This window comes from Dipteris shenzhenensis, chromosome 3, assembly GCF_047967505.1.
Source record: "Dipteris shenzhenensis isolate YYH24624 ecotype China chromosome 3, Dip_SZ_1.0, whole genome shotgun sequence".
Taxonomy (NCBI): Eukaryota; Viridiplantae; Streptophyta; class Polypodiopsida; order Gleicheniales; family Dipteridaceae; genus Dipteris; species Dipteris shenzhenensis.
In genome coordinates, this window is record NC_141598.1 from 17,356,867 (window position 1) to 17,501,045 (window position 144,179).

The 144,179-nt window shown below is 42.3% G+C and overlaps 2 protein-coding genes across 5 annotated transcripts; both read right to left on the reverse strand.

The window, feature by feature from the left end:
* Positions 1-62,994: 62,994 nt before the first annotated feature.
* On the reverse strand, positions 62,995-118,490 carry LOC147903455 (putative phosphoglucomutase, cytoplasmic 1). Of its 4 annotated transcripts, none has more exons than XM_087372491.1 (19): positions 118,388-118,490; positions 113,016-113,092; positions 93,731-93,812; positions 88,580-88,635; positions 88,357-88,470; positions 88,156-88,218; positions 74,050-74,169; positions 73,779-73,879; positions 73,599-73,658; positions 73,363-73,462; positions 72,925-73,082; positions 72,696-72,791; positions 72,543-72,606; positions 72,238-72,319; positions 64,551-64,726; positions 64,325-64,401; positions 63,717-63,849; positions 63,446-63,562; positions 62,995-63,373 (listed from the first exon to the last, which is right to left on the reverse strand). In XM_087372491.1, exons 2-19 carry the CDS (start codon positions 113,079-113,081, stop codon positions 63,302-63,304), a joined length of 1,737 nt encoding a protein of 578 aa, XP_087228617.1. In that variant the 5' UTR covers positions 113,082-113,092; positions 118,388-118,490; the 3' UTR covers positions 62,995-63,301. The 4 variants fall into 4 exon arrangements, with proteins under 4 accessions (XP_087228617.1, XP_087228615.1, XP_087228616.1 ...); XM_087372489.1 differs by lacking the exon at positions 118,388-118,490 and adding an exon at positions 118,187-118,373; XM_087372490.1 differs by lacking the exon at positions 118,388-118,490 and adding an exon at positions 118,136-118,373.
* LOC147903456 (uncharacterized) lies at positions 105,739-107,983 on the reverse strand. The gene has a single exon (XM_087372546.1). It carries the CDS (start codon positions 107,966-107,968, stop codon positions 105,803-105,805), a length of 2,166 nt encoding a protein of 721 aa, XP_087228672.1. The 5' UTR covers positions 107,969-107,983; the 3' UTR covers positions 105,739-105,802.
* Positions 118,491-144,179: the final 25,689 nt, after the last annotated feature.

The following is a 144,179-nucleotide window of genomic DNA, read 5'->3' on the forward strand; positions in this document are numbered from 1 at the left end:
TATCTCTGCACACAGGCATACGATGCAATTTCTGTGGCAACTTTCCACCAACCAACCGAGCAGTGGTCACACAGCAAAAACAGGGCCTTTTTCTGAGTGCCTGTGAAGAACTTCCACCTTCAAAACGGCAGGCCTCGAAATGGCCACACCGCGAAGGGCGTCTCAATCTGAGACAGTGTACTCTTGCACTTCTGGCTGTGCTACCTGTAGAGATTTACTACCAGGACACCACAAACTTGGTTTGCTTTCTTGAGCTCCTTACCACGAACAAGGCTCTGGTACCATGTGAAGATAGTGGGAGAGAGGGAAGGAGTCTCACTTGCGGCTTTCTCACATACACAATGGGGGAATACACACAAAGGTGGAGGCTGAAAACAGGTTTTCCTCTTCTTAGTTGTGAAAGCCAAAAGAACTCTAGTACAAAGAAATAAAAGAACCCTATATGTGGGTTGCTTTGTCCATAGAGTTTCATATTGGATTGCCAACACAAAGACCATCTCACCCTCTTCTTGATAGAACTAGTCCAACTGCAACATCAAAGCATTTAGCGCCTCCATTGTCCCAAATCTCTGCTTCCTTGTAGCCACCACTTGGTCCTAGTCCTCCTTGGTAAAGTCTAGCAAGGCCTCATGCCAACTCAAGGCTACACCTTCAAGAAAATCAGGCAAAATCTGCACTCAATCCTTCATGGACCATCTAGAAAGCCGGCATCCTTGAACAAAATCCCGAAGATAAGACTCCAAGTCTTCCCCTTGGTTCCCTCAAAACACTGGAATCTTCATCATGATGAAACATAAAAAGGAAATACCAAGATCTAAATAATATCCCAAACAAGATCCCACAGAGCCTTAGTATACCAAGACCAACTTATTATGCATAACCACTTGTTGAAAACCCTCCACAATGTGATCCTCAATAAAATCTTTAAAAATAAGTGACCAACCAGCACCATGAAAACATTGTATATACATGCATTCAAGAGTCACCCTTCTCACAATTGGAAGTGCACATAACAGCTTCAAGATATTGTACTCTTCATCATTTGCATAGAAAAAGAAGTTGAAAGCATTGAGAATCACCACTCCATTGTTATAGTCAAAAACTACCCAAAGACAACTCTTCTTCACACCAAGCTGACATCTACTATCATTTGTAGGAATGTCCTCATTGCAGTACATAAGAGCCTCATGAGTTGGAGAAGGAACAATATGGAGATAAGTAATAAGCATGTTTCTAGAGGGTGGCAACCTTGTGGTTGTCATTGTGTGAGAATGGCGAAGGTACAAAGAATACGGAGGAAGTGGCATGCAAACCTAAAGTGTGTCACACACAGGCGGTCATGCGAGTTCGATAGACTTCTTCTTTAATCAATACACTAGTCTAGTTATGTAGTGTGTTGTTGAATTGTATCCAAACTTGGTAATAGCTTGATTGATTAAAGGATTCTCCTATTCCTATATCACTTGATCTAGTGCAATGCCACATCAAACAGCCTCCCCACCTCATGTAGGAACTCAGCCACACTAGGTGTTGACAAGACCCAATGGCTCTCCAGCTCTAACACCTTGGCTGGCAAGGAACCTTGAGTCTTTAGCCTCCAATGTAGCAACACCCCATTCAAATAAAAAATCACCAGCTTCCTTGAAGTTGGGGGTAGCTGTTCATAGCCACAAGCTCGATGAGATAACAAAAGTTCAATATTGCATAAACCAAATTGTACGTAGTTGAATTTCAACAAACATTCACGCAGATGTCAAACTCAAATCCATATTCTACCTCTTAGAAATCACGCTTCCCGTCCCTCTACAGTGAGGCACAAGACTCTCTACCCCTCTTGCACTGTAGCGGGTTTCACCAAATCTTCGCACCCTGCATTGGAATCGAGGAGCGTGTCTCCATGTTTTGAGAAGGCCTGCAACAACCTCATCCAAAACAATCATTCACATTGCATGCCACCTACCATAACACTAAAAATCAATCCAAGACTAGCTTGTGTTTCGAACTTTGCCAAAGCTAATACACAATTGCTAAGCAATATCTGACATGGGGATATCATTTGCATCACGCACCCATTCCACGGTGCTGATCCCATCCTCCATGAAGTCATCCAAGGGGGTGGTCCTATGCTCCTTACCTTGGCGCATGTACACCATTACATGCATCATGTGGACCTGCATATAACACATACACGAACAAATCAAAATATGTGTAACATATGCACCATTGAAAAACCCTTTCATTATTATAGCACATACCTCTCTCTTTCCCTGCACACATATTGTGGTTTCTGAGTGCACCACCTGTGAACAAAAAAACCTCCACTTTTGGTATCCTGTTGCTTCATGCATATGCCTATCCTCCCTGATCTTTATGAGAAGGGCCTCCAATCCTTTCATTGTCCCTATGAATATAAGGACACCATTGTCTGCAAGCACTCGATCTTGTAGACACCATTGTCTGTTGATGTGCAAGGACTCGATCTGAAAAATCTAATGTGTTGCAAGCATTCTCTTCAAACCGTTCCACCACTTGATGGCATTCCCCAATACAAATATCGATGATGCATTAGGGAGGCAAGCCACCATGATTTTGCATGAGCTGTTTGTGCTCTGACCATCTACATTTGAACACTTCTCGTGGTTCACCTCCTCTAGAGACTCCAATAACCAATTGAAGTTCTCGCATTTCCACTCGTTTTGTAGGAAAATTTCCTACCTGGAATGGATTGCATATAATAACCTGCCATTTTGGTGGAATGTGCTTGGTGGATGTCTCCATGCACATAGACATCTCACATGCAGCATCAAGATGCCTCTCTCACACCTCCTCACCTTTAGCTGTGTTCAAGAAACTCACAGGTATAGGTGACTCAATAATGGATTATTGATTTGCATGGATCTTGTTGCTTCTAGATCCTACTTACAAGTGGATTGTTTGCCCTCTCTTGGCAGGTTGTCCTTGTTCTCTTTGCATCCACTTGATGCTTGTAGTTGTGGCCATGTCAACTATGGCTATGGCGGCAGCTAATGAAAATTATGTTTTAGTATGCTCTTTAGGACAATAAATAAAAAACAAAGTAGCATGCTACTTGCCTGTTTGGGTTGGATGTGTGGATGCAATTGTACAGGGCCAATTGGTAGTGATACCACTTGACTACTTTTTGTTGGTAATTCGTTAAGCGCTTACCTTGTTTGCATCTAGGAATTCTGCCACACAAAGCTCTTCCTCACCTTGTACACTTCCTTCAGCCACTTTTGATCCAAATGGAACTCCTCATACATTGACGCATCCAGATGATTTATCTTGGCCCAATCCTCACACTCGCCCAGCAAATGGCTCAAAGCCCAGTTTGCCACTTTTGTAGACATGAAACTGGAACATCCAAAAGGCCAAGCCCACCAGGTTAGTCTCTCCACTATGAAACATAAACACATCTCACAAAAAAACGTGCACCATCAAAGCATACCTATACACATGCCTCCAGCTTTAGGGGTTATGCGACTTCCTAGGATATCAAGGCAATACCGGCTTGAAATTTTTGTGGACGTGCATGAAGAGGCACTCGCTGTGTTTGCGCTTGGTTTCCTATGTGTATCTGAAGAACTTATTCTTGTCAGACTCAATTGAGTAGAAATTTCTCTTGCGCTATAAAATGTGGAGTTCAGCTTCATGCATTTTGGACCACAGTGTCTCCTGCCTCAGTCAGGTCATGAAAACCACACTTTTATCTATAGAAAAGCACCCAAAACAAGTGTTCATCAATTGAGTAATGACAACCTGATTCAAAAGCAAAGCAGCCTATTCATTGTGGGTTTAGGGTGTGTTGAAGCATATGCTCAAGAATGCACATCATGACATGCATCCCCTTGTCATCACTTGCTAGAGCTTCCATAGACCTTACTTTATGATGCTCGGTCAAAATCGATGTTGCAAGGATATACAGCTTCTCCTACTTGATTGCCCCCGAGGGCTTCATCCCCCCATCTAGAGTGGTGACAATCTTGCAAGCCAAAAGTGATTTCAATAAACAATCACTTCATATGCAAGCTTGTCATCTAATCATTGTCTTTCCATGTGTAATTCCAACAATTCACTTACTTGTACCATCTTGGCCCTAGTGCAGTGTTAGACACTTTCAAGATTTGATGTGTATGCTGCAAGAGCTTGTCATTCACACTATAGTATGCTTCGCTCCATTTCTTTCAAAAGTTAGCATCTGGCAACTTGTTGCCTGCAGTTGTGCATGACTGGGTGCAAGTGTTTGTCACATGTCCTACACATGCATTCGTTGCCTTGTCATAAAAAATATTATGAAAGCTAGAGAAGGAAAGGGAAAAGTGTCCTGTTATTGATCCTTACCTTCCACATCACCTGTGTGATGACTGGAAGAGGGTTTTTGTACCAATGCTCTTTCATAGCTGCCTTCTTCCTGTGGGTGTCCAGCCACTCTTTTTGCTTGGTTAACAATCTTTGGTGGATTGCCACATCTGATGCAACACCCAACACTCTGGCCTCACAAATGAGGTCCCGGAAAGTGGTGGTGACAACCCCCTTTTGTGCTATCTTGGCATCAAAAGAAACATATTAAACAATCCTTCAGTGAGGGTGAGGTAGCTAAAGACACAGTGCCTTCATCAGGAATCATCGAACTCACTTATTCATCCTTGATAACATAGATAAAAAATCTCCATCTTTCAAGGGCACCGCTTGGATGTGTATATGCCGGTGCTCATCATTAGGAAAGGCTACCACTCAAAAGAAAAAAAAGAATTCATGAGTTGAAAACAAATGAAATGCGGCTACTAATGTTGAATCACCCAGATCAATGGACTATTCTCTATCATCCACCTTGTGTGGCGATGGTTCCCATCCCAAATGTAAAACAAGGAATTGGACAAGAATGCCCACTCTGTGTTCCTAATTTCTTCCTCTAATTCTTTGTGCTTCCAGAGGGAGTGCACATTCCACTCCCTTTTCACATCCTCGTCTACGTCTCTCTTTTGCATCTTTGGTGTGACGGTGGACACAATGAAGACACCCAAATCCGACAAGTACCCACTTGAGAAGAATCTTTCCTACATCTCTTGGGTGTGGGATGTGATCTGGCAGATAGTGGGAATTGGGAGCAATCGACACAAGGGGATTGAGAGAAGAGGGATATTTTTTTCCACCTAGAAAGGAATTTTTTAAATTTAGCCCAAACATTTTTTCTCATTACGTGCCTAAGATTATAGACCTTCAAAAGACAAAACTACTCATAGTGAATGATTGTAGCTAGTCCTCAATGCACTCCCGCACGATTGTCTTGTCACAAGAGGTGCTCAATGCCATCTCCCCATGCACAACCTCCTCGTCACTATCCTCAGACTCCTCTCTGGCTAGTTGCTTTGGTGCACGTCGACCTTTGCCTTTGCTACATCGCCCCCAGGAAGAGGGTGTGCTCACACTTTTGCTATGCTTGCCGGAGGAATTATCCTTGTTTTCCTCCCCCTCTTCTTCTTCGACTAAACTCTCTTACATCACAAGTTTCCTCTTTCCTTTGAAATCCCTCTTAGAAGCACCAGCACTAGCCCCAACAGATGTCTCCAAGGCTCTGCAGAGTTTCGAGGACAGCCCTCCCATTGATGATGCACCAATAAGAGCCTGCATGTCCGAGGGATCGAGCCAAATTGTCCTTATTCATCTAAAAAGGGTGAAATTGGTGCTCACAGGCACCTGTGCCCTCCTCTAGCTGCCAACTTTATTCCCTCCATCGTCTCTTTGCTCATGCCTCTCACCATTTTCAACTAACCAAATAGTCACAAACTTACGAGCCTCTCACACCTAGCTTCTTCCCTTCCCTTGCTAATCCTACCTTCAAGGATTACCAAGCTGCTCAATCCATTTGCCTAGTTCTTCCCCCCCTCCCCTCTGCTCCCCCTTCCATGACTAATACTCTTCCATATTTCTCCCCCATGTCCCCAGATTCTCTCCGTGCCCCGTCATCACCTCCAACACTACTTGTGCTGCCATCAGCAAAAAATGATACAGTATTTGATTTTGAATATCAAGATGCGGATAATCCAATTCGTACTCCCATGCCAAGTTCCAATGATGGGTATGATTTTGATGAGATACCACTTCCTAGTAACCCCATCAAGGAATTTTGGAGCAAATATCCTGATATGAAAACTCGAGGTGGATGTGGACCCTGGACAACTTCCCTACCAACCTTCATCAACATCAAATTAGTGAAGATTGGATAAGTAAGTTGGATCCACAACCTGATTGGGGCCGCCCCAAGCTATTTGATGTAATCTTTTTGAAAGAGTACTTATGTGCACCTCCATGTCTCAAAATCCATCCCAAGTTCTATACAGTTCCATGACATAAAAAATGGGAAGCCAACATACACACTTTGGATGAAGATCACACCATCAATTGGCCAATGATCGAACCATACTCTGGTGTAGAATGGAATATCCAAGCCACAATGATCTGAGCACTTTAGCAACATGAGCAAATAATGCACAGCAGCATTGATCGCTTCCTTCGCCTAAATGCTATCTTCTGCAAAACATTTGAATACATTCTGGAGGTCCCATGTTACCTCAATACCCATTTGCCGCCCACTCAGTTTCAATCCCAATGAATGGGTCGATGCTCAAATTACAAGCCGACTCTATCAAAGAGTGATCTTCTTAGAAGCACACACATATCTTTGTTTGAACAAATGGTGGATACAGGCTACCTAGAAATTGAACAAAAATTGTATGGTGCCAAGGCTTTATAGCAGGATCGAGTGGCATGACACAAGTTCCACAACCACTGGACTGCACGCATGGAAACCCAAGTACATGCTCACAATAATCCCATAATCCAAGGATGGGTAATAAAATGGATGCAGGAGTATGTAGTCTCTGTGCCAACATGGACTTAGGTAGTACAAAATGTGTGTGTAGAGAGTAGTGACAAAGCTCCGCTTGTACTTGCATAAGGCTAGGAATAATCTCTCTTAGGAATTTTCAACATGCAACTTCTACTTGCAACTCCTACATGTAAGTCCTACATGCATGTTCTACATGCGAGTTCTACATGCAAGTCCTACATGCAAGTCCTACATGTGATTCCTACATGTGAGTTCTACATGCAACTCCTACATGCAACTTCTACTTGCAACTCCTACATGCAAGTCCTACATGCAAGTCCTACATGTGATTCCTACATGCATGTTCTACATGCGAGTTCTACATGCAACATGCAACTCCTACATGCAACTTCTATATGCAAGTTCTACATGTAGAGAGAGAATGTCTTACAATTCCTACATGCAGAGAGATAAGCTCTCCAACTTGTATAAATACCCCATAATGGAATGAAACACACACTCTTTGGGACATTGTGTTGAGTTCTACTTTGGTATTCCAAGCAATTATCTCAAGTATCCATGCTTCCTTGCACTCCATGTCCAAAAGCATGTCCTAACCTTGCAACTCCTCCTCCCCTCTCCTCCAACCTTGCAACCCATCCTCTCCCTCTCCTCCTCCCTCCTCCTCCTCCCTTCTCCTCCTCTGCCTCCTTCTCCTCCCTCCTCCTCCCTTCTTGTCCTCTCTCCTCCTCCTCCTCCTCCCTCCTCCTCCCTTCTCCTCCTCCCTCCTCTCTCTTCTTTCCCCCATGCTCTTACACCTTCTTCCTCTCCCACTCCTATGCTCCCCCTAAACCCTTAGTTCCTCAACCCTTAACCTCCATGATCTATGACAGAGACGAGTTCTGGCATCCATTGCTTTCATTTCATGGGGTGGTCTTCCTACCAGTAAGTACCCAATGATATCTCCACTGGCTTCTTCTCCTGACTTGACATGAGACATATGATCAGCAATGTAGTGTTGGGCACCTTTGCAGACCACTATTTTGAAGTTGAATTCTTGAAGCAAGAGGAGCCATCTAGTTATTCTTCCTGTTGTACACGAATGGTTCACAAGATAAAGCAATTCTTGATGGTCTGTGTAGAAGGCAAAATCATTTGCTAGTAGATAGTGCCAAAATTTCTTAACACTATACACCATTATTAGGGCTTCTCTTTCTATGGTGGTATAGTTGATCTCTGCATGAGTGAGTTGTTGACTGGCGAAGTAGAATGGGTAGTCTTTCTTATGTTCACCAGGTTGACAAAGCACACTCCCAATTGCATACTTGGATCCATCAGTATGAACATGAAAATCAATATCACAATTGGGAGATATAAGGATGGGTGTTGTGATTAGGTGCCACTTTAAAAGGTCAAAGGCTTGGTTGCACTCTTCTGTCCATAAGATTCCACTTATAATTTGTAAAGTGGTCTAGCTATCATGGCATACCAAAATATAAATCTTCTATAATAGTCGGCATGTCCCGTAAAGACTTGTACACCTTTGTAATTTATAGGAGGAGGCAATTCCATGATGATTTTGATTTTGTCCATGTCAGTTATTGCAATCCCATGTTGAGAAATGATGTGTCCCAATACTGTGAAGATAGTGGGAGAGAGGGAAGGAGTCTCACTTGAGGCTTTCTCACAATCACAATGGGGGAATACACACAAAGGTGGAGGCTGAAAACACTTTTTCCTCTTCTTAGTTGTGAAAGCCAAAAGAACTCTAGTACAAAGAAATAGAAGAACCCTATATGTGGGTCTCAAACCAAACTCAACTAACTAAGGTGGCATACTAACTGAGCCACGAACTAGTGTAGATAAGGATAGCTGTCATCCAGCTATTATTCGTGGGCGGTGTACCAACCGCATCTCCAGCTAACAAGTCGGTGACATAAGTACACAACGGTCACCCTGGCATATCGCGAGTGGAGATCGATATCTCAACACTCCCCCTCAAGCTCAATCCCAATTCTTGCACACCAAGCAGGTCTCTAAACTTGCGCAGCTTCTCTCTGCCCAATGCCTTCGTGAATATGTCAGCTACCTGATCCTCTGTGCTGACATAAACTAGATCAATAAGACCTAGTAACACCTTCTCCCGCACATAGTGATAATGCACCTCAATTTGCTTTGTTATAGCATGAAAGACTGGGTTCTTTGCCAAGTGTATACTGCTCATGTTGTCACAATAAATGACAACCGGCCCATCTGTAGACTGATGCATATCATAGAGTAGCTTATGCAACCAAGCTACCTCACATGCAGCCATTGCTGCACCCCTGTACTCAGCCTCTGTGCTCGACAAGGCAACTGTAGGCTGTTTCTTGCTGCTCCAAGTGACTGCAGCACTCCCAAAAGAGAATACATACCCACTGGTAGATCGTCTATCAGAAATACTACCAGCCCAATCAGCATCAGTGTATCCATGCAACTGTATGTGAACCCCAGCCTCGTAAAATAGTCCATACTGCAATGTGGACTTCACATACCTGAGTATGCGTCTAGCCGCATCCAAATGCGGTTTCCTCAGAGCCTGCATAAACTGACTTACCAACCCAACAGCATAGCTCAAATCCGGCTTGGTAATAGTCATGTAAATCAAACTTCCTACTATGCGTCTGTAAATAGTAGGGTCTTCCAGAAGCTCACCTGCATCTGCGCTCAGCTTCACATTCTGCTCCAAAGGAACTGAAATAGGCTTACAGCCTGTCATCCCATATTTGGACAGCATGTCCAGTCCATACTACCAACCCAATCAACATCAGTGTATCCATGCAACTGTATCTGAACCCCAGCCTCATAAAATAGTCCATACTGCAATGTGGACTTCACATACCTGAGTATGCGTCTAGCCGCATCCAAATGCGGTTTCCTCGGAGCCTGCATAAACTGACTTACCAACCCAACAGCATAGCTCAAATTCGGCCTGGTAATAGTCATGTAAATCAAACTTCCTACTATGCGTCTATACATAGTAGGGTCTTCCAGAAGCTCACCTGCATCTGCGCTCAGCTTCACATTCTGCTCCAAAGGAACTGAAATAGGCTTACAGCCTGTCATCCCATATTTGGACAGCATGTCCAATCCATACTGCCTCTACAAGAGCTGTATCCCACTTGGTGATCTAATCACCTCAATGCCCAAGAAATAATGCAGCTCTCCCAAATCCTTCATCTCAAACTTCTGCCTCAATAGCATTTTCACATGAAGGATATCTTCATCACTATCACCTGTGATGATCAAATCATCAACATAAATGACCAGCAGCATAATCCCTTTCTCTGTTTTTCTCATATAGAGTGAGAAATCTCCCTTGGAAATCTGAAAGCCAATAGTGACAAGATACTATCCTATCTTGTCAGACCATGCTCTAGGTGCTTGCTTCAAGCCATACAAGGCTTTCTTCAACCTGCAAACAAAATCAGGATGAATAGCATGAACATAACTTGCTGGCTGCTCCATAAAGACCTCTTCTTGCAAATCACCATGAAAGAAGGCATTCTTTACATCCATCTAATGTAAAGGCCATCCCTTTGATGCAGCCATAGCAATGGCTGCTCTTACGGTTGCCATCCTTGCAACCGGGCTAAAAGTTTCTTCATAATCAATGCCATATGTCTGTGCATACCCCTTGACAACTAATCTTGCCTTGTATCTATTCACAGAACCATCTGCATTGTGCTTGATCTTATAAACCCACTTACAGCCAATTGCATTCTTGTCTTTAGGCAAAGGCACCAATTCCCATGTAGCATTAGCATCCAAGGCATCCATTTCTTCATCCATGGCTTTCTCCCATTTTTCATTTCCCATGGCTTGCTCAAAAGAAGTGGGTTCTGGTTCCTGTATCACTTTGACCATATAGGCATAGTGAATGGCTGTAAATCCATCATATTTCAGCCTATCCATAGGATACCTAACCCTGGTAGACCTGCGCAAAATAGGCTCACTTCCAGGTGCTCTCAAAACATCCCTGGTCTTCCTTACTCCAGGTGTAACAACAGAAGGAATACCCAACTCATCATCAATGCTCTGTTCTGAGCCACTGGATTCACCATCCACATAAGAGTGACCTGCATTCACATCAAACATGGGCTGATCTACCTTCTCTTTTCCTTTTCGTGATACCTGCGTACCACTATCTGCATTGCTTTGAGGAGATTCTCCTGATCTCAATCTACCTGTCCATGGCGAGGTATGTGAACCACTGCTAGACGACACTGTAATGGAATTGCAGAAAGGAAAAATAGGCATATTGGAGAGGTATCTCGGGCTATGCTAAATGAAAAAGATCTACCAGATTAGCTGTGGGGTATGACTGCATGAATATTGCTGCTTTATGCCATGCTCCTGTAAGAACCTTGCAAACTCATTTGAGAGGTACTCTCCCCCTCCATCTGACCTTAGGCATTTTATTTGCAGGCCTCTTTCTTTTTCAACCATAGCTTTGAAAGCTTTGAAGTGACCAAACACTTCACTTTTCTTTTTCATAAAATACACCCAAAGTTTTCTGCTGAAGTCATCAATAAATGTGACAAAATAGTGACAGCCACCAATAGATGCAGCTTTAGTAGTCCACACATCAGAGTGGATTAATTCCAATGGCTTTTTACTCTCTTGAACATGCCTAGGAAAAGGTTTCCTTGCCTGTTTCCCAAACTGACAGGCTTCACAAACCTTGTGCATTTCTGCAACCTTGAATTTAGGCAATCCTGCAACAATATTTTGGGCTTGCATTGATTTAAGTCGCTGTATATTAACATGACCAATGCGTTTGTGCCAGATATCAATATCTGCAACTACACCGGTTCCATGTGCAAACATTGCTGCACTCAATTAAGGCATGTCTGCATCCAACGTAAACATCCTGCCCTTCTTCTTTCCTTTTGCTATCAGGCGACCATTATTTTTCATATCCTCAACAAAAAATCCATGAGGATTAAATCTGACCTGCAAGCCCTGCTCAACCATCTGACCAACAGAAACCAGGTTCTTGGTGATGTTCAGGACATGAAATACATCAGACAAGTATTTCTTTTTCCCATCCTGCATAGACAAAGGAATTTTGCCAATCTGTACAATAGGATGTGCAGTATCATCACTACTCTCCACAAATCCTGGTTTTTCCATTTTCCTTGCATCTTGCATCCATTCTACATGACCTGTCATGTGGTTTGATGCACCTGAGTCAACATACCACACGTCATTTTGTTCTTCTGCACTTGTCACAGAATTGGTCATATGCTGCACCATAAATAGATGCTCATTTCTATCATCACCCTGTCTACTAGAGGATGCATAATTGCCTTGCTGCGATTTTCCATTCATAATGTCATTCTACTTTTTGTAGCAGTCTTTAGCCATATGCCCCATTTTACCACAGTAGTAGCATTCAACATTGCTGTTTGCATTTTGGCCTCTCTGCCATCCACCATGGCCTCTTTGGCTCCCCCTGCCTCTAGAGTTACCACGTCCTCCTGCATAGGACTGGTTTTCTTGCGTTTGCTACATATTCTGATTTCTACCACGGCCTGTAGATCGGCCTCCTCTACCTCTGCCAGCATTTTGTTGGGATATCTCAAGGTGTATGCCTCAGGCACACCTTATGTTTCTATGTGTGAGTGCTAGAGGCACAGTTAGGTGCCCACAAGCACAGCTAGGTGGTGGAAAAGCCACATAGGATGATTGAGTGAATCTAGGAGCAGATTGAGGAGATGATTGTGGAGCTTTGAGGTCATCAGTGATGTCAGTGACCTTGTATGAGGTGCCTACTTAAGGACCTCTTTCTTCTTCATTCTATATGCAAGTATTCTGATTTTGTGTCAACTCTACTCTCTCCTTTCAGTGTTCCAACATGGTATCAGAGCCATTTGATCCTCCTTGAGCCCATTTCTGCCACATCATCATCATCATCATCTTCTTCTTCTTCACCATCTCTCCCTCTTCTCCAAAAATTTTGCTTGAGCTTGTTCTCCTTCAATCCTCAACCATTTCCCACGCCCTTTCTGCTGGAGATCCCTCTAGTTGGGGCAAACTTTGGGCTGGAAGGAATCGACGAAATTCGCGTGCTGCTCGTCGCCATTGCAGAAAAGTCGTCGAAATCCTCTACTGCAAGTTCTCTGCACCTGCTCTGTCTTTTCCTAATTCCTTCCAGGGCAAGCTTCTCCATACCTAGAGCTACCTTGTTCTGAAATCTGAGCAGCAATGGCTGCATATTGAAGGAGAAAAAAGAGAAAAACCAGTCGACTTTGTTCATGAAGGTGAAGGCGACCTGACGCATATTTTCGCCTCTTCTTCCCAGACGATCTACTGTGGTATACCAGCTTTCTTTTGCCTCAGAAGTGCTCTTTCTTTTGCTTTGAAGAGTGTGATATGAGCCCTCCAAGTTCAGCTCTCTAGTTTTGACAGTTTTGACATACTTTTGAAAATGATGCTACATAAAATGCTACTCTAGCATTTCTGGTCTTTTGAAGTTTTTAATAACTTCACTACAAGTGTTGCTTCAGCTTTGTTTTGACTTGCTAGACTTGGATGTGATTGGAAAGTGTTTGTTTCATTCACTCCTATGAAGCATGCAAAAGTAGCATCATTGTTTGAAAACTAGTCACTACTATTTGCTACATCAAGTGGCTATACTTTGGAAGTATTTCAGTTCTTTTTGCCTTGTAAGAGAGATAGACACTGCCCAATATCTGGGTTAGACCCTCTCATGGCTACTTTATATAATCTTGAGAAGTTCAATGGAAAGGGGTTTCATACATGGCAAATGAAGGTAAAATTTGCATTAATGCGGGAGAACTTATGGGGACTTGTCAAACCTACTCCTACCGCTTCTTCTACGGCCTCAAATGCTGGAGAATCTTCAGCTCCGACACGACCGGCAAGGGATCCAGCAAGAGAAGAAAAAGCATATGGTATAATTGCTTTAGCTTTGGGTGATGATTACATACATCATATATCTGACTTGGAGTCTCCATCGGAAGCATGGCAGAAGCTAGATTTGATTTTTGGTGCAAGCTCTCATATTTCTAAACTATCACTTAAAATCTCTTTCTTTGAATTAAAGATGGCAAGTGATACTACTTTAGCTGCCCATGTCAACTATATGCGGAGTCTTATGACTCAGTTAGCTTCTATTAACTCTCCTATCACCCCTGATGATGCTATGGCAGTACTACTTAAGAGTATGCCTGAAAGCTTTGATCACATTGTAAGCACTTTGAAGAATCTTCCCAATCCAAACCTTGAAGGAATTATCTCAGCTCTCCAAGAAGAAGAAAGACATATGGAGTTAAGGAAAGGCAATGACACTGCTTATGTTATGAAATTCCAGAAGGGCAAGTATTCTCCTTGCAATCACTGTGGAAAGACAAATCACCTTTCAAAGGACTGCTTCAAAGTTAATCCATTTAAGCACTGTGGCAAAAACAACCATAGTGAGAAGTTCTGCAGAGACAAAGCAAAGACAGAAAATGCAAATCTACTTACAGTCAATTTGCCTCCACAAGATGAGGCATCCCATGAAGATTATGCATTTTAAATCATCTCTATGTATGCTCCAGATCTCTCTTTTTGTGTCAAGGTACTCAGCCTGGATAGTCCTCCAAAATGAATGAAAATAAACTATTGTGTTGTGTGTGTTTTGTAAACACCTCTGGTCACCTTATGATGTAGGCCATGTGTATGTTTTGTTCCATGGTACCTCTTGCAAACATTGTGTGCATGTACATGCAGGGGAGATAACCATTGGAAGGTCTGTTTGTATCCCTTTCTGTTTACCTTACACCCAAGGAAACCCTTGCTAGCATGAGAACCTAGCCATAGATTTATTCTTGACCACCATGAGATGGCATGAGAAACTATGAGACTAGATGTATCCTTGACATAGCCTGAGGCATTCCCTTGAGGGGGGGTTTGTTGGGATATCTCAAGGTGTATGCCTCAGGCACACCTTATGTTTCTATGTGTGAGTGCTAGAGGCACAGTTAGGTGCCCACAAGCACAGTTAGGTGGTGGAAAAGCCACATAGGACGATTGAGTGAATCTAGGAGCAGATTGAGGAGATGATTGTGGAGCTTTGAGGTCATCAGTGATGTCAGTGACCTTGTATGAGGTGCCTACTTAAGGACCTCTTTCTTCTTCATTCTATATGCAAGTATTCTGATTTTGTGTCAACTCTACTCTCTCCTTTCAGTGTTCCAACACATTTGAGTAGAAGACAGTTTCTTTTGAAGTTCCTGCTGAAGAAGATGCACCACCATTTCTCTGCTCTTCAGAAATTAGAAGAGCAATCAACTCCTCAAAATCAAGAAATTTTTCACGGATGGCAATGGATGTCCGGAACTGTGCATAATCCTTTCCTAGACCACCATTCAAGGTCACAGAAACTAAATCGTCATCATCCACTGGCGACCCAATGGAAGCAAGTGCATCCACAATTTTCTTCACCTTCATGTGGGAGTCGTTTATGCTCAAATTTTCTCTCTGCACATTGTGCAACTCCTGTTTGAGCTGCATTTTCCTGGCTTGTGTATTTGTGCTGTACATTTTTGCCAAAGTATCCCATGCCTCCTTTGGCATACTTGCATCCTGAATATGCACAATCATGGAGTCCGAAATACTGATAGACATCCAGTACATAACTTTCCTGGCTCTCTCGTGCCATCCTTTAAATGCATGCATTTCCTGTTGACTGGGAACATTAGGAAGAACAGGTTCTTCTTCATTTCCTATAATGAACTCCCAATAGCCTTTTCCCATAAGGAAATTCGTCATTCTAAACTTCCATGCCCGGAAGTTATTCTTGTCAAGCTTTTCAGTGACAATCTGTGAAAGAGAATCAGATGCCATTACCGAGCACTGCAAAATATTCTGTCACTGCAAAAAAAACACAGCTTTTGCCTCACACGGGCAGATCTGCAAAACTGCCGAAAGTGGTATTTCACCACACAGTTACTTCCTAGTGATGATTTTGCATCAACAGGCAATAAGCATGAATCTGCAACTCCCAATGTCTCTGTGCACAGGCATACGATGCAATTTCTGCGGCAACTTTTCACCGACCTGCAGAACAGTGGTCGCACAGCAAAAACAGGGCCTTTTTCTGAGTGCCTACGGAGAACTTCCGCCTCCAAAACGGGCCCCGAAACAACATATAATGCCCTCTCGCCACACCGCGAAGGGTGTCTCAATATGAGACAGTGCACTCTTGCACTTCCGGCTGTGCTACCTGCAGAGATTTGCTCCCAGACTCGAAAAAGGAAAGCAACACTGGTCCTCTTACTAGGACACTGCGAACTTGGTTTGCTTTCTTGAGCTCCTTACCACAAACAAGGCTCTGATACCATGTGAAGATAGTGGGAGAGAGGGAAGGAGTCTCACTTGAGGCTTTCTCACAATCACAATGGGGGAATATACACAAAGGTGGAGGCTGAAAACACTTTTTCCTCTTCTTAGTTGTGAAAGCCAAAAGAACTCTAGTACAAAGAAATAGAAGAACCCTATATGTGGGTCTCAAACCAAACTCAACTAACTAAGGTGGCATACTAACTGAGCCACGAACTAGTGTAGATAAGGATAGCTGTCATCCAGCTATTATTCGTGGGCGGTGTACCAACCGCATCTCCGGCTAACAAGTCGGTGACATAAGTACACAACGGTCACCCTGGCATATCGCGAGTGGAGCTCGATATCTCAACAAATACAACTCTGTGGGTGACCATGACCTAGCATTTTGTTGGATTTAGGGAGATACCAAACTCCCTGCATTTGATTAGTACTGCTTCAAGACATTTGAAGTGGTCTTTTTTGTTTGAATGGATGCACAAATCATCCAAGAACATGTGTAAAAACTTATTTAGAAATGACTTGAAAGTTGTGAACATGACTCGCTAGAATGTGGCCAGGGCATTACAAAGGCCGAATGTCAAACCTCTTTCTAAACCTCGGAACCTCTCTCTAAACCTTGGAACGTCCTTCTAACCCTTGAACCTCTTCTAAACTTTAGAACCTCTTTCTAAACCCTGAAACCTCTCTCTAACCCTTAAACTCCTCCTAAACCCTTTAACCCCCAATGAAGGTGAAATCCTTCATTACCTCAACCATGATGATGCATGTTCCTTTCACACATGCATGCACTATGTTTGCTTACCACACGTAAGCCTACATCTCTCACCAGAATATGACTTGAGGTCTTAAGCTACATGTATACTACAAACGACAACCTCGATATATCTGTAGGTGACAAAAAGCCTTGGAACCCTGCATATTGAGAATACCCTGCTCTTCCTATAGAAGCGGTGGGAAAGAGTCAACCTTGCATGGGGAACCACTCAATCATTCCCCAAAAGGATGGAGTTGGCACTCCTACTGATGTGTTCTTGATATTTTTCTTGCACTTCCCTTATCAGGCCCTTATCGTTCCCCTAGCCATCCTTGGCATTGCACTTTATTGCATGGTGGAATACTTCTAATTGCCCATGGTATTGTGAACTTCAATCTCCACCACCTTCTCCAAAGATATATCAACCATCGTGGGCTCCATTTCCACTTGTTTTGTTGCACTTTAAAAGTTGAGTTGTCTTGCTCCTTGCTTGTGACGTTGGTTTGTTGCCACAAATTCTGGCCTATGAGTGGCATTTTCCTCCTTTGTTGTCACCTTATTGATGCTTTTATGCTTATGAGCCACTGTTATGTGTTGGGATATCTCAAGGTGTATGCCTCAGGCACACCTTGGTTTCTATGTGTGAGTGCTAGAGGCACAGTTAGGTGGCCATAAGCATAGTTAGGTGGTGGTAAGCCACATAGGATGATTGAGACAATCTAGGAGTAGATTGAGGAGATGATTGTGGAGCTCTGAAGTCATCAGTGATGTCAGTGAGCATGTAAGAGGTGCCTACATAAGGACCTCACTCTTCTTCATTCTATATGCAAGTATTCTGAATTTGTATCCACTCTACTCTTTCCTTTCAGTTTACCAACATGGTATCAGAGCCATTTGATCCCCCTTGATCCCATTTCTGCCACATCATCTTCTTCTTCTCCATCTTCTTCTTCACCATCTCTTCCTCTTCTTCCCAAATCTTGCTTAAGCCTGTTCTCCTCTGTTTCTCTACGATTCTCCATGCCCTTCCTGCTAGAGATACACCTCAAAGGGGCGAACCCCTGGCTGCAAGGAATTGAAGAATCACTACCTCTCGTCGCCATTTCACGCAGATCGTCGACTCTTCCTCCTGCATTTTCTCTGAGACTGCTCCATGCTTCTCTAATTCCTTTCAGAGGGAGCTTCTCCATACCTTGAGCTATCCTATGCTGAAATTTGAGCAGCAATGGCTGCATACTCAAGCTGAAAATAGAGAAAAACTAGTCAAAAATGGAGAGGCAAGCTATGGCGCCCTGACGCGAATTTGCACCCCTTCTCCTCAGTGGATCTTTTGTGGTATATAAGCTTTCTTTTGCCTCAAAAACCCCCTTTTTCTTTGCTCTGGAGAGTGAGATTCAAGCCCTCCAAGTTCAATCTTTTGATTTTGACAATTTTGACAAGTTTTTGAAAGTGATGCTACATAAGATGCTACTCTAGCATTTCTGAGTTTTTGAAGTTTTCAATGATATCACTGTGGCTTCAGCTTTGCTTTGAGTTGCTATACCTGGTTTTGATTGGAAAGCTTTCATTTTAGCCACCTCTATGAAGCATGTAAGAAAAAGCATCATTGATTGAATTTTGGTCACTAGCCTGGGTTAGACCCTCTCATGGCTACCATATTGAATATAGATAAGTTCAATGGAAAGGGCTTCCACACATAGCAGATGAAGGTGAAATTTGCATTGATGAGGGAAAACCTCTGGGGACTTGTCAAACCGACTTCAACTTCTTCTTCTACAGCCTCCAATGCTGGAGAATCCTCATCTCCGACACTCCCAGCAAGGGCTCCCGCTAGAGAGGAGAAAGCATATGGTATCATTGCTCTTGCTTTAGGAGATGATTATATTCATCACATCTCTGACTTAGAGTCTCCTTCAGAAGCTTGGTAGAAGCTTGACATGATTTTTGGTGCTAGCTCTCACATCTCAAAATTATCACTTAAAATCTCTTTCTTTGAATTGAAGATGGTTAGTGGCACTCCTTTGGCAGACCATGTCAATTACATGCGGAGTCTTATGACTCAACTTGCTTCTATCAACTCTCCTATCACTACAGATGATGCTATGGCAATGTTGCTTAAGAGTATGCCTGAAGATTATGATCATATTGTTACCACTTCAAAAAATCTTCTTAATCCTAATCTTGAAGGTGTTATCTCTGCTCTCCAAGAAGAAGAAAGGCACATGGAGCTCAGGAAAGGCAATGACATAGCTTATGCCATAAAAATCCAAAAGGGCAAGTTTTCACCTTGCAATCATTATGGGAAGACAAATCACCTTTCAAAGGACTGCTTCAAAATCAATCCATGCAAACACTGTGGCAAAAACAATCATGATGAGAAGTTTTGCAGAGCCAAAAAGGAAGCAACTTCAAAGACAGAAAATGCCAATCTACTTTCAGTTGATGTGCCTCCACAAGATGAGGCATCCTTTGAAGATTATGCATTTTAAATCATCTCTATGTATGCTCCAGATCTCTCTTTTTATGTTGAGTCAAGGTACTCAGCCTGGATAGTCCTCCAAAATGAATGAAATAAACTATTGTGTTTTGTAAACACCTCTGGTCACCTTATGATGTAGGCCATGTGTATCTGTTTTGCTCCATGGTACCTCCTGCAGACATTGTGTGCATGTACATGCAGGGGAGATAACCATTGGAAGGTCTTTTGTATCCCTTTTTTTTACCTTACCCCCATGGGAACCCTTGCTAGCTTGAGATCCTAGCCATTGATAGATCCATGACCACCATGAGATGGCATGAGACACCTTGTGCTAGCTGTATCCTTGACATAGTCTGAGGCATTCCCTTGAGGGGGGTTTGTTGGGATATCTCAAGCTGTATGCCTCAGGCACACCTTGGTTTCTATGTGTGAGTGCTAGAGGCACAATTAGGTGCCCATAAGCATAGTTAGGTGGTGGTAAGCCACATAGGATGATTGAGAGAATCTAGGAGCAGATTGAGGAGATGATTGTGGAGCTCTGAAGTCATCAGTGATGTTAGTGAGCATGTAAGAGGTGCCTACATAAGGACCTCACTCTTCTTCATTCTATATGCAAGTATTCTGAATTTGTGTCCACTCTACTCTTTCCTTTCAGTTTACCAACATTATGTTGTCGCCCCTAAATTCAGGCTCTTGATGCATAGGAGTGCCACTTATGATGCCCTCCACCATTCTCAACGTTGCTGTAGGGGTTGGGCTTTTCCCTGACTAAGCTCACCTCACAAGGTTCTTTGCACTAGGGCTGGCACCATGGTACTTCCCTCCAATGAATGTGTGTCTCTTGGTGCTTTGCAACAATGCATTGGCCAAGTCACTGACACACGCATTGTATGGATTCAATGTCCCCTTGAAGCCTTCGATGGCCAGCCAACTTGCATGTATAGGCTCCGCAAGATTTGTCATGGTGGGCAGGTGCGATATGTCCTCCACATCCTATCAAGAATGTACAGTGAGTGGTTCCTTTGCAAAATTTGGTGGGAAAATAAAATTTTGTATTAGTGAATGGATCCTCACACCAACAAAGTGCTTCAGATGAAGTAGATATCGAACATGCCACCAGCTTAGCCAACAATCCATCACATCGATGTTCAAATCAAACACCTTTCCTATGGCCCACCAAGCCTAGATATGCCTTTAGTGTGTGGTTGCATCCTCCTCTATCTATGAACATCTCCACATTTAGCGTAGGCATTTGTGCTCATCTTGGAAGCTCTTATGCACATACTGGGAGGTGTGTATCTATAGGCTTTCCTCCCAATGGAAAAGGCAAGACCTCTCTCAGCCATGCATCAAGTTCACTGGTCCATTATTAAAGAATGTTCATACTTCCCTCCAATTCACACCAACCTCATCTACCATGAAGCCTTTAAAGCTCGTAGTGGGGTGCCCAGACTTCTCCATGACATCATTTAGCTTCAACCAAAAAAGGATCTGAGCCTTCGTGTCCTCCTCTTTCATCTCACACATGGCAACAGTCATCAACTCTTGGATGTTGCATCATATAACTAAAGTTAGGCATAAGCATCATCCTTTCGGTGTAGGAGAGAATGTAGGAGTGCTAGCATTTGCCTTACCATGGATCATACATTTGAGCAACCATGGTTGTCCACCACCTGCATACACACTACACATGGTCAAAACAAATCCAACTATTTCATCAATCTCCACCACCAATGCAGCACATGCAGTTCACTAGATCTACCCCCAAAGCAGGCCTTGTTGTCGACATCTTGAAGATAAAGCATATGCTTTCATCATCGACCGCTTGACCAAAGAACAGGCTCCCATGGAAAAATCTGTAAGCACATCTTTGCTTCATCTTCAAAAGTATGGACTCCATGCCTTCGTCACTTTCAGCACAAGCACCACGTACCATATGCTTGAACCTAAGCTAGGTTGTCCATTTGACTACATGTTATGTTGCTTCTAAGAATGCAAAGAAAACACATTTGCATGTACTTGCCATTGGATTGGACTTGTATGGTTTACTTGTGCCTTTGGACAAGAGGATCCAACTCCTCAAGCATTGCCATCAACTCATTATCCGTTAGGGGAGATGCCTGGATCACAGATGAGGGCACTTGAGACTTTTTTTTTTGTGACTACCATTTGTAGGTGTCTAGGACCTGCAGCACTAAAGTCCACCATCTCGTCGACCGTGCACCTAAGGTATTTTACATGGGCTCTACAGGTACCTCTTTGCACCTCCTGATTATGCATGCCCACATGGAAAAAGAGTCTTGTCATTTTGGGCCCTGCCATCATGTACTATGCCACACATTTGCATTGCTTCAAAAGAATGGGGGACCTTTTACAAAAGAAATATGCCAAGGTTCCAAAGCTTGTAGCAGACTTTCCAACAGCCAAAATATTACTGTTCATTTTTCCTACACCAGACAAGAGAAGATTCTAATGTACAATCAAAGAGACATAGTCAATGTCCTTTAACTCAATTCCTCGGCAATGAGTGTGCTATGGACCAACCTATCCATGTAGTGTGGTTCGGTAACCGTTAATTGACTTGCCAGAGCAAAGGGGGTTTGTACACTCTAGTTCCCCCACACACCTACTATGACAAACTTTGCCAAGAAATGTCATTGTTGTCGACATTGGTTTCATCCAACAATGGTCACGCCATACTTTTTCTCCATGCCATCCATTACTTTCGCTCCATGTGGCATGAGCAGCAACTTAAATGCAACATTCCTGTTGTATATTGTCTGATTCCATCAACTTCTCCATTGTGGTTGAATTGTGTAACAGTTGATGAAGCAGTTGATAACATCCCCAAAAGACTTGATGTACGACGACATGCTAGTGAATGCTTGAGGACCCTCCATTGTGGCTATTGTATCATTGTCATCATCGATCAGTACCGTGCCATGTCCTCCTAATGGTTGTTCAACATGGCTTCATCGGCCTTGAGCTTGTGGGCTTCCTTGGTTATCTGTGACATCTATTGTGAGTGTAACTTGTGCAATGGCTACCTTCCCTCACACTCAGAATGATGGGTCCAACTTGCATGGTCTCTACCTCAAGTTGGCTGGGCTTTGGGTGAGATCTATTGTGGGTGGAGTGTGAGTAGGTGCTCTCTTTCCTCTCTCTAGCACATAGTCATGCGACAACTCTATGTTCGGCATGTACAGCTACCCCAATCCACTCACCTAAATGGCGTCCACTTGCGTAGTCTGCAAGCGGCCATTTACATGTGTGATGGCCATCACACAAATGCCCTTGCCTATCATGGGGTCATCCTAACTTAGCACAATGGTTCCACCATTTGCATATCATATCATTGGCTTCAGTGAGAGGGAGTTCAAATAGATCCACACTTTGTTGAGGTTGCTAGAGCCTACACCGATTGGGTCAGCCATTTCAAGAGGGATCAAAGAGAGAGAGAGAGAGAGAGAGAGAGAGAGAGAGAGGTTCACACACACACATAGGTGTAAGATAGGGGGGAGAGAGATATGGACAAAGAGTGAGCGTATGGAGGAGGAGTTGAGAGAGAATGAGTGCTTGAGAAGATGGGGGGGGGGTAGGGGGTTTAGATGGTCTTTATATAGTTGATGTATGACTAATAGCATTTAATGATTATTTAATGCAAGAATAGGTGTAAGGGTGAAGATGTCATTTTTTGTAATTTGTTTGTTGTCAAATATTTCAAAAAACAGCTATATTGCCCACCTCCACCCCAAAAAGCAAAAAAAGCTTTTAAAACCCCCCAAAAAATGAGCATCTTGGCTCTTGGCATAGAAATCATAATTTTGCAATAATTAGAAAGTGTAGATGATTAGTGTGAAAGGCAAGCATGCCGTTAGAAAACCATGAAAACTAGTAACAATTATATAGAATTCCCATGGGTGCCAACTTTGCCCTTTTTTTGTTTTTTTTTTTTAATTTAAAAAAATTGGAATTCTTTTTTATTGCAAAAAAATCCCCAAAAAAGAGGATGGAGATCAGGGAAGGTTAAGAGGGTGGTAATAGCAAGGCTAAGTGAGGTTATGAGGTTGGCAGAGAGAGTGGTTAGATGGCTCTTGATACACCACCGTTGTGCATTGTCGTGGGGCTCATTGGTGTTGTCTTCCATTGCCTCATTGTTGTGCACTAGCAATTGGAGTTCAAGCTTGGAGATGATTATCTTTTGGGAGTGCATCTCCTCCATTTTTTCTTTGTATTTCTGGTAGATGGATGTATATGCCTCCTTAAGCCTTTTCATTTGCATGGTGACCTTCACCTGTTTAGGAATGTCTTTAGTGGTATTGGACCATTGGTCCAAGACTTATGCTTGTGAAGTGCTGGCCTCTTTAGCGGTAGCAAGTTGGTCCTTTAGGATTCTACATGCTCTTGTAAGCTTATCAATGCTGAAGGCACATACTGCCAAAGACTATTTCATGTCTTCAAGATTGTCTTGGCAATCTTGGAGCTCTTCTTCTTTGTGAATTAGAGCGAGTCAAGCTTGTGCCACTACCTCCGTTTGTTGAGCATGTGCAGAGGTCAAGGAGTTATAGTAGGCATGTAGGATTGCTGTTGCTTGTACTGCTACTGTCAGCTGTGTTTGACTTTGGTGGAGGTTGGAGGTCACATCCCTCACTGCCTTCTCTTGAGCTTGGAGATCTTGATTCATGTGCACTTCTTCTACCTCCTTCTCATCTATTTGCACCCAAAGTGCCTTGACCTCTATGGCAATTTCCTAGAATTGGTCTTCCATTTCTATTGCAGAGTCTGTCTGTCCAATTCTCTTGCAAATTCTTCCTCGGCCAAGCTTGAATAGTTCGGACATTTGGATCATTTGGCTAGCTTGATGTTGGAGAATGACAGATGGTAAAGAGGACTGGTGATACTGATAAAGTGGTGCCCATGTAGCCATCTTGATGATTCTGTAGTACTCGGGGGAGGTTTAAATGGTATTTCAATCACTTATGTACAATAGTCATACTGTTGATCTGGCACTAGCTCCCCTTGTGCTCATCGACTGGCATGGCATCGATGCACGGTTCTAATGCTGATGTAGCCTTAGGCTCTAGTTGCTACTGTAGTTGGAGATATATTGGTTGCAGTTGTGCACTGAGTTGTAGCATCTCGTGGGGCAATTCCTCAATTCCGACCTCTAGAATAGGCATTTCTTTTAAGGCATCTGCACTTGCATTATAAAAGTAGGAGAAGTTTGTGATGGCTTCCATACTGGTGAGAAGGGAATGTCCAACTCCTCAATTAGTTTTGGTGACTGGGGTAGAGTCATTTCTCATTCTTGTAGCTCTTTTTTGATGATTATAGCCAATAAGTGTGGAATTTTACATTTTTGGCCTAATGAACCATCTAGTTTTTTTGTGAAGAAGTGCTGGATCCAGTGTTGCTTTAGTTTCCTACTCAGCAAAACAAATGTGCAAAGTGGAAGGGATCAATTCTTGCCGCACTTAACCCCCATGATTGTGGATAGGAATTGTGCTACTTCCTTGAGGCGAGGGTTAAGGATGATGCGAAGTAATATGCCATCCCTATGGAACAGTGTGCCCTTGGCAAGGAGAGGCTGTACTTCGAGAAACTTTGCATCAGCAGGCTATGTAGGGTATTTGGCACCTTGTGTTGGGAGTGAGAAAGCCCTTTGAATGATTGTACTATCGAGGATAATGCTGAGTGGCCTCTGATGTATAGTGATGGTACCGTACTTGCCAACTTGTGCATTACTAGAGTGGTAAGAATGGAGAAAGTCCCTGATGTATGTGGTCATTGTAGGATTGTCCTCTAATGCAAACTGCCTAGACTCCTTTGCTCTAAGTAAGATGTTGCTTCCTTGGAAAGAGCATAAGTTGATGTAGGTGGCCAAACAAGTTCGAGTGACTGGGCCCCGTCAATAGTTGTGTAGGCCGATGGTGACTGGGTTGGCATTTGTTCTTCTTGGTAATGCACTGAATCCTCCTCGGAGCTATCGCTCTAGACCACAGATGCCTGTGGTCGTCGTGGTTGAGAGGATGTAGATGGCTGCAAACTCTGGAGGGGGTCTCGTGGTTGAGGCAGTGGGCTCTTTCTGTGCATCCTCTTTAGTGGCGGCATTTTTTCTGAACCTAAATCCATGTGCATGTGGTGTACCATTGATTTCATTAGATTAGTTGGCATGCAGGTATGACCTTTGTGTGTGTTTGTGAGAGATCTTTTTTTTAATATATGCCTTGAGAGTGTGGAATGAAAGTGTGTGGCACAATTATTCATGCAATCATCTATGTGTCTAAGTGAAAGCATGTGAGTGCACGTGACCTAGTAGCTAGGTAGGGACTAACTATATGCTTTTTGTTTTTGCTGGGATTTCATAGGGCAACTAGAACTCAGGCATCACTTCTGAGCCCTAGGTTAAAATTGATTGATGCTACCTGTATGTGCGAAGATGTACATATGCAAGTGAGTGCCCATGTGATACAATCTAATCTTAACTAAAAAAGACTTGGGTTTCCTAAATATTCATTTTTGTTGGGGATGGCTTGGGTGTTGAAGTAGTAGCACTTCAGTCGGCTCCAGTTTATTGTTGCATTGAGTTAAACTCCATCCAATGTTTCTAGTAGCATAGCTCTGATGGGATTCATCTTTCTTACTCGGTAGGGTTCTTGACCTAGATACTTCAGTTTCCCCTTGTGTACTTTGGCATTGGATAACAAGACCAAGTCACCTTCCTTGTCGTCTTTAGCTTTAAGATTTCTATCAAACCATGCCTTTCTTCTACGTTTTTCTATGGTAGGTGACTAGTCTTGTCTCTGTATGCTTCTCCAACTGATAGAGTCTTTCTTTCAAGGATTCATGGTCTCCCATGCATTCCTATACTGCTATGCATAGGCTTGGTATTACAAATCCTAGTGGGACCACAGCTTCAAGGCCATACACCAATTGAAAAGGTGTGTTCCCTATACTGACCTTCGATGTGGTTCTGTATGTCCATAAGGCTGCATTCAATTTCTCTACCCAATCAGATTGCTGTGGTTCCACTACCTTGGTGAGGATATTGCATAATATATTGTTGGTGGATTTGGCCTGTCCATTCCCTTGGGGGTAGTAGGGTGTGCTTTTTTTATGGATTACCATAAAGCCAGACAAGAGTTCTTGGATTACCTCATTGACAAAATGTGTGCCTCTGTCCCAACACAATTTTAATGGGGCATTTGAATCAGGTGATCATATTCTTGTATAAGAATCTTGCTTTGCTTTTGGCATCTGCCTTTCTAACTGCTCTAGATTCATCCCATTTGGTAAAGTAATCAGTGGCCACAATGATGTAGTATGCCTATGTTCCCTTTGATGCTGGATGGATGGGGCCCACATTGTCAATCCCCCATTTTTCAAATGGTTTTTGTGCAACAATTGTTTTTAGGGGATCAAAGTCTTTGTGTCATGGTTTAGTAGTCCATTGGCAAACATCATAGCCTTTTACATATTCATAGGCACCTGCCCAAAGTGTTGGCCGCCAGTAGCCTGCGAGGAGGACTTTTCTTGCTGTGGCTTCCCCTTGGAACTATCCTCCTGCAATGCCTTCATGGACTTCACTCAAGATTTTTGGCATGATCAAATGAGCATTACACATCTTCTTAATACCCTAGTCCTTGCCCATCTTGTACAGTTGTCCTGTAATAAGTTGATATGGTGCAGCCTTTAAAATTACTTTTCTGGTATCCACTGCTTTCATTTCAGGGGGTGGTCTTCATACCATTAAGTACCCAATGATATCTCCACACTACTCTAAAACAACATCTATTTGAAATGGTGATGCATCTGGCAAGTCGTCTTCTACTCCAGTGGCTTCTTCTCCCGACTTGACATGAGACATGTGATCGACAATGTAGTGTTGGGTACCTTTACGGAGCACTATTTTGAAGTTGAATTCTTGAAGCAAGAGGAGCCATCTGGTTATTCTTTTTGTTGTACACGGATGGTTTAGAAGATAAAGCAATGCTTGATGGTCAGTGTAGAAGACAAAATCATTTGCTGTAGTAGATAGTGCCGAAATTTCTTAACAATATACACCATTGCTAGGGCTTCTCTTTCTGTGGTGGTATAGTTGATCTCTACATCATTGAGTTGTTGATTGGCGAAGTAGAATGGGTAGTCTTTCTTATGTTCACCAGTTTGACAAAGCACACTCCCAATTGCATACTTGGATCCATCAGTATGAACATGAAAATCAATATCCCAATTGGGAGATATAAGGATGGGTGCTATGATTAGGCACCACTTTAAAAGCTCAAAGGCTTGGTTGCACTCTTTTGTCAATAAGAATTCCACTAATAATTTGTAAAGTGGTCTAGCTATCATTGGCATACTGCAATATAAATCTTCTACAATAGCCGGCATGTCCCATAAAGACCTGTACACCTTTGGAATTTGTAGGAGGCAATTCCATGATGATTTTGATTTTGTCCATGTCAGTTTGCAATCCCATGTTGAGAAACGATGTGTCCCAATACAACTCCGTGGGTGACCATGAACTGGCATTTTGTTGGATTGAGGGAGATACCATACTCCCTGCATTTGATTAGTATTGCTTCAAGACATTTGAAGTGGTCTTTTTTGTTCGAATGGAGGCACAAATCATCCAAGAACACCTATAAAAACTTATTGAAAAATGACTTGAAAGCTGTGAACATGACTCGCTGGAATGTGGCCGGGGCATTACAAAGGCCAAATGGCATGACTCTATATGCAAAAATACCCCATTCTATAAGAAAATGCTATTTTTGATTGCTCTTTAGGAGCAATTTGCACTTGGTTATAGCCATTGAAGCCATCCAAGAAGCTATATATTTCAAAACCTACCACCTTTTCCAACACTATTTCTGTTAAGGGTAGGGGCTAGTGATCCCTAATTGTGGCGACATTCACATTCTTTAAGTTTATGCATATTCTGAGCTTCTTGTTGCGTTTAGGCACAATGACGATGGGTGAAACCCAATCAGTGTCCTCTATCTTGTAGATGAATTCGACATCTAAGAGTTTTTCAATTCGTCATAAACCATGGTGCCATACTTAGGATTTGTATGATAAGGTCCACATACCTTAGGGTGGGCACCTTCCCTTACGGTGAACTACCCACAAGCTCTTAGATGCATATACATCTATGCAACACTCAAACACAAACACACACACACACACACACACACACACTCACTCACATGTACACACTTGGGTGCACATAACATACTTGCACACACCACCGCATACATGTGCACGTGCACATGCACACATACATATACATGTCAAAGAAGAGAGACTAGTCTAGCTTGCCATCAATGGACTTGGACTAGATTGTGGGCGATTTGTGACTGCATTAGTCACTCAAGATGCACCACCAGCATTTCAAGTCATGTCAAACATTCTCATGCAAGAGCAATTGAGATGCACTCTCAAGATAGATTCTAAGAATCATGACATTGCCTTCATAGCAAGATGAATCAAAAGAGGGTCGTATAGAGGAAGAGGCAATAATTTTGGACTCCCTAGCAACAAAGGCACAGGCCAATAGATAGTCTCCATCGTCATTGACTTAGAGTCCTCTTACATAGAGGGGGACATGGAATCCTAGAGGTAGAGGCAACTCTAGAAGAGGAGGAAATCAAGGAAGTACTCCTAGACATGAGGGAAAGTGAAACTATTGTGGTATACCAGGACATTGGGAGCTAGAATGTAGAAGGTGGTGCATCTTCTTTAGGACGAACTTCAAAAGAAACTGTCTTCTACTCAAATGCTGGAAGAGGTAGAGGCAGAGGTAGAGCAAGCCGATCTGTAGGCCATGACAGAAATCAAAATATGCAGCAAATTCAAGAAAACCAGTCCTATGAAGGAGGACATGGTAACTTTAGAGGCAGGGAAAGCCAAAGAGGTCGTGGTAGATGACAGAGAGGCAAAAATGCAAACAGCAATGTTGAATGCTACTACTATGGTAAAATGGATCATATGGTTAAAGATTGCTATAAAAAGCAGAATGACATCATGGCTGATAATCACAGCAAGGCAATTATGCATCCTCTAGTAGATAGGGTGATGACAGAAATGAGCATTTGTTTATGATGCAGCACATGACCAATTCTGAAACAAGTGCAGAAGAAAGCAATGTCATGTGGTATGTTGACTTAGGTGCATCTAACCACATGACAGGTCATGCATAATGGATGCAGAATGCAAGGAAAATGAAAAGACCAAGATTTGTGAAGACTGGTGATGATACTGTACATCTTATTGTGCAGATTGGTAAATTTCCTTTGTCTATGCAGGATGGAAAAAAGAAATACATGTTTGATGTATTTCATGTCCCGAATATATCACCAAGAACCTGGTTTCTGTTGGTCAAATAGTTGAGCAAGGCTTGCAGGTCAGATTTAATTCTCATGGATACTTTATTGAGGATATGAAAAATAAAGGTCGCTTGATAGCAAAAGGGAAGAAAAAGAGTAGGATGTTTACGTTGGATGCGAACATGCCTGAATTGAGTACAACAATGTTTGCACATGGGACCGGTGTAGTTGTAGATATTGATATCTGACATAAACGCATTGATTATGTTAATATACAGTGACTTAAATTAATGCAGGTCCAAAATATTGTTGCAGGATTGCCTAAGTTCAAGGTTACAGAAATGCATAAGGTATGTGAAGCTTATCAATTTGAAAAACAAGCAAGGAAACCATTTCCTAGACATGTTGAAGCAAGGAAACCATTTCCTAGACATGTTGAAGAGAGCAAGAGGCCATTGGAATTAATACACTCTGATGTGTGGACTACTAAAGCTGCATCTATTGGAGGCTGTCTTTTTTAATCACTTTTATTGATGACTACATCAGAAAAGTTGGGTGTATTTTATGAAAAAGAAAAGTGAAGTGTTTGGGAATTTCAAAGCTTTTAAAGCTATGGTTGAGAAAGAAACAGGCCTGCAAATAACATGCCTAAGGTCAGATGGAGGGAGAGAGTACCTCTCAAATGAGTTTGCAAGGTTCCTGCAGAAGCATGGCATAAAGCAGCAATATTCATGCACTCATACCCCACAGAAAAATGGACTTGCGGAAAGGAAAAACATGCATATTAGAGAGGTATCTCGTGCCATGCTCAACGAAAAAGACCTGCCAAATTATTATTTTACTGAAGCAATTGCTACAGCAGTCTACATAATGAATAGGACTCCCACTGTAGCAATACATGGCATGATGCCAGAGGAGAGGTATACTGGTAGGAAACCAGATATTTCTCATTTGAAAGTTTTTTGTTGCATTGCCTATGTTCATGTGCCAGATGAGTTGAGATCCAAGTTGGATCCAAAAGCTGAGAAGTGCATCTTTATTGGTTATTCTCTGCAACAGAAAGGGTATAGATGCTATAACGCTTCTACTCATAAGTTTACAATAAGCAGAGATGTTTTTGATGAGATGAGCAGCTGGTATAAATCAATAAATGTGATTGATGATGTAGATGCACAAAATGGTAATGCAGCACAGACTTCATAGCAGCAATCACAAAATATTAGTGGACCTGTAGTGTCCTCTAGTAGTGGTTCACATACTTCCATGGATAGGCAGATTGAGATCAAGAGGATCTCCTCAAAGCAATGCAGATAGTGGTATGCAAGTAATACAAAAAGGAAAAGAGAAAGTATATCAGTCCATGTTTGATGTAAATGCAGGTCACTCTTATGTGGATGGTGAATGCAGTGGCTCAGAACAGAGCCTTGATGATGAGTTGGGTATTCCTTCTATTGTTATACCTAGAGTAAGGAAGACAAGGGATGTTTTGAGAGCACCTGGTAGTGAGCCTATTTTATGCAAGTCTACCAGAGTTAAGTATCCTATGGATAGGCTGAAATATGATGGATTCACAGCCATTCACTATGCCTATATGGTCAAAGTGATACATGAACAAGAACCCACTTCTTTTGAGTAAGCCATGGAAAAAGAAAAATGAGAGAAAACCATGGATGAAGAAATGGATGCCTTGGAAGCAAATGCTACATGGGAATTAGTGCCTTTGCCTAAAGACAAGGATGCAATTGGCTGCAAGTGGGTTTATAAGGTAAAGCACAATGCATATGGCTCTGTGAACAGATACAAGGCAAGATTAGTTGTCAAGGGGTATGCACAGAGATATGGTATTGATTATGAAGAAACATTCAGTCCGGTTGCAAGGATGGGAACCGTAAGAACAGTCATTGCTATGGCTGCATCAAAGGGATGGTCTTTACATCAAATGGATGTAAAGATAGGACAGTATCTTGTCACTATTGGCTTTCAAATTTCCAAGGCAGATTTCTCACTTTATGTGAGAAAAACAGAGAAAGGCATTCTGCTGCTTATCATTTATGTTGATGATTTAATCATCACAGGTGATAGTGATGAAGATATCCTTCATGTGAAAATGCTATTGAAGCAGAAGTTTGAGATAAAGGATTTGGGATAGCTGCGTTACTTCTTGGGCATTGAGGTGATTAGATCCACAAGTGGGATATGGCTCTTGCAGAGTAGTATGGATGAGACATGCTGTCCAATGGGATGACAGGCTGTAAGCCTATTTCAGTTCCTTTGGAGCAGAATGTGAAGTTAAAAACAGATGTAGGTGAGCTTCTGGAAGACCCTACTATGTACAGACGCATAGTAGGAAGTTTGATTTATATGACTATTACCAGGCCAGATTTAAGCTATGCTGTTGGGTTGGTAAGTCAATTTATGCAAGCTCCAAGGAAACCACATTTGGATGCGGCTAGATGCGTACTGAGGTATGTGAAGTCCACATTACAGTATGGACTATTTTATGACTTGGGTTCATAATCAGTTGCATGGATACAACACTGATGCTGATTGGGCTAGTAGTATTTCTGATGGACAATCTACTAGTGAATATGTGTTCTCTTTTGAGAGTGTTGCAGTCGCTTAGAGCAGCAAGAAACAGCCTACAATTACCTTGTCGAGCACAGAGGCTGAGTATAGGGGTGCAGCAATGGCTGCATGTGAGGTAGCTTGGTTGCGTAAGCTACTTTATGATTATGCATCAGTCTACAAATGAGCCAGTTGTCATTTATTGCGACAACATGAGCAGTATACACTAAGCAAATAACCCAGTCTATCATGCTAGAACAAAGCACATTGAGGTGCATTATCACTATGTGTGAGAGAAGGTTCTAGTAGGTTTTATTGATCTAGTTTATGTCAACACAAAGGATCAGATAGCTGACATATTCACGAAGGCATTGGATGCAGAGAAGCTGCACAAGTTCAAAGACCTGCTTGGTGTGCAAGAATTGAGATATCGAGCTCCACTCGTGATATGCCAAGGTGACCGTTGTGCATTTATGTCACCGACTTGTTAGCTGTATGTGCGATTGATACACCAACCATGAATAATAGCTGGATGACAGCTATCTTTATGTGCTCTAGTTAGTGGCTCAGTTAGTATGCCACCTAGGTTAGCTGAGTTTGGTTTGAGACCCACATATAGGATTCAACTATTCCTTTTGTACGTAGAGAGAGTTCTTTTAGCTTTCACAACTAAGAAGAGAACAACTCTTTTCAACCTGCACCTTTGTGTGTATTCCCCCATTGTGTATGTGAGAAAGCTGCAAGTGAGACTCCTTACTTCTCTCTCACTCTCTTCACAATATCCACACAAAAGGTAGGTGATCATCATTAATAAAACCACAAGGCTCCGAGATACAAGTGATGAGACTAGAGAGTAGAGGTAGTAACATAAAATGAGAAATTTTCTACAGATCATCAAATCCTTGCAATCTAAATATCCTCTTTGAGGTGGAGCAAATGAAGATATGTGAGTTGAGGGATGGAGGTAGATAGTATGAGTGGTATATATCCACTCATGGAGATGGTGAGGGTGAAGTAGACAATTGATAGCTCACTCATCTGGATTTCTTTATTGACCCTGAAGGGAAAACCATTGTTCAACCAATGGTTTAGTACGGTTATCATGCTTATTGTGAAATGCCTCTGGATTCAATTTCAAAGAATGAGTCCGAGAAGAAGACTTACATGTCACCAAACGAATAACAAGGATACTTGTCACTAGATCATCTTTCTCATATTTTAGCACTCCCTTTACAAGCTATGCAACAAGAGAGAATGTTTTTTGGTAATGCACAAAAATGGCGAGCACTCTCTCTCTCCTCTCTTCTCTCTCTCCTCTCGTCTCTCTTTATGTTCCTTTATTCTCTCTCTATCTCATATGTACTCTCTCTCTCTCTCTCTCTCTCTCTCTTCCCCATCTCCTTTCCTATCCCATTTCCCTCCACACCTTGCTCCCCCCCCCCCCCCCCACTCATACATCCATTCATGGAGATAGATAGTATGAGTGGTATACATCCACTCATGGAGATGGTGAGGATGAAGTAGACAATTGATAGCTCACTCATGTGGATTTGCTTATTGACCCTTAAGGGAAAACCATTGTTCAACCAATGGTTTAGTACGGTTATCATGCCTATTGCAGATTCAATTTCAAAGAACGAGTCCGAGAAGAAGACTTACGTGTCACCAAACGAATAACAAGGATACTTGTCACTAGATCATCTTTCTCATATTTTGGCAGTCCCTTTACAAGCTATGCAACAAGAGAGAATGTTTTTTGGTGAGCATCTTTCATCTTGTATGCACAAAAATGGCGAGCGCTCTCTCTCCTCTCTCCTCTCTTTTCTCTTCTCTCTTTATGTTCCTTTACTCTCTCTCTCTCTCTCTCTCTCCCCGACTCCTCAACCACTTAGCTCTCTTGCCTTGCCTGCTTGTCTAGCCCACCCTGCCTGGGCCTACAGCAACACCTCACACTAGCAACCTTTCTCGGGTAATCCAGCATCACCAATAGCACATAAAAGAAATTAACAAATCCCCGCCGTGCCAGAGAAGAAAAGAGACGGCACTACAAGGAGAACAAAATAGCAAGTCACGCGGGCAAGTCGAAGACCAGGTTCAGCTCGCTTCAATATGTAGCTCGTCGTAATTGGCATCTTATGTTCGACTTCAATTCGTCTTTCACTTTAAGGTAAAACCTAAGGTTCAATGTTCCCAAAGTTCACAAAGTCCCTAACCCTCCCCACCCCACCCCAGATCCATCAAATGTAAGTACTAATTCGGAATGATCATTGGTCTCCCCTTTTCCTTCACTTAGAAACCCCTTGGTAACATGAGGTTTCCCGCTTACACCCCCCCCCTTTTAAAAAAAAGAAACGTTTCTATTTTCCTGTCACCATCATCACTTCCGTAACTATTAAGATATCACAATTGCTCTAGCTCTAAAGTGGCATGAAAGCTAACTTCATCTAAGGATAACATACTAGTGATTATAAATGCATTAAAAATGGCTGAGTACTGCAGATGATGATGATGCGAAAGGCTAGTGGAATGCTCCAACATGGTTGCAGACTGCATACTCTCCCCGAGGCTCCAAAACTGCTCCCCGAGGTCTCAAACTGTGCCAAACTGTGGCTGGACTGCACGCTGAATATGGACAATTGCTACAGCTGGTAGATCTGTTGTAAGAGAAAAGGGGCTGCATCTGTGGCAGGAGCTTCATTGTTGCTAAAGTCTGTTGTTGCAGTGAATGCACCTCATAGAAGATGATGGTAGGCTGCTACTGCTATGGGTATGGCTATTAGAGATGCCAGATCTGAAATGTATGGTGCAGAGGATCCAAAGTGCATAGCTGCAACTGAGATCTGAGCTGAAGAAGGGGAGAATGGGCTACAAATTAAAAACTTTGACAAATTCAAGATATGTATATAAATTCAATCATTATGGCAAAAGCCTTCTTGATACCATCTTGGATAGCAATTAACTCCCCCTCCTAAACTATGTTGCAAGGATACATTTGTGCTGCTTAACAAATCTATTCATGGTCCGTATTCCTCACTATTTAGTATTCATAATCATGTTACGACAGTCACACATTATAAAAAGAATTCTTTCCATCTTCACTAAGTATAAGCAAGAAAATGTAAGTCACTATAATTTGACGAGAAAGTACATCATTTTATTGTGACTTTGGGTTTTATTTTGTGAACTAGTGACCACTTTGGTTAACAATGGGCCCTATCTCAATTATTTTGTACATTTGTGGGAATATTGGGAGCAAGGTAACATGAGGTATGAATGTGTGCATTAGATTCAATGAGTGTAGCTGAAAGTGTCACATAAAAAGATACAAAAGAAAAAACTCCAAGATTGTGAAACACCCTGCTAGGATCTAACCCTAAACACAATCCAAAACATGATTTTGCATGGAAAGTAAACATGCATGCACCCACAGTGCTTGCATGAAGCTTACTTGACAAACAAATCAAGGTGATTGCATGACCATGCTGCAAGTCACTGATTCTCCAGCGTTTCACCTTCTAATAGGTCATACTCAGCCCTGGGAAACCCTGTGCACTAGCCACAAATCTAGCAGGCTGCACCAAAGTGCACATACTCCCAGTTTCTGCATATCACAAAACCCTGGAACACTTTTGTAAGTGTTCCAGGCTGCTTCCTCTGTTGCAAACAAGCGCAATCAGGCACGCCCAGCCCTTATAGATTCATTTTTTAAAAAGCCTGTCTGTTCCAGCAGCTCCCGTGAGCTGTCTCCTTGCCCAACTAATCATTGCTAGCTTCAACAGCTTACCAGCCTGTAGAGTTCCTCTGCTCCAATCTCTACCTACTATCTAAACTCGCAAAGACTTCCAACATGCTATCTCTAATTCTATTTCAGCAAGTTGAACAATCACAAGAAAGCACATCGAAACACAGCATCCACAAATTCTCAACATCAAATCACATAAACAATATCAAGAACAAGAAGATGTAGACATTAATACCAAATGAAACAACCCCTCAAGGGGTTCTAGGATGTCCTCTATCTCTGTGCTAACTTGCAAGATCCAGAATCATCAGTATACAGACACAGGGACACATATGGTGTTGGCTAGCGCGTCACCACCAAACCGTAGATCCCTCAGGATCACCCCCAAGCTGGAGGTCAAGCAACCTCTGACCGTAGGCCATCCCAAGTAAGACTACATCTCCCAGCCCCATCTGTGCACAGATGTCCTTAGGGCCTAGACGGGCTCTCAACGTAGCTGGGTATTCTTGGAAGCCAAGAATGCCCCAAGTGAGATATAGGGTCTCTTAGGTGTCTCAAGCCTAAGAGTCCACAGAGTGTACCAAAGTTACCACCTGTCCTAATTGTCCCCAAGGTTAGGATATGAAACCATAGGTCAACCTGAGCTCCATATAACACTAGCCACGTTATGTCCACACGTGGACATGACATTCTCCCTCACCAGGGACCTTAGCATTAAAACCTTTTGACCATATATATAAAGCACAACACAAATAACTATCAGTCCTCTAGAGGATAATGCTGATTGACTCTTGCAAGGTCATGCTATCTCAACTTGAGCATAACCTTCCTTCCCTCTTCAGACATCAGTGTCCTCAATGATGAAATCTGGGAATATGCTATGCGCCTGGATCGAGGCAGCATTGTGAGGCAGGCTGCATTGGCCAAGGATGTGAGACAATGGTGAATAAACTTCAAAATTCGATACCAAGGAGGCATATGGAAGCTTCAACCTCTACCAATTCTAGACTCACCTTGAGTGGCGACCTCAATGGATTTCGTAGAGCAAAAGAGGTTTCAGAATGATGGTACATTGACCTCTACATAGGTTGAGTAAAAAGTGCATTTATTACCAAAATGATTTCAGTTTGCAAGATTTCCCAAAGCGAATTGTCTCCCATCGCATCTCAAAGTTCAAAAGTCAAAGGCACTATTTTTGAGACAGTTGGCTTTCTCTAAATCGCCTCATACAAACCATTGATAGAGAACGCAAATAAGATAACAATAAATACATTACGATCCTACTGATTGGATAATGGGGTTGCGCGACGAACTATTACCATCAATGTGGCATGCCCTGAAGGATACAGCTCACGCTTCTACCAAGGGAACTCCATTTGAGTAGTCTATGAAAGGCTGGCCTGTATACTTTCAATGAAGCGATGGGGATCACGCTATGGATCTCCTTGTCTTAAATATGGACGGTATGTCAAAGCACAAGGCTCAAGCTTGGAGAACGAAATGACAATTAAGAATTCTTCAAAGGCCAAGTGCTGTAACATATAAATTGAAGTTGCCACCAAATTGAAAAATACATCGAGTGCTCCATGTCAGTAACTTGGCTTGAGTATTATCGGCTGATTCTATCAAGAGAAGCCAAAGTTGGTGTCATAGCTATACGCCGCATTTTAATGTATCATTGTGGAAGACTCAACCTGGACATGGAGCTCCTGTGAGCACTGCATAGCCCTAGCAATTTCGTCTGTCCAAGACCACTTAGCACGATGACCAAGGACTTCAAGGAACATATTGGATCTCATCCTCGAGGTTAGAGATTACCTCCAATTGCACAAACTTATCACCTACACCCAATTGTTCCTTTAAATTAGTGACGAGAAATACAAAATAAAGCTTGATGTTTAATCTTCTTTATGATCTCAAACAGACCACAACATCAAGAAGACAACTTGTAAAACTTATGAGTGTCCAGCCTTTTGGGAGTTTAAGATGCATCTTCATGCCTTTACATAAAATCATCGGGCTACGTTGCTTGTTAGGATGATATTGAGAGCTTCGGCATGGAACTTTCAGCATATCTTGCATGATGTGCAGGCAATTTCGAAATGATTTCACATTGACATCTCGTAGTCCTATGGCAATAACCAGCACTGTAACTCAGCATAGTTTCTAGGAGTTTCTAAAACGGTTGGATGCTCAAGTATGTGTGGGTGTGTGGATCTATATACAAAGTCTTCATACTGAGTTTACCACCTTACTAGAGAAGATTGTTTCACAAGTATAATAGTTGATTTTGGTGCAAGTGACACCCTGAACAACAAAGAAATGGCGTACATGGCTATAGACTAGGCATCTCCATAGGCAATGACTCAGTTTGCTTATATGTTTATCGTGTTAGCAAACTTGTTGGATGAGAGAGTCTACAATGGATTGCATTGCATGGTTGTGAGGATGAGTATTGCAACAAGAAGGTGTCACGCATTGTGAAAGCACAACAGGTGTCTTCTGTTGTATTGGGTGCTTCATTCTGGTATAGGAAGCAAGAGTCATTATGAAGATATGTGCGCCTATTTTGAAGATCCTTTGTTTGGTTGATAGGGAAGGGGCTTGAATGATCGAATGGTGGAGAAGATACAAAATATGGACGCATAGGTGAAAAGTTGGGAGATGTATACCTTTTGAAGAATATATTCGTCCAAAGTAAGATGTTTGTTTTGAATTTTGCTGACTCTAGGAGAAACAAATTAAAAGAATAGAAGTTAATAGATTTATAAATGAGCATGAGAAGAATGTGCTCCTTAGACTTCGTTCGGCACTCCTCTACTGTGTTTATGGCCGTTTGCCCTATGTCTTGGGTGGCAACCATCATTGTATGGCTGTCGTGCACGGAGAGCTGTGCTTGGAGGAGAGTTGCTGAGAGTTGTGAGGCCTATTCTTGCATCCTTTGTAGAATTGTTTGTAAGCTACGCCATTGCTTCGAATAAGTTTTGCTCCATCTAGTCGGCACGAGAGAGATGCTTGGCTGACATGTGGCTGTAGCCACTTGGTGCCCAATAGTGGGGCGTGTTGCAAACTTGTAGAGACGTTGTGAGGCTTGCCCGTGGAGAGGAGGAGGTGCCAGTGATGAAGGAAGTGGTCTCTTGAGGATGGGCCTTTATTGAGGCTGAGATCTGCGGCACAGCGGGAGTTGTCGGCGTGGCTTTGGCTCTAGGGTGGAGGCCAATGGTGACCGTTTAGTCACCTGGTAGGTCCTCGATTAAGATGGGCTCTTGTTGAACCCTTTCGCCCTTGTCCTGAGGATCCGCTCATTGGAGACGTAGTTGATGACTTAGGAATTCCTGCATCTGTCGATCCTCGTGTTGTGCGAGCAACTGACTTGGGTCCAGTAGCGCAAGACGGCCGGCCGGAGTGGCACTGAGCTCTGTTCTCGCTCGCTTGGGCTTGACCTCTGCTTCTTCATGCTCTGTATGTGCCGGTCTTGTGGTGGCTTTTTGGCCAACCTGTAGCCAATAGGTGGATGCTGCTACCGTATGAGGTAAAGAATTGGCATGTAGAGCATTGGGTTGCCGATGACCTCCCTGTGTGTTTTGAGGTCATCCCTCATTTGATTGCAGAAATAATCTACCCAATTCGTGGTGGTGTGCCTTACTTGTGTCAACCACCACCATTGCAGGGCCCTTGCCAGTCTTTCCACCTTTGGCTTGATAATTTCCATGAATTGGATGCGCCCTTTGCTTTTCTTGTGGTCGTAGTGGCAGACTTTGCTAGCCTCCATCTTCTTCTTCATTGCATACTTGTCATTGATGACCTGCAGGCCTAGGGCAGCTCGTACTACGTCTTGATTGAGGTGGTAGTAGTGGGGAGTGCCCATTGCATCTCGCAGGACGCCCACATTGGTATTGTAGTTGTAGGCCTAGAGGAACTCTCCCAAGAGCCTCATGTCCAAGTGGCATGGGGAAGGCAGTCTGCCACTTTGCTCAGGATTGCAACTGTTAGTGCTTCTTGCACCGTTGGCTCCCTTAGTGCCACATAAGTTGTTGTTGTGTGGTAGTGGAGGGTGTAATCATGACCCTCATAGGTGAAGTGGGACAAAGATGATGGATTCAAAAGTAATGCTGAAGCAAGAATTTTCAGTCAGAAGATGGCAGAGAACCATTTTCTAATAGGGGAGTGAATGGCGCATGCATCTAATTCTTAGAGCCAGGCCTCCCCGAGCAAGTTGTGAGCGCATGACTTTGTATTCTCCTTCTGTCGGAGCCGGGGTGCACTTTCTTGATGTCCTTGAGGGGGGTGTGCCTGCTGTTATCGGACCCTCTTGGGTGGCTTGTCATGTAGACACTTCCTCCTCCCCTTGCAAATCCTCGATTGGGAATTCGAAGGACATGCGGATTGTGGCCGAGGGCGTGCTTTGTGAGTTGGAGGGACCAATGGCCTGTGGAATAGAAGGTCGGGGGTGGAATCCCAGCTTCATCTCGAATTCAAAGAATTCATTTTTTGGATCCATGGGGAAAAATGAGGGTAATCGAGTGACGAGGGAATCGGTGGAAGAGGAAGAGTTGGAGGACATAAACTGATTGTGCTGGATGGCTGTGTCATAGAAGGTAGGGGGCTGTGACAATCCTGATAAAATTTTGGTAGAGTCTAGGGGAGATTGCTATGGCAACGACCCGATGGGATAGGGCTCCTTTATATAGATTTTTGTATCCCCACAGTCGGCGGGATCTTCAGATGGTGACGATAGAAGGGATATGGGGATGGCAACGGTTGGCAGGATCTTCCGATGGCGATGGTCAGCGTGATATGTGGATGGCGACGGTTGGCAGGATCTTTGGATGGCAACGATTGGCAAGATCTTTGGATGGCAACGGTTAGCGGGATAGCGCTATAGCAACGACCCCTCGATGGGATACTGTTTGAGAAGAGTAGAGAAAGGAAAAGAGAGGAAAAGTGGGAAGGAGTGGGAAGGTGGGAGGGAGGAAGGAACGGGTGGGGTGTACCGGTGAGGAGTGAGACGAATTGTGAGGTTAGCATGCAAGATTACAAAAAAATGCAAAAGGGACGAACTGACCCTAATCACCTAGTTTTGATTGTGGATGTGTGTGTGTAGGTGTAAGGCAGTGACTTGTGGGCTACGGGTAATATGCCTACCATACTGACTCACTTAGACCTGGACTTGAAGATCATGAGGAATGTAGTGTAGACAGACGCTGTGCTACCGCATAGTGTGTTAAAAGCCATGTAGAGCATCTGTCCAGCTTGTGTTTGTGTCAAGCCTTCTCCACCTAGAGAGAGTAGGCTGCATGCAACCTTGTCTAATCTAACCTTTCAAGGTCAACTAGCCGTTCTACCAATGCATTCTCTGTAAGCCTTTCCTTGACGAGTAAGATAGAGGCTAGGCACTACATACTCCATCGGCATCACCGCCTCCACCCCAAAGGCTAGGCTGAAGGGGTACAATGCGTGGTACAAGTTATGATCTTACAATAGGTTTTATTGGAGCTCTCAGCCAAGCCATTCACCCTAGGATAGTATGGCATTGACTTCCTATGTATGATCATGAATTCACTAGTCGGAATTTCTATCGTTTCGTTGAGGAAATGAGTTCCTCGGTCGCTGACAAACTCTAAGGGACATCCGAACCGTGTGATAGCTTGTTCATATAAGAATTTGGTGGTGGATATCACATCTGCCTTCACAGTGGATCTCCCTTCTACCCACTTGGTGAAGTAATCTGTGGCCAAGATGATGTATCTGGCCCCGGTTCCTTTCGCTGCTGGACTTATGGGTCTAATAAAATCGATGCCCCATATCTTGAAGGGCTGATTAGTTAAGATTCCGACTAAGGGAATCATGTCCACCTTGTGTGGGATTTGCACACACTGGTAGGGGTCACACTGCTTGATGAATTCGGCTGCGTCTCCAAAGAGAGTCGACCACAAAATGCCAGCTTGGAGCACCTTACGTGCTATAACATCAGCAACAAAATGCCCTCCTACAATTCTCGAGTGGGCTTCCTCGAAGCACATCAATGTGTTTGTGCTCACACACACATCTTCGCAAGATGCCATCCTTGCCCATGCGGTATAGTTGGACTGCAATTAGCTGATATCATGCTGCGTCCTTAATGAGTTTGTGGGCTCTATCTTTCTTAAGAGCTTGGCCAAGGGGTAGGTTGCTAGCTAGGTAGTGACTGATCTCAGCATCCCATTCAGGTATGATGTCGATGAAGAAGAGGGAAGCGTCAAGGAGGTCTCGACTCCCTTTGGGATTCCCCATTTGGGATTCTCGATAGGTGGTCGACTAGGACATGGGTTTTCCCCTTATGTACAACGAATGTGAAGTGGAACTCCAAAGGATTAGCATCCACCTGGTGATGCGTCATGCATGGCTTGTTGACCAGTATAACATCGCTTGGTGGTCCACGAAGAAGACGAACTTGTTAGCTAACAAGTAGTGCCTAAACTTCTTGACTGCATAGACCATGGCCAGACCTTCCCTCTCGGTTGTTGTGTAGTTAACCTCAGCGTCATTTAGCTGGCAGCTCACAAAGTACACTGGGTAGTCCAGGTTATGTTCCCCTGGTTGGGCTAGCACACACCCGATAGTAAAGTTGGAAGCATCAATATGGACGTGGAATATTAGATCCCAGTCGGGTGCTCTCAACACCGGTGCGGTGGCTAGGGTTAGTTTGAGGGTTTTGAAGGATTTCTGGCATTCCTCAGTCCACTCAAAGGATACTAATAGTTTGTATAATGGGCGGGCTATGTTTGCGTAGAACAAGAAGAACCTTCTGTAGTAGCCCGTGTGGCCTAGTAAATTGTTGGACTCCCTTGGCTTTGGTGGGGGGTGGTAATTCCAAGATGAGTTTGATTTTGTTGTGGTCCATAGAGGTTCCATTTTGGGACACTATGTGACTGAGAATTACACATTGTTTGACCCAGAATTGGCACTTAAGATTCAGGGATATGCGGTACAAGCGGCACTTCTCCAAGACAAGTTTGAGGTATTTTAGGTGATCATCCCACGTCGAGTTCACGCATGTCATCCAATAAGACTTCTACAAAGTCTCTGAGGTACTCTTTGAATACCGTGATCATCATCTGTTGGAAGGTGGCAGGCGCATTGGTCAACCCGAATATCATTACTCTAGCCGCATACACACCCCACTCGATTGCAAAGGCTATTTTATGTTGATCCTGTGGGGCGATAGACACTTGGTTGTAACCAAAAAATCCGTCTAAGAAGCTAGAGATCCAACATGATAGGCCCAGGAGCACATGGGGCCATACTCAATTGTCATAAAGTTCAAATATGTAAAGCTTAGTGAATAGAGAAGGAACAATATGAAACCATTCTCCTTTGTTCTCTTCCTAACAATAGAAATTTGCTCCACAATCTCAAATCTTGTCAAGTGATATTATGAATGTATTCAAGATCTTCAAAGCATAGCATGCATTAGTGAAACTCATGATTGATGAACCAATACTGATATAAAGTGTTATGCCATGTGCATCATATATTTCTAATACATCAATCTTGAAAAACAAACTTTCAACATTGCTCGCTATGCCATCCAAGTATTATAATCCACCTTGTCTCTTAGCTTTGATGATGACCCTATCGATCAACTAAGAATCCAATACTTTTGCATCCTTGATGCGATGGTTGGGCATGACTTCAGAACACAATGGGTTATCTAACTTGATCCTACGAGTAACATGACCCGTTAGAGACCTGCTCCATTGGGTCTCAAACTTGGGATCATAGGTTGCCTTTAATTTCACACAATAAGAAATTAGGCTTTTTAATGAATCTCAACCTTTTCAAAATTTTAAGAAACTTTTAATTGAATCTTGACTAAGAGCATTTAGTTGGGAAAAACCATATTTGTAGCATTGCACCTCTCTCTCTCTCTCTCTCTCTCTCTCTCTCTCTCTCTCTCTCTCTCACTCTCCACCTCTCTTCACCCCTTGTGAAAGTGACTCCTATAAATTTTACAAGCCTTAACATTTGTATGCCTTTTAATACATTTTCTCTCGTCGTATCACATCTTGATGCAGTAAAACAATTGTTCAAGTCCTCTCCTTCTTGCATTTTCCAAAGAGCTCCCTCCCCCCACTCCATCTTTTGCCCACATACACTAGTGCATCGATTAATTGCACTGTAGTAATGTTCTCTACCTTTGCAACATCATTTTCTTGCCAATTCTTGGATGCACTAGTATCAGGTAGAGCTCTTGGTTCCTCCCTGGGTGTTGGGTATTGGGTCTCCATCCAATGCAGCAATCCTTAACACCCCACTTTAAAGGACTAATAGAGGAGGGGATGTCATTACTTCTTGGCAACTCAAGCTCCTTAGCTATCCTCAACTCTTCTAGGTGGACCTAGAAGTGATGCTTTGACATGAATATGCTCAATTTTTGACCCATAAAGAAGCCCTTAGCGCAACATTACCCCTTGCTTTTACAAACTTCAAAATTGCACCAAAAATATATCTAACAAAACTGCACCAAAAATAAGAGCCAAGACCTAGCTTGACCGCTTCACGAGACGAACATATTTCTAGCAATAATGGCAACCCCCTACCTCCAGTTGGGTGTATGCTTCCGCTAGAGCCAACCACTTCTTAATATTGCTTCCCCCTCCCTTCCCTCACCCCGTGCCTAAAATGGCTACAATATGCTCCCTTTCTCTCTCTCTCTCTCTCTCTCTCTCTCTCTCTCCTCTCTCCTATGTCTCTCTCATTGTGCACAAAATAATAGATAGTCCCGTGCTCTTTCTTGTCACGATACATAGTGTAAGAAGATTTGCACTTTATACATTCAGCATGCTATCTTGCTACAGAGACTCATGAATCCATGTGCATTTTTTATCGTAATTCTATATAACTTCTTTGTTCCACTTCCCCCACTTGGGCTCCTTGCAAGAGATTGATGTTGCTGTTAGAACATGAAGTCAAGTTGAGTGTTCTAGTGTGTACTAGGAACTAGTATTTGTGTGAGAGTGCCACGTGTCATATTGGGAATTATCCCATATACACTAGGTACTTTTGTTTGTGTGTGCACTCTATAAGAGTGTTGTACTTCCTTGTGTCAAATCAGAGGAGTCAACATCTACATCAAGCTTTCCATCATGTGAGTACTTTGGTTATCTTTGCTTTGCTCTAGCATTTTCATTATGTCTTTACATTCCATTCTTGCACCTTCATGTGGTATCAGAGCCAGCTCCCCTTCCTCCTTGCCTTCCAAGGAATTGAGTTGAGAGAGGCCAGAAAGAGAAGCTTCTCTCTCTCTCTCTCCTTGGAAGGCTTCCCTTCGCGTACCCCTTCATGTGGAGCTGGAGCTTCCCTGTGGTCTTCATCAACATGTAGCTGCCCACGATTTCCCTCTTCATTTGCCATCTTCTCCTCCAAATCTGGCCGCTCCCCTCGTGTTTGCTGCCCGCCACCTCTTCTCACTTACCTCGCCATTCTCTTGCTGCTACCTGCCACCTCTTCTCACTTACCTTGCCATTCTCTTGCTGCTGCCCGCCTCTACATCAGGCTGCCACTACCCTACTGCTGCCCGCCTCTACATCATGTCGCTCCTATTTGTCCCTGATGCTGCTCAAAATCTGCGCCAAGTTCTGTCCCATCCTTCAGCAACTGTCTAGTGGTTACTTCATTCTTCATCGCCATCATTTGTTGCTGCAGTTCTGCCCCGTCATTTGTTTCCAATTCAGCACACCAACTGTTGCTGAATTCTGAGTAAAAGTGCGCCCCATTCTCCTGCATCTTCCCATGAATACTCACGTTGCCATTGAAAAGTTCAGTGGCCAAGGATTCCACACCTGGCAAATGAAGATCAAGTTCCACTTGATGAAGTACAATCTGTGGAATCTGGTCAAGGGAACTTCTTCATCAAAAGAGAGGGAAAAGGAACCTCAACGTCTCGAGCAAGCATTCACAATCATTGCATTGGGTCTTGGAGACAATTATCTGCATCACATTGCCAATCTTGAAGATCCTGCTGAAGCTTGGTCTGTGCTTGACCACTTACTTGGTGCAAGTAGCAAGCATTCTAAGCTGTCACTCAAGATTGAGTTCTTTGAGTTAGAGCTGACATCGGGAGCACCTCTTGATGCTCACATCAACAAAATGAGAAGTCTCATGAACCAGTTGGCTTCGGTTGATTCACTGGTGACAGAAGATGATTCTATGGCAGTGCTTCTCAAAAGCATGCCAAAAGAATACGACAACCTGGTAGCCACGCTGAAATATGGTCCTAATCCTTCATTTGAAGGAATCATAAGTGCATTGCAGGAAGAGGAAAGGAAGAAAGAGAAACAGAAGGATGAGGGAGAACTAGCTTTGGCAACCAAGTTCAAAAGGATGAATTTTAAAGCTTGTAAACATTGTGGCAAAAACAATCATGATGAGAAAGATTGCTTTCGCATCAAGCCATGTGGGATTTGTGGCAAGAATGGCCACTCTGAAAGTAACTGTTTCTCAAAGAAAAATTCAGCAAATATGGTGGAGGACACAAGTGATGGAAAAGCATATATGGTAGATGATAAAGATTTTTGTTTCTAGGGTTCCTTGCCTGAATCATGTTTCCAAAAAGGATTTTGTAAACCTGTTGCAACCGCTATGAGTATGCAAAGGTATCTTGTCTTAATCTGTTTGACCTCTTAGAGGTATTTATTATGTTTTGTGTGTTTATCCTCGTATATCCCATATTATGTACCTACCCAAGGATGTCCAACTTGCATGAGAGACTAGAGCCGTGGATTTATCCTTGACCAGAGACCCTGGCATGAGAGACCATGAGCCTATGATTTATCCTTGCAGTATGAGGCATTTCCTTGAGGGGGGATTTGTTGGGAATATCAAGGAACTGCATTTTTTTATGGACTCATGCTATCACTCACCTTTCCTTCATGGGGGGGTGTTAGAACATGAAGTCAAGTTGAGTGTTCTAGTGTGTACTAGGAACTAGTATTTGTGTGAGAGTGCCACGTGTCATATTGGGAATTATCCCATATACACTAGGTACTTTTGTTTGTGTGTGCACTCTATAAGAGTGTTGTACTTCCTTGTGTCAAATCAGAGGAGTCAACATCTACATCAAGCTTTCCATCATGTGAGTACTTTGGTTATCTTTGCTTTGCTCTAGCATTTTCATTATGTCTTTACATTCCATTCTTGCACCTTCAGTTGCGTGGTCTGCGATAGATGTTAAAGCAGGGAACTTGATATTTTGCAAGACCGTGGCAGCTAGAGGAATAAGATGGACTCCTTCTTTCTCCTTCTCCTTAAACCATGCCTTGGCTCCACCAATCTTGAACGCCCTTCTGTACTCCTCATTGTCGGGAGGCCTTCCAATCATAGATTCCTGTGGATCCAAATTCAATTAGTTAGATATGTGACAAAACATTTGAACGATTGAGCATATTAGATATTCAGTAGAACATAAATATATACTTAGCACCCATACCTTGTTGTCGAGTCTGCCATTGCTCTCGAGTGCAAAGGACCTACGGTCTCCAGGTGTATCCTCGCTGCCCTCCGTTGAGCCTCAAACACATCTGGATTATCCTTGTGCTCCTTCTTTGCTCTTTTCCAATCTTTTGGGTCTGCCCACCCTGGCTTATGCTTACCCACCTTAACAACCTCCCTTAATTCGTATCTATGAGACTTAAGGAGCTCCCCCATGCGTGTAAGCATGGTATTTAGATCAAACTCATACCCTTTAGGATTTTGAAATTGTCTCGAGGGCATCTATGATGGCCTCCTTGGCTCTATTGTCATGTTGGTTCCAAGGTTTGAATATATCCTTGGGGAAGTGGGTGCTCACCAATCTCCTCATGTATCTTGTGACTATGTTCCCGTCATCTTCCTGTATAACCTCCCCAATGGTGTTCACTCTGTAGGATAGGTCCTCGGGAAAATAAACTCCAAAGGATGTATGGTGGATCGAGTAGAAGAGCTAGAGTGAGGGATGGAGCGAGTGCTTAAGGAGCGAGGAGTAGGGGAGCGAGTGGTCTCTGGGGTGCTAACAGCCTATGATTGAGTGGAGAGGGCAAGGGACCAAACTGGTACTGTGCCTCATGATATAGGGGCAACTTGGAGCAGTGGGAGTGTGCAAACTCTCGTCATAGAGAATGGCACAAGTGCCAATCTAATCCATGAGAGTTTGTGGATCATGGCACTATGGCCAATGCCTAAAAAATGTTATGCATAAATCTTCCACATCTGCTTCTATCTTCATTTTTGGCTTGGCACTGCTGCCAATCTACTTAACATTGACATAGAATGAGAGTGCCAAACTAATTCAAACTGTGGAGAATGGGATTGGTGCCATTTAGATGAGATTGGCACCAGTGGCATCCTAATCCATGAGAGTTTGTGGAGAATGGCACTAGTGCCATTGTATCAAAAATATCATGCATAAATCTTTCAGTTTAGCAAGGCACCATTGCTAATCTACTGCTTACATGTTTTAATGTGAATATGTTATTATAGGATTTCTCCTTGCAATCTCCATCTCAATATATACTATAGCCAATCTCACTAGTGTTAGTCACATGAAAAATGGCACCAGAACCATTCTCTAAAATCTAACCTTCAGTGGGCACTGATGTGATTCTCTATGTGACTGACACCAATGGCGTTGCCACCAATGCCATTCTGTACAAACTCACATAGAGAATGCCACCAGTGGTATTCTAATCCATAAGAGTTTGTGGATAATGGCACTTTGGCCAATGTCTAAAAAATGTTATGCATAAATGTACCACATCTGTTTCCATCTTCCTTTTTAGCATGGCACTGTTGCCAATCTACTTAACATTGACATAGAATGATAGCTCCAAACTAATTCAGATTGTGGAGAATGGCATGAGAGTGGCACGAGTGCCATTTTCCACAAACTCGCATGGAGCAGTAGTGATGCCGTTCATATGAACAAACTCACATGAGGGATGGCACCAGGGCCATTCTAATCCAAGAAAGTTTGTAGAGAATGGCACTGATGCCATTCATATGAGATTGGCATTAGTGCCATTCTGTACAAACTCACATAGAGAATGGCACCACTACCATTCTAGTCCATGAGAGTTTGTGGATCATGGCATTGTGGCCAATGTCTCAAAAATTATTATGCATAAATCTTCCACATATGTTTCCATCTTCCTTTTTGGCATGGCACTGCTGCCAATCTACTTAACATTGACAAAGAATGAGAGTCATGCCAAACTAATTCAAACTGTGGAGAATGGCATTGGTGCCATGCAGAGGAGATTGACACCAGTGCCATTCTACACAAACTCACATGGAGAATGACACCAGTGCCATCCTATTCCATGCCAAGTTTGTGGAGAATGGCAATAATACCATTGTATCAAAAATATCATGCATAAATTTTTCAGTTTAGCATGGCACCACTGCCAATCTACTCCTTACATGTTTTAATGTGAAAATGCTATTAGGATTTCTCCTTGCAATCTCCATTTTATTATATACCATAGCCTATCTCACTAGTGTCAGTAACATGAAAATTGGCACTAGAGCCATTCTCTAAAATCTAACCTTCAGTGGTGGGCATTGCTGTGATTCTTTATGTGAGTAACACCAATGAGACTAGCACCAGTGCCAATCTAATTCAGATTGTGGAAAATGGCATTGGTGCCATCTAGATGAGATTGGCACCAGTGCCATTCTACAAAAACCCACATGGAGAATGGCACCAGTGCCATCCTAAACCATGAGAGTTTGTGGAGAATGGCACCGGTGCCATTGTATCAAATATATCATGCATTAATCTTTTAGTTTAGCATGAAACTGCTGCCAATCTACTCCTTACATGTTTTAATGTGAATTTTTTATTACATGAATTATTTTTGAAATAAGTGCCAACTTGTCACATTATTTCTCCTTGCAATCTCTATTTTAATATATATCATAACAAACTTGTCACATGAGAGGGAAAAGAAAATGAGAGGTGGTAACCCTAGAGGGAGATTATATTAAGGTCTTGAGGCATAGATGCTCATTTAGATGAGGTGAGGAGTTCTATCATGCTTTCCTGACATTTTTCTTTAAGAATCTATTCGCTATTCTAATATGTGTTTACCTAGATATTCTAATTGTTCCATATCCTAACACTAGGGAACAAATTCAAATCAACACACCTTGATAAGAAAAATACACCATGGTAATGAGTGCTCCTATATATATATATTAATGTATATTCTTTTATCTATAATTATTAAATTTAAAAAACATCGATTGAGGCGTGTCACTCTCAGTGGTTTAAGAATATATTTTTATATTTTTTAAAAATACATATATTTCTACTTTTATATATATCATGAATGTTTTTATCAAATACATACTTATATATTAATATAAAATCCTAGCAAAAATTTATTGAGAAATATTTTTTAGTTTCTTGAAATAGTATAGTTTTATATATTTTCTTTTGAACTTTGAAGTAAATGCAAATCCTGTGGTGAAACTTAAATTTTTTCACATAAAACTTTCAAATCCTGGTGAATGTTTCAAAAGTTTATTCTTATTAATATATTTATTTATATTTATATTTACATAAATACATATATATATATATATATATATATATATATATATGTATGTATGTATGTATGTATGTATGTATGTGTATATATATATATATATGTATGTATGTATGTATATATATATAACATAGGAGCATCCCACCCTTCGAAGAAGGACACCCTTTTAATTACCTCCAAAGCAGCAAGTAGCTCGATCATCGCACAATGAGTAGAATTGAAATCAAAGTCCTCCCAGTGTATCACTAGTTCTTCACCTTGAATCATCCATGGTGTATCATCCCACCCGTCGTCTCCTTGAGCAATGCACTGTATAATCAGTTGTTGAAGATCGACATGAAGATCAAGAAAGAGATCTCACCCATCGGTAGCCGTAAGGCGTAGAGGACCAGGCACCAAATCCTTAAACTTGTCAAGAAGTGACATAAATATCCACCCTCCTCGTGGCGTGCGTCCGTGAAGTGAACTTGAAAAAGTTCAGAATCTGTGATCTAGTAGGAGATATGAGTAGAGCACATGAAGTGAAGTACTTTTGCTTTTTATAGCATGTGAAAACTCCCCACAATTAGAGAGTTATAGTTCATGGGATTTCAATATATAAGTAATATCAGTACATTTTTATCACTTCTTATCTACTGGCCCAATGATAAGTCTCCCTTTTGTGAAGGGGGAGGTCTTGGGTTCAAATCCCACTCTTTCATAAAAAGAGAGGAGAGGAGAGGAGGAGGAGAAGAGAAAGAGAAGAAGAAGAAGAGAAGAGAAGATAGGGGGGCACGGGATCTGTTACAGTTTTGCAAAAAAAAACTGTCCGTGACCAGAAGATGCAGGAGCCCAAAAAAGCATCCCGATCTATCCACGATGTGCATGGGTATACACGGTAGATGCACGAGTGCGCGTGCAAGAACTCAGAGGGAGCACGGATGTTACAGTTCTGCAGATGTGACCAGTATGAGCTGAAGATTCGCCGACCGAAATACACATAGGAATCGTGAGCAGAAGGCAGGCAGACTGGAAGCGTAGAAACAGGGAGGTTTTGCAACCGTAGAGACAGGGGAGGCACACAGTTTGGAGGTGTAAAAGTAGAGAACTGTGCACGAAAGAGGCCACAGAGCCACACCCAGTCGTAGGAGTAACAGATTTTACACCACTAGCCGTGGAGATTTCGATCCTAGCAGCCACACCATTTCTATTACCTAGAAAAGAAATCAGGACAAGAGGCTAGACACTAAGCATGGCAACACTCAAGGGCCATAGAGGAAAGGAGAACATGAGGGCAAAACATTATCATGGGAGGGGAAAAGGGATTAGAAGGGGAGGGAATGAAGAGGGAGACTATGGCACAAGGGGAGAGGGAGAGGGGAAAGAGGAGTATGTACATGGGTGGAGGAGGAATGTAGTGATGGAGACATCAAGGGAAGAGGGTCATGCTTTATTTAAAAGAAAGGATGAGGGGGAAATATCAAAGTTCTAGCTAGGTGGCTTTACAAGAATGAGTGTATCTCATCAAGGAATAGCCCCTCCTTTTATAGCCAAGAGAGAGGTTCTCTCCCAATAAATGCATCCTCCCACATGCATGGTGTGTGTGGAAGAGTCTCCCATGTGGGCTAGGCAGTTACGCACTCTCAATTGTGTGCGATAATGCTTGGCCCATATTTTTCCACATATATCAACTCCCATATCTCAAGTCTATGATACTCCCTTGGTCTCTTCCCAATTTTATAATACGTTCAAACATCTAGGAGGACAAGTGGAGGGTTGGCACAAGGAATCTTGCCACCTCATCCTACTTTCCCTATTATTTAACTTGCACTCTTGGACCTTCTATACGTCCCCCACATGGGCCTATCCTATATGGAGGGCATAACCCAATATAATATCCATCTCCACCTATTTTATATTACTTCTCCCATGGACTTTGGGCCATATCTCACTAAATGCAGGCATGGGACCACCTAGGTGGAGGGGTGGCACATGGAGGAGCCATGCCACCTTAACATTTTATAATATTACTACCATGGATTATGTACAACACACCTTATAGGTCCTCTTACATGGAAGGGTGGCACATGGTCATGCCTTGCCACCTCAACCCTGGGCCCTATGCACTCCATATTTTATTATACTATTGCCACACATACAAGCACGCACTCATATTTATGCCTTTTTACTTTGGTCAAATTTATCCATAATACTAAGAAGAGGAAAACTGTTTTCAGCCTCCACCTTTGTGTGTATTCCCCCATTGTGTATGTGAGAAAGCTGCAAGTGAGACTCCTTACTTCTTCCCACTCTCTTCACATGTTTTTAGAACTCGGTTCATGGTAAGGAGCTCAAGAAAGCAAACCAAGTTCGCAGTGTCTTGGCAAGAGGATCAGTGTTGCTTTCCTTTTTCGAGTTTGGGAGCAAATCTCTACAAGTAGCACAGCCAAAAAGTGCAAGAGTGCACTGTCTCAGATTGGGACACCCTTCGCAAGTGTGGCAAGAGGGCAGTATATACTGCGGGTGTAAGCAAAGCCCTCGATGACATTATTTTTTGATTAAAGGCCATTTTGGGGCCCGTTTTGGTGGCGAAAGTTTTCTATAGGCAACTCAGAAAAGTGCCCTATTTTTTGCTGTGCGACCACTGTTCCACAGGTCGGTGAATAGTTGCCGCAGAAATTGCATCGTATGCCTGTGCGTAGAGATATTGGGAGTGACAGAATCATTCTTATTGCATGTTGATGCAAAATCATCACTAAGAAGTGACTGTGTGGTCAAATACCACTTTCATCAGTTTTGCAGATTTGCCCTTGTGAGGAAAAAGTTGTGTTTTTTGCAGTGACATAATATTTTTGCAGTGTTCTGTAATGGCATTTGATGCTCTTTCACAGATAATCACTGAAAAGCTTGACAAGAACAACTTCCAAGCATGGAAGTTTAGAATGATGAATTTTCTTAAGGGAAAAGGCTATTGGGAGTTCATTACTGGAGTTGAACAAGAACCAATTATTCCTAATGTTCCCAATCAATAGGAGTTGCAAGCATTTAAAGGCTGGCATGAGAGAGCCATAAAAGTTATGTAGTGGCTATGTATCAGTATTTCAAATTCTATGATTGTGCATATTTAGGATGCAAGCATGCTGAAGGAGGCATGGGATACTTTTATAAAAATGTATAGCACAAATACACAAGCCAGGAAAATGCAGCTCAAGCAGGAGTTGCATAATGTGCAGAGAGAAAATATGAGCATCAATGACTACCATATGAAGGTGAAGAAGATTGCAAATGCACTTTCTTCTATTGGGTCTCCAGTGGAAGATGATAATTTAGTTTTTGTGACCTTGAATGGTGGTCTAGGAAAGGTTTATGCACAATTCCGTACATCCATTGCTGTCCATAAGAATTTTCCTAATTTTGAGGAGTTGATTGCTCTTCTAATTTTTGAAGAGCAGAGAAATGGTGGTGCATCTTCTTTAGAAGGAACTTCAAAAGAAACTGTCTTCTACTCAAATGCTAGAAGAGCTAGACGCAAAGGTAGAGCAGGCTGATCTAGAGGCCCGCAGAAATCAGAATATGTAGCAAATTCAAGAAAACTAGTCCTATGGAGGAGGACATGGTAACTTTAGAGGCAGGGGGAGCCAAAGAGGTCATGGTGGATGGCAGAGAGGCCAAAATGCAAACAGCAATGTTGAATGCTACTATTGTGGTAAAATGGCTCATATGGTTAAAGACTACTATAAAAAGTAGAACGAAATCATGACTAGAAAATTGCAGCAAGGCAATTATGCATCCTCTAGTAGACAGGGTGATGACAGAAATGAGCATTTGTTTATGGTGTAGCACATGACCAATTCTATGACAAGTGCAGAAGAAAGCAATGATGTGTGGTATGTTGACTCAGGTGCATCAAACCACATGATAGATCATGCAAAATGGATGTAGGATGCAAGGAAAATGGAAAGACCAGGATTTGTGGAGACTGGTGATGATACTGCACATCCTATTGTGCAGATTGGTAAAATTCCTTTGTCTATGCAGGATGGGAAAAAGAAATACCTATCTGATGTATTTCATGTCCCGAATATCTAATGGTCAAATGGTTGAGCAGGGCTTGCAGGTTAGATTTAATCCTCATGGATGCTTTGCTGAGGATATGAAAAATAAAGGTCACTTGATAGCAGAAGGGAAGAAGAAGGGTAGGATGTTTACGTTGGATGCGGACATGCCTGAATTGAGTGCAGCAATGTTTGCACATGGGACCGGTGTAGTTGCAGATATTGATATCTGGCATAAACGCATTGGTCATGTTAATGTACAGTGACTTAAATTAATGCAGGCCCAAAATATTGTTGCAGCATTGCCTAAGTTCACGGTTGCAGAAATGCATAATGTATGTGAAGCCTGTCAATTTGGAAAACATGCAAGGAAACCATTTCCTAGACATGTTCAAGAGAGTAAGAGGCCATTGGAATTAATCCACTCTGATGTGTGGACTACTAAAGCTGCATCTATTGGAGGCTATCATTATTTTGTCACTTTTATTGATGACTACAGCAGAAAAGTTTGGGTGTAGGTATTCCATTAAAAGGAGTGTGGTGGGGGGTTATGGGTCACGGGTTTTTATAGAGCAATACATTACATATTTAAAAAGGAGTGTGGGTAAAAAATTATCAGCTTATCACTTAAATATAAAAGAATGAGAAAAATAAAGAAATAAATATAAAGAGAAAGATATAATAATCAATTTATAAAGATTAAATTTTAAAAAAACCAAGGGAAGGGAGGATAAAACATACCCAAGGGAATTGAAATAGGGCACACTAGTGATGGCAAATTAGGAAGAAGAAGATGGCAGTAATTGATATAGATGGGGGAGGTATTATAACGTCCGAGAAAAAGGTGATGTTACATAAGGGATCATCATCAAGGTAGAATTATAAGGGTTGAGGGGATTTTTTGGCAGTTAGGTTAGGTGAAGTGGAAAAAGTGTCAAAGGGGTGGCATAACCATTTGGCGATGTTAGGGGTGTAAGACTAAGAAATTCCAAAATCATTAAACAACATCAATTTGTTGGGTTCAAAACAGCGTATGAGCTCATAAAATATATTTATAGGCTTAATGAACTCAAAAGCTTTTCAACAAAAAACAACATGAAAAATCTCTTAGCAAAATGCCTTTGAGTACATATAGAGTGCACAGACCATTGACCTGTGTTGATAGGTTGTGTACACATACATCATCCGAAGGTAATCTGTTTGGTGGTGTCATTGATATCATTGTACCATTGGGACCCACGCATGGGATGTTTTACCGAGCTAGAGGAGGTGGAACCATGAGAGGATAGGTACTTGGTGCGAAAGTACCCATTGTGGCTAGCACATTTGGTTTGTTCAAAGGAGTTTAAGGAGAAAAGAGAGAAACTACTTACCCTGCTAGACCACAATTTTGCATTGGTCTACTACTTTGAAAGACAAGCTACAAAGAGTGGTAAGGGATTCCAAGGTAAAAGGGGCACAGTGATTGAGAGTTTTGAAGCCCCAGAGCTTATGGTAGGAACCAATAGAATCAAGCTCGAGTTGTCGAGGAGGAAGAAGAGGAATGAAAGAGGAGAATTCTAAGAGAGGATTATTGGGGAAGGAATCAGTGGCAATAAATGCTTGGGTGAGATTATCAAGGGCTTCTTTGTTAGCTGCATCAAGGCCATCAACATGGGTTGTGGGGAACATAAGCAATTTGTTCAAGTAGAGGAATCATAGGGAGGTTGTTGACTAGAAGAAGCTTGTTGACGATGACGGGGAGAGATTTGTGATAAGATTCAATATCTTGATCATCAAACAAGTTAATGTCATTGAGTTGTAGTAGTAGGTTGTCCAAAGATGCAGACGCAACATGAGGATCCTTGCGGGACATCAAAGTAATTAAAGGCAGTCATTGATGGATGTGATACATAGTGCCGAGGGAGTGTTGTTTTTCTTTGCTTCTTCTTCAAATTTGAAAATCTTGGCAAGAAAATCATTATCTAGAAAACAAGCAAGAACTGTTTGGATTCCTTGAGCAGGCAGAGGGCAAATGTCATTCCAAAAGCCATATTGTGAGAGGACCTTGTTCCAGCAATCCTACACAACCTTGGCAAAAATAAGAGTCAACGAGGCACATGGTTAACCTGGCCATAGGTTAATGGGGTTTGCGTGTGTGTGTGTGTGTGTGTGTGTAGACAAAAATACCACAAGACATGGCCATCAAAGCTCTTAAAATATTATAACAAGTAATCATCGTAGTATAATCCAATAATATCTAAATCTTGCAAGTACATCAAGAAATCAAGGTTGAATCTTTTGTGTGTCCAATAATCCACGGTTGAGGCCACTTACCTGCCACCATCCAAAGGAAACCAGTTGTTAGAAGAACAAAGTTTTAAATGGATAGTTAGGTAATGCCTGCACACCCCGGCTTGTTTTTTCTTTACCTAGGAGCAAGAGACACATCCAGATTCATAATTGCACATTACATAGTATAAAGGCTAGGGGCAAATCAAGAAATGTTGAAGAATGAAGTGCTAGCCTGCCATATAGGAGGCATTAGCAAGGATAATAATTTTGAAACTTAATTTCCTAGCCTTCCATATAGGAAGCAGAGAACAGCATTAAAAGGGAAATTTGTAACAAAAGTCAGCGACCAAGCATTTCATGGAAGAGGCATAAGAAAGTTAAGCTTTCCAAGTAAAAGGTAAGAGGCCCATCCACACATACATCTGCACATTAAATAGTGTCCTAGCTTAGTGGGTATTATATAGGCAAAGGATGTGTTGACCTTCCATGTAGGAGGCATTACTAAGAATAATTAGTTTGAAAACAAATTATTCCTAGCCTTCCATAAAGGAGACGTGATTAAAAAATTTTAAAGGCCTTCCATGTAGGAGGCAATAGAAAGTAACAAAAGGGACAATGGCCTAGCCTTCCATAGAGGAGGCATAATTAGTTTTACAAATAGGAGGCACTAGAAGGGACATTTGTAATTAAACCAAATCATCTAGCCTTCCATAGAGGAGGCATGAAAAGATTAACTCTATCAGTGCGTTAGGAACTTATAATAAACTAGCAAATAACAAGTAGTTTCTTACACACAAAAAACTTGCGACTAGACATATAATAAGGTGGGAATATATAAGAATAAAAAACTTATGGCAAGTGCATGTTGCCAACAGGGGATACTTCAAACAAGGTAGGCCAAAACAGTATCTCAATAGATCATGGAATAGACAATAGGTCACGACTAATGTAATCTAAGTTTAACATTTTCTTGGTTTTCCTAGGAAGGTAGGGTCATGTTCAAGCATGATGAAATGTCAATCCTTCTTTTCTAGCTTCCTTCATTTTTTTATTGACAAAGCTAATAAAGGCAGGATCCGTGTTAACGGACATCCAGGCCATCTTGCAAGGGGCACAAGTGCCAGATGTGTCCTAAAAAGGAGACAAACATTCATGAGTACATAGGGTAAGCGTCAAAACACTAACCATTATCTACAAAGAGCCCACTATACCCATATAAGGAAAATTATAACCCCATAAAAAGCTATCCATTATCTATATAGGGAATACTTGCTGCTATATTATTGTAAAAAATTGTAGTATATACGCAAAAGTATGTGAAAAAATTAAAATGCTGGCCAAGAAAGAAAGTATGTAGGTACACATAATCGTAAAGCTACAAGCACTAGATATGTAGCTTTATCACAAGGATGTTTGTCAAAATGCATACAAGGACATCTCTAATTAACCAACTAGGTATATAAGACCTCTCTAATTAACCCAATAAGTACACAACTTATGGGTTAAAAATAGAGGTTAGATTAACTTGCAAGCTGCCTCAAATTATTTAAAAAGAAATTTGGGGGGCATAAGCAAATAATTACTATGAAGGAAAAAAGGCAAAGACTACACTATTATTAACTACCTAACTTAATGACTATGGTCTTGAAACAGTAAATAAACTAATGAGTAGGTCACCTAGTCTAAAAAGAAGCTTTCCCTTATACAAGAACACGAAAGAGGGAGAATGCATCAAAGGAGGTCTTGTAGCCTTGACAAGGTGCAAGGGCTTGGGAGCACCATAGGCTCTGATACAATGATGAAACTGAAGAGAGAGAGAGAGAGAGAGAGAGAGAGAAGAGGAGTGCACTGTTCAACTGTCTCAATTGAACGCATCTACTCACTGCAATAGTTTCCCTCTCCCAATATCCTCCTTCAATGATGTATCTACCCCCAAGGTCCCCCAAGTGTTCTCGATTAGTGAGGAGAAGCAAATACTACGTATCCATTTAGCTTTTCAATTTCCCACATGCCAAAGTAACCTTCTCACCAAAGTATTATCCTTCCCTTACTCCACCATTCATTAATGGTGTATGCTCCACCTCTCCATATTTTCCCACGTGTTGAGCCCAACAGGACTCTCCCTATACAAGGGACTCCCCTATTATCCATCTACTTCAAGTTAGTGACCCATTCATTACTATTATCTACATGTCCAGGGGTGTCCTTCATTGGATATCAACGTGCCCATGTAGGTTAATCCCACGAGTCATATAACATCCTGATCCCTAGTGTGTGCCTTAAAGACATTGAGTTTTTCACTTCCTACTAGGGTGTCTTCAAACCTTGGTGTGGATAACTCTAAGTGGCTCAATGGTCATCCAAGGGCCCATTAGGGGTGCTTTTATATTCCCATTATCTTATGGCTTTACTAATCTTGTAAACCAAAGATCTAGGCCACCAATGGGCTAGTGTTAGTGTAATTGGACCCCCTATAACCACTACCGGTGCTTGTATTAAATATCCCCAATTAACCCCTTAAAGGTTAAGGTTAATCTTTGCCATTCCTAGGTACCCGATATCCCCTAGTTAGCAAATTGAAGTATTATGTATCCTGGGGATTGCTGCTACCACCTCAACGATAATCACATCTTTTATATTCACCATCATCACCCTCCCATGGTAAGGGGACATGTGTGTGTGTGTGTGTGTGTGCCTGCGCGCGCGCGCGTGTGTGTGTGTTTCTCACCAAAAAAAAAAGTGTGTGTGTGTGTGTGTGTGTGTGTGTGTGTGTGTGTGTGTGTGTGTGTGTGTGTGTGTGTGTGTGTGTGTGTGTGAGAGAGAGAGAGAGAGAGAGATCCTAGGATGTGTGTGTTGAGTTACAGTGTGTGTGTGTGTGTGTGTGTGTGTGTGTGTGTGTGTGAGAGAGAGAGAGAGAGAGAGATCCTAGGATGTGTGTGTTGAGTTACAAGGAATACAAATAATCAAAATTTTCCTCCTCTAAGAGATTTGCACCTCTAGCATACAAAACCTCTCTAAAAATCAAAACTTCTAATAAGTATTCAACCTACATTTGGGCTGGAAAATGCATTGACACAAAAGAATACACATTTGGATGACCAACATTCTTGTTCTACACATAATTAATCAAGCAATTCATGACACTTGGAAGCTAATACAAACGTCAAATCCATCCAAATATACTTTACCTTTTTAGGACAAAAGAATGCTTTGTTGATTGACTAATGGCTTCTTTTCCTACAATAACGATGTGGATCATACTCAACCAGAAAGCTTATCCCATTTGAAATAAGCATAAACTTTAAAGCAATTAATACATGTTTTACTATTTTTAAATGGTAAGATTCCACAATATCAAATTCAAGTGTGTGGTGGTCATGTTCTAAAATTGCTAAAGCCTCCTTTCCTCTTGCAACATATGCTGAACATTATTTAGCAATGCACTTTCTTCTTGACCAATTTAGATGAAGCATCACCAATAAAAGTAGTTGGCTTAAACCCAATGATAAAGAATTCAAAATGATAACTAATTCACAACCATCAAAGTTAAATGGGAGGAAAACATACAATCATCATGAATCCAATAGGCCCACCAACAAATATGCCACAAAGAAATGAATTTTCAAATTATTGGCATCCATGTCCTTTCATGTACACATGATGTAGTCATGCAACCCTCCTTACTTGCCTCTTGATCTTGATACCTGAAATATATCTGTAAAGTATGGGCTAACTCCCTTGGTTTACCAATACCCCCCTTGTGGCTTGTATGGTTGAGTGACAAATGGGTTAATAGGCTACTTGTGGTGTTGCATGACATGTGGATTTGTCGCATTCCAATCTCACAAACAATGAGGGGATATTGGGTGACTTGGATATAATGGAGAATTCAAACCTCCCTTTCATCCCTCCTAAGACCTTTTGGAAGAGAGAGAGAGAGAGAGAGAGAGAGTGAGAGAGAGAGAGAGAGAGACTATGCTTGGCTATGAGGTGGTATTGGGACCCTTGCACCCAACACATCCTCATTTGATACCCCCTATATACTTCTACAAAATCCTATACATTATTGCTAATAGAAACCTCTATATATTACTAATACCTAAGATACATCCCATATGAGATTACTAAGAAAACCTCCTTTTCTTTGGGCACCTTATGTAGACCCCGTATGTTGCTTGCACTACTGTCAATCCAACAAGCCATAGTTACCTAGGATTCACTCTTGATTTTCATTATTGTTGTTATTGTTGTGCATTATAAATAATCCAATAAGATTGCAATACGCGTTGTTGTGTAATTGTTTTTCATTGTTGTTGTTAGTGCTTTGCAATATATATAAGCCAGTAAGATTGTAATACAAGTAGAGATGTATTTCTCCATGGCCCTTATGGAGGATTAGAAAGGTTAAAGCTTTATAGGGGTGGAAGTGGTTGTAGGAGCAACACAAATTGCTCCAAGGGAGGGTAAAAATGTAGGGGGCTAGTGCAAGATGGGTCATTTGATGTAAAATCAATGAAAGTGGTCTCATTGGGTGTGGGGGAGGATTGTAAAGAGAAGAAGAAAGTTTGGGCACGCACACTTAAAGTTCAAAATTTTTAACGTATTGCAAGTAGAAAAAGGCATGCCCATTTGGCACCACTACAATAGGGAATGCAACCATTACATAAAGGTGTGAAGTGTATCAACAAAAGCTGGGGAGAAGATGGGGAGAAGCTTGGTGGAAGTAGATGAGGAACATGCCTTTAGCAGTCAAAAATCAATTGAGGGTGCCATTTGAATGCGGGAGGGCTAGTGAGCTCCTATGTTTAGCATAATTGTGTCAAAACACAACTATGCCACAATTATGTTTGACACAATTATGCTAAACACAACCCTCAGTGAGACTAACTAGTAGTTGTGTTTAGCATAATTGTGTCTAACACAACCCTTGGTGAGACTAACTAGTAGCCAAAAAAACAACAGGTACAAAGTTACCTAACCAAGTTAAGATAATTCTAACCTACACCCATAGATATCTAATGCAAACATGTCTATCTTCTTACTTGCACGGTACAATGATGCGGCAATTGGTGGTATAGTTAGAATGTGTCACTACCCACAACTATTCGGGTTCTCTTGCGTTGTGTAGCTTCACATGCAATGATGCAAGCTTATAATAAATGAAATAAGGAACTTATCCCCTTGGGAAAAGTGCAAATGCACTAACAAGCCAATGTATGGGCCATGTATGGGCCACAAGCCTATTACTACTCAAGCATACAAGTTGTGAACACTCGGATCCTCAAGCTCCACAATGCAATTCTTTGCCCAAGCCACCAGAACAATGGAAACGGCTCTCCTCTCACCACCAGCACCAGAAGGTACTCACACCAATTCTCTCAATGCCTCAACCTAAAAAGTCCATTCCAATTTTGACCTCAAAGCTAAGCTTCTTCTCACACAGTCAGGATGGTGCATCATTCTCTCAACATCTCGAAAGTCAAGCACCGTCGTCTTCACACCAAATGTAAAGTCAAGCGATGCATGTCAACAATACCAAGGTTGGTTACACAAAGCATGTGCTCAATTACAAGTGTGAAGAAGTCCCTTTCACAAGTACAAGATAGAAGTATTTATAGGCCCTTACCAAGTGACTGGGATTGTCATATTACCTATCCCTAGCACAAGGCATGACGCATGATGTGACATTTCAACATTCTTGTTCATGTTTCCTATTTTGAGCAGTGTTCATGAAGGACTTGTTACAACCTCGGTCACAGGTCACAGGACCAAAGAAGAGAGACTACAAATGACTCAATAAAGTGCTTCAGGAAAGAATTTTTACTAACATTAAAAAGCGTTCATCGATCAGCCAATGCTACAACCATCACAGAAAGGCTGAGAGTTGTCAACACACTCCTTTGTAGTTTCTAAACTATCATATGGACACTCGAGACTTTTCATATGCTGAAAAGTAGCTCTTTGTCAACATTCAAAGCATTAAAAACATTTTTAAAAAATCTTACTAATAACATTAAAAAGCATTCATTGATCAGCCAATGCTACAACCGTCACAGAAAGGCTGATAGTTGTCAACACACTCCTTTGTAGTTTCTAAACCATCATATAGACACTTGAGACTCTCCATATGCTGAAAAGTAGCTCTTGTCAACATTCAAAGCAGAAATTTCAATCGACAACCAGTTCTCATAAACAACTAAGCCGAGATCAATGACTAACAGAATCCTACCACCTTTCTTAGTGCCACAATATGTTTCTTGGACAGTATAAAAAGCGCCCTAGAAGGAAGAACCGTTGAAAGAAGGCTTTTTTGAGACTTTATGTGATTACAGTTGGACTGGAACGACCAGTGAAATCTTCCATTTTGGACAACTTCAATGCTACGTCCACCTACATACAGAGCAATATTCATCAGGAGTGTTCATCCTGAACAAGTCAAACAAAGAAGGGAAAACCACTTACAAGCGGTGCCAGGGCATCTTGAGATTCTATTCCTGTCTTGGATGGGTCTGATTCATACTGCTCAATGTACAACCGGATAGTTGCCCCTTCTGACCCAGTGCCCGAAAGTCTGAAGACCTTTAGAGACTCGAAAACAGAGAACAAGTTGGAAGGTTGAACCTTAAAACGAGCTACACATATGTAGAGTGCAGTCTTCTTTCAAAATTAAAGAATTAAAGATCCAGTTACATTTAGGCTCATGGGAGTAGTCTCTATTCCAACATAAACTCACCAATCGAGAACCATCTTTGAATAGGTAGCGTACACCCTGATGCTTAGATATGGAACCATCAACAGGATCCTTGTACTCAAACTCATCTGCATCCACAACTTCAGCAACATCTGGCCTCGTTTCCTTAATGAGCCTGTTGTATTTGTTGCACAACCAGTCCAGCACTCAGATAAGGATTGCAGGTGCTTGATTAACGTATACAAACAGGGGAAGTCTAATGGTCTTACATACTACAATGCATGCCCACAAACTGCATGTTCACACAAACGGAGTCAAAGACAGTCTACGTTAAAAACAAGGAGTTTTGGCTATCAACAATTTTCCTTGGAAAGACGAATAAGTCACTACTTGCTCCACAGACAACTCCCAACCACTGGTGGCTCAGTCCTATGCTCCCCTCCCCCTTTTTTAAAAATAAACATTCCTGCATCTGACAGATCCATACGCAAAAATTCCTCCGAGACCGCAGGCATATTATGATGCTCATAGGAATTTCCAAGCCTAGCTGAAAAGGCATAAGCCTATGATCTGCAGGTGCAAAAGGAAATAAAAAATCTCTAACACTCCATGAAGGTTCATCATTCATCTAATGGCTTACAAAACCATACCGGTTAACCTCTGAGAGTGAAGATTGCAGATTCACCAGATGGACCATCAGGTCTTTAGCTGCACCTGCATCCACACTCTGTAAACCACAGTGTTTACACATACCCTTCATGGTTTTTCAGCATGTCTCTATACAACAAAAGGAACTCAGAATGTTTTGGAAAGCATAGTCCTTTCTAATGCAATATGAACAGAAACCTGAACCTAAGGTTTAAAGGATCTTCTTACCTCATAGTCATAGCGAGTGTAGAAATGCCGGCCATAAGTAGCCCAGTGATGGCGGACGATGTCTTCAACAGTCACTAGCTTGCCGCCAGGGGCAACATCTTTGTTCTTGTGCGCAAGGATTGAAAGCCACGCTAAGACTGCCCATACACCATCTTTCTCCCTTATATGGTCCGAACCTACAAGTATGCTTTGCCCGGATTATATCACACTTCATTATCCCTTTACTATCAGATCTGTATATGTCAACATGCTCTGCACAGGTTCAATCATCATGTGTAGCCAAGAAAACAGAGGGAGTAGAATAGAACACTTTCTTTTGGCCTACTGAGTGTGGAATAAGTTGGCACACTGGTTGCATTTCGACATCTCTCAGAATCGGGACCCACCATCCTTGGTCTCCCTCCTAAATGATTCATTAATTTCTCAAGATCAGCTTGGGACCCCGTCATATGCATATTAGGTTCTAAGACAAGCTGCTTGAGGCTTGTTCATCCCTTCATTATATACCTTCATTTTCACTAAGAAAGAGAATTGTAGGTTTACAAGTGGCTTTCCATTGCTCAACTCACTGGGATTTCAGAGTCCAGACGAACTGTTTGAGGCTTGCTCATCCCTTAGATATTGTTCCAAGACAATATACACTTTCATTTTTACTAAGAAAGAGAGGAATTGTGTAGGTATACAAGAGGTTTCCCTTGCTAGACTCACTGATTCCTATATCTTGTGCATCCAAGCAGAATGATCAGCAGCAAACAGAAACAGATATGAATCGCAAGAAAAAGAGAGAACATAACCGAGAGCAGAAGTTTAAGATAGGACAGAATTAACTCATCATCTTAGAAGAAGCAAGGAGTGCAGTTTTCGATCATGTGAGTAGCCCATAAGATTAAAAAACTGACTCCAACATGCACAGCAGGAAATGGTTACTATGACACCACCAGAGACCTCATCAGACACCACCACAGCAGGGAATGGTTACTATAACACCACCACAGACCTGATCAGCAGCACCTGGCAGCAGAGTGGGTCAACATACATACACGCAAACATTTCATGCAAAACTTTGCAATCGACAAATCCTAAACCCTAGTACTTTAGGAGAATCTATTTAAAAGCTTGTCCACACCTCTCTTCTCCGTGAATGAATCCTCAAAACATGAGCAAAGATCATTAGGCAGAACTATAGCATTAGCATGTGAACCATGGTATCCACTATTTATGCATCAAGCTTTTGTTAGAAAACAGAGGGTACGCACAGCGGGAGCTAACCTAGAGAGAGTTATTGAGCCCATGTATCAAGTGGTAGCTTTCAAATCCAGACTTCTTATTCTTAGTGTGTACCATGTAGATGTGCAAACAGAAAATGGACAATGCACAAAAGAGAGATGTAGAACCAGCAAAATATATTTCCGTCCAATGTGGATACAATCACATACAATAGCTGTGTGCCCCACAATCATACCTTCTGACTGGTCCTCCTGGAGAGCCTCTCGTAAGGCAATGCTTTCTGTGGATCCTTGACCTCTCAGCCCAAACTGAGGCACAAGTTTCCTCTGTAATCGCGTCTTCCTTTGCTGTTGTGAGTGCAGCCAATGGTGAAGACCCTTGAGCTGTTTGTTTCCTCCCATCAGCCAATTCCCTTGCTGACCAAAATCCCCCTGGATGGTACCTCGAAGCATATATCTAGATGAATCCAGGAACATGCCCAAACTCATCCTCTAAAAACACAACATAGTGCAGTTCCAATCTCATGATAGTCACTCATAAGGTTGAAAACCATAAACTCCATCACCTCGAAGCAAGCTGGACTGCTCACACAACTGGCTCACTGAATGGATAGAATGCCCAAGTGAATGGGCCTTTCTATAGGCTGCTAACCAGCCAACCAAATAGCCAACTGGAGCAGCCAACCAACCAACCTGGTCAGCAATCCAACCAGCCAGCTTGGTCTGTTTCAATCCCGACTAGATCCTGGACTTCCACCTCTGTTCTGACCATTTCTGGCTTGATCTGATCATCTTTTCCAGGTCCTGCAGGACCTGGGCCTGTCCGAACTGCAGTGCCAATGTTCCAGCACTTTTCCAGGCCTGTACACCTGTACCAGACAGCTGGTATAGCTCCCGCTGGTCAGATCTCAGTTCCATAAGCTTCGTCCCACAGATCTGCTCCGATCAGCTCTGGACTACCGTGCAACTTTTCTCCGTTTGTTGCAACCTCTGGTGACAACCAGGCACTCTCCATGCTGCCCTTTTTTCTTCTTTTATGCTTCCTGCCCACATGGCAGCCCATGTGCTGCCCAACTGGCAGTCTTGCTTTCTCTGTTTCTTCCCTTGTGGCAGGCTCAACTTAACCTGGTCCACCTCCCCCATGCACTCCTCATTTGGGGGCGCACAGATGGGGAGGTGATAAAGATGTGAATTCATGTCACAAAGGACCTTCAAACACATTTAGTCATCCAATACTTGTAACATCAGTTACAACGCATTACTTGTATATCTGTCATTTTCCCGTATTTTCAAGTTTTCATTGCTATATGATTTTTATTTTGTGCGCTTGTTATTGATAATAAGTGGAGATTTCCTTTTTGACAAGACAATGGTCTTCAGCTTCAATTCAGTAAGTGCAGGCATCAAACCATGTCTGGTGACCATTAGTGAGGACTATACTACTGCATATGCTGGATCCCTAGCTGATGGACAGAAGCAATGCAGAGCCTCAGGAGTCATGCAAAGACTCAATCTTGGTCCTACACCCTCCACTAGATCGCTATACCAACATCCACATACACTGTAAGCCCTACTCGCTCATTTATTTTACCATCATTATTCAATGGTTTAGAGGGGGAGCCTTGGCAGTATTGAAGAGATTAAAAAATTATATGAGGGGACTCAAGACCATTAGTGTAGGGTGAATTTTAGAGAACACAGTCTCCAATCACTAGGGAAAAGTTTGATTAAAATCTAAGCCCTTTAGCCTAGGTTTTGCGCCTTGGACTCTGGAGAGTCTAGGTCAGCCCTTCAGTTTGACCTTTAGAATGTATTAAGTTATGCAAGGATAGAGGTGTCATGAGGCAAGTTTTAAAAACATTTTGTTAATCCAACCAAACGTTTAACCATGAGTTAGAAAGAGTTCAATTGTTTTAACCCCACCATAATTAATCTAGATTGCCAGTTGTCCTGCTGTGCACAAATTGCTTAATTTTGTATTTTGCTTTTGTTTTTGCATTTGGGCTAGCTACAGGTTACCTAACTTTCCCTCAATCTTTCCATTTTCAGTCCATCCTCTCCCTTGCTCTAGCACCCTACAAGTTCCATACCTGTCATGTGCACGGATTGGTATCTGACGTGTACTGGGTACACAAGACTAGCTCAAGTAGCCTGGGGAGGCTTAGAGCTAGGCAGGCTTGATTCTCGGGTTGAGTGGCAAGGGTACAAACCAGTTTGAGGTCTTCGCTATTTTTGGCGCTTGGGGCCCGAGTCTATAAAAGGGGCCCAGGGGCTCAGTTCTTAGTGAGCCGATGGGAGCAAGTTTCGTTCCCAGGTGCTAGGTCTGATCCTGGATTGAGTCGTGGACGCGCGCCTGCATCTTAGCATAGCCCAAGGCCCAGTAGCAGATCCCAGGCTTCACAGCGCCACCTGGTGGTATGGGACACCAGGCTAGTTTAGATCTAGTTGGGAGTTTGTGCCAGTAGCTCAGCTCATGGCTCGGAGGGGACATCTCCTGATTCGGGATCACATCCCGTAGATGTCATGGTTGGGAGGTGAGCAGCCTGCTCAGTTTCTCACGTTGTGTGTGTCTTCTTGTGTTTGTTTGCAGATCAGAGGTTTCAGGAGTGCTGGGACGTGTCAGTTGAACCTCTAATCTGCAAACAAATACAAGAACACACACACAACGTGAGAAACTGAGCAGGCTGCTCACCTCCCAACCATGACATCTACGGGATGTGATCCCGAATCAGGCGATGTCCCCTCCGAGCCACGAGCTGAGCTACTGGCACGAACTCCCAACCAGATCCAAACCAGCCTGGTGTCCCATACCACCAGGTGGCGTTGTGAGGCCTGGGATCTGCTACTAGGCCTTGGGCTACGCTAAGATGCACGCGCGCGGCCGCGACTCAAAATCCAGGATCAGACCTAGCACCTGGGAACGAAACTTGCTCCCATCGGCTAACTGAGAACTGAACCCCTGGTCCCCTTTTATAGACTCGGGCCCTAAGCGCCAAAAATAGCGAAGACCTCAAACTGGTTGGGAGCAACTGACACGTCCCAGCACTCCTGAAACCTCTGATCTGCAAACAAACACAAGAACACATACACGACGTGAGAAACTGAGCAGGCTGCTCACCTCCCAACAGCCTCACCTCCCAACCATGACATCTACGGGATGTGATCCCAAATCAGGAACTGAGCTACTGGCACGAACTCCCAACCAGATCCAAACTAGCCTGGTGTCCCATACCACCAGGTGGCGCTGTGAAGCCTGGGATCTGCTACTGGGCCTTGGGCTACGCTAAGATGCAGGCGCGCATCCGCGACTCAATCCAGGATCAGACCTAGCACCTGGGAATGAAACTTGCTCCCATCGGCTCACTGAGAACTGAACCCCTGGGCCCCTTTTATAGACTCGGGCCCCAAGCGCCAAAAATAGCGAAGACCTCAAACTGGTTCGTACCCTTGCCACTCAACCCGAGAATCAAGCCTGCCTAGCTCTAAGCCTCCCCAGGCTACCTGAGCTAGGTTGCTGGTTTCGGTGCAGGCTGCAGTGTACGGAAGTCTGCTACAGTCCGTACTGTACGGTAATCCCCCAGCAGGCTGTACGGAATTTGACGCAGGCTTGTACGGTAGCCTGTCGCAGGCTGTACGGTAGCCTGTCGCAGGCTATGGCCGTTCCTAGATGGCACAATCCAGTAGATGTGCAAGGAGGTCTTCTTGCGCACACTAGCTGAGGCTATGGCTGAGCTTGGGTCCCTGCCAGACTATATAGGAGATGGTGCAGCTAATCTAGGAAGCTATGCTTCCCAAAAAAGCTCATCCTCCCAAACTTGGAGGGTGGTGCTTTTTTCGAAAAAAGCAGCTCCTCCAACAGTGTGGCCGCACCCTGCTCCAGCCCCTGGCGCACCTCCCTGCCCTGCCGAATTCCTTTCCAGCCCATGGCGCACCTCTCAGCCTCTCCTACCTACGTCACCTACCTCTACGCAGCCCTTACCAGCAACGGAATCTCCTCGCCTACCACCCAGCTCTTCTCACGCCTCTCCTACCTGCATCTTCACTCTCTCCTAGCTACGCCTCAACCCTCTCTCACTTTTTCCTTTCAGCAATTCCGAAATCACAGACTCTCCTTCTTCCTACCTTTTCCCTAAATCCTGACCACATCCGATAACCCATGAACCAACAAGATCTTGCAGCAGCAAATTTCGAAATTAGGGCATACTTGGAGGAAGAAATCGTCCAAAGTTTTCGCATCAGAAGTTCCTACCTCAGGAGTTGGCTCTGATACCAACTGACGCGTCCCAGCACTCCTAAAACCTCTGATCTGCAAACAAACACAAGAACACACACACAACGTGAGAAACTGAGCAGGCTGCTCACCTCCCAACCATGACATCTACGGGATGTGATCCCGAATCAGGAGATGTCCCCTCCGAGCCACGAGCTGAGCTACTAGCACGAACTACCAACCAGATCCAAACCAGCCTGGTGTCCCATACCACCAGGTGGCGCTGTGAAGCCTGGGATCTGCTACTGGGCCTTGGGCTACGCTAAGATGCAGGCGCGCATCCGCGACTCAAGACCTAGCACCTGGGAACGAAACTTGCTCCCATCGGCTCACTGAGAACTGAACCCCTGGGCCCCTTTTATAGACTCGGGCCCCGAGCGCCAAAAATAGCGAAGACCTCAAACTGGTTCGTACCCTTGCCACTCAACCCGAGAATCAAGCCTGCCTAGCTCTAAGCCTCCCCAGGCTACCTGAGCTAGTCTTGTGTACCCAGTACACGTCAGATACCAATCCGTGCACATGACAATACCAGTCTCTTCCAGGACAGCCATATCCTCTCTGTTGTTTGTGCTCATAACTTCCACACAGGCCTCCATTTCCAGAGCTATCTGCTTGGCATCAACATCAACCTTCCTGCACATATCAATCGGTGGCAACCCTGCTCCCAGGCTGAAATCGTCACCTTTATTCTAGATCTGTCCTTTGCTGCAGTTTGCAAAATTGCCAGCTAGACCGCAAGTTGCCATTTGCTCCCTGAGCTTTCCTTTGCATCTCCAATTGACATCTTACCACCTGCTAGCCTCCTGGAATCTTTCCAAACCTGTCTCATCAGACTTCTTCTCTCTTCTTCTTGACCTAGTTTCTATAGATTTGTTGATAACTCTGACCTACATTCCTAACCCTGGTGAATTCAAGCCCCGGAGGCTGACACATGCATGTGGGGCATACAGAAAAGAGGACTTGAAGGAGGACTGATAGTAAAATAGTTGCACATCAACAATGTTTTCTACTAACTAACACCAGCAGGCAGTATTTGGTGCTTCTTGGCACTACATTTGGGTTCTACGCTCAGTTTTTTATGAATCCTACAGCGTTGTATTAGTTCCTACGTTGGAATCTATTTTGTGAAAACGACATTCATAAATTTTCTCCAAACATTAAGCCATAGGAAAGATGCATTTCTAGGGGCTGTCCTGTGCAAAGAGTTCTGATCTACTTTGTATCTCCTTATGGGCAATAATGGATAGAAATACACCTAGGACCAGCCTTGATGGGAGATGCAGCACCCCATTCTCACCCCATATGGTCTTCTGTTCCTTCTCTCAAGGCTACACCTATTGCTTCGTTTATTTTTTTTGCCGAAAAAACAGTGCTAATTATATTACTTCGAGAACAAGATACAAGAGGTCAGCTTATAGCTGACGGGCTGCGTTCACAAACCGGACGCAGCCCTAAAAGATAGCATAATAAATCATACTCTCACGGAGGGATATGATGAGTGTGAATGAACAGCCATCGGGGTGGTGAGTAGTGCCACCGAAGGCCCTGCGTAGTCTGCTCGAAGAAGAGGCCCTGTGTGTCCTATTGCTTCGTTTATGCTTGCATGATTGTGTTATTTATTTTCAAGTTTCTAGGAAATTATCGTGAAAAATAATGTTTAAATTTCTAATTTAGTTGATGGCATAGCATGGGACCCATGATCTACGTTACTAACCTCTAACATTGGTATCAGAGCAAAATTTTAGCACTCCCATTACCCTCAATTGGTATCCATAGATAAAACTAGAATGTTTTCCTAAACATCTATTGTGCTTATCTTCCTCAATATCCTCATTGGGCCTTATGTAAGCTCATTATAGGGTTGATTCGAAGCATGCACCCAATGGATACATGCAATTCGAAGAGTTGGCTTTTTAGAAAACTTTGAACTGTTAGGTGTGCTCCTACCTTTTCAAAAAATTAAGGAAATATAAAATGGAACTAGGAAGGTATGCATGCTAAGTATCTGACGTAACACAGCATAGCTGAAGTTTGCTAATTGTCCCAGATTTCAAGCCTCCATAATCCTACCAGGAATCAAGGTTATCAAATCATTGATTATCATTTTCATAATTTGTGTCAAAAGTATCAAGTGAAGGACTGATTACTCATTTCAATAGTGATACTTCAAGAAAACTAAAAGAAATTGTACCTGTTCCAAAACTCTCTTCCCCACAGATAGAACACATGCCAGCATCCATAAGGTTCCCAAAGAATTTCCACCCAGTTGGTACCTGTTAATGAATCCAGGGTATTCACAGGAGTGCAAATATAAAGCATCTTCTACAGCAGGTCAGCATTAAGTGACAGAAAATTGGAGTAATTTCTTTCTGTAGTCACTCACAAATCATTACCTTCATCAACCAAAACAGTATAGAGAAACTACAATGGTGTCATTAATGAGCCTTACGGAAGCAAAACAAGATATCATGTGGCGCATTGCTCCTTAATATGTACCTCAAAAAACTTAAGGTTTAAACTTTTTGCCACAACGTCCAAAGCAGCAGAAGTAGGCATACTCCTGAAAATGATAGACATGCAATAACCACCGTCAAACAACTCGCTTGCCACCATCTAAATAATTAATTTCCAAAATCTCTCTCTCCTCACCTCGCAACACCTTTCAGGCCAGCACCAAAGTATGGGATCGCATCAACAGCATTTGCAGCAATTATGGCTACCGAATCTGATGGTGTCACAAAAAATCTAAGAACAAGGACCGATAAAACATTAGACACACTGCACCAATATAGTACACGTCTTCTTTCCAGGAGAGATTTCAAAGTTCACATCAAGCTGAGACCACAGCAAAAGCACAAAGCAAAGATTGCAAACAAACCTCTTTCCAAGAATCATGTTTCTATCAGCATCACCATCTGCAGCTGCACCAAATTCAGGTGGCTCTTCTACAGGAGCAGCCTTACCCAATCCCATGCGCTGAACCAACTCCTTTGCATATGTTAAATTGGGATCTGGGTGACCCCCACCAAAGTCTTCCTGACAGTCCATAATGTATCAAGAAAAAAATCAGAACTAGTACCATGATATAGAAAACCCAAAACATCAATTCAAGAGCTCATTCTCCGTGGGCATCCTTGTAGTATTCACATTCAATACAATGGGTAAAAGTACAAGAGACATTGGAAAAAGGACGACATATGGAACAATAAATTTTTAACTCTGATTATCACAATAATTTATGTGTATCAAAAACATAGGCACTCACAACGTGTTGTGACAAGGAATAATAAAGGAGAATGTTTAACTTCTGAATCACCTTTGGAGTACAGTTTAATAGGGAGCTTGCTTTTGCTGATAGTTCCTCGAGGAAAATTCTTTGAGCATAGATTCCTGCCACTCCATGCAGAGCATCATAACTGCTCAATTGCAATGGACCAACAAGTCACAAAATTTTAGGCAAATTTTAGAAAAGATGATGCCTGCCAGGGTCAAGAATACAGATAGGCTTGCATGGAAGTGGAAGAACATGTATTATTGATAAGTCCGGCCTACCAGAAAGTGAAATCCGGCCGATGGAGTAATCTTCTGATTGCGTCAAAATCAAAAATGGTCCTGCAAAAGAGGGTAAAGAGCTGGAATAGAATTTTCAAACCTTCTGCAAGTATTAAATTAAAAGTAAACAGAAGCTGCATTGTCTTCCTCAAAGCAAGCCTTTGAACCCAGACTACTTACTTCATCAACCTCACATAGTCCTCAGTTGGGTCAAAAACAACCACAGTAAAAGGACCATTGGAACCACCAAATGTTGATGTTCCACACTTGGTTATGTCCACCTATAAAATGCCTTAAATTAATAAATTGCCCAAAATGTTATCAGGATTCAAGAACCAAGACATTCCACGCTTGTTTACACACAATGGCAGTATGATTAAAACAAACAGAGGATTAGAATAAACAAAAAAGTTGGAGTGCAAAAAATAAGACGCAATAAATAAATGCATACATCTGGAAGCTCTTCAGCTACGTAATACTCTTTTATTGTCTTTGTTATCGCATATATTTTATCTGTAAGTGTTTCCAGGGCTGGCCCTCCATTCTCAGTATTGTACTTTATCCCAAAGTCCTGTGACAAAATTCAGAAGAGGGGGCACAAATTTAGTCCTGAAAATTCATGCAACTCAAATTCCAGAAACCAGAGCAGGTGGTGGGTAAAGAGGAAGGGAAGAAGGGAGGACGGGGTGGGGGGGGGGTTTTCCCTTGCACACGAGTCATCTCATTAAACATCAAGAACTGACAACAGCTGGAACATCAGACAGACTAGGGATAAAGCAATCAATGTGCCCTGCTGAAATGGGCTGAAGCATAGGAAAAGAAACCCTGATGAGAAAAGGCTATAAAGCCAAGCAGTGAATTGCAACATTTGTCATTTGTAAAGAGTCAAGGTAAACTGTCAAGTAAGGTAAGCCCTTAAACTACCCAGTAAGTAGCCACCATAGGCATATTGAGGCTCAAACAAATTTCTGTTTTGAAAAACTCAACTCATCTGACTGAAGGCCTGAGCAGCTAAACAACACAACACCAACGGATCAAACAGCTCACGATAGTTCAGCAATAGCTTCACCAGGACAACTAAATTTTTGATGCAGAGAAATATAAAATGAATATCCTCACATATGTGTATGTGTCACTGACTCCAGCTATGTGCAAGTGCCAACAAGAAAGGAGAAGAGGGGCTGGGGATATTTTACAAAGGAGGAAGGGAATGGGGGACGGAGGACAGTCTCCATAATTTAGATGACATAAAAGCAGAACTATTCATAACTGCATATTACAAAAAGCACAATCTCCTATGAAATTGCCATCCCTTAGGATTGTTTTAGACCCCTGTATAAATATGCCATCCTCCTAGGACCTAGGCAAACACGCATGCATAGTTTATGATAAAATTGGTAAATGAGTAACACTTGCTACTCTACCATTCTAGAGACCCAATAATAGATTTTGTGAATTTCAGCATAGTATTTCCATAGCCTAAATACCATCTTCTTACAATTAGAGCATTGCAGAGACTAGAATTTTATTTCCCTGCTGGATTATTTAAGTAACCCCCATCTGCACATTGCCAAGATCGAGCTCCAAAATCTTTGCATAGCAATCAGAGATATTTTCAAAGATCCACTAGCAATCTCCACGAGGGCAATCCTTAAACATCAGCAAATGAGTGGAAAAAAAATTTCGTTAGGGAGCTTGTGTTCTTGAGGCTGTTGCTCCTCCCCAACCCTTTCTGCCCTCCTCCCTCTCCCTCAGCCCCTCCCCCTCCTTTGCTTCAGCTCCGCCCCTTCCCCCACTGCCTTTCCCTTCTCCTTTCAGCTCGCCTCAGTCCCCCCCTTCAGCCCGCCTCATCTCCCTCATCCCGCCCCTTCCTCCTCTACCCCTCAGCCCGCTCCTCCTCTACCCCTCAGCCCGTCTCCTAGCCCCTGTTTCCTGCCCCTTCTTCTGCCCCCTGATATGCCCCCTCTCTCCCTCTTTCCTTCCTCTACTCCCCCCCTACTCCGGCCCTTCCACTCACCCCCTTCCCACCTCTCCCTCCCTGCTCTCCTACACCGCCCCATTTCCTCCTCTACCCCGCCCCCTCACCAGCCCTCTTCCCCGCTCCCTTTGTTACATCCCCACTAGGATGTAACCAGCTACAGGTTCGCAAACCCTAAAGCTGAGGCTGACTTGGTCTTGGATTAGACCTGGGGAGTCAGCGTGGGGTCTAACTAAGGGTTATGATTAACCTAAGGATAGACCTAAGCTAGCAATAGAGAGGTCTAGATCACTAGGAGTGAACTAGCCTGCTATACTTGGCAGTGGAGTGCTAGCCAAGTCAAGGTAAGCCAAATTGGATGAGGCTTGACTATAAAGCAAGGCACGCTTGCTTTAGAGTAGCCTAGCTAAGAATAGGACTAAAGCCAATTAAAGCAGGATACCTGGCCTATAAGTATAGGCTAGGGCTCCTTATAGGGGATCCTGAGGATGTGAACCTCAAAGACCAAGACTTGTTGGCCAGAGAGCAGCAGCTTAGGGAAAGGGCTCACAGTATGGGACGTCAGTCTGGACTCTTAGGCTGGCTGGTTCTCTCTAGGTGGTTTAGACTTCTAGCTCGGGGGAGGCTCGGATGAACCTACGGCTAGGAGGTGAGCTGCTAGCGTCAACCCTAATGGGTTGAGTCTACGACAGACGCCTTGACCCAGTTGGGTGCTTTACAGGCTTAGCCTGTGTTCACTTTACAGTTTTGGTTATGGAGCAGTCCAGGTTACCTCACTAGGGTATAGGGTTAACTAGACCTAGCGAGGGTTTTACAGTTGGTATCAGAGCCACTCCATATCAAGAAGAATCATACCTCGCACTCTGGGGGGAGTCTCTAGGCCATGGTGCGCTAGAGATGGATCTCGTCATCTCTCCAAATGAGGTTTCGAGAGTAGATCTGGGATATGGATCTCGCAAGAGCTTTACTATTGGATTTCATGGTCGAGGTTCTAGATAGGACCTTGGCCCCTTCATCTTCAAAGTTTGTGCTAAGCCTTGGAAAGCTTGTGATTGGGGGATAGGCTTTGGAAAAGCCATGCAAATCCCCTGACAGCCTTGGATCACTCCTAGGTCTAGCGCTAGATTTGTGCATGACAAGAAGGGGGAAGACGATTCACTATAGATCTTCTTTTACAAGGTTGAATCCTTGCAAGCTGTTTAGGGTATTTTCTGGAAATCTTTTTCCATGAAGGCTATGGGACTAGTTCATGCCTATAGGGCAACCAAAAAGGGATTTGATAGACCTAGACATCAGCCTGTTGATAATACAAGTCTAGGGAGTAGTTTCGGTTGGGCTGTTCTCTCTCAAATTCTAGAGAAGAAGAGGGCCATATGTGATTAGGCTTCTAGCTGATGCAAGAAGGGTGTTTTTCCCTAGTATTGTGGGCACATGAGATGCATAAAGACCTAATCCTAAAGGTAAATGAAGGGTCTAGATCGTTTATCTCTATGGGTCTACTTTGAGCTTGTGCTAGATGATAAGGCTTTTTAACTTCTTGAGGATTCACGATTCAATCGCAAGTTAGGAAGCACGGACCTAAATTTGCAAGTCCTATTTTGGAAGCCCTGGATTGTGTTTAAAGCATTCTCTATTATGGGAAATCGCTTTTTATATCCCCTCAGCAATTTCGGGACTTGCTTTGTTTGAAAAAGCAAGAGCTATATTTGCGCTAAATAAAGCAAGACGAAAGATGTTATCGGCCTACTAGATGAGCGGGGCTCGATAAAGAAGAAAAGGGGTCCGAATCTTGCATCATTGGCCTTTGGGATGAGCAGTGCCTGAGGTTGATCAACCCCTTCGTATATAATTGTTTTATATAGCATGCCACTAAGATTAAAGCTTATGAGCTTTATTTGGCACGCCTACTTGTATGGCTCACCTGATTTTAGACGAAGGATTGAGGGGCCCTATTTTTGTGTGATGGTTTGAGTAAGGGAGGAGCCCTAGTTATGTGCGTGGGCAAGAAGGGTGTTTTTCCCTAGTATTGTGGGCACCTGAGATGCATAAAGACCTAATCCTAAAGGTGAATGAAGGGTCTAGATCGTTTATCTCTATGGGTCTACTTTGAGCTTGCGCTGGATGATAAGGCTTTTTAACTTCTTGAGGATTCAGGATTCAATCGCAAGTTAGGAAGCAGGGACCTAAATTTGCAAGTCCTATTTCGGAAGCCCTGGATTGTGTTTAAAGCATTCTCTATTATGGGAAATCGCTTTTTATATCCCCTCAGCAATTTCGGGGCTTTCTTTGTTTGAAAAAGCAAGAGCTATATTTGCGCTAAATAAAGCAAGACGAAAGACGTTATCAGCCTGCTAGATGAGCGGGGCTCGATAAAGAAGAAAAGGGGTCATAATCTTGCATGATTGGCCTTTGGGATGACCAGCGCCTGAGGTTGATCAACCCCTTCGTATATAATTGTTTTATATAGCATGCGACTAAGATTAAAGCTTATGAGCTTTACTTGGCACGCCTGCTTGTATGGCTCACCTGATTTTAGACGAAGGATTGAGGGGCTCTATTTTTGTGTGATGGTTTGAGTAAGGGAGGAGCCCTAGTTATGTGCATGGGCACTTGGGCAGTAGAAATCACACGGGCAGCAGATATCTCTCTCCTGCCAACTCAACCGGCTTTGGGCACTCGGGTTTTTCGCTCCCTTCAAGCTGAGGACTGTCGATGCCTTGCAGCTTTGTTCCGGTGTGCTTGCGAAGGACTTCTCCTTATGCAGCCGCACTATCTTCTACAGATCGCAAATTGTTTATTGCCTGAATTTTCCTTGCCTATCAGTGGAAGGTTACCTTTTGTAAGGTTGACTTCATGCAAGGGAAAGTAGTAATCAAACGCCCTCTCTTGATCAATGCTTCATGGAGATTTATGACAAAGTTCAGCCGGAGTTGACACCTCGACAACCAGACGTAATTCTTCGAGATCTAGAAAGCATGGAGGGGGAGCTATGGAGAGCTATGGAATATTACAAGGTTCCACCCTTTGGACACGCCATAGCGAAAGAAGCTCCGCATTGTAGGAGAGAAGCCTATCAAAGGCACCTCCACTTTATTCAGCCCTGAACCTCCACTCCGTCCTTTGTGAAGACAATTTTTGAGGTCTTCTATTTGTAATCATCCACCATTTTGTTTTGAAACCGTAGGTGGAAAGAATTTTATTGATTTCGTTAAACCACCATCTTATAACTTAAGGGTGGAATAGAGCATAGTATATTTGCTCTACTTTTGTAATGGTCTATCTTGGTATGCCACAAATATTTATAGACGATTACTTTTGTCCATGTTTGATGCTGCCTGCATTAAAAGTTCTAATTGTTTCTTTTGAATGGAAACTTTTGTGCTATTTCCATTGCTTTTGAATATTATATGCGTTCCAAATTAAAAGCTGTTATTGAGATCAACTTGTATCCCTAACCTAAATCATTCTATGCTCTTAAAACCTGTTTAGACCCATGTCTCCCTAACGACAGCCGGATTGGCTGGGGTTGTGTAGTATGGGATGTGCAGTCTTACCTGGGATTGACTAAGGCTAGTGGGTTTAATACAAGGCACAATGAATGAATTGATTAGTCAAATATTCGACTAACTAGCCATGGGTTTTGCAAGCAATGAAGGTTGGACAACCTGCTGTTTTGAAGGAATACTGTGTGGTTGATCATGTTGCTTGTTTTGTGGCCACCTAGAGGAACAAAGGAGTCTCATACGCTTTGAGGATTGGTTGTACTAGACAATTTTTTCGAACTAGTTAGGATCAATGAATCATTGACAGAGAGGCCATCTGATTCGCTAAAAGATCATTGACAATCTATTTTCTATATTGGCAATGAAGCCTTGCATTTGAGTTATTCCACGTTGATGGGAACAGGATTATGTTCATGGGGGATTGTTTGTTTTCAACATCAGGACCAGAATTGGAACATCGCTTTGATACCATGTTTGAGTTCAGAGAATGCATACACAACGTAGAGCGTAGGGAGACATGGGTGATAGCGTGAATAGATAAGTGATTGGGTTACTTGAATAGGCATTACATATAGTTCTAGATTGATAAGATCTCAGTTAGGCATCTATCAAAATCAGTAATGTTACTGTGACATAGATCTTCATTTTGAGCCTGATTGGGCTGTGTTTATATAGACCTACTTTCTATTTTCTCTCTCCTTTGCATGACCTATTCTTGGTAAATTCCTCTCACAGACAAGTTGACAATCGATGGGAAACCAGGGAAGTCTATGTCTACACTTGGCGAAGAAAGATAGGCCATTTATCACACAAACCCTGCACATGGGCTGGTTTCAAAGGCCTTGTGGAGGAGAGGAGAAATCCTAGGGTTGAAGCCCTATAATGCCTCACATGTGCAAACTCAAGATCCCTATAAAATTCTGGAAGAAAGGAAATGCACTAAGCCAGATGTAGCAGCCATGATCAGAATGACATGCGGTTGTTTTCACTCATTCAAGCCAGCAAGATGCAATGCAAAGACAGCTCATTGAAGCTGCCTTGAGACCATACGGAACAACTTCCAATGTAGGGGGACTGACAGCAAGGCACAGAGTGGATGTGCAAATATAAGAAGTGCATCCAAAGTCTAGGTGATTGTGCAGCTTCTTAGTGGAGCCTGTTACGAGTGATCAGCATTCATAACTGTATCATTGGGTGAGACCTGTTAATGCTTGATATCCTGAAGTGAGGATTCACTTGCATAGTGTCAAGCTGACAAAGGAACTCAGCAAGCTGATCTTGTGCTTGGCTTCAGCACGAGAAGGGAACACAATCTAAGGCTCTATGTTCCTATGAACACACAGAGATTTTGGGTTCTCAAACAGTTAATTCGTAATTATTAGAGAAGCAATACAAGAAGAACAATCCTTGGAATGAGGATTTCTTCTGCTGGCTTATAGGAAAACTCTGAATAGAGTTATCCTTATGGACAAGGTTTTGAGATGTTGGATGACATCACTCAGCCCAGTGGATACTTAGCTGAATTTCCACCTGCACCTCTCCCTCAAGGCCAAGGTTATAAAAGACATGTCTGGGATCCCTTTATAAGAGAGAGGGAGAGAACATAAAATCTGAGAAATGATTTTCTGGAATCTCTTAGGAGATTCAGTAGACCTTAACTTGAACTTGGATCCTACCAAGGTCTACACCATAGATGACCCAAATACTAACATCCGGATGGGTGGTCTGCCAGTAGTATGGGATGTTGTAGATGCTATTGTGGGTGCGTCAGACTGACTTAGTGGCGGGGAATTCAGAACCACTGCCAATGGGTCATCGAAGACTGCAGTTGACACAAGGTTCATATTTTGGTGATGATGATCACCTGAGGAGTTTTGGATGGAAACTCCTGGTTGCCAGATTTAATGGAGTATCAGGCAGTTAGCCATTGGTGAGTAGGTGTGGCCAAACCTACCCAATGGGTTACCCTAATGAAACTGGGTGACGGATGACCCTAGACTTGCTGACAAGCGAGTGGGTCATTGTGGACTTTCGGATGGAAGGTTGTGGGCTGTAAATTTGTTAGGCTCGAGTTCATTTTCCTATCCTGATTTATACCAGTATAAGTCTTATTTTAAGGAAAGGAGAATGTTACATCCCCACTAGGATGTAACCAGCTACAGGTTCGTAAACCCTAAAAATGAGACTGACTTGGTCTTGGATTAGACCTGGGGAACTAAGGGTTAGGATTAACCTAAGGATAGACCTACGCTAGCAATAGAGAGGTCTAGATCACTAGAAGTGAGCTAGCTTGCTATACTTGGCAGTGGAATGCTAGCCAAGTCAGGGTAAGCCAAATTGGGCTGAGGCTTGACTATAAAGCAAGGCACGCTTCCTTTAGAGTAGCCTAGCTAAGAATAGGACTAAAACCAATTAAAGCAGGATACCTAGCCTATAAGTATAGCCTAAGCGCTCATTATAGGGGGTCTTGAGGATCTGAACCTCAGAGACCAGGACTTGTTGGCCAGAGAGCAGCAGCTAGGGAAAAGGGCTTGTGGTATGGGATGCAAGTCTGGACTCTGAGGCTCGCTGGTTCTCTCCAAGTGGTTTGGGCCTCTAGCTCCGGGGTGGCTGGGATGAGCCTACATCTGGGAGATGAGCTACTTGCACCAACCCTTATGGGGGGCGGATGCCCTGACCCGGTTGGATTGTTTGCAGGCTTAGCTTGTGTTCAGTTTAGGTCTCTGATAATGGAGCAGTTCAGATTACCTCACCAGGGTATAGGGTTAAGTAGATCTGGCGAGGGTTGTTACACCCTTACCCTCTCCTCCACTCATTCTCTCTCCCTCAGCCTTACCTTCTCTCCCTTCAGCCCCTTCCTTCTCTCCCTCAGCCCCAGCCCCCTCTTCTCTCCCTTCAGTCCCTCTCCCTCTCTCAACCCCTCCTCTCCCCCTCTCTACTCCCGGCCTCTCTGCTCACTCAAAAACTCCCTTAAGGGTCGGATGGAGCGCATTTGAGTCGGCCTCTCCGGCCTAATTGATGAATGGATACCCATTCAGGCAATCAACATCCGCTTTCACCATCCGCGAAACTTGTTATTTTTTCACAAGACAATTGTAGCAGCTCAAGAAAGACCCTAAGATTGAGTGTTCCATTTCACTTTTCGCTCATATCCATGTGTCCCATCCTTCCAAATTATAGGCCAGGACTGGATGCTTTCTATGTTACCTGAAGATCTCGCAAGTCACCTTACAGATGTTCGCTTGCTTTGACAAGGTTTCCTCCAGGTGGCCTTTGACTCTCCGGATCAGCAGCTACAGTGCTCAAGGCCAGTCCCTTGGCACTTCGTTCTAGGAGGATTTTCTTGATGCCCTTTTCCTTGGGTTTTGATCTTGTGGAGGAGGATAGCCGGGTCACTTCTCTTTTCATTAGGTTCCCCGGCCTCTCACAAATGTACGATCGACTCCTTGCATCTTCTGGAGCCGTGTTTGGTTTGGTCACAGAGATACCTCCCCTCCCTAGCATGCCCTCATCGGAAGCAGAGGCAATCAAGTCTGATGGGTGCTGCGAGTTAGGGTCATTGTTTTTAACCCAATGTGACGGATGACCACATCATGCTTCCGTGTCATGATGGCTCATTCTTCATACAAAGAGTCGAGATTACAGGGAGACAAGACCATTGTAGGATCTGTAGGATTCCTGGGCTTTTGCCAGAGATTGCCCAAGGAAAAAGAAAAGACCTAAAAGGTATTCTCGTGCAGCTCGGCCTCGTACAACTACTTCGGCACCGACTGCACGTTCCGCACCTTCGACACGTGCTACCAGGCCTTCGACACACCGTCCTAGACCTTCGGCACCAGCCACTTGCCCAAGACTTTCAGTACCAACACGCCCTAGACCTTCAACACATCCTCCTTTTATCCCCCATTGGGTACCAGTGAGGGTTGTCGCTCCTACCTCACCATAGGAGGATGCCACTAGTGCCATGGACCATTCTTCTTTGCAAGCAGGGGACATCCCTGTCATAGTTTCAGGTGTTGATGCAGTCACCCCTGTCCCCCCAGTTGCAAAGCAGGAGGGGTTACCCACTCATGATTTACCCGTGGATAGAGTCACAGCTGACACTCATGCTGATATTCAGTCCCCTGACTTTCCACCTGAGCAGCCCCCTTCTTCTTCGCCTCGTTGTGTTACCTCTTTCAATAGAGGTAAGGGGGCTATCTCTTCCACACCAATGAGTGCAGGAATTCTTCGCACTCCGGCTCCAAACATGATTCACAGGAACTCTTTTGCAACTCTCGCAGAGATGGCAAAGTTTGATATGGAAGAGGAGTTTGTTCCCTCCACTTTAGGGGAGGCTATTATCAAGACTCCTATTGACAAAGCCTCCCCCTCTGCAGGTGTGGGGGTCCTTTCTCCCATTGCTTTTCCTCCACTTGATAAACTTGTAAAGAAATTACATGTTTAGTAGTTATTAGCTATATAGGTTACAAAAAAATAGTAAAAAATATAGATGGTTTTGAAAGCAAGTATCTATGTGCCAGTGGTGCCGACTTGTAACCCCTCGCATATGGACACATAATATCTTTGAACCATGTGCCAGATGGTGGTCCGCATATGCCGACCCGTAACTACTCGCACATGGATGCGAAATAGTAAATGATATATTACATTTTATATGTACTTATTAGAAAGATAAAAAAACTTGGCTTTCGCCGATTGTGGCTCGCATTCGTCAGCTAATAACAACCCATTGAAAGTCTAGCTGGTTGTGTAGCTCGCAATTGAAAACTTGTTTACATTTGCAGCCCAATACTTAAAGATCCCATTCACGATTCGCAGACGGGCTTTGTACATGGCACAAGGATATTTGATAACATCTTCTCATTTTGGGAGGCTTCTGAGTGGGCCATGCGAAGTGGCAAAAGATTGGCCATTCTACTCCTAGATTTTGAGAAAGCCTATGACAGGTTAGATTGGGGCTTTTTGGAGGGAACCCTTCTTCGTTTTTGGATTCACAGATGCTTGGATTAGATGGGTCTCCGGTCTTTATAGATCAGCAGCCAGGTACTTATTGGAGGAGTCAGGGGAGACAGGCTTCAGATCTCTAGATCAGTCCGTCAGAGATGCCCTTTAGCCCCCTTTCTTTTTTGGTTAGTGGCTGAAGCTATGAGTATCTATATTAGATCTCAAGCTGATATTGTTAGGCTGAGACCACCATTGAGGCATGAAGATGAGCTCCTGGACAGTGAGCTGGCTAAAGACACGGCTGTTTTCACGCCACAGACGCTCAGTTCTTTCAGTTAAGCCTTGGATTTGTTTTGCATGGCAGCAGGGGAACATATAAATTGACAAAAATCCAATGGCTTTTGGATCAGCGATGAGGACACTCCAGATTGGGGAGCTGATATTGGTTTCACTTGGATTCAGAGGAGTGTCTCCGTCAGGTATTTCAAATGCCAAGTAGGTGTGGGCATCTCTTCTGCGCAGCAGTTTTCTCCTGTGATGGAGAGCATAAGGAGGAAACTCCTCTTCTGGAGTTCGGCCAAACTTGACTTGGCGTCTAGGGTCGTGGTGGTCAACCAAGTGTTATTGGCCACTAACTAGTTCGTTTGTTCTTGCTAGCGTCGATCCAGAGATTGTATCAGTCAGCTCATGAATCTTGAACTGTTCAACCCAACCACCCTGAAAGACCTCACTGAATTGGCTGATATTGCTGAGAGGAAATTGAATCCTCATAAACCTTTCAATAAAGGAAAGAGAAATCTATTGTACAAAATGTTAACAGCCAATCATGTCCTATTGGATGGATACCATTTCCTTCCATGACTAACGATAAGAAGTAAAAGCTAATTAAGGAGGGTAAATGTTTTGGATGTAAGAAATATAAGCCAGGGCATCCATGACATAAATGCCCTTATTCTATTAGCAAAAATTGCCAAGACCAATTCTGTAAAAGAGAAAGGCAAAGCATCCAAGCAAAAGGGTGAGGCTTCTACCTCCTCATCCCAGGACTCTACGGTGAACACAGAACCAAGAGTAAATGCTATCCATTCAGCCAACACTGGTGTATGGATGTGTAAACTGAATAGAGAGTAGGTATATTCATTGTAGAGTATGGATAGACAATAAAGAATTTTCTCCTCCATGTAGAACATCTTATAGGATGAATAGGGCTGAAATAGAAGAGTTCGGAAGGAGATTGAAGGTCTATGGTTTCTATAGACTAAGTAGTTCTCCATCACAAAATCAACCATAGCCAAGGTATACCTAGTTCAATAAAACATTTGGGTGAGAGAATCGTTTAATACTGACCAGCTCTTGAGAGTATGTTTCAGCTTGTTGAGCAGGTTATTATGAAGGGATTTCAGCATCTTGGTATTGAGAAGAGGATTCTAAAAATGAAGAGATATTGAAGAGGCACTGCAGTGGTACTTCTGCATTTTGGATATTCAGCATCAGGAGGAACCAGAACTTGAAGATGAGACTTAGGTTCTGATTCAAAAGAGACCGTGTACTATCAAGAGAAGACTATTTGAAAATTATGAAGAGGAGATGCAAATGCAGAAATAAAGAGAAAAGCATAAGCAACAAGAGAGGATTCAGAAGACGACTTCTACCCATTCAAGCAAGAGGGAGTGTCATGACAGGAGAAATCACTAATCCGTGATTCATAGACATTAGAACATTATTATAGATTATACGCCAATGTTGTAACATGTATTTGTATTTATGATGGATACCAACCGAATCGTTATGGCGGTGGGTCATCTAAGTAGATAAGACTAGTCGAGCTGGAGCCACTGCTTTAGACGGCATCAAATTTTGACATGTGACACTTACTTTATTAATAAAGATGTGCACCCACGTGTCTAGGTAATCTCAGGTAGCATTCTCTCTATTCACCTTGCATTCATCCGCCATATCTCTCCAACCTTGCATGTAGGTTGAAAAGATAAACAAGTACTCTCACGAGGGCGCTCTTTCCTCATTGGAGGGCCAATTGGCATTCAAATCCTGCATGCATTGCACACATTCGCATTCTCGAGAGTCTTGGTTCTTCACAAATTATATGTTCCATTGGGGAGCACTTATAGCCAAACTCCCCCCTCCATCGACATAGCCCTCTAGCTGGAAGACTAGGAAGAACCCACATAGTTTGGCCAACCCGGTGGTGACATGTAGCACCAAAACCACTTTTAAGTAATTCTTGTAGAACAAAATAGGGGCACGTGGGTATCTGGCTAGGCAACACCATAACACAAGCAATGGTTATTAATGTAGGGATAAATATCAATATCAAGACTTGGATATTTACTTCCTCACAATTGTTGGTTATCCCATTGAGCAATGCTTCAACTAGAGATCCCAAGAGAGTGTCCACCACTCTCCGTGCTTCACTCTACGCAGGTCTTTTGATCATATTTTATAGAAGTTCACTTTGTTGCCCAAAAAAAAAAAAGCGTAGTGACTCAACGGGATTGGTGACATCAAGCAACCTTGTTTGTCTGCTCTGTCCATCCTCCTCCTAAATGACTCTCCCTTTGGAGTGCCACCACGTCCTAGATAAGTCTACCTACGTATCTATATCTTCTGAAATCTCCAGGTCCAGTGAGAGTGAGGGCGCACTGCAAAACACTTTCTTGAATTCTCCAAAGCAACAATACACCCTCTAATGTCTTGCATAGCTTCTCCAGGATCACCCTAAGACTGAAACTATGGTCTAGTGTAGAGTAGTTGCTACAAAAACCTGAGTGCCTACCTGCTCTATCTTGTTGAATCTGCCATGTCACTAACGCCTCTCAAAAGCCATGTAGTACACCTTGATTATAATGTGGCAAATCATCACCGTGGTACTTGTTCAAATCCATGCACACATTGAGGATGGTTACCATTGAATTTTCTGTCCAGAATAGAGGGAAACTATAGCAAATTGTGTACTTTGGAAAGTTGGGCCAAGATGGGAACCAATGTCTTCCAGCCTTGTACCCTGTCACCTGATTTCGACCACGCCTACCTGTCATTCACCATATCCATTGATCATCTACCCAAATCACCTGTTCCCGTGCCCACCACAACGTGAGACCTATACTAGATTCTTTTCCCCCATGATCTAGACAACACCAATATGCCTACTTTTGTGGCACAACATATGTGACCTCCCTTCTCTTCAACAAATCTGTATCCCTCATAAAACCCCTATAGACTACCAACTAGAGTCCTTCACCTACAAAACTTAGATTTACCAGGATATTGCCAACTGGAAGTGTTTCCCAAAAGGACTAGTATGATGAGGAGTGCAAATCCTTGCATTGCAAAGTTCTTAAAGAGGACTAAGCGCTTCTATCTACTGGACAAAAACTGGGGTTACCAACATGTCGCTGAGAGGCAGGGGACCCGATGAGGCAATTCACTACTACAATTATCCGTGTCTGCACATGACTACACGTATGTTCACCTGCACTTGTGCACATATGTGAAAGGAGTCGAAAAGAGAGAGAGAGAGAGAGAGAGAGAGAGAGGGCGGGGGGGGGGGGGGCTCAAACAGTCGGCAACCTGCAACCCCTTTAGGGATTCCTAATGTGCTTTTGCATGCTGGCTACCTGCTAGCTCTCGGGATGAAAATAGGTGCACAGGACAGGCAGAATAGAACCGTGAAGCCAACAGCAGGTTGAGGGTGTCTTTTCAACGACCGCCTTGAACACATTCGAGGCATTTCAAAAGGCGGGCTTTCAAGCACCTCACATGCATATGTTGGTATTAGCAAGCTTCAACCAACTCGATGCTGGAGAGGACCTGAGGTCCCAATCTACTGGAGAGGAAAGCCCTGCACTTGAAAGCCAAATAGCAAGGATTTGGTATGCTTCATGACTGATTGGGACCAACGACAGGGTAGAAACCAAAAGCGTACGCATGGCACATGTTATTAATACAGAATTGTTTAGGCACACACTGAAACAAAATTAATTGCTCCACATAATCAGGCAGAAACCAAATGGATGTTAGTTTCCAAGACGAGAAAGCCAGCTGCGACAAGATTTTCATACAACCATAGACTGATTTGAAGGCATCAGAAGTTTGGGACAAGGAGCACTACCTCATGTGGACCACCTGGGTTATGACTTGCAGTCAGAATGAAGGCTCCATAGGCTTTCTCACCCTGATGGAACAAGGAAACTGGAAGAGTTAACTTGTCACGGTGTGCAAACAGCACACCAAAATGCAGTAAAATCTTCAGAATTAGGTGGTATGGAAATGACTCAGATGTAAACAAATGTTAGCGCAGTCACCATCTTACATTGGGACCAACCCTGTTTCTAATAATTGCTGACACTGCTGGAGTTGACAGCAATCCATGTTGTCCAACCCAAACTTGTCGTACGCCATTTGCAGCAGCTATCTTTATTATGATCTAGAATATCATAACACAGTATCACTAAAAGTGCCATTCTTAATAACGCATCCCCAACAAATGTAAAATCATGGAAATTGACTGGTCAAATTCCCAACAAGTGAACCACCTGAACAGCATCTTTTGAAAAATATCTTCCATCACCAGAGACAACAATGGTTGACCCTGCATAAATACAAATAACGACCTATGTCAGACAAAGAATATCTCTCACAGATGAACCATCATCTCATTGCAATCCATTCAGATTCCAGTAGCACAGAGGCCCGGAGGCTTATAATCTACAATAGGCAAAAGGCCTGGAAAGTTATCAATAAAAAGGGCAAAAGGTGGCAGCAGCCAGGTAATAGAATCCGGATTCATCATCCTCCTCAGTTCACATTATGCAAAAGGTATGTGAACAACTTATGAAAATCAGGCCACCATGAGCTCTAATACGCCATAACTCCACACTATGTCCCTAGTAAATGTTGCAAGTATATGCAGCTCGGTGATTGATGCTGCATGTGAGCTTCAATACATGATGGATAGGATAAGAGTGCAACAAGGTCTGTCTAGCTTCACTAAGGGTGCATTTCACCCTGTCATGCCAAGCATAGTTTGTTCACAAGCCCACCAAATCATGTAAGCTTTTCCCAAAGTAGGAACCTTAGCGTCAAAAGCCCTTCGTGCAAGCATGACACTTGACTCATAGCAACTGCATCTTCCACTCCTTTCTAGAATATTGTCATAGCTTTCACATCCCTTCATTTCTTTCTCTTGCCCTCTGGATTCAGAGCTCTTTCCCAAGCTAGATAATCTTGTGAGTGAATTGTCTCTATGATAGCATCTCCAGTACAGGTTTCTATAGATATAGCTCTTATGACCAAGAGCGCCATGCAAGCCTGAGAAAAGAATTTGAGCTCTCACAGCTTCAGTCTAAGGCTTTGCCACATTTATGCAGTACGCCAACCAGTCAGATATATTATTTGTTATTACCTATGAAAGGCCTCAACACCATCCATGATCAAGAAGAATTCTAGTAAAGTGGGTTGTGCAGTGCTACTTAAGGCAACAACTGTTACATCAAGGAAATAGAGCTGAGAACATTACAATAATATGTACAGGTCAATTTCCATGGCATTACAGGGATCCACGTCCAGCACCCCAGTAGTGTATTTCATGATGATTTGGACAAACTCCGTTTGTTGGGAAAGTTCTCTAACACAAAGCGGTTCAAATTTCATTTGTACTCCTTCAATCTAGCAAGGTTTAGAAACACATCACAAAACCTTCACAATCCTCTTATGCACATCAGAACAAAATATTCAAAATCTGACTAGCTTTTAGAAACTGTATGAAAAGTTTTGATCTGGGAGATTTAGAGGACCATACGCCAAACTTGACATGTGGCAGCCAACCCACTATGAGTTATCCAACAGACAACATAGGACCAATTGCTCTGACACCACCAAAGAGGGAACTTCTTAGATGCAATGGAGAATTGTGGGGACTAAAGATAGGCACCAATTTTAAATGGTCATGTCCTGACATAATTCATGGTGCTAGCTTGAAGAACTAAAATGAAGGTGCTGATCAGAAACAAATACCCCTCCATCTCATTGATATGCTCATCTTGTCGAGGGGTATTAATGCACAATCACTGTTAGTAGAATATAAACTGGCCAAGTAGGTGTGTGTGACACATCTCTTGCATTACATCAGTATGCATGTCATGTGGCAAGGCATACCTTGAAGACCTACAATAAAAGTGCCTATCAAAAACAAATACCCCTCCATCTCATCAATATGCTCATGTTGTAGACTCTGTAAAATTTATGCACAATCACTATAAATAGTAAAGACAACTTTCATATCTCTTTTCCCAAATAGTACTTTCTGGAATTCATATAGGCATTCGACTCAAAGCACATAACATTTTCTGTAAATAGATGACAACTTTAAATAGGTCAATTCATACTCAGTGCATGTAAGTGTGAATACATGGTTTTTCATGCCTTCTTTATCTGTTTGTTTATTTGTTCACTATAAAGCAGCTCTCTATTCAAGATTGCAAATTGCACAGTTCTCAAAAAGCACTATACACTCTAAAAGTGGCACTCGTGAGATGAAGAACGCCAAGCTGTCAAGCATCATACCAACTGTTGAATTGTGTCCACACTTCGCGATAAGGAACATGATAATGTGAAGTTGTTCCTATCGTGAGCGACTGACCAGCACTATCAGAGGCCGCCTACGGAGAGCATTCCTAGATTTCATCATCAAGAACATTCATCATTCATGTCTAAAGAGGGAAGGAATCTTACGTTCCAGTTAGAATGTAACAGATAGTAATGTATATAAAATGTAAATAGCTGATTATTGTGTTGTGTTCCAAATGGTTCGGTCAAGAATTTAGCCGTCAAGCTCTTTGATGACGGGGTCATTGACTGTGCCTTAAACATAGCATCAACATCCTCAGCCTCTTTTGACCCTTTTGAATGAGAGGCACTCACACCAAAAGCATTTACAGCTTGCTCTACCTCAACATTTTTGTCATCCTAGGAGGCTCCCTCATGCATAGACTGCTCTTCTTGCTCATCCTGGGAGGATCCATATCCCAATCATCATCAGTAAGAGACATATTTGCTGAATTTTATTGTATTTTCCTTGCTGCTATCCATTTACAGTAGGCATACTTCACCAAAGACAATCACAAGACTCACCTCCTTAAGAAAGATGGTGATGTCCCGGCAATGGAACCATGAAACCGGCCTCAAGGCCAACAAGATGGGTGGTATTAGACAACTAACCAGCCAATTCCTTTACATTAAATATTGAGCAAATAACTCAAACACAAATTCGGAGCTACAGTGCTCCTGCTCAAGAATAAGGACACAGATTGGCCCCAAACCCGTGGCACCCCTTTCGGCATTTATTTAATATTCAGAAGACCCTGAAAAAATAAATTAACAATGGAATCAACTCCTCCTGCCTCTAGAGCTTTCCACAGCCCATTATGCTTCATTGTCCAAGGCATAACCTCTGCTGTAATTGACTTCCACCAAGCATGGAAATAGGCACTCATTTCTGTCCCAGATGGCTTGCACTAAGCCTCGAATTTGTTCCTAGCAACCCATATTGAATCACACAATTCCCTGCATCTGCCTCGAGTGCCCTCTTAACCACTTATCTGCTCAACACAGAAGACAAGCATAAACTTCCAGCTAGCATCCTTGAAAGCTTGGGCAAATAGAAGGGCTACCCACAAAGTGTTCTCTTGCACAACAACAGCAATCAATTGATTGGACAGCTCTTCTGAAAACAATCCACAAACAAGCCAAGATACCCTAAATGCCCACTAGCTCTTTAGAGTAACTCACAGTTAACTCCGTGTGACTAGACCAGCTCCCAGCTCTAATTCACACCAAAGTGAGCTGGCCTTTGTACATTTGCAGCCCGTTCTATGGCCGTACACGAACTGTGAACAGTCCATACAAAGGCCAATCGCAGCCTGACAGCATCTGTACGTGATCATTGTAGCAGCTGTAGGAAGTCCGTATGAGATCCGTACCCAGGAGAGATGTCTTCGTACCTAAGCAAGGAGCAGTCCGTACAAATGGCCGTACACGATTCGTATATACAGATGTGCGCCAGCGTGATGCGCAGCTTCGTGAATAGTCTGTACGAGGGGTGTATTCAGCCTATGAGCAATCCCTACAGCCATATTAACCCACAGCCCTTGCACAAGAGTCCATACACGCCCGGATTCCGTACACGCGGCCCAAGTCGTTTTGTCGTACGGAATCCTTCAGCACTCACTCTTCCGTGGCGCCTTTCTTCCCAGGTGCTTCTAGCAGCCCATAACCATGCACATAACCTTGCTAATTCCATTGAGGCATGGGAGATGCCATGTGGCATCCCCTCTTCGTTTGCCTTCCATTGCCCCCTCTAGTAGTGCAATTTTAAGCCCAAACAATCAATTTGTCCCATCTTTGGACCTATTCACTAATTCACCCCCAAGGCACGAATCCCTAGGGGGAATTTTGCATACCCACATCGCATAACCCTGCCCCTTAGTTTTCCAAGGTCCTACCCACATGTAAGTTCAAACTCACACCCTCGTAACTTTCGGGGACGGCTATAAGGCTCTAGAAACCTCCATATGAGGGGTACTATGCTGCCAAGGAAATCCAAGTAAGTTGCGATTAACATTGAGAGGAACCCAAGCTAGGTCTGAGCAGCAAAGGTGTGAAGTTTGAATGCTATGGCTGGGAGGAGAATCTCGTCTTGGACACCTGAGAATCTTATGAGATGCTAGGGAATGTGAGTGCAGCACACAGCTCTCAATATTGCTGATGTAGTTACCATAACTTGGAGGATGACCTATGTTTTCAGTCAATGGTTCCAAGGATGAGCGATGTATGCATACAAAAAGACCTGGAGTGTCAAGAGCTCTTTCATAGGAGTAAAACCTTGGGGTGTATAGATTTCATGTTAACATGACAAATCCGCATAAAAAGAAAACACACATATCTATATAATTTGAAAGGAGTGTTTGTTTTCAATAATGCAAATGCAAGAGATACATCCGGTTGTAAGAATATTCTCTAACAAACTTAAAATCATTAAGTCCCTCCCAATAGACTCCTCCATAAAGATACACTCATCCAAAAAAATACAAGAAGAAATATTTCTCAAAGAACAAGAGTATCAAGAGAAATTATTAAAATATAGATCTTGATAGTAAATCATATGGCTGATTATTTTGGTCTTGGGATGATTCCATGTGTCTGAATAATTGAAAGCAGAGACAAAGTCAAAAGAATATCAGTTCGGCAGTTTAATAACATTGGCCCTCGCAAACATAAAAGACCTTTTGAGTCTAAGTTTGTTGTGTCATGTTTCTTACTTTTGGTTCTCAAATTTCCTTGCCTTATCAGCAGCCCTAAATATTGTGCTTAGCTTTCAACCCCTTATATTCATGTAGATAAATGTGAGAACATGAACATATTAAGAAATCGAACAGCAAAGGTCCAACCTGCGTAAGGCCAACCAAAAACCTGAAAATACATTAACTCTGCATTACCATTGCAAGGAAACTAGCTATTCTAGTCTGCTCAATAATGACATTACCACGCAACTGTGGGTGCCTGATGCTGTCTAAATGTTTGCACACATGCACAGACATATCAGCTCACACGCACACATAACATCCATGCATTAGAAGCATATTGTATTGAGTTTAGATGGAGCTTTGAAAGCGGCAAGCAGTGGCGACCTTTTACTTTTTCAGCAGAGAGTGCATTAAATGTCGCTTGCACAAAGTTATGCAGATAGTTGGGCTGCTTGAAGACCGTGACCTGCATGTTCCACAATAAAATTGAAAAAGTTCAACTAGAATGGACCAATCACACAACTTTATGTTCTTCCAAATACTCTCTCTCTCTCTCTTTCTCTCTCTCTCTCTCTCTCCCACCCGCCCCCCCCCCCCCCCCCTTAATGGACAAATTTAGGGACAATCATGGTAAGCAGCCTAATGGCAAAGTTATATGGCACTCTGAGCAAAAGATCAGCAAATGGTCGGAAGGAGGAGTGAGGGCGCCATACCAAGTAGGGTTTCACCCAAGCACTCTACGGTTGATCATTTGGTTGCCATACGGGCTGCAACTGAAGGAGTCAAAGGTAGGAAAGAGGCTGTCTACTGCACTTTCATAGATTTCAAGAAAGCCTTCGACACAGTACCGCGAAAGAGGCTATGGGAAAGATTGGAAAAGCTTAAGTCCCTCAAGAACTCAAAGAAGCCACGTACCAACTCTATGAGAAGGTTCTAGCTGAGTTAGCACAGCCGCTAGTAGATGGATCATGCTCCAAGAGGAAAGTTGTAATAAGGAGTGACATAGGGCTGCCCCCTATCACCGACACTGTTCGGTCTTTTTATCGATGAATTGGAAAAGTGGATGAGAATACATAGCAAAGAAGGTGTGCAATTGCAGGATACCTTTGTTAATGCTTATATATGTAGATGATGTGGTATTCTTCGCAAAGAACAAGGAGAGCCTACAAGCACATCTAGCTGCACTGAGAGAGTTTGCAAACACTTGGAATGCAGGTTAATATAGACAAGTCAAAGGTGATGGTCATCGGGACACGTAACAAACAGGTGGATGTCACATTTGGTGGGGAGCCCCTAGAAATAGTCAACTCATACAAATATTTAGGGCTGGATTTTACCGACAGCTACAAATGGAATTCATGCGTGGAAAGAAGGATTTGCAACAAGACTGCTCCTAACTGACAGTAAACTTCCCTAAAATTGGTAGAATATGCAGGAAAGTTAGAGTAGTGAAGTACCTTATGTTTTAGGAAAAAGGTAGGAGTGGAAGGTCATGGGCTGGACCTACAACAGAGACTTGTGAGGGCCTGCACAAGGACAGGAGGAAGTCAATCCTTTTTAGAATTCAGCTGAGTATTGAACTCTTGCTGTAATTTCTATTTCAGTAATGAAGTACAAGTCATGAATGTCTTGCCAAGTACAACTAGAGCCCTTATATAGGTATGGCCCAGGGTAGTACAAAGCAGTATTGCTTATGGGATTACCTCCTAGGATGCCACGTGGCAACTTATGGTATCCCCTAAAAAAAGAAGAAAACACTTACAAGCCAATAAAGGCCTTTCTACTAACTTTGAGCCTAAGTAAAAAGTAACCCTCTGTTACAATCCTCCCTCCTCAAATAGAAATTTGTCCTCAAATTTGAAAAGGCTGTAACCTGGACATACAATGCTCCTTGTAAACCTGAATAGCTCAATTATGGTCATATCAACTGAACAATGAAGTTTCTCAGTCAAATACCTCCCTGTAGGCATGCTGATCTGTAAATGGATCATATAATATTCCCAAGAAATCAAGCAATTGGGTGGAAGAGCTATGCTGTCCAATATAACAGATCTGATCATATAATCCAGTGTGAGACATGCTGATCTGAGAAAGGATAGTGAATGCTGGCTGCAGCATGTCCATATATGCTATATAGCAAGAGAAAATCAAATCTGCTCATAAAGACTCAATTTTGGCCATAGAATTCAGCTAAGCAATTGAGGGTACTGCTCCACAATTGTAGATGGCTGCCAAGAAGACTCCTCATCAGGTAGACCTCTCCATTTGATAAGATATTCCATGTAGGACTTGTTCCTCAACACATGATCTCTAAATCCAAGGATCTTCTCAGGTATATACTCAATTTGGCCCTCTTCATCCATAGGAGGTAGCTCTTCCATAACTTGCTCCTTAGGCCCCAAATACTTCTTGAGCAGTGATACATGGAATACTTTGTGTATTCTAGAGGATGGTGGGAGCTCCAACTCATAAGCCACTTCCCCAACTTTCCTCAAAACCTTGTAAGGTCCATAATACCTATGAGCAAGTTTAACATTGGTATTACCTTTCAAAGAAGCATGCCTAGACTTATGTAATCTGAGAAATACATAATTCCCTTCTTCAAAATGAAGATCTTTCCTATGCTCGTCAGCATAATCCTTCATCCTTGCTTGGGCCCTTACCATATTATCTTTACATTGATGTAATAGAGCAGTCATGTGAGCCAAATCATCCTTGGCTTGCTGGCTTGTCAATGCTTGATCAATAATGGTTGATGGAACATGAGCTTTACAGCCAAACATGGCTTTAAAAGGGCTCATACCAATTGAAGTATGCTTGGTGGTATTATAACAAAATTCAGCTAGATGCAACATTGATCCCACGATGCTTGGGTCTCGAAGCAAAAATGCCTTGGATACTCTTCCAACCAGCTGTTAACCCTCTCTGTTTGCCCATCAGTTTGAGGGTGATCTGCTGTACTTGGGGTAAGAAGTGTTCCCATGGAACTGAAAAGCTCTTGCCAAAAATGCCCCATGAACTTAGCATCACGATCACTCACAATCTCCTGAGGAAGTCCATGTAATTTAAACACATTCTCCATGAATTGCTTAGCCACCTTGGAAGCTGTAAATAGGAATGAAGTGGGCAGCTTTAGTAAGTCTATCAACAACCACAAAGATATTGTTCCAACCCTTAGAGGTCACTCGTAGACCTATAATAAAGTCCATGCTGATATGTGTCCATTTACCTCGAGGTATAGGTAGAGGTTGTAGTAGACCAGCTGGCCTCAAATTCAACTCCCTGTTTTGTTGACAGGGTTTACAGCTTTGAACATAAGCAAGAACAACCTTCCAAAGCCCCTTCCAGTAAAAACTCTGTTTTACCTTATCATACGTCTTGTTGAGGCCTATATGCCCAGCCATGGGAGATGAGTGAAATTCCTGCAAGATTAGCAGCTTATAGGAGGAATTTTCAATAAGAAATATTCTATCATGATACCACAAGAGCCCATTGTGCAACTTGAAATTGGGATATTGCTGACAGTCAGGATCTTGTAAGTCTTGGAACATAGCAGCTGCTTGAGGATCATTGAGATACTCTTCTTGAATGCCATGGATCCAATCTTTATAAACCTCAGTAATAGATGATAAAGTACAAGCCCATATCCTGGAAAGAGAATCTGCCACAATATTTTCTTTGCCCATCTTGTAATCTATGTCAAAGTCATAGTTTTGCACAATGGATAGCCATCTCCTTTGCTTGGGTGATAGAGAAGACTGAGATAGAAAATATCTTAGAGTCTTATGATCAGTCTTGACCTTGAAATGGCTGCCATAAATGTAGTGGTGCCACTTTTTGATTGCATGAAGTATTGCCAACATCTCTTGGTCATAAATGTGGAAACTTGACTCCTTGTCATCCAATTTCCGACTTTCAAAGCAATAACTCCATGACTCTGCTTTAGGACAGCTCCAATGCCCCTTCCACTAGCATCAGCCTCAATTATAAAAGGTTGAGAGAAATTAGGACATACCAAGATAGGCGCTGAAGTTAATGCTGCCTCCTTTAATGCTTCAAAGCTCTTATTGGCACGGTCAGACCATTGGAAAGCATTCTTTTTTAGAAGATCAGTGAGAGGAGCTGCCAATTTGGCAAATGCCTTATAAACCTTCTATAAAATGATGCTAGACCAAGGAACCCTCTCAGCTGGGTGATATTCTGAGGTATAGGCCAATCCTTTACACACTTTACCTTGCTGGGATCCACCTTAATGCCACTACTGCTGACAATATGGCCCAAATATTCCACTTCTTCAAGCCATGAAAGTGCATTTACTTGATTTGGCATACAGCTGGTGTGTCCTCAATACTTCCAATACTTGCTGGACATGCAATAAATGCTCTTCTTTCGTTTTGCTGTAGATCAATATATCATCAAAGAATACCAACACAAATTTATAGAGGAAAGGCTGCAATACCTTGTTCATTAGGGCCTAGAAAGTTGCAGGTGCATTGGTTAGGCCAAATGCCATCACTTTGAATTGATAAAGCCCATGTTCTGTCCTGAAGGCAGTTTTATGTTCATCCCTCCATCCTTATTTGATGATAGCCTAACCTTAAGTCAATCTTTGTGAAGTACTTTGCCCCTCTAAGCTCATCCAGTAGATCATCAATTCTAGGGATAGGAAACCTATTCTTAACTGTCATTTTGTTCAAATCCCTATAATCAATACACATTCTAAATGAGCCATCCTTCTTCTTAACCAATAACACAAGAGAGGTAAAGGGTAACTGACTGTGTGTGATAAATTCCTTGTCAAGGAGTTCCTTTATTTGCCTTGCCACCTCTTCCCTTTCATCTCTAGAAAGTCTGTATGAGCTTTGTTGATTGGCTTAGATCCTGGCTCCAACACAATTGCATGATCCACATCTCTCATGGGAGGGAGATGGTTGGGAAGATCAGCAAATCAGAGTATTGCTATAATAGGGACTGCATGTCTTTATCCTCCACCAACAACCCATTACCCTCTTGAGACTTGGTCAACTGAATAGCATAGACTCCACAAACACTTTTGAGGTCTCTGGCCATTCTTCTTGCAGAAATGAAGGACAATTTAGGAGATTGGTGACCCATCAAAGTGATGTGCTTACCTTCATGCATAAACTTCATATATAGCCTGTCAAGGTCCACTGAATAGCATAGACTCCACAAACACTTTTGAGGTCTCTGGCCATTCTTCTTGCAGAAATGAAGGACAATTTAGGAGATTGGTGACCCATCAAAGTGATGTGCTTACCTTCATGCATAAACTTCATATATAGCCTGTCAAGGTCCATACAGAATTCTCCCAAGGTTCTCAACCATTTACAACCAAGGACAATGACAATAGGTCCCATTTCCAAGACAAATAGATCTCCCTGAAAAGTATAGTCTTGAGAAAGTTGCACTTGAGCAGCCTGACAATATTGCTTACTGTGGGAATGTTGACCATTAGCCACCTCAACTTTGATCCCATGATCCAAAGTGGATGGGCATAACTTCACTGTTTGAAGCGTCTTTGCATTAATGAAGTTATGAGTGCTCCCACTGTCAACCAAAATGTGAACTGATCTGTTATTGATTGTTCCTTTTAACCTAAGGGTTTGAGAGCCCTTGCAGCCCATAAAAACATCAGGAGATATGCTGTACACAAACTGATTGTGTATCCCAATACACTTCATCATCATCAACAGCATCATTTCCATTAGAATTTCTGATCTCATCCTCATAATCTTCAACAACTTCAATGTTCCATTGTCTAGATCTATTTGAGCACCTTGGTAAACTATCATCCATAAGCATGGTGTCAAACATGGATAACCCACCTGGATCAAAGGGAAAGGTGGTCCCCTTTTTAAAACTATGATCCTCATCATCATCAAGGCCTTCATTCACACAGTCCTGATATTCATGAAATTCAGACTCTGCTGCAGATGTATTAGAAGATAAATCCTCATCAATCTCTAGAATCAAGCTCAACTTTGCTCCTGTTTTTGCTTTGCACACATTCCTATGTTCAGGGGTCCACTTCTCACCACAAAGGTAGCACAAATTCTTCTTCTTTCTGTCATCAACAATTGCTTGAAATAACTGCTTAACCAACTTGTTTCTTTTATCACTCAGATCATCCTTTGGAGTGGGTTTAAAGGATGATTTTACATCTGTAGCCTTGTAAGCCTTAGGTTGTCCCATGCCACTGCCATACACTGTGGGGAACCTAGAAATAGAAGAAGTTGTAGCAGGTGTAGGAAGTTTGCTTTCATCATTGGAAACCCCTTTGACCATAAGTTTAGTTCCAAAGTGACCAATACCCAAAGTCTTCTCCTTCCCATTGTATTTGGGTTCATAAAGCTCTGCCAACTGCATGCCCTCTTTAAGAGAATTGGGCTTTTGAGCTGCAACATCTGAAGCAATACTAGGGTGCAGACCATGGATGAACTTGAACATTCTAACTCTTTCATCAATACCATGAACAAATAGAGCCAATTTCCAAAACTGTTTGATATAAATTTTCACTGATCCTTGCTAAGTAAGATCATACCATTTACAAATATATTGATCCCTAGTAAAAGGAGATATAAAAGTTTTAAGCATTTCAGCCTTGAATTCATTCCAAGCATTAAAAGTTAACCCTTCTTGCTGTAGATGCCTCCACCAAGAGTGGGCATAATCTTCCAGATGAAGAACAGCAAATCTGATTTTACCTTGATCACCCTTTGGATATAGAAGGAAGTAGTCATCCATCTTGCTGAGCCATTCCTCCAATTTCTTAGGAGAGGTAGAATCACCTTTGAACTTAGGAAGTATAATCTTGACTTTCATATCTTTGTCTTGATGAACAGGTCCTTTTGGTTCAATAGATTTAATTGTTTGTATATATTGTTGGAATGTCATTGCTGCCCTAAGGTCTGCTGGTAGCAACTTATATTCATGGAATTTTTCAACTGCTACTGAACTGTTATTATTAGGAGTCTTACCGTGTGCTGAATCCTTATCCATATGAGCTTTAACTCCACTAGAGTGGCAGGTCCTTCGGGCAGAAGCCATAAAACCAACCAGTTGAGTTACATGTATATGATCATCATTATTATCATCTGAACCTGAGTCTCCATCAATTTCGGGATCCACAGGTCTCTTCCCAATCATAAATTTGGCTTCTCTTGAACTGGTCAAATCTTTTATTAAAAGTGGCAGACATGTTCTGCATCCTTTCGTCAATCTTCTGATTATTGGTCTTGATCTCATTGTAGCATTGGGTCGATACAACTCCTTATAATCTGCTCCTGGTTAAGGGATGTTTGTACTTGAGGAGTTGCTGCCAAATCCCTTTGAATATTGCCAACATGAAGATCATTGGGCTCGGAAACTTTAGCCTGATTATCAATTGCTTCCTTCTCTGAGATAGAATCAAGGATACTCATTGGCCTACTTACTAGCTCGACCAGTAGACCTCTTTACAGGCATCTTTAATGACTTGAATCTAGAGTAAATGCACTTTCTTAAGCCTTGATCAAAAACCAGTACCAAAAGCCCCAAATGCTAGTTTTGCCCTAATTTCGCAGGTCAAATTTCTGAGAGAAAACTTGAAATTTCCCACTTGTTTAGGCGATCCTTATGCTAAGACTGAACCAAAGGGCCAATCAGGAGTAGAATTTCATAACATTACACCTGGATGGCTAGAAATTGCTAGAACCTTTGGCAAATAGCAATTCTGCACTAGCTGTTGCACTGAATTTTCGAAATTCTCAGTAACAAAAAATCAGATTACTATCAAACTTTATCAGTTGCATCCATGGAGCTGAGCGACCATATGCACTAAAGCTGACCCAAAATGGAGTTATAAATCTGAATTTCCGCAGCATTTCTTCTATTCCAGCCAGTCGAATTTGCTCATAACTTCTCCAAACAGTTTCGAATCACCACCAAACTTAGGGAGCAGCCTTATGTGATTACTGCGAACAGATCAAGCCAAGAACGACTTAGTTTGGTGCAGTTTCTTGCGCCAGAGAGAAAACCACTTCAATGTTGACTCAATCCTCCACCATTTTAGGATTCCCACACATAGAAATGATCAGGGAAGCAAGGACTTTCCACTGATGCAAGAAGATCCAAATTCTGAGCACTTTGAAAATCAGGGTTTCTCAGAGCCTGCCATGTGGCAGCTCACAACAGAAGGTACTTCTGGCGCTGAATTTTTGCAGAGATGTAGGCCCTAGGCTCAAGAGTAGATGCTCCAAATTTCGAAGTGATTGGACAAAGAATTTCCCACAAATTCCCACGAAAAGTGCTCTAATACCAATGCAACAAGACTGCTCCTAACTGACAGTAAACTTCCCTAAAATTGGTAGAATATGCAGGAAAGTTAGAGTAGTGAAGTACCTTATGTTTTAGGAAAAAGGAAGGAGTGGAAGGTCATGGGCTGGACCTACAACAGAGACTTGTGAGGGGCTGCACAAGGACAGGAGGAAGTCAATCCTTTTTAGAATTCAGCTGAGTATTGAACTCTTGCTGTAATTTCTATTTCAGTAATGAAGTACAAGTCATGAATGTCTTGCCAAGTACAAGAGCCCTTATATAGGTATGGCCCAGGGTAGTACAAAGCAGTATTGCTTATGGGATTACCACCTAGGATGCCACATGCCAACTTATGGTATCCCCTAAAAAAAGAAGAAAACACTTACAAGCCAATAAAGGCCTTTCTACTTACTTTGAGCCTAAGTAAAAAGTAACCTCTGTTACTGGATTTTGGGAGGTTTAAATGCTCTATATAGCTTCCAAAATAAATGCAGGAAAGTGCATCTTTGGAAATTGGGAAATGAGAAAGTTTATGTACACCATGCTTGTGCAAACAGTAATTCTTTACGGATGCCCCGCTTGGGGGCACCTGGGCTGTCTAGGATTCACTGGGAAAGAATAGAAACTTTACATAAATGCTTCCTAATAGGGGAGTTAGGGGTTAAGGCACAGACATCCTATATGTACTTATATTATACCCTAAATCTCAAACAAAAATGGCAACCAAAGCATTCTAGAGGGTAGGATTGGAAAGTCACTATCATGTATTTTGGGACTACAATTTTGATCCAGCCACTTTGGTAGTATATTAGGTGATGGCTCTCTCAGGCTCAACTTTTTTTCCCATTTAGATGGAAGCATGTCCTTGTGGGGGAGAAGGTTAAAAAAAATAGCTTACAATTTGGTGATGAGAGTAGGGTCTCTGGAGATGATTTGGACCTCAAAAATAATCTTGTGTTTCGGCACTATAAGCTCCTGTTGGTTATCCTCCCCATGTGTTCATGACCCTTCTGACCTTTCTTATTCCACATGGCAATGATTTAGTCAATTCTTCCAAAGATGTGGGAGATGCTCTTCCATGAGCTTACCTTGCTAATTTTATTTGTCATATTCTTTTTTTATCTCATTTAATAAAGCTTGCTTATTTATTGCAAAAAAGAGGGGATGTGGAAGTGGTGCACGAGCATATGTGATCATTGGTACCATCTTTGTGAATTTGGTAGGAGCACAAAGGAGCACGCTCAAACTTAAGTTCAAGTGTATGGCAGTTATTGCACTAGCTTTTGCCATCATAATGTTCTTTGAACATGAGCTTTTGTGATCACTGGTAACATCTTTGTGAGTTTTTCTCAAGAATTCTCGAACTTCAGTTCAAGCTACTGCCTACAGATTGTTCCTTGAACATGAGTAGATGTGATCGCTAACATCTTGTGACTTGGATTGGAGCATGCTCAAAAACCTAAGCACAATAACTAATTCAAGGGATATGGATGCTCAACAAGTTACATTAGATCCTTTGGTAAGATAATCTATACCAAATCTACACAAGTGCTATCGCAAATCACCCAAAAAAGCTTCACCTGGTATGATACCTCTAGAAGGGGAAGCATTCTGTGAATTCATGGCATACCTCAACAAAGTTGAGAAGATGAATGACAGCAGGATACCACACAAAGCGATGGAAGCTACACGACTCATGGGTTGGCACAGAGAGGGGATGAAGTGGATGGAATCATGGGGTATAACTACCGCTGATATACCAGAAGATGCATGTGAAATAAGAGAGATTGTGACGCAGAAAATGGTACAAAAACTATGGCAAAACCCAGGGACAAAAATGCAGTTTTATAAACAAGAAATTAACTCAATGGACAGATATGGAATGCAGAAATACCTTGGGGAAAACATATCAACATTTAAAAGACATCGGATCTGCAAAATCAGAACCAGTTCACATGATCTCGAGGTAGAGAGGGATAGATGGGCAAGACCCAGGATCCCCAAAGAGGAAAGAATCTGCAAAATCTGCCCCACAGGAGAAGTAGAAAATGAGCAGCTTGTACTCCTCAGATGTAGAGCATACACACACATCAAAGAAGGCTATGGGGAAAGCAAAGACCTAAAGAATCTATTGGAGCAGCCAGCCAAAAGGCTAGGAAGCTACTTAAAAGAGATTTTAGAACATCGCAACAAGGTACTGGGTCTCACTCACAAGCTAGCCCAACAAGTACTCACTACATGACAAAGCTATAAGATTTTTCTCTTCACTGGATGTAAGGGATCACTATTAGTTAATGGTGATCGCCAATCCCATAGATCCTGAAGGGTCTCATGTGGACTTTAATACAATCATATCATCTCCCTCCCTCCCTCCCTCCCTCTCTCTCTTTGTCTCTCTTCTAACTTTCATTGGGACGCTAAGACGTTCATTGGGACCCTAGGACAGATGGCTGCTCTCTAGCCAGATCCTTGCTCCAGATCCTCCTATACACAGATGACATGGTCCTACTCGCTTCCTCAGCAGAGGGTCTCAAGAGACACTTGGACGCGCTTCATACCTTTTGTGATACACATGACTTGAAGGTCAACCTTGGTAAAATCAAGTTCATGATCTTGGGAAGCATGCACAGAAAGGGTTTCACCTTGGATGGTGGCCGGTGAAGGTGGTTGCATCCTACACATAGAGGGTCCTTTTCTGCAGCCCGATCTTCACGATGCAACCAACACTACAAGCCCTACTGAGTGAGGGATACGCCGTGCTTGCCAGACTCGGGCGGCAATGCTTCCACTCTCACTTTCGGATCCTCGAACCAAGACTCTTCTCTTTGACTCTTTGGTCCCAGCAGGTATGTATGGCAGCCCTTGTTGGGGGCCAGACCTATCAAAGGTAGATTGCGCTCAAGTTGAGAGGCTTCAGGTTCTCATGCTTTCATGGATGACGTCCCACATCAACAAGTCTGGCTGAGTTTGGAGCATCCCCACTACAGCTCGATGCAACGTTTCATGTTATCACATAACTCTACCCCATTAAAGAGTATGGCTCCTACACCACAAGGCAACGCAGGCTTACTTGGTTGGCATTATCCTCATCCATGGCGCTGGCGGCAAACAGTGACCAACGGTATTGGGATGCACGTACATGCAGATGGTTTGAGAACTTTGGCTCCACATAGACAGGTGACATCCATTGCAATACAGCGTTGAGGCCCCCTCCATCTGACTCACATATCACGAGGTGAACCAAGTCATCCAAGAGGATCTTTTACAATTACACACATTTAAGACTTGGTTCGCGCCGGTGAGCTCCTTGTGAAGCTCAATTTTTACAAAGACCATTGCCTATGGATGTTAGTAGAGGGTTTCATTGATCCACCAGGGTACATACGGATCCACGTCCCTCAGTCCTTGAGGATCTCTATCGGCATTTTTGTGTCTCATCACACTGACTTCACACTGAGAGTGAACGAGCAGAGGGCATACCTAGAGCGGGGTCGCATCTACACCCTATGCGATCATTATGAGATCGAGTCAGAGGAACATTTCGCTTTTAGATGCCCGGTGTACTATGAGATCAGAGGCCGCTATCATTGCCTCTTCAGGGATGCTTTCAGACCTCTATCCAACCTTTTGTCCTACCTAGATCCATAGTTTTTTCCATACGTTACCATACGCATACGTCATACGAGTACGGAAGTATGATTGGAGTATGGTTCAGCCCTTGGGGCTGAAACATACGTGACCCTAGTTTTATCCAAAAAATTTCAGAAAAATATAGATTGATCATTGATCATTGTACACATTAAATTGACACAGAGGTATTAAACTAAATCTTGAAACTTGTATAATTGTATTAATTTTAAAGTCGTCAATCATGAGTCATGAGTCATGAGTCGTGAATCGTGATTCTTCATTCATGAAAGACTCCAGCCTCCAGAGACCGTAGTCATCTGGATTCTACATTTTGATACATCATAGATGGAATCATAGATCATAGATCAATAATCAATACTACACCAAATTTCAAAAGGTCCAAAACATCATGATCAAACTTCAAAGGAAGTAGGTACACCGTATTAGTAACTACACCAAAACATGAAAGGCAAAACATCATAAAGAAAAGGCTGCCAGTGTGCCACAGCCTCAAGCTGCATCTTCATTCTCATCCTCTTGCTCATCCTCATCCTCATCATCATCTGCATCAATGCCTGCACCCTCCTCATCCTCCTCCTCCTCCTCATCACTATCATCCTCATCTGCCTCGCCATGGAACTCCAAAAGACTAGAGCTGCTTGAAGCTGCAGCAACATCCATCGTTCCTGTAAGTGTAACAATAGGGGCTGCAATGTCTTCTCCCTCTGTATCTGCTTGCCTCGCTAGCAGCCTATCATCATCCTTCTCCTTGTTGATCATTTCTAGGGTCACTTCTATCTTCTCAAATCCCCTTTCCTTGATTTTGAAAATGAGACGCAAATTAGTATGGATGTATACTAATTTCTCGGTATTCTTTGGAAGCAGCCTATTCCTTCTTTTAGTATGGATAAGAGAGAATGTGCTCCAATTCCTCTCACAAGGAGAAGCACATGTGCCTTGCGAGAGCACTCGAAGAGCTAACCGCTGTAAATTTGGTGTGTGAGCCCCAAATGTCTCCCACCATTTCACCCCTTGGTGCATTCTCTTTTCATCCTTTGCAATCGCACGAGCAAATGTGCCTGACATGGATTTGTAAATATCCAACTCATCACATAAGGTGCCTTGGCTGTCAACATCATACTTGGTGTACCGCTCTATGGCATCCATCCACCCATCGTGCACCTCCTTGTCACTATCTGGATTTTTCTCTCTCCAAATAGGATGGAGAACAAACGCTACCGCATGCAATGGAGAATGCATCATATTCCACCTGTCAACACATAAGGCTCTAACATCAGCCAGCTTTGAGGATTCAATCCCATCAATAGTTGCCATCTTCTCGACCATCCGATCAGTGAGTTCATATACGAGTCCCATGGTAGCCCCTTCCCTATCAGCCAGGCGAAGGATCTTCAAAATAGGTGCACAAAGCTTCACAATGAGTCTTGCATCTTGCCAAAATGAAGCACCCAATATAATAGAAGACAGCTGTTGTGCTTTCACAGTGCGTGACACCTTCTTCTTGCAAGACTCATCACTGACAACCATGCGACGCAATCCATTGTATACCCTCTCATCCAACAAGTTTGCTAACATGATAAACATGTAAGCAAACCGTGTTTGTGCTGGCTTGACCAATTCCTTCTTGCTGAATTTTCTATACATTGCTAACACGGTGTGTTTCCGGGTAACAAATGTCACAATCATGTTAGCATGTACCAACACTGGCTTTATCCATGGAAGCTTTCCAATGTCCTCAAACAAGAGGTCAAGGCAATGGCATGTGCATCTAGTATAGAAAATGTGAGGCCACTCTTCCTCCACCAATTCTCCTGCCCGCACACAGTTAGATGCATTGTCCATACACACCTGCACCACATTTTCAGCCCCAACATCAAGAATGGCATCTTTCAGTATCCCAAAGATGTACTCCCCTGACTTATACTGCCCACTTGTGTCCACGGACTTCAAGAAGGCTGAACCATATATGCATGAGACCATAATATTGATTATAGGCCGGCGTCGAGTGTCAGACCAACCATCACAAGTTATGGTGCAGCCATATTTTTTCCACTTATCCCGAAACTGTAGCATCTCTTGATCTATGCATACTGCTTCATTAGTTAGCTCCGTTGTGCGCAAAACATTGTAGGATGGAGGCTTGAAGGTAGGCCCAACTTGGCCAATGGCACGAACCATCTCCAAAAAATAAGGGCTCCTCACCTTCCAATGAGGAATATCCTCTGCAAAGAAAAAACGACGGAGAGCAATGTATGCATCCTTCCGTGCTTGTGACTCCCATGCCTTTTCCAAGGTTCCCTTTGACGTCTTCAACTTCTTTTGCTTTGGCTCATATGCACTGCCAGATGCATTTCCACTTGCAGTACCACTCACTGAGGCATCTCCCAAATCAGCCACATCTTCAACAAGCTGTTTTGCAGCAGTTTTTAGGGCCACCTTTGCCTGCAATCTTCGACAAGTATCTTTCACATTTTCAGGAGGAGCAGTACACTTGTCAACCCCCAAGCCTGTGAGCCCAAGAAAATGTGCCCTTATACGGGTCGGTCCTCCATCCCATGAATGAGGGCAATATTTACATTTACAAGTGAATTGGCCCTTCCCCAAAGGCTTCAAGGCCTCTACAAATTCCCATTCTGGTCCTTTTTGTCTTCCCATTTGTAGATCTGCAAGCTGCAAATTTGCAAAAGAGGGCAAATAAGGCATTGGGCAAAGGAACAATTTCCAAAGAGGGCTTGAAGTCCTTGCAGGCTGCCCTGTTAGATGGCATCAACTAAAGAGAGAGCACTTGCTGCAAAACAAGGAAAAAAAGCAGCCATTGCATTTACCTTGACACTTGGAGCAGGTAGAGCGTAGAGGCAAGATGCGGGCTGCAACTGTACGGTGACCACTCACCTCCAAAGCAAGTATAAGAGGGCAAAGGGCTGTCTAAATAGAGGGCAGCAAGGTGCTGAAGAAGAGGGCAAACTGAAGAGCTTAGAAGAGTGAAGGGCTGAGGGGACTCGGGAGTCGGGACTGAAGAAGAGGGCAGCACTGAGCAAGGTGCAGAAGAAGCTTAGAAGAGGGCAAAGGGCTGCAGCCTGCCTAAATAGAAGCAAACGTCAGCCTAAATAGGCTCTTGAGGCAGCAATGGTCGGTGTGCAGCGGCAAGCCTGCAAGCAGAGCGTCGGTCGACGGTGAACAGTACGGAAGCCTTCGCAAGGATGTCGTACGGAATCCGGATTCGAATTTCGAACATCGCAGCCCAGCAACAATATAAGGTACGCATCCCGATTTTTTAACCCCCAAAAAAAGTCACGTACGGAAATCCGTACGGACGTCCGTACGTACGGCCGTACGGAATCCGTACGGAAAAACTGATCGTACGCGTACGGATGCAATCATGCCTAGATCAAAGATGGCTAGCGGCTTTCATCCATGAGATTGATTGAAACAAGAGCATTTGCTCATATCACAGTGGCGAGACCAGGACGTACAGGCAGACTCCACTCAGAGCATGATTACTGAGTTTTTCTAGCTAGACACCACTAACCGGCAAGGCTAAGGGGGATATCGGATCCGTGGATCACAGCAAGAAACACGTCTGACTCACCAGCAAGTTGAGACATAGATCAGACTAGGGGGACCTTCCCTCCATGCTCACCAAACCAGAGCATGGCAGATTGGCGTGACAGTAGCACTGGTTCGCACCAGGGCCATAGCTAGGAGACCACAACAGACCACACGTACTGACAACCGTCAAGGTCCCATCACAGGTTTTACGCCGCTGTAGCAACCTCGCACATCACCAACCCCCTCTTAGTCTTCTCGACCAACCTTCCCTAGATGGGTATCACAATGCCGTCAATCCTCACCCTCTCCATGAACTCAGAGAGTTGTCTCTCTTTATGGTATCATTATGATCATGAATTTTTTCTTGTGTTGATCATGGGTGTTGAATCTTGATGCATGTTTAGAGGCTCCACCCCTCAGCCCATATCAGCATTTTTAAGTCTCGTAGACCCTTTGGTCTTTCAAAAACTTTTAATAAAATCTCTCTCTCTCTCTCTCTCTCTCTCTCTCTCTCTCTTATATCGGAGGTGAAGCCGCCCATTCCCATCACAAATCCAACTGGTTGGCACACATATGTATGCTCCCTCTATGATGTCCCGGGTCAAACGCCACCTGATATGTCCTCTATGCCCAGACCCACTACATGTCACTTGTTTACTACGCAAAATGTACGGGTTGTCCTTCTTGTTAGAAATGACCCAACAGAGGGTACGCACAACGGAAGACTGATAGAATAGCCCAAGAGCTCACACAGTGTGGTGTGGGGTGTGGAATCACAAACTTCTTAACTTATGTGCATAAAATAGATGTGTAGACTCATCAATAGACAATGAACCAGCCAGAGAGAGAAACCACCAAAACAATATATTTCCGTCCAAAGCTATGGACACAATACAAAAGAGATAGATCCAGAGTCCCACCAATGGTGTGGTCCTTTGATCTTACCACAAGGTACTTCTCCTATCTGCTGGCTATCTCTAGACTCGAGCCCGCGTCCTCCACCTCGAGCATCTGTAGACTTTCTGTCCAAAATGGTTCTCTACCTTACTGCCTGTAGATCAGCCTAGGTAGGCAGCCCTTTCTCAGCTTTGTCTGCAGCTTGTATGTGCCTCCTTCACCTCCTGGATGTAGGCCCAAGGAAGGTCCTCCTGCTGCTTCAATCTGCTGGTGGTTGGCTGCTCCAGAGAATGAGTTATGAGGGCACAAAGGCCCTCCTTATATAGGGCACAAGGCCCTCCAAAACCAACCGACCAGCCAGCCCTAATTGGGCCGACTGGCTGGTCTGTAGCAGCCCTAACCAACAGACCAGTTGGTTGGCTGGTTGGCTGCCTATCCAGCCCTATTTAGGGCCCTTTGCTGGTCCTTTGTTCCATTCAGGGCCCAGCCCCTTTGGACTCCTTACCCCACCACCTGCCAGCCTTGTTTGCAGGCCATAGACCTGCCCAATACCTGCTGCAACAGTGCGACTCCATGCTTCTGCTGATCCGCCTCTGCTCAGCCCTTGTCCGGACCCTGGCGCACCCTGCACACCTTCCGTACACTGCCCTGCAGCAGCCCATACTGATCCGTACAGTGGCTGTCCCCTTTCTCTGGGCATACCTTGCCCTAGGTCTCCCTCCCCCATGCTCTCCTCATTTGGGGGCTTACAGATGGGGAGGTGACCTTTCCAACACCCCCTCTCACCGACACATCTCAGCCCAATGCCAACACGTCGATGACGATGTTCCAATAACTCCTTGGTTGTAGTCCTCTGGAACTTTTCGATGCCAAAATCTTACCCTGGCTTTTCATCCAGTGGCTCCTGCTCCACCAGGTTTGGTTCCGCTTTCGCACACCATCCTGGTACACAGGTCCATCTTTGGTAGCACCTCCTGGCACCACCATCTTCCGTCACATTCCTGCCTTCGAACTCGAGCAATCCAGCCGTCACGATCTTCCAGTTGTCCCCCTCATAATGAGTGAGCACCCTGGAGTCTTCCAGGCACCATGCTCTGAGGGTCTGTTTCAACCCGTCCTTCTTTTGGCAAAGTCTACAACCAATGAATATTTCCAAATTACCTGGACCATGAACTCTCGCTGAGTTCTCAAGCAGGTACTCTTCTGGCTTCAGTATTCTTGTCCATCACCTTCTAGCAATCTGCGTCCGAGATTTGAAGAAGTACCAATACTTCCCCTTCTGCCTTCAAAGAAGGCCAATTCCTTCCAATCTCGTATCACCTGAGACAAATGAAGAGCAGAGTCTCTCCACAGCATGCTATAAAGGCTCAAATGCAAAATATCAAGTACATACCAGACTGTTGTATTGCCTGTCTGTTTGCTCTGAAAGCAAACCCTGTACCTCAATGAGGCACCCACCAAGAGCCTATGTAATCCTTTACTGTCCCCTTCTAAAGTACAGCATCCATCTGACCATGAGACCCCAGGGCTTTCCATGGAATCCACCCTCGTGTTAGTGTCAACAGCCACGCACCTGGAAGATACCAAGCGCTCCATGCTGTCCTTCACCTTCACAAAGGCATCTGACTCCTCGTCGACCCACATCTCTACGTCAAACATCCTCACTGTGATTTCTTGGTCAACATATCTAACCTTGGTAACACTCAGTGATGTCACTAGGAACAACTCTTTGATTACCACATTTGCTTTGGCCTCTCCCTTTGAATCTAAGTCGCGGACTCCTTTTTGTTTTTCTGATCCGCCTTTTTCTTTCTGCAGTCCTTTGCAAAATATGCTGGCATATCACAGTAGAAGCACTTCTTCTTCTGCTTCCTCTTCGAAGTCTCCTCATCGTCAGAGTCGTCTTTCTTGGACTTGCCACCGTTGGGCTTACCCTTTCCTTTGCCAACGTAATCCTTCGCCAGCATCGCCTTGTCGTCTTTGTCCTCGTTGTAGAGCTTCTCCCGAGCTTCCTCCTGTAGCAGTAATGGACCCAACTCCTCAAATGTTAGAGGTTTGGTCCTCTATCCTGCTGTCACGGTCGTAACAAAGCTCTTGAAACTCCGAGGTAGTCTTCTCAGTACCATCAAGGCCAAATGGCATGAGTCTCTCATTCACTATCCCTAACTTTGGAGAGTATGGGAAACTGGACGGGACCAACTACCCGATCTGGAAAGTGAAGATCCGGAGTCATTTAGTGGCTCGGAAGTTGTGAAAGTTGACCACGAGAGTGGAGGTGAAGCCGGAGGACATGGTGGACAGGCAAGGGGAGATAGTCATGGCAGAAGACAGAGAGGAGCTTGAAGCTTGGGAAGACAGAGATGCCCATGCCCTAGCATTAATCATGAGAATCCGAGGGCATTTCTACTGCCTCTTCAGAGATAGCTCTGGGTTTTCTCCCGATTCCTCTCCTATCCAAATCCTTTCATTCATGAGGCAGTCAAGCACCACAAGAGGCTACTTCGATCAAGGAGACAGGAGTAGACTTCTTCCTTAGCAGATCCCTCTCAGAGCTCTATCACGGAGTTCTTCCAACCAGATCACACGGACCCCCATGATACGAGACCTCGACATGATCGTGACCCAGAGCCAGTGACTTGACAGCTCAAACAAAGGATTGACGCGCAAATTACACTTGGGGATATCCCCTCTCTGTTCAAAGTCGAAGCCCAACTGACAGGGATTACTGTAGCCCTTGTTAGACGCAGAGCTATGACCATGAGATGTCATAGGGCCACACCCGTGAGCAGCCAACAACACTCTATCACCGATTTCATGCCTCTAGTGCCTCATCCACCCTGATGTTCTGATGATGATGATGATGATGATGATATTGATATGTAGTCGACCACTGACATGACTATGTTGTACTTAGTACTATCATTTGCATTTTTTGCATTCTACATTGGTGTGGATGCTCGTTTAGTAGCTCCACCCTCACAACTTGTTTGTACCAGGATTTTCACAGTCTCATAGACCCATTTAAAGTTTACATTTTAACAGCACGTTGATACATATCTAGATGTATCCAGAAATGCTAGGCTCAAATTACAGATGCTGCTTACCAAAAAACATTTCCTAAGATTCATGCCATGATTTGGAGATTCCAATAGATTTGAGTTATATCTTGAAATTTAGTGAGTTCAAGGTTATAGTTTTTGACATGTGATGTAATCGCTTGGGAGTAAAAGTGCTACACTGCAGGAATGCAACATACCTTCTTCCGCAATCCTGAAGTTCCAGGTTTTTGACCTTCATAAGGACAAGTTTCCCGCTTTACCATGTCGATCAAAACTGTATAAGCAGAACATACAAAAGTCAGGAGAAACATGTTACAGAATTCAAAAAGCATGCAGTTGCAAAATCTAGAGGCGTTCTTTCGACCTCCAAATTGCAAGAATCAAAACTTCTTTGATATGATATTTAAGGCCTTCTCACCCTTGAAATCTAACAAGGACCCTCTTTTATCTGAGTCAAATCATATTACAATATTCGACTAAAAATACAAATCACTATGTTCATCGTACATACAAAAAGGCTAGATACTATGACATCCTTGCCAACTTCATCGGCACCCAATTGTCTAAAGATCGTTGAGAAAACGTGAGCCCTTGCCATGCACACATCCACAGACACACACTATGTACTCCAGATGTTTTAAGTGTCTTGAAAGTTGCAGCTTTAAAGTCTTCATACTAATAAAAGAACATCTTCACGAATTTAGATGCTACTTAGCATCACTTTTAGTGTCTTGATGTGAAGAGTGGTCAGATGCAGCTAACCTCTGTACTAAGGTTTATAGATAATAATGACACAGTCTATCTATAAAAGTCCTCTCTCACTCAGCTCATTGTATCAAGATTCTTTTGATCTCATGGACCCTTTGGTTCTTCCAAAGACTTTTAATAAACTCATAGAGCTCACACATGAGCAAGCCTTGGAATATCTATAAGACACATGAAGCACAGCGGATCTCACCACCGATTGACATGCCACACTGTAAGAGGTAGGCTTTCCTCACACACAAGATGGATGAGGTGATCTCATCATTTCGAGGGGGAGATCCTGGGTGGGGGCTTATATCGGAGGGAAAGCCGCCTATTCCCATCATAGTTCCAAATGTCTGGCGCAGGCATGTGAGCTCACTCTATGATGTCCCAATGCAGGAACCACTTGATATGTGCTTCATGCCCAGGCCCACTACTTGTCATTTGTTCACAACACAGAATATACAAGCTGCACTCTGTCGGCTCCAAGAACAACGAGCTCAAGATCCAGAGAGACTATGGACTGAGCACTTCGCGCATGGGCATGAAGTCTTCGCTCCGATTTTAGCACAAAGGTTTAACCAAGCAGTATACCACGGCTTCCCACCTGCTTGGAGTACTACCACCAATGTGTTGATACACAACGTAGGGGATCCCATTGACATTGAAAACTACCGCACTCTTATGATTGGCCACACTCTAGCCAAGATTTACAGGTCAGTAATAGAGAGGGATATCAGGACTACACAAAGGCGCATGGACAGTGAGCTCTAGGGCAGACAGGATTCCAAAGCCAGCACTCCACCCTAGACCACATCTTCACTATGCCGGCTATCATTGAGTGAGGTGAGGCCGCGGCACCGAAAAATCTACACTTGTTTTGTAGATTTCCAGAATGCCTTCAAAACTGTCCCACGATCTCATATGATCAAAAGACTTCAAGAGATGCAGATCCAAAGGTCATGATTTGAGGGTGATAAGCCTATACGAGTCTGTCAAAGGAAGAGTGTGTGCCACCTATCAAATTGGGTTGAGAGCACCATCGCTGTGAAAAGGGATGCCCCCTTTCACCAACTCTCTTCGGGCTTTACATTTGTATACCTAGATGAGTCCAGGAACATGCCCAAACTCATCCTCTAAAAACACAACATAGTGCAGTTTCAATCTCATGATAGTCACTCATAAGATTGAATAAGGCATGTAAAGGAGATGCAATCTCTGCAAAATACCGAATGAACCTCCTGTAGTACGAGCACAAGCCCAAAAAGCTGCGTACTTCATGGATGTTCTTCAGGTGGGGCCAATTCTTGATGGCCTCTACCTTGGCGAGGTCCATCCTAACTCCATCCTTGGAAACAATGTGCTTGAGAAAATGGATCTCATGCATGAAAATTTTACTTTTCTTGGCATTGACAAGCAGCTTATGCTTCCGTAGCTCCTCAAGAACAATTGCCAGGTGCTTATGTTGTTCAGCCTCATCCTAAGAGAACACGATGATGTCATTGAAGAAAGTGCCAACAAAGGCTCGGTGTTCTCTAAAAATTCTGTCCATCATTCTGTTGAAGGTGGCAAGTGCATTAATTAACCCAAATGGCATGACAAGAAACTCGAACAACCCAAATGTGGTACAAAATGTTGTTTTGTGGACATCCTCTGGCTAAATTCTGATCTCATGATAACCACTCTTCAGATCAATGCGGCTGAATATTCCAAACCCATGTAACCTATCCAAAATATCATCTATCCTAGGTATAGGGAATCTGTCATCGAAGAAAGTGCCAACAAAGGCTCGGTGTTCTTTAAAAATCCTGTCTGTTGAAGGTAGAAGGTGCATTGGTTAACCCAAATGGCATGACAAGAAACTTGTACAGACCAAATGTGGTACGAAATGCTGTTTTGTGGACATCCTCTAGCTAAATTCTGATCTGGTGATAACCACTCTTCATATCAATGCCGCTGAACATTCCAGACCCATGTAACCTATCCAAAATATCATCTATCCTGGGTATAGGAAATCTGTTCTTGATGGTAATCATAATAATGAGGGCTCTGTAGTCAATGCACATCCGCTAGGATCGATCCTTCTTCTAGACCACAACTTTCCTGCCAGCTCTAGAGAGATAAAATTGGCCCTGGCTCCCGGATCGAAAAACATCAGAGCTGTTTAGTCTCTTATCTTGCCCCATGCCCGGCATAAATTTGTAGCAATTGTATTCTGAACAGCCCCAATCAAATCTGGCAAAAGACCAGCAGTGGGCTTGGGCTTTTTATTCTTCTGATCAGTCCTCTTTTCTTCCTTGTGCTCACCCTGCTCAGTAGGAGGGAACTTCCACTTCTTATGTGGGCATTCAAAAACCCTACGGCCTTCCTCCTTGCAAATATAACACCTGTTGGCATCATACAGAATTTGCTTTTCCTCATCAGACATGCCGGTCGGTACTCACCTCTGTCCTGCAACAAACTTTGCCTTCATGGGCTGCGAAAACTTTCTGAACTTCTTAGGGGATTCCGTCTTGCTGCCCTTTGACCTTGATGTCTCCTATGAGCTTTCTTTGAACCCAGAAACTTTCCCTTGCATTAGTGCAATAAGCGGTAGTGGCATTCTCAACCAACTGGGACATATTGGAAACCCTTGTCTTTGTGTAGTAGTCCCGAATCTCCTTTGGCAACACGCAGCAATATCTTTCAATTTGTTTGGATAGCGGTACATGGGCAGTAGGGCTTCCCAAAACTTCTTATTGTAGTCCTCCAAATTTCTACAATTTGCAGCATCTAACTTGTACCAAGTGGTCATGATATCCACCTCAAAAGTCGTAGTGAGCCATGCTGTTGAGAAGACCTGCTTGAATTCGACCCAAGTGGTAGGTGCTCTGCCTTGCAAGAGGAGGTTAGTCCACCATTGAAGCGCATTGCCCTTCAAAAAGGTGGTTGCCTTTCGAACTTTGGAGGATTCTGTGAAGTATCCGCCTGAGTAAGCAGCATCAAACTGTTAAACGAATGTCAAAGCCTTCAATCTGTCCTACGTCCCATTGAAGGTCTCAAACTTTACAATTGCCCCTCCCTCCTTGTAATCTTTCAATTTGCCTTTAGGAGTGAGATTGTCATAAATGGAGGGTTGTAAAAACGGTGGGGCCATCACTACTCCCATATTTTGAGCCATTCCACCCGTACCCATGGTGGGGTTTGGCATTCCAGGTCCCACTCCTTGCATCTGTGGCATATTCCAAGTATTGCCCATTGTCCCAAGCATTCCTGTCTGCATTCCAGGCTGCATCCCAATGTTCGAGTACATCATCTTGGCATTTGCAAGGGGCATTCCACGCATTCCACCTATCAAAGGTTGCTGGAAATTCTGCATTCCGAGCTGCGTACTGCCCATAAAGCTAACTCGCATTTCGGGTGCCTCTTTGGATGGTGCCACCATTGCCTGAAAAACTGACCCCCCTCCGAAATATCCTAGATGCATCATGAGCTGAGGAAGGGCTTGCTGTCCTTGATTGATTGAATGAAAGTTGTTGGCATTACCCGCTACAAGGGTGATCGAGGGCATCTATGAAGGCTATTCACTGAAAGAAACATGCCTAGGGGATCTTCTTATGTTTCTTGTGAGTTGTCTTTATGCTTCCAGGGGGAGCAACCATAGAGGGAGAAGCTTGCATAATCTCCGTGATAGCATGTTGCAACTGCTACAGGGCTCCCACTACACTTTGCATTCCCTACTCTCTCCCTACTTCCTTTCAATTTATCTGGCTCTCAGCTATCTTTACCCCTTCTTGAAATCTATCCTTTCCGTCTCTTATACACTTAGATGTTGTATGCATAAACCTGCATGTTTTTAAGACTTAGAACCACCCCACCCACCTACATGTTTTTAAGACTTAGAACCACCCCGCCAACCCACACAGTGACCTCCTAGTATGAGAATACATTCAATTTTACCTTGTGGCTGACTATCATGAATTCAAAACTGCAGTCTGCACTAGGGGAAGAGAGAGAGAGAGAGAGAGAGAGAGAGAGAGTAATGTGGTATCAGTTCTTTGTTCAAATCCATAAAGCAAACGTCACAAAAGCCTTGCTTAGCACACTGTAAACATCAAACAAATCCATAAAGGGAGCAGACCTCACAAAAGCCTTGCTTAGCACACTATAAACATCAGCAGACAAAGCAAAATGCATGCCGTCTTGACTTCGCACAAGTCCACTTGCAAGTCTCCAGACCATACCTTACCCACACATTATCTCAAAAAGTATTGCAGCATTTGTAGCCAGATCAGCCTGGCATACTTTATCATTAACCCACTAGATAGTGATTGCATATGCCAACATTTCCTTAACCTATAGAACCACCGACAATGCACTCAATGACACCACATATGTTGTCCATGCAGAAAAGAGCTCTAAAGTAAATTATAAAGAGGGGAGAAACATAGATCCAATGGAATGTGACCGCATCACGATAAACATGACCGAATTATAAATGCTACAACAGCTCATAATTGGCAGAAGCGTGTGTTCCCCCGACGCAAGCTACATACATCCACGGGAACGGCTAGCAACTGACAGGCAGTACTGTTTAGTGAAAAGCCCAAATCTTGCAGAATAAACTTAGATCACTCCCCACCTCCTTCTTCCAAACAAGCTCTACGCTTCTGCTCCCAAAGTTATAAATCGGAGCGGGATGGATCGTAAAGGATGTTGAGGGAGGGAGAGTGATGGGAGGACTGGATCAGAACGATGAAGATGGATTCGCAGCTTAGAAAAAGGAACCTGTCCAGAAAATGCCGTAGCACCCATATTTAAAAATCCCATGGTATATTCTTACATCTAACAAGATTCTCCTCCTTTTGGCCTTACCTTTAGCATTTCGTCCTAGGTGAGGCAAAAACAACTATGAAGTAGAGAGAGAGAGATGATTGATATGATTGTAATAAAGTCCGCACTAGACCCTTCACGATCTATGGCACTCGCCATCACTATCAACTAATAGTTATCCCTTACATCCAATGACAGAAAGAGAGAGACCTCAGGTCATGGGTTCAAGTCTTGGTGGCCGGGGCATGGAGTCCTAACTTGTGGTTGGGTGTGTGTGTGGTGTGTGTGTGTGAGTGCCACAGTTGTGGACCCATTGCCCACCAGTCCAGGGCGAGGTGCCCCTCGATAGGACCACGAGTGCGTGAGTGTGGTTGGGTCCTTTTTTTTTTTTTTTAAACTAACCTATATTAGTGCATGTGCACACACTTAGGGGCTTAACAGGTGGGTTTAGGACAGGAATCTATTCGTCATCATTACTCCCATCCTAGACCAATTGATCTAGGATAGGTTTAGGATGGAAATCCACTTTTTCTTCCATCTTAGACGATGGCACAGAGAGAGAGAGAGAGAGAGAGAGTTTTTCTTCCATCCTAGACGATGGCACAGAGAGAGAGAGAGAGAGAGAGAGACCCTATCACATGGCTCAGAGTTCTTAACTACTAGAATTCTCCTACAATCCACATACCACACATGAATGCATAATGCCTTATACACACACTCCATGCATACGAGAGGTCACAACCTCTCATGCCTCTTGGGATCCATCCCTTGGGCATACCCCATTATTCTACCCTTAGCCTATGACTCTTTTTGCCTACCATTTATTAATGCACCCATGCATTCCTACCCATTCCTATCCTAGGACCTACATATGTGAGTTCACCATTTATTCCATATCAATTGACATATCCAATACATTATCCATATGGCATTTAGCCATTTAAACCTACCTAGCCTACCTTCTAAGTATTACATTTGATCATGCTAGCCTAATACATTCTAGACTACAAAATCATGTAGTGACATGCCCTCTTGCTTGGGACATAGATGTCCTCATCTACTAGGTAGTCTTCTTTGCCTTCATGGTCTTTAGCACTCATTAGGTTCCTGCATAAATTTCCATACAACATCTTCAATGTTTCATCTTCATGTCTAGTACTCCTACCAATCAAGTCCAACATTAGTATGTTCCTTTAAATCAAATTTTCAAATAAGTTAATAAGAAAGACATAGTGTTTATCTTTCATGTTGTGTCATCCATATACTCCTTTACTTTGGACATTCCTACAAAGACTACTTTAACTTTATCCATTAGGGTTAGTAAGAATCCATTTTCGATCTACTTTTCCTTTCTAACAATACCATTTCCTAATCTATCTCTCTCATATGCATGCATTGGTCCAAGTTCCAAGGGACTAGTTTGGAACCATTAGTTTTAGGTTGATCAGTCCCAAAACTTATAAGATAGGCCTAGCTTACAAGATCAAGATCACCAGATCTTGCTTGAGTACTCATTCTAGACCACCAAGTTTAATTGTGGATCCACCCATAGTCATGCATCCATGACTTACCAATTACTTGAGATCTCTCTAAGGTCACCAAACCTAAGGTCACCATACCTTACTAAGCGTTTACATATCCAGCACCTAGTCCAACACCTAGGTAGGACTATGGACCCTTTCAGTGATGATTCCAAATGAATCATTCTTTTAAATGTCCTAACTTCTTAAGATTTCAACTCAACTAACCTAGTCTAAATTAAGGTTACCAAACCTATGGCCATGTATAGGACCCTCTTGCTTGGGAAGAGCCCAAGCACTACCTTGGCTCATCAACCCAACCTAAGAGAATGACTTAACCATCTCTAGTACTCCAACTTCAAGACTCTTGGCACCATAGATTCCTTCCAAAGCCCAGCTTGCCCAACATCTTTGTACGATACCATTGTGTACATTTCCAAGGTAATAATTGTGCATGTGCTCAATTCTTGAGTTTTTCCCATTTCTACTGTATGATCCTACATGCAAATGCATGTACTACTTCAGTATCCTACATGCAAATGCATTATTAATTCATTATTTGTCCTAAATGCTCATTTGGAGTTTAAGTAGGTCAATCATTCGACCGTTGTCCATCACCATGCAATTGTGTATTCCATTCTTTTCTAGATGACGAGTCACTTTTGTAGCCTTCATTCAAGTTTCCCCCAGCTACTCCAAATTCGTTCACCATCTAACCTATTCATAGTTACTCCAAGTTGATACATCACTTGTTATGTCCATTGTTCCTAGAGTTTCACCATCCTATTTCCATGGAACATGGCATGTATCCCTAGCCATACCCTCATCTCTTCCTAACTGCTTCCTCTAATGTAATCTCTTTCATGTACCACCACTTTGATCTTAGCCCAGTTGTAGCCTTTCTTAATGTCTACCAAAATTTTTTAATAGTAGTATTATATTGCCTTTTCTCTCCCTTTTCTTTTACGAAGCTACCATGCTTCAGCAATCCCCTTCAAATATGTCTAACTCTTTAAAAAGATTCCCATCTAATCTCTATTCCTTTATATTCTTTTCATCCTCAATTTTCCTTTAAGCTCTTTGTTTTAACTCCTTTTTATTCTATATTTTCCTCCTTTAAGAAAAAATTAATTAATTATCTTTTATCTCTTTTCTTTCTTCATATATATATATATAATTTTCTTTTCCCTTTTTTCAAACTCCAAGGGAATTAAGGGAGGGGGAAAGGAGTGTGTGTATATATCTATATATTTTTGGAAATACAAGAGAAGGGGGAAAAGAAAAAGGTACTTAGGGAAAGGGGGGGGGGGGGGGGTTTCAAAATGCAAGGAGGGGGGGGCGGGGTAATTATATAATGTAATGATGCAGGGGGGGGAAATTAATGCTGACGGTGGCCAAGAAGGCAAAGGACCAGAAGCTATAGGAGGGCTGGCGGCTAGGGCGACAGAGGCACAGAGAAGACAGAGGCGGCTGGCGAGTCTGCAGGGCGCCTTGGAAAGAGAGGGATGCGTCAATTTTATGAGCAAAAACCTATGAGCAGGTTTATCCGAGCGTGTTTTTCAAGAGATTTTTAAAAATGTTTTTCTTTAGGAAACATGGTTTTTACACTTTTATTTTCACTAGAACTAGATCCCTTTATCATAAAAATATACAGACTAGTCACTCATTCATTTTTACACAACATAATTTTCTTATTTAGAGACATCCCTTTGTACCCATGGTATTACCTTAAAAAAGTGTTGATTCCTTTAAGAAACATTCCTCATAATCACTCTCAATGTAATAATACTATGCATATATAATTACTTATTAACACATTTATATCATATGGCAATATCTTTTTAGTGTTTTTATAGCATATTTATGGACATGTTTCTAAAGAAGTTTAAATTACTATAAATAAGTATTAAGTTGGGCTTATATATCACTCTCATAAAATACATGTAATATTTAATACTATATATGAAAGATTTTCCAAAATATAACTTCATAGATGTGCTCAAATGGGGTGTTCCGATCAATTTGAGTGGTTGAATGACTATATTTGGACATTGGATATGAAAGTTATGTCACTTTTAAAAGTGCTGTCCAAGGTAGTTTCGCCAGCGAAACTACCTTGGGAGACTTGCTTCAAAGGGGTTTCGCTGGCGAAACTAGCTGGATGGCTTGCTTCAATGAGTTTTCTTTGAAGAAACTCTTTCATGAAGATAGGTTGAGAGAGGGTTTTAATGTCACCCCCTATTAAGTAAAAGTTGTAAGAAGGATCATAAGGGAATTTTCATAGAGAAGTCTACTCTACATGTGGGTTTCTTCAAAAGCCATCCCATTATGCTCTCACCATTCCTACAGATTCACCTAAAGATTTTTGTATAAAATAGGCATTGCTATAATACTTTGCATATTTCTAAGTGAAACTATGTTTTCTTCTGATTGATTTTTGCCATATTTATGCATAGTTGGAAGCTTTTTTTTTCCTTCGCTCGGACGCTCGGAAGATTTCGCTCAGAAAATGCTCGTCCCCGAAAGAGAGGGTGGGCGCACGGCTAACTAGCGGGCCAGAGTCAATTATAGCAGAGGGTACAGTGGCTGGTGGGCTGCACACAGCGTGGGTCATGACAAAATTTGCAATGCTATGTGCCACGCAACACATGGCTTGTGCCTCGAGGCACAAGGCCTTATTATGCAAAAGTCTGCGCCTCGGGGATGATGGGTTGTTTATGAGGCAGGGCCACGCGTGGCGGCTGCTGTAGCCGAGGCTCTGAAGGTCCCCTTTTTTTTCTTAAAAAAAAGAAATTGCCTATCAACTTTACAAAAGACATTGCCTATGCAAGAAGAGAGCGACTTTCAGAGAGGGAAAAGGAAGCCCCCTCGTGATTTCTTGATTCTTGTTGTCTCTTTGTGTCCTCGACGATGTCACGCTAATGTCGGCATGCTACAACATGGCAGGTCCACACAGTCAGAGAATCACTGCTCTGATACCACTTGTCATGAGCCTTATCAACTATGCAAAGTCAAAATATATGTACATGATTTTGTCCGCAAGCAACACATGTAGTAGAATAGAACACCAACATCGACAAAGAAGGTTTCATGGGTTTAAATGTGCTAGAAGACCACTACTATGGTCCACAATGTAACAAGCCCAAAGATACATTAGAACCTTTAATAGAGGTAAAAAAGGGTGACTTTGTTCTTGTGAGGCCGAGAAACAATCTATATCCAATTTGTTTGGGTGTAGTTGAGTTGGACATTAAAGCCAACTAAGTAGAAAAATTCGAATTCATGATTCGAAAAATGTGGAAAAATCACTCGAATGAAGGAAAAAATTGGGTAAAAAATCAGTGATACGTCACGTTTTTTACATAAATCGACACATCATCCCTTCATGTTCATACGGATAGATTTTATTCATATGAATAGGTATTTCTATGACTAACTTATTTGTATGAATAAACCTGTATTAGGACAAATATGTGGCTATGTTTCTGTATATAAGGTCACTTTTTGCTAGTTTCTTTTATTTCACGCTTGGTTCCCTAGCTGAGCATAAGAGATCAAACAAGGAAAAGAAAGAAGAAAGGTCCTTCAAGGGTGTGAAAGCAATCTAGAAGGTCTGAAATAAAATGGATTTTGTTTGTGGGAGCTTTAGGATCTCTATTTGAGTTCCATCTCTTGTGAGATTTGTGGTTTTGGACTTTGTGTCTTCATTTGTGGGAGTTCTAGGTTCTCTTTATTGAGTTCCTTTGATCTCTTGTGAGAAAACTGCTTTTTGTATTTTTGTGTCTATGAAATTTGTTTGTGGGAGTTCTAGGATTTCCTTGTTGAGTTCCTTAGATCTCTTGTGAGAAATGTACTTTTGGTGTTTTTGTGTCTACGAAATTTGTTTGTGGGAGTTCTAGGATCTCCTTGTTAAGTTCCTTAGATCTCTTGTGAGAAAATTTGTTTGTGGGAGTTCTAAGATCTCATTATTGAGTTCCTTAGATCTCTTGTGAGAAATGTACTTTTGGAGTTTTTGTGTCTATGAAATTTGTTTGTGGCAGTTCCAGGATCTCCTTGTTGAGTTCCTTAGATCTCTTGTGAGAAATGTGCTTTTGGTGTTTTTGTGTCTATGAAATTTGTTTGTGGGAGCTCTAGGATCTCCTTGTTGAGTTCCTTGGATCTCTTGCGAGAAATATGATTTTTTTTTGTGTTTGCATTCTCACACTTTCTTTGAATGAATATTTAATATTCTTTCAATAGAATGTGAATGAATGATTTTCAATTTGAGTATATTCTTTGAATAAAAATGAATCCATGTCTCTCTATTTTTATTACTCATTCTTACACTTTCTTTTGAATATAAATGTAATATTCTTTCAATAGAATGTGAATGATTGATTTTCAATTTGAGTATATTCTTTTAATAGAAATGAATCCACGTCTCTCAATATTTATTACTCATTCTACTTTATTTTAAATGAATATGTAATATTCTTTCAATAGAATGTGAATGAATGATTTTCAGTTTAAGTATATTCTTTCAATAGAAATGAATCCATGTCTTTCAATTTTCATTACTCATTCTTACACTTTCTTCTGAATGAATATTTAATATTCTTGCAATAGAATGTGAATGAATGATTTACAATTTGAGTCTATTCTTTCATTAGAAATGAATCCAGGTCTCCCAATTTTCATTACTCATTCTTACACTTTCTTCTGAATGAATATTTAATATTCTTTCAATAGAATGTGAATGAATGATTTTCAATTTGAGTGTATTCTTTCAATAGAAATAAATCCATGTCTCTTAATTTTCATTAGTCGTTCTTATACTTTCTTCTGAATGAATATTCAATATTCTTTCAATAGAATGTGAATGAATGAAAATTAATATATTGCATTCTTGAAAGTGTTATTTAAAGTATATGTGTTGTTTTCGACAAAATGTGTATTGCAGTATGTTTCTATTGCATATACAAATTAATATTTTTGGATTTTTTTTTTTTTTGCAACTTCAAAAGCATGGTGCGTGGCAAGATTTGGTCATATGTGATGGAGATACAAAAAGTACATGCCTCGGTCTCTTTCGTGCAGTGTAAATATTGTGGACACAAGTTCACGGGTGGTTCTACTTGCATCATTAAGCAACATTTTCTCAGAATAGGTAGTGATGTTGAAGCTTGCTCATGCACTCCGTCTGATGTTCTTCCGTTATGCAAATCATATTTAGAGAAAGTGATCAAAGTGGTTAATCCGACCCTGATAAGGAATCATCCAAGTCAACAAGATGTGAGCGCTGAGGTTGATGAGACAGTTGAAGGAGAAGCACCAATAAATGTGAGGGGTGTATTAATACATGAAGGTGATGTAGATTTGCTAGTGAGTGGGTTGCAAGTGAGTTTTGATGTGACTAATGTTTGTCAAGGTAAAGAAGAGAAATAAGGGAGAACAATTATCTATGGAGGATGGATTTCTTCGATAACAAGTGCATGAAGAGTACTTAAGATGGACAGAAGCATTTGTAAAAAGTGGTATACCATTCAATGTCATGAGAGATGAGATGTTTCATAATGCCTTGAAGTCATGTGCTAGACCAGGATTTGTTTTGCCATATTATATTAAAATGCGTACATATCATCTTGATAGAGTTAAGAAAACTATAGCAGACTACTTGAAAAAAAAGATATTGGATTTATATTCCTACATATGGTGCAGTTTGATGGATGGATTAGCAAGTAGGCCAGACCCTTGATAAATGTAATGTGCATTACTCCCAAGGGAACAATGTTTTTGGAAAGTATTGATACGTCTCTAAAAGAAAAAACTTTAGCATATATTGTAAAAATATATGAAAGAGCAATTCGTAAAGTTGGTGGCAGTGAAAATGTTACTGCATTAGTAACAGATAATGCATTGAATTACAAGACCGCGAGTGAGATGGTCATGGCAAAGTATCCCACTCTGACATGGGTGCCATGTGGCGCTCATACTCTCAACTTATTATTGAAGGATATTGGACAATCGCCATTTGTGCAACTAGTGCTACAAGATGCTAATGCCGAATCAAATAGAAGAGACTTGGTACTGGGGTCATGGAAATGCATGTGAAAGCACTAGCACTCAAGATAATTCCTTTAAGAAACATCCCTCATAATCACTAGAAGAGTATTACAAAGTTATGTATGAAGTTTACATAATTATGCACTAGGTCCCACATCTACCATTCCCTAAGTGCTTTGGTACTGCGCCCTGTGAATCTATGTTAGTGAGGCCCTTAAGATCAACGTGTCAATATCCTCAGTTGCATCTAAGTCTCCAAAAGTATGTATGTAGCATGCAAGCTCAACCTCCAACATGTGTACAAGTCCTCGATCTCTTTGGCTTGTGATGCAAGACGAGCTTGTAACTCCTCAATAGTAATGCCACGCAAGGCCTCAGAGACATGGGCTCTTTGTTCTCTGTTCTTGCTCACTTGTGCTCTGCAGGACGTCTCTTTCCTGTTTGTGACAAGTGATGCTTGTCATTCCAATCCACTCGTCAATGCAAGAAGTTGCGGACATACACTTGTTGAATGAAAAGCATGGGTATCTGTTGGTTCTTGGGGATGCTCCCTTCCACCTCTATGAATCACTAGAGAAGGATGTGAGCAAGGGTTTTGTGCCACAAGTCTGACAACTTGGGTTGTGCATATTTATTCCTAGCAATTCTGGATCGAAGAAACAAGGTGTTTCTTATGAACTCCGATGGACATAGCTTGTACTTGCCGAAGAGAGAGCGGGTCGCCTTGCATGGTGTCGTCATCCACTAGATCAGTGGTGGCAAAATTACCTAGCCCCTCTCTTCCCAGCATCTCTCTTTGCGCTTGCAAGATAGCTTGAACCTCGGTGTGATTTTGCTGGTCTGCTATATCAGCCTCTTGAGGCACAAAAGAGGCTTCTGGACCCTCTTGAAGTGAAGGTTCCTTTGGTTGGGGAGGATCTTGTCGGGGAATGTTCTCTATGTTCTCTCCCTCCATGCTCATACTTAACCTATCTACAACCATAAATAATATTAAACAATTAGATTCAACATGGAGATTTATTGCATCATTCACTTATACAAACAATATTTAAACATTTATTATCGCATCATTTATCGTATCAAAAAATTGTACCATAATTTATTATCGCATCATTCACTTATACAAATAATATTTAAACATTATTTATCGCATCATTTATCATCTCATTTTAAATATACAAACTTGAATGATGGAGTCCATGGAGACTTGGATGATATACAAAAATATCAATGTTACAAGTATTCATGTTCGATCACTCATATTACAAATTGTCCAAGGAAGACTCAGTCATTTGCTCATCTAAGTCCTTGGTTTGGATTGAGCTGTATGCCACATCTAGGAGAAATATAAAAAACTCCATAAAAATCAGTAGTGCTTGGATGTCTGTTCGGTTGTGCTAACTTTCCTTGAACCGCAAATCATTATAGATGCCCAATTAGAGCTTCTATGGGTTCAGTACTGGTCGATGGTGCATAAATGTCTATGATCTTTAAGTTGTGATGAGACATAGCGTACACATCTTGTGCCATGTCGAAAGGTGGGGGATTGGTGCATAGCCACTCTAGAGCGACGTGGCGAAATCTTGCAATGGAACTCTGCATAGTGTTGGGGCTGTCTAATGCTAGATAGTGCTTCCTAGTGCATCGGAGTCATCATTCCCCAATCACAATCCAAGATACACTTCCTCAGATGACTCTGAGAAGTGTAGCATAATGTTTTGCGCATGCAAATCATTATGCATGACATTGTCATGTTGGTGCATGCAATGAATAGTGCGAACTAGTGCACTTAAAATTAATACATGTTGATGAACCCGTGGAGCTCTAGCAGGCATTTCCACATCATCTTTGTGAAACACCGGAGATGGTGGCTTTCCGTCATGTCCGAGGTAGGTTAGCCATCTTTACAAATTATTTCCATTCCAAAATGAAAATATTATCATTGGATTATCCCATCATGGACTAGACCTATAGCTCGGATAATGCTCGGATGTACGACATCACCCAAGCACATGGCTTCTTCCAAGCTTTGGCCTTGAATGCAGCGGTGGGCATAGAAAGCTTTAGCACCTTGCATGCATAAATCTTGTGCGGATCAAATGGAGTGACAAGAAGATTGCACATGTTGATTGTTCCATGTGTGCATGTGCCCATAGCCACACTAGGCGTGAATCGAATGTCTCGTTCGTTGAAGCAGTATGGGCCGCATGGGTCTTGCCACTGGTGCACGATCATGCAAGCCATGTGATGTGGGTGGTTCTTGTGCAGGTGAGAATGAAGGAGATGGAAATCTACCTGCTTGTGCATATAGATTTGCATTCTTGGTGTAGGCAAGTATGAAGGAGATGGAAACTAGTCTATGTGTGCAGCAGGAGGTACAAACGGAGAAGCAAAAGAAGTGGTAAAATGTGGGTGTGCATGTGGTGGGAGACATGGATCGAGTGGAGGAACTGCTTGTGGGTATGGAAGAACTTGGGAAAAAGGGATATGGGGGAAGACAGTAGGCTCTGGTTGATGCATTGGTGCATATGCGTGGTGTGGTTGTAGTGGTGCTGGTGGTTGCGGTGGGTGCAATGCGGCATGTGAGATTGGGGGCATGGGTGCATTGGTGCTTGTGGTTGTGGTTGTGCTTGGGGGTGTGGGTGTATTGATGGAAGGGAGGACGAGGTAGCTCCTTTGCCTTTGAAACCTCACCACACATTCTTAATGTATGTGACCCTGGCTTCTACAGCAGGACCCTCCCATTTCGTGTCATAGGAGTTGATGTCTCGATCTATTTGATTGAGGCATCATCGACTCTCCAACGTGAAGTGGTGCATGAAATGGTCTATAGACTCTACTACAAATACATCTAGAAATCGGTCATGCAAGGTCCTCCCTCCATGCTCTGCCATTGTCCTCACCAAATTCTATACACTGCTTTCACCATTGTTGAAAGTTGTCTCAATGATGTCCTGATCGACATTCATTAAGAAGAGTACATTCTCATTTTTTAGCACCTTCCTCTGAATCTTAGTGAGATCAGGTTGCTGAAACTTCCTCTTCTCACTCGCGTGAGCCATCTAATATGCAGTAAGTTGCAACATAGAATTCAAAAAAGAATTCAATGCCAAGTGTGATAAGAAACTCGTTAAGACATAACAATTAACAATGCAAGAAGTCTAAAAAATGACCTAGGTATAACCTCTCAACTCAAGCTCACATCATGTAACAGACTACAGAAAATCAAAACACAAAAAAGAAGCATGTAACCTGCACAAGAAATGACCTAAGTATAACCCTAACCATGGACTTCACCATCTAACACTAGGTTTCAACTACAACACACAACTATCAAGGGACAGTTGAGTGCCAAAGTAAGTGTCTAAGGAGCACATCGCATGATATCAAACTTAGACTGCAACACACAACTATCAAGGGACAGTTGAGTGCCAGACTAAGTGTCTAGGAGCACATCACATGATATCTAACTTAGACTGCAACACACAACTATCAAAGGACAGTTGAGTGTCAGACTAAGTGTCTAAGAGCATATCACATGATATCTAACTTAGATTGCAACACAAAAATATCAAGGGACAGTTGAGTGCTAGACTAAGTGTGCTTGAAAACATCTCTAAACTTAGACTGCAACACACAACTCTCAAGGGAGAGATGAGTGCCATAATAAGCATTTATGAAAACATCACTAAGCTTGGACTGCAACACACAACTCTCTTAAGAGAGATGAGTGCCAGCCTCATGTAAAAAATAATTATTTATATTAAAATTGAAACTACAACACACAACTCTTATACGAGAGATGAGTGCTAGTCTCAAACATAAATGAAAACAAACATGAAAAAGACTACATTACAAACAAACATTAATTAACAAAAATAGAATGCAGCACACAACTCTCACAAGAGAGACTATCTATACACTAAAATACAATACAAAACAAATATTAAATAATTTAAAAAGACTGCAGCACACAACTCTCCTAAGAGAGATGAGTGCCAGTCCTAAAAAAAACAAAACAAAATAAACATTAATTACTAATAAAAGACTACAACACACATCTCTTGCAAGAGAGATAAGTGTCATCGCAAATAAGGTTTTCAAAGGTACCTATGAAGAGAGTTGGTAGGTACCGTAAGCAAGTAGGACGTAGCAGGTGAGTACTGTAAGTAAGCAGGAGGTAGCAGGACTAGTAGGTACCATAAATAAGTAAGAGGTACCAGGACTGGCAAGCAAGTGGCTGAGGTGGCAAGGAAGACAGGTGGCTGTATTCATACAAATACCAAAAATGGCAGTGGCTACACATTTATAGTATGTTTATTCATATGAATAAACTATGTTATTCATATGAATAGCCAGTTATTTATACGAATAAGCTATTCATACGAATAAGTTATTCGTATGAATAAAATAGCAAAAAACATTTGAAATGCTTTAAATCGTAAAAAATGCATATTTGAGCATTTTTTTCAAATTAAAAAAAAAATGCCAGAATTAATGCAACTTAGGAAGCCAACACTGCCTCTGAACAATACAACATGGTATTGATATGATACTAGGCACCGTGTTCATGTAAGAAAAATACAAGTGAGGAAGAAGTGTATGCAAATTGTTGGGAAAAGTTTTGGATGTGCAATGATAGGGATCCTACACCTTGGGAGAAAGCAAACTCAATAGTATGGAGTTGGACACCAAAAGGAGGGTAGAAGCCCAAGAAGATCAAAATTCCACCTACATTGCATGACAAAGTAAAGCAAGCCTAGTAGGGGTTAATGAAGTAATCGACAAGAATGTGGATTGAGCTAACAGTCGATGGTCTTAATAAGGTGTTGTTGTCTTTAATTTTTGGCTTGTATTCAATAGTTAGGCTCATCATATTTCTATTTGCAATGTCACAATGGTTGAATGTGTAATAATTGCCATTGACAATGTTCTAATGTGAATAACAAGCTTAGCTTAATCCAAGGCACTGTTTCAAACAAATGGCATTATATATTTACACTGGCTAATATAAATGTGTTGATAATTCAACAAAGTTAACTATCTTGTATGGCATTGATATATTTTTTTGGTTTTCATTGTCAAATACTAAATAATTTAAGGTGACTAGTAGGTAGGTTATGCATGTTGCGATAGAAGAAAATTTTTGAGTTTACATGATAAATAGTGCATTCCCAAAGTTAATGAAACATGTCACTTATTTTCTCATTATAATAAAATCAATGAGATAAATAAAGATCATACGCATCATTCCCGAAATTACATACTGATTTTAATTCTCTAAGATAACAAAAGAATTTGACATTTTTAGTCTAAGAGCCACTATAAATGCAACAAGAGATTCCCAAAATTAATGAACAACGGACATAGTGTGACATGAAGTTGGGGGTAATGAAACTTCACGCACCTCTTAGCTTCCTGCTTTTCCCAATCTTAATAATAGAGACCCTTATCACTTGCAAAGAGAGATGAAGAAAATATATTCATGCAAAGAAAACCACAACATATCTTTCTTCTTAGAGGAGAATGAATATGGTGACATCCCAAGTGATGTTGTAGTCTAGCATCGGGAGAAGAAAAGGATCCGCAAAGGCCATTATCTCACCAGGCCGGTCGGTGCCAAAGAGAAGAGAGATGTGTTGTTGGAAGAAGATCTTTCCGCTCAACATGACATCAACTGATATATATCTAGGGGCTTGAAGGGGCTGATTTGGCTAGATGGGTAAATTCCAGGGAAACATGGCACCTCCTTCATAGAAGCCTCTAGAAATGGCTCAAAATCATTCTACAAACTGCTAGAAAACACAGAGTCTATAACTTCCACAAAAAATTGATATCAGAAATCAAAGCACATACAAGGATATGCCTTGAAGTGAGCTTCGTACTGATATAAGTTTCGTTGAAAACAGATAACTGGTTGAAGAGATACAGACAGTTTAGTGAAAGGGGGTAAAAACTACCATAGAAATAAATAGTCATACACAAAGGCTCATAACTTCTTGTCCTCGAACCAATGCAAAAAACTAATTACATGAGAGGGAGCCCTTAAAGAGATCTTTGCGCTGATATAAGTTTCATTAAAATCGGACCACCGAGGAGAAAGTTATAGGCCAAATACTGACAGGGGGTCTAACTGCTATATTAACTGTCATTTACCCATGCAGATTTTGCCTAAGTAAACTACTCCCTCAAGGCTCCACAATTATCAGCGATCCAATACCCCTAGAATTCCCTAAAAGAGAGGAAGAAGCTTGCATGGTGGCTCGAGAAATGGATGGACCATGGGTGCATTGTGAGCGGCCGAACAAGAACTACTTTAGAGACTTGAATAGAGAGAGAAAAGAACATAGGAATGGAGACAAGGAATGGAGTGTTGTCTCTATGCCAACATGGACTTAGGTAGAATAGAATGTGTGTGTAGGGTAGAAGCAAAGCTCCGCTTATACTTGCATAAGGCTAGAAATAATCCCTCTTAGAAATCCAACTTGCATGTTCTACATGCAAGTTCTACATACGACTTCTACATGCAACTCCTACATGCGAGTTCTACATGCAAGTTCTACATACAACTTTTACATGCAACTCCTACATGCAAGTTCTACATGCAAGTTCTACATATGACTTCTACATGCAACTCCTACATGCGAGTTCTACATGCGAGTTCCACATGCAAGTTCTACATGCAACTCCTACATGCGAGTTCTACATGCAAGTTCTACATGCAACTCCTACATGCAACTCCTACATGCGAGTTCTACATGCAACTCCTACATGCAAGTTCTACATGCAACTTCTTTATGCAAGTTCTACATGTAGAGAGAGAATGTGTTACAATTTCTACATGCAGAGAGAGAAGCTCTCCAACTTGTATAAATACCCCATAATGGAATGAAGCCCACACTCTTTGGGGTATTGTGTTGAGTTCTACTTTGGTATTCCAAGCAATTGTCTCAAGTGTCCATGCTTCCTTGCACTCCACGTCCAAAAGAATGTCCTAATCTTGCAACTCCTCCTCCCCTCTCCTCCAACCTGGCAACCCATCCTCTCCCTCTCCTCCTCCCTCCTCCTCCTCCCTTCTCCTCCTCCCTCTTCCTCCTCCTCCTCCCTCCTCCTCCCTCCTCCTCCTCCTCCCTCCTCTCTCTTCTTTCCCCCATGCTCTTACAGCTTCTTCCTCTCCCACTCCTATGCTCCCCCTAAACCCTTAGTTCCTCAACCCTTAATTTCTAGGATCTACAAGGGAGACGAGCTCTCCACCGTGTACTCTACTCTAAACCTTGGAACCTCTTCTAAACCTTGGAACTCCTTCTAACCTTGGAACCTCTTCTAAACCTTGGAACCTCCTTCTAAACCCTAGAATATCCTTCTAACCCTTAAACTCCTCCTAAACCCTGCAACCCCCAATGAAGACGAAAGCCTTCATTACCTCAACCATGATGATACACGTTCCTTTTACACATGCATGCACTATGTTTGCTTACCACACTTAAGCCTACGTCTCTCATCGGAACATGACTCGAGATCCTAAGCTACACGTATACTTCAAATGGAAACCCCAATATATCTGTAGGTGATAAAAAGCCTTGGAACTCTGCATACTGAGAAAACCCTGCTCTTCCTACGAAAGCCGTGGGAAAGAGCCAACATGGAGACTCAAGGAAAATGATAAGAAGTGACTTTCATTACCATGAGAGTAAGCCTCCACTTAAATACACTCAAAATACTACAAACACAAGGAGAAGAAGAGGTTTCATACGTACAAGAGGGAGTGGAAACTCTAAGACTACTCATAGAGAGAGAATGAACTAGAGAGAGCTGGACTCAAGAGTCTACATAAGAGAATATCTACAAGAGGGAGAGAAGGCTCATGGAAGAGGCTTGAGGAGACTATAGCTACAGCAACATGAGGTGTAATGGTGGTAGAGATGATGTACAAGGGAGAGGAGGGCTCCTTTTATAGGGATTTTGTCACCCTCCTTCACCCATTTACAATTGCTGCCTATAGATTCCTTTCCCCATCAATCACATAAGCCCGTATGTCATCATCCATGTCCTTTTTGGCTACTCTTGCCATGTGTCCCAACAAAAGATGCTCAAGACTCTTAAAATATTGAGAAAGTCAAGAGTCTCCCCACATGGAGCCCATAGGGACCCTCTCTTTTCCATATGTCCACATTCTCCTTATTGCACATAGGAATTCTAGAAGGATTCCTCTTGACTCCACACTCCTCCACATGCCTTCCACATGCTTGACATGTGACCTCTCTTATATTATTGGAACACATGGACATGAGCCCACCTCTTTATATGACTCTCTTCCTTTTTTCTAAAAACCCCATAATATCCCATACACAAATGACTCTCACCCCATACCAAGGTATTTATAATTCATACCTATGGTATTTACAATGATCCATTCCACTCATCCTCTCAATCCCATACAATATCTTAGAAAATAGAAATAAGTGAGAGCCGCTAGGCTATCACTTGATACTCAAAATCTTATCAAACATAGAAGAAAACAACACCAATGCCAAATGAAAAATATCAAATTTTGGCATCACAATAGCAACCAACCAAGGTCCACTAGTATGTATAAAACATTCTTGGTTTAAGAACCACTATATATGCAACATGGAATTCACAAATTAATGAAACAATGGACACAATAACCAACTAAAGATCCACTATGTATAAAACAAGAGATCTACTGTGCTTGAGGCAAGATGAAGAGGGGTAGGAAAGATGAGAAGAGTATGAGGAAGGTATCCTAAAATGGAAGAGTGTAAGGTTCTCTCTCCCAATTTCATTTTCCCAAAGCAGCAAGATTTTCCCAAAATTACTAATATAGTGTTTTCTCCTCTATCATCTATTGGACCTCACTTTGAAGTCTAGTGAGCTTATTATGCACATGAGTTTTGAATTTCTCATGGCCTTCCCTAAAAGCTTTGTGAATTTTCCTCTCTATTTCTATTTCTTCTAGCAGGAGTTGAGCATTGTGTCCTAATCTTTTGCTACCAATAATATGTAGAAAGAATATTAAAGGAGGATACTAATTGGTTGATAGCCAGGTCAACTTACTCTTCAAATATTACTATGATTTCCCCTTATACTAAATGTACACTAGGATTATTTAACATTGGTATTTGGTGCTACTATTCATCCATTCTATCTGGTGATGGAATTTATTCATCCATTTTATCTCGTGATGGAATAAGAATAGATTCTTGAGATTTTCCTGCCTGTTCTTTCTCAACTGACCTGTTAGGCATCTCCTCCCTTGGATTAGCATTCTCTTTTTCACTCTCCTACTTCTCTTTTGTCTACTCTTGATCTACAATAGATGCATCCTTATCTTTAATTAGTGACTCTTTCTCTCCCTTTGATTTTGCTTTGGTTCCTCCCTACTTGAATATCAACTTCATGATCTTCCTTGTGGAGGTGGTAGGACGAGGGATGGGAGTACATCTTCCACAATTTTATCCTTTTGTATGACTGTTAAATATCTTGATATTTATATCTAATTTTCTTCATTTCTTCTCTTTCCTCCTCTATCCAATGGTACCCTCTATGGAATTCTTTCATGCTCCCTGCTCTGATGGGTCTCTCTTGCTGTGTTACTGTGCCAGGATACTCAAACAGACCTGCAAGAATTTGTCTTAGTTTTGATTGTAAGACACTCCATTTTTCTTTGCCAAGCACTTCTCCCATAATTCTTACATGGACTATCCTAGCCCAACTGTACTTACATCCATTTTTTATTACAAAAGAAGGTAATAGTTGGATTTTGCCATATAATTGTATTTGTAAGAAACATGGCACTTTCCAAAATCATAAGAACTATTTTTGTCTCACTATATTACTGTAATTATTGATCATGTAGTAAAACCGGGTTGTTTAAAGCATGCAAAGCTCTACCACCATGTGTTGTGGTGATCACCTCACCTCTGGCCCTTTGTAGGCACATCAAGTTGCAATGGTAAATGCAAAAACATTTGGAAACCATCTGCTCTATCAATTTGACACCGGGTGCTAAAAAACCTTTGGACCCTTGCAAATCGAGCAAACTGCTCATCGGCTTGCATGTTGATTTGCAACTTCTACCAATGACAACCATGATATCCATCGAGTTTAATTTTCTTAAGCCACACTAGATTCTCCGATACATCATCGTCTAAGTAGAATTTAAAATCAACAAACAATGATGATTCAATTTTACTGCATACTAACTCATTTATTTTGTGCACTTCAGGTCAAGACTCCACGACTTGTTTCTCCAACTCCTCTAGCTTTCGGGCTTTGGAGCATAGCAGCCTAGATGGTTAAAATGAAAGTCTTCTCTTGCCCGTGCTATCTAACTATGTCTCTAAATCTGAATCAACTTGTGCTTGTGAAGTGGCACTTGCAAGTGTCTGCTGTTAACAAAGGTTGACTAGTTTGTAGAAGGCCTTGCATAGTGGGATTTGAGTTGATACAGTCAACTTTACACACTCTCCAATTGATTTAAAGGATTGAGATGATACAAAAATGAATATAAGAATCAATCTTGTGAAGTTTAAACCATCTCTTTGACATGACCCACATGTGCAAACTATCAGTCCATTGAATATAGGTAGCCTCCCACACTCTATTATACCTGGATACTACCTCGACTCCATAGACTTGAGGATATAAACTCTATTGGAACTATAATGGCTCTTTTGGGCTCATATTTTCCACCAAAATCCATAGACTTGAGGGTATAAAATCCATTATGACAGTAGCCTCCAAACCATATACTAACCAGAATGGTGTCATGCCTGTGGTAACTTTAAAAGCCGTTCTATATGCCCACAATGGTGAGTCAAGTTTTGTATCCCAATCCTTTCCATTTTTTGATACGATCATCTTCAAAATCCACATCATTGTCTTGTTACCACTCTTTGCCTCCCCATTTCCTTGCAAGTGATACTTCATGGCATCTTGTGCACTACCATATGCATATTCGTCAATTGCTTCACCATGGCATTAAGAAAGTGAGTTACCCCATGATGCGACACCAATGGACAACCGAACCTTGTGATGATGTTCCAATTATGAAATTTGTTGTACTGGTTGGTGTGTTGTCCCTTAGTGCTTATGTTTCAACCCATTTAGTTGAATAATCCCTGGCCATCACCACATACTTGTTGCCAATATACTAGCTACCGACTTAATAGTCCCATGAAATCTAGGACCCATTTTTGGAATGATTGCAATGGAAGAATTGGATTTAGAGGCATATTTTCTGCATTCAATAGATGACCATCTATCTGGCAATACCAACACTACTTGGCAAACTCATGTGCATATTTAATGACAATTGGCAACCATAACCCAAATTGGAAAACTTTCTTTGTCATGATGTCTCCAGTAAAGTGGCCACCAAACACACCATGATATTAGCACCATAGTGTGTTCATGCTTTGACATTGCCTTAAGACCCAATCTGCTCCTCTATGATACAACATTCTAGAAATCACCATGAAAGGTTGGCTCTTCAATGCAATCTACTTCCTTTGATCCAGTGACATGTCCTTTGGGAAAACCCCATCTATTAGAAATTGAATCATGTTATCATGCCAATACATACCCCCAGAATAGGTTCTACCTCAAACAAATCTACATTTGGTAAATCATCTAGAATGCCCTCCAAAGGTACTTCTCTTGAGTTCAACTTGCTTAGGTAATCCACCACCAAATGCTAGCTTTTTGGTACATGTACTACCTTATAATTGAACTCTTGCAAGAGGAGAATCCACCGAGCTAATCTCCTCATTTGTTATACCTTATTCACCAAGTACATCTACATGGAACACAATCTTGTTTCCTAGTCAAGAGTGCCGAAATTTTCACATAGAGTAGATCATTCTTAGGCTTTCCATTTCTGTCTCACTGAGTAATTTCTTTCTGCACTAGTGAGCATTTGACTTGCATAATACACCAGCTGATACCAGTCTTTCTACTATTTTTGCATCAACACTATGCTAATTGTAATATCCAATGCATCCACAAGCACATGCAAATAACTCCAATCTGGTGTTTCCATCCACCCTTGAAGGCTCTTCTGCATTTACTTCTAGTTCAATGACACACGGATCTACACCTCACTCTTGCAAGCATTGTTTTCATTGCTATCATGTATGCAAAGCAATGGGTCCGATAACTGATCCATAAAATTTGTTATTTAGACCATTACCTATTGCTCTCCATTACACCCATCCTATCAAATATGCTTCATGGATGCTTCTCCCATCAAACGTAAAAAAATCTTCACTAATCCCACAAGAAAAAGGATTTTATCCTAGAAATGCACATGTTAGCCCTCATCTTGTGCCCAAGACATCAATCTCCTTGGCAACTTTGGTCTCAAAGTTGGTAGGGTGCACGAACAACAAGATTGCTAGTATTTTAGGGTCCATGTGGAACCCACAAAAGTGTTCCATACTAATACTTCTACTACTTTCATCACTCAAAAACTAGGGAAACTTCAAATTGACAACTCATAAACATCCTGCAACACTGCACCAGACCTTGAATGTTTTGATAACATTATGGAGTGCATAAAACATCACCATTGAAACATAATCCAAAAGCTTACAACATTACTAAATTGCAGAGAATAGATCAATGAACACATAATAAAAAGTTAATAGACATCTTCCTAATCCAAGAGAATATACTTGCTTACACATCATGACCTCCAAAAGCCTTTGCATCCCTGACACAGAATCGACTACGTAATCACGTTTCCCAATCACCAACAGCGAAGGAGCCTGAATGTTGAAATCCTTCTGATTGCCAAGTTTATCACTGTGAGAGTCTTGGTTCTTGTGGTTGATTCTTCCTGTTTGCTGGAGCATTGGTGAGAATGCCATTCGTAAGGAGCTATCGATTGTAGCTATTGCGATTGGGGCGAGTCTTGACATTGGTCGACGGTTGTTAGGTCACTTCTAGAGCCAGTTGTATGGCTTTGTTGTGTGTCGATGATGCTCTGCTTGCAGGTAGTCATTGGAGGGTAGCTATGAGTTTGCATTGCCAGGTGCCTCTCTGTCGTGCTAGTCTGTTGCTACTTACTAGGCATTGCAAGTCACTAGCTTTGTGGTTTCTCATGAGTTGGGAAGCCATCTATGTTTGCCTTGGTTGTGCATCTGGGTCTGTTACACCAGCAACAATTAGCCATTGCTTCTTGCACAATAATATTCGGAAACTCTCCCTAACATAATAAAGATAAGTGTGTGCCATCATTTTATTTTTCTTCTCTTTACACAAGAAACATGACAAAATCACGCACACTAATCTACCTAAGCTTGTGGGGATACCTATGCTTTGATACCATTTGAAAGATACAAGGTGTGATCACCACCACTAAGCCTAGTGCACACAAGATCATTCAAAGAACTAAGAAGCTCAAAGAACACTAAACAAGACATGCGAGAGAGATGAAATAGGCACACTCAATCTATTACAATATGTACTTGAATAATACAAAGATAGGCTTCTTATATAGAGAGAGCCTTTAGAATAGTCAACACTTGTGGGATCCTCTGATTCACATCTCTCCTAGTGGATGTCCTTGCTCCACATCTACACATCATGGTCCACATCCTAGGGTGGCTATTTTAATACATTCCTTTTTTTTAAATATAGAGAAACTTTAATACATTCCTACAGTATACCTTTGCCTCTAATTATGTGCTCATGGCACCATATTCCTCAACAATCTAATATAATGACCATTAGAATAGGAGACATTAAATTCCAAATTTCCACTAATACAAGTAAGGTCCTCAGTAGTAGCTGTCAACCAATGATCTTAGAGGTCACAAATTAGTTCCCACAAGATGTAGAGTCTTAGTCGAGGGAATTACAAGTTTTCCTATTGATGAGATTTATGTCTTTGAAGTTGGTGTTAAGCTCAAACAAATGATAAAGGCCATGAATTTGGCCGAGCTATAACATTCATATCCTAGTAATTTTATTGAGGATGTGGTTGGTAAACTAGGGTAAGCCAAGTAGTAATTGGCATTCATGTCCTCATCACTACTTTCTATCTAATTGAAATAGAGAGAGAAACAAAAAAAGAACACACTCTTCAAAAAATTTGGACTTTTTAAAGCATATCCCCTCCACTCAACATCAATTGGTGAACTCTAAAATTGGGTTTTTGGAAGCACTAAATGGGTAAATTCTATACCAATATGGCCTAAAAGAACTAAAAATTTCTTGAATTTATAAGTAGTGATCTCCACTTTATACATCATGATGGTTACATTTGCAATAACATGGGTCACCTTCACACAAATATGACACAATATCATATGATATGATAGTGAAAATATGACAACTTATGGAAAGAGTTTGTTGAATTCAATGTATAGGTGGTGTATAGATACAGAATTTTTTGGGAAGAACAAGGCATACAATACATTATCTTATGCATCTGAATCTTGTTTAGATGCATCTGAACAAGGCATACAATACATTATCTTATGCACCTGAATCTTGTTCAGAGTCATCATATTCTTGTATTGCATTTGAACCTGATGGCTCAAGTCTATCCAAGTGAGATTTAATATGGGCACAACTAGGATCCAAGATTGTGATACATTTTTCAACATCATAGCCATGATGCTTCTTTTTATAGCTTGGACTTCTCGATTTCCATCAATGAATAATGCTACTCACTTCAACCTCTATGAGACCTTATTTGTTTGGAATCCATTCAAGTTTCTTTTGTAAGCAACCCTTGTAGAGTTGCTTTATTGTATATCTTTTTTGGAGACTTTTCAATGGCTTTGGTTGTGAAGATAGTGGGAGAGAGGGAAGGAGTCTCACTTGAGGCTTTCTCACATAAACAATGGGGGAATACACACAAAGGTGGAGGCTGAAAACAGTTTTCCTCTTCTTAGTTGTGAAAGCCAAAAGAACTCTAGTACAAAAAAATAGAAGAACCCTATATGTGGGTCTCAAACCAAACTCAACTAACTAAGGTGGCATACTAACTGAGCCACAAACTAGAGTAGATAAGGATAGCTGTCATCCAGCTATTATTCGTGGGCGGTGTACCAACCGCATCTCCAGCTAATAGGTCGGTGACATAAATGCACAATAGTCACCCTGGCATATCGCGAGTGGAGCTCGATATCTCAACACTCCCCCTTGAGCTCAATCCCAATTCCTGCACACCAAGCAGGTCTCTGAACTTGCGCAGCTTCTCTGCGCCCAATGCTTTCGTGAAGATGTCAGCTACCTGATCCTCTGTGCTGACATAAACTAGATCAATCAGACCTAGTAAAACCTTCTCCCGCACATAGTGATAATGCACCTCAATGTGCTTTGTTCTGGCATGAAAGACTGGGTTCTTTGCCAAATGCATACTACTCATGTTGTCACAATAAATGACAACTGGCCCATCTGTAGACTGATGCATATCATAGAGTAGCTTATGCAACCAAGCTACCTCACATGCAGCCATTGCTGCACCCCTGTACTCAGCCTCTGTGCTCGACAAGGCAACTGTAGGCTGTTTCTTGCTGCTCCAAGTGACTGCAGCACTCCCAAAAGAGAACACATATCCACTGGTAGATCGTCTATCAGAAATGCTACCAGCCCAATCAGCATCAGTGTATCCATGCAACTGTATCTGAACCCCAGCCTCATAAAATAGTCCATACTGCAATGTGGACTTCACATACCTGAGTATGCGTCTAGCCGCATCCAAATGCGGTTTCCTTGGAGCCTGCATAAACTGACTTACCAACCCAATAGCATAGCTCAAATCTGGCCTGGTAATAGTCATGTAAATCAAACTTCCTACTATGCGTCTGTACATAGTAGGGTCTTCCAGAAGCTCACCTGCATTTGTGCTCAGCTTCACATTCTGCTCCAAAGGAACTGAAATAGGCTTACAGCCTGTCATCCCATATTTGGACAGCATGTCCAATCCATACTGCCTCTGCAAGAGCTGTATCCCACTTGGTGATCTAATCACCTCAATGCCCAAGAAATAACGCAGCTCTCCCAAATCCTTCATCTCAAACTTCTGCCTCAATAGCATTTTCACATGAAGGATATCTTCATCACTATCACCTGTGATGATCAAATCATCAACATAAATGACCAGTAGCATAATCCCTTTCTCTGTTTTTCTCACATAGAGTGAGAAATCTGCCTTAGAAATCTGAAAGCCAATAGTGACAAGATACTATCCTATCTTGTCAGACCATGCTCTAGGTGCTTGCTTCAAGCCATACAAGGCTTTCTTCAACCTGCAAACAAACTCAGGATGAATAGCATGAACATAACCTGCTGGCTGCTCCATAAAGACCTCTTCTTGCACATCACCATGCAAGAAGGCATTCTTTACATCCATTTGATGTAAAGACCATCCCTTTGATGCAGCCATAGCAATGGCTGCTCTTACGGTTGCCATCCTTGCAACCGGGCTGAAAGTTTCTTCATAATCAATGCCATATGTCTGTGCATACCCCTTGACAACTAATCTTGCCTTGTATCTATTCACAGAACCATCTGCATTGTGCTTGATCTTATAAACCCACTTACAGCCAATTGCATTCTTGCCTTTAGGCAAAGGCACCAATTCCCATGTAGCATTAGCATCCAAGGCATCCATTTCTTCATCCATGGCTTTCTCCCATTTTTCATTTCCCATGGCTTGCTCAAAAGAAGTGGGTTCTGGTTCCTATATCACTTTGACCATATAGGCATAGTGAATGGCTGTAAATCCATCATATTTCAGCCTATCCACAGGATACCTAACCCTGGTAGACCTGCGCAAAATAGGCTCACTTCCAGGTGCTCTCAAAACATCCCTGGTCTTCCTTACTCTAGGTGTAACAACAGAAGGAATACCCAACTCATCATCAATGCTCTGTTCTGAGCCACTGGATTCACCATCCACATAAGAGTGACCTGCATTCACATCAAACATGGGCTGATCTAACTTCTCTTTTCCTTTTCGTGATACCTGCATACCACTATCTACATTGCTTAAAGGGGATTCTCCTGATCTCAATCTGCCTGTCCATGGCGAAGTATGTGAACCACTGGTAGAGGACACTCCAGGTCCACTGATATTTTGTGATTGCTGCTGTGCATTCTGTGCAGCATTACCATTTTGTGCATCTACATCAATCATCACATTTACTGGTTTATACCAGCTGCTCATCTCATAAAAAACAACATCTCTGCTCACTGTGAACTTACGTGTAGAAGGGTTATAGCATCTATACCCTTTCTGCTGCAGAGAATAACCAATAAAGATGCACTTCTCAGCTTTTGGATCCAACTTGGACCTCAACTCATCTGGCACATGGACATAAGCAATGCAACCAAAAATCTTCAAATGAGAAATATCTGGTTTCCTACCAGTATACATCTTCTCTGGCATCATGCCATGTATTGCTGCAGTGGGAGTCCTGTTCATTATATAGACTGCTGTAGCAACTGCTTCAGCCCAATAATAATCTGGTAGATCTTTTTCATTTAGCATAGCCCGAGACACCTCTCCAATATGCCTGTTTTTTCTTTCTGCAATTCCATTTTGCTGTGGGGTATGACTGCATGAATATTGCTGCTTTATACCATGCTCCTGCAAGAACCTTGCAAACTCATTTGAGAGGTACTCTCCCCCTCCATCTGACCTTAGGCATTTTATTTGCAGGCCTGTTTCTTTTTCAACCATAGCTTTGAAAGCTTTGAAGTGCCCAACACTTCACTTTTCTTTTTCATAAAATACACCCATAGTTTTCTGCTGAAGTCATCAATAAATGTGACAAAATAGTGACAGCCTCCAATAGATGCAGCTTTTGTAGTCCACACATCAGAGTGGATTAATTCCAATGGTTTTTTACTCTCTTGAACATGCCTAGGAAAAGGTTTCCTTGCCTGTTTCCCAAATTGACAGGCTTCACAAATCTTGTGCATTTCTGCAACCTTGAATTTTGGCAATCCTGCAACAATATTTTGGGCTTGCATTGATTTAAGTCGCTATATATTAACATGACCAATGCATTTGTGCCAGATATCAATATCTGCAACTACACCGGTCCCATGTGCAAACATTGCTGCACTCAATTCAGGCATGTCTGCATCCAACGTAAACATCCTGCCCTTCTTCTTTCCTTTTGCTATCAAGCGACCATTATTTTTCATATCCTCAACAAAGCATCCATGAGGATTAAATCTGACCTGCAAGCCCTG

Excerpts from the sequence above, each read along its gene's own strand:
- LOC147903456 (XM_087372546.1), bottom strand. The coding sequence starts at position 107,968 with ATGGGAAGACAAAAAGGACCAGAATGGGAATTTGTAGAGGCCTTGAAG.
- LOC147903455 (XM_087372491.1), bottom strand. The coding sequence starts at position 113,081 with ATGGTAAAGCGGGAAACTTGTCCTTATGAAGGTCAAAAACCTGGAACT. Across the intron at positions 74,170-88,155 it reads ACCCAGGTGGTCCACATGAG|GACTTTGGGATAAAGTACAA; the intron begins GTAGTGCTCCTT and ends ATTTTGTCACAG. Across the intron at positions 72,607-72,695 it reads GGCCTGAAAGGTGTTGCGAG|GAGTATGCCTACTTCTGCTG; the intron begins GTGAGGAGAGAG and ends TATCATTTTCAG.